This window comes from Bos indicus x Bos taurus, chromosome 1, assembly GCF_003369695.1.
Source record: "Bos indicus x Bos taurus breed Angus x Brahman F1 hybrid chromosome 1, Bos_hybrid_MaternalHap_v2.0, whole genome shotgun sequence".
NCBI lineage: Eukaryota > Metazoa > Chordata > Mammalia > Artiodactyla > Bovidae > Bos > Bos indicus x Bos taurus.
Window position 1 is genome coordinate 100,932,683 of NC_040076.1, and position 102,571 is coordinate 101,035,253.

Consider the following 102,571-nt stretch of genomic DNA (forward strand, 5'->3'; position numbering starts at 1 on the left):
CTTTGCACAGATGCTTATAATGAGACATTCATGATCACACACCACTTGCACATTCAGAGAATGATAAAGCCTTCTGTTGTAAAGACATTTACATGGTGAGGTTTCCTTTAGTAATGTTTAGGAATGCTGCTTTGCTTAAGGGTGATGTATTCCCTAGGAAATAAATTTACTTATATTTATTTAAGGTAAAATATTTCTAAGAAAAATTTGGATTGGAAAGATCAAGTTAATACACTTTCATAAAAAGAGTTGAAAATAATCTGATTAAAGGTATTTGCAAAACTAGGTTTCCAGATCTCAATAAGATTTTAAATTTCAACCACAAATCTCTCCAAGCTGTCAGGAGAAAATCTTCATCTTATTATTCAAAGATAATATCGTTAAAGTAAAAAAAAAAATGCTTTTATTTAGATATAGGAACTGTACTGCTATGTTAATTCTCCTTGAAATTCAGGCTATAGAGCAGCAGATAAAATGGACCATTCAGGAAAAATATTTTCTTACAAAGGCACAAAGCTAATCAACTTGAGTTGCAAAGGACTTTAAGATGATATTAATATGGAACTAGTGATTTGAAGTGTTGAGCAATGATTCCCAAGGAAGGCAGATAAATCACTTGCCTTAAAGGAAAATCCCATGGAGAGAGGAGCCTGTTGAGCTACAGTCCATGCATGGGGTCACAAAAGAGTGAGACATGACTGAAGTGACTAAACAACAACAAAAAAGAGAAAGATCAGTTTTTCCCTGTATTTTCTTAATTTTTCTCTGTGCACTCTTTACTTTTACTTTTTTTTTTTTAAATGTTGAGGTGCTGTAACAGCTGTAACAAAACAAGGAAACTATCAAGAAACACCCAAGTCAACAGTTTTCAAAATATGAATTAGGGATCGCTGAATTTCTATGAAATCTTTTAGGGGCTCAGTAAAGTGAATATTATCTTCGTAACACAGATACCTCGTTTGTATTTTTCACACTCATTATCTCACGAGCATACAGTGGAGTTTTCCAGAGGCTACATGACATGTGATATCACAATGGACTGAATGTGCAAGCAGTTATAAGAATCCAAGTGTTTGCTATTGACAGACATTAACTTTTTTTTATGTTAATATCCCTCTTCTGACTAAAACTGTTTTGTGATTTCAAAAATCAAGTTATTTTGCTTAAAAATGTATTTAACTTAACATGTAGTAGATTACTATTTGGGGCTTCCCTTGTAGTTCAGTTGGTAAAGAATGTGCCTGCAGTGCAGGAAACCCAGTTTCCATCCTTGGGTCAGGAAGATCCCCTGGAGAAAGAAATGGCAATCCATTCCAGTATTCTTGCTTGGAAAATCCTATGGACAGAGAAGTCTGGGGGCTACAGTCCATGGGGTCACAAGAGTCAGACATGACTTAGTGACTAAACCACAACCACAGATCACTATTTTAAGTAAATTAAAACAAATTCTGCTCTAAGTTCTAACACTGTAAATATTAATATATATAGCTCATTAAAAAGCTATTTGAACCTTCAATAATTTTTAAGTGTATAAAGAATTCAAAGTTTCTAAACTTTAAGATGTTCTGCCATAAATTAGGGCTTCCCTGGTGGTTCAGATGGTAACCAATAGCTGGGATTATTGCCACTTTCCATATAAATATAAAAACCTAAACTGACCAGGATGCCTTAATATGTACATCTCCCTCTTCTGTTAACCTATTCAATTAAAATAAAGATTTTTTTTTCATATTCAAATCACTGTGCTAAGTGCTAGGGTTGGAATTACCAGTGAACCCCTATGTCTATCATGGAAAGATGCAGTGTTCTAGATTATCGTGTTCTTACAACTGTGAGGGAGCTATCTGCTTGGAAAATTGCACCCTATATCTGATATGGAGCTCTGTTTACCAAATACTGCTTTTGCATTTTATGCTAATTATTATGCCTTAGTTATTCTTTTTCTGCAATTACAGCAATGAATTAAGTTACCTGCTTACTATACCTAATGTGGTGGTGCCCTTTTTTTACACAAGGCTCAGAGTTTACCTGGGCTATGCACATTGCCTCAAAAGTTTTTCAGTTTACATGATAAGAATGCAAAAAATAATATCCTTACAATGTCCTTACAGTGTTCTGAGAGTCTATTTTAATGTCAAAGCACTTGATTGGTTAAAGTAAGGCTTTGTTAAGAGAATAAAATATCATGGAAAAGCAAATGTTTAAGGCACTTATAGCAAAACATAAGCTTATGTCATAACAAGAATTAGATGATAGAGTCACTTGACCCACGGAAGATGTAGTTCATCTGACAAGGAATGGAATTTAGAAGAAGATACTGAAAACTGCAGGCAGAGGTGAGATTTATGGAGGCCATGCAAGGAGAAGCAAAGACAGCATCACAAGTCTGCCCGGTCTGGGTCACGCTATCACAGAGCTATGTGGGATCCAGACCAATACATGAGTCTTATCAGTTCCCAAGTGAGCATGTGCCTCATGTGTGCTGGGCTAAAGAGTCTTGTAGGTTATACATCTCATCATTTCTAGTAAAAGTCTTCATCAACAATTTCCTACAGGTTGCTCATGAATAGTCACACAGAAGTGAGTCTCCTCAATGCTACAAGATTTTGCAGATCTCCAATCAAAAGGATTAATGTGGATACTCCAATTTTTATATCAAGACCTCTTGTAAACCTTTTGAATAACATCAGAGAATTTACAAAATTATAATTGTACACAAGACAAAGACCTTAGCTGCTGGGCTATAAAGGTATAAATCAGACAGATCTGTTACTCATGAAGATTTATATCCATACCACAGAGTCAATACCAGTATTTGGGGGAAAAAAAAAAAAGAGAGAGAGAGAGAATTCTAGTCATTTGAACCCAAGGTCATGACTGACCCTTTAGGGAAAAAAATATACCAAGAAAGAAAGCTTTTTCAAGAAAATAAAAAGTGAAAGATACAGAAAATAACCTTTAAAGCTTCCTTCTTGGATTTTAAACTTTCAAAATATGGAAACTTTTTTCAAGTACAGAATACGAATCTTCACAGCAAAATCCTAAATGTTATAGCCAAAAGAATACTTGAAGAGGTTAGAATTTGTAGAAAAAGACTTGTCTGTATATCTAGGACAGAAAGAATATATGTAGCTGGTAATGTGAACACTAAGTCACTTTGAAGATGCTGTGAGCAGGCAGAAGAGTCTTGTCATTATTTAGGGGGTGAGAATGCCTGCATCCCTCTTGAATTAGATGCAGCTGTAATGCCACTGGAGAATGATGCACAACTGCTCAAAGAAAGCCTTGCCTATGCTAGTGGCAAAGCTATCAATGGAGGACACGAGCATTCTTGGACCCACTGCAGACCTTCTGAATTGAAAACTCTGGGTGCAGAGATTTAACAAGCTCCTCTGGTGATTCTGATGCAGTTATTGTGAGAATCACTATTCCAGTTTGAAGAAGGAACTGGCAACCCACTCTAATATTCCATGGGAAAATCCCATGGACAGAGGAGCTTAGTAGGCTACAGTCCATAGGCTCACAAAGAGTTGGACATGACTGATCAACTGAGCACTTTCTGGGATAAGGGGCTTCCTAGGTGGCGCTGAAGAAGTGACGTGATAGTCTCTCAGTCTCATCCTACATGCCAGTGCAGAAGACATGAGACTTGGGTTCTAGCTGTAGGTTGGGAAGATCCGTGGGAAGAGGGCATAGCAATCCACTCCAGTATTCTTGCTTGGAGAATCCCCACAGACAGAAGAGCCTGGCCACAGGGTCACAGGAGTCAGATACGACTGAAATGACGTAGCATGCAAACATTCTAGCATGCAAACCTTAAGACATAGTATCCTCTAGTACTCAATTTCTGGAGTGATGGCAAGTCATAGAAAAATCAAGTTTGAGAATATTTGGCTTTCAACTCTAGGACACAATGGCATCCTTGCCTAAGAGTAAGTGTCTTTTTCAGGAAACAGTGGTGTACTTGGATAGAATGAAATTAAGGTAATATTTTCCAGATGAAAGTAATGGAATTCCATTTCTGATAATCTCAGCTGTATGCTGGCTTCCACACCCATTAAAATAATGACATACATTGTATCAGAGGAAGTTCAAATATAGCCTAAATATTTATTGATCAATTTTGAGTTTCAAATTAGATAATCTTTTAATCTAATGAGCATAATTGACTTTGGTATTCCTTTCCCCTCACATTTTAGATGCTTCTTATCAAATATCAAGATAAAATGAAAAATCTAAGCACAGCTTTTTGCTAAAGCCAAGTGTAGGGTGAATATAGTATATAAATGACATAAGGACAGTTTTCTGTGACTTAGAAAAGATATAAACATGTGAGTATTGACCGGAACATAAATATAGAGAATAGAAGACTTGTTAAGATATTGATTAAGGCCTCAATAGGGCTTCCCCATTGGGTCAGCAGTAAAGAATCCATCTGCCATGCAGGAGACACAGGACATGCGGTTCAATCCCTGGATTGGAAAGAACCCCTGGAGGAGGGCATGGCAACCCACTTCAGTATTCTTGCCTGGGAGGATTCCATGGACTGAGGAGCCTGGCAGGTTACAGTCCATTGGGTTGCAAAGAGTTGTACATGACTGAGGTACATGCAGGGCTCTGATAAGGAACAAAAGCCACTCCACCACCACTTAGGATGGGGGCAGAGAAAATAATTGCAAGACAGGGCAAAGAGCAAACTGAAAGAAAAGACTTGCTCTCCACGGCACATTATCATCATGGAAGAGGAGAAGTAGCAGTTGGACATTCATAGACATTTCTAGTCAGAAGAAGAGCTGGAGATGGTGCACAGGGATCTAACTGAGAGCTTGCCTGAAGCAGGCATAAGCTACAGAGGGTCTTTGTCACTACTAGAGTGTGTGGCCAGGCTGAGGATCTGAGATCTGCAAGGGACCCCAAGTTAGAATAAAGGAGCAGAAGAATCCAAGAATCTTATGATCTGAGTCAGTCATCATGAATGAGGACCACGCTGATAGTCTAAAACCAGGATGGACCAGGTGTTCCTGAGAGGATCCATTCAGGAGTGACTGCCAGGGCAGTGTTTAGTGAGGACAAGAAGATGCTTATGGATGATGCCTTCTGCAGAGATTAGAAAACTTCACTTTGAACCAAAAGATCAAACTGGAAAGTCATAGTAAGACCATTTGAAGCACATAGTAGCCCTGATAATGTGCTCAAACTTTATACTGATAGAATATTTAAGTAAAAGGAACTATTGTCAACCAGAAGAAATCAAATTTTATAAACAAATGCAGAGGCCAGTCCTCTATCTCTACCATCAGCAGGTATGTGTGTTCTAAGAGGCAACGAGGTCAGCTATAGATAATCAAGTTATATTGTCAGAGTTAAAATACATATCCATCTTCATTGCAGGAGACCCAGCTTTAATTTCTGGGTTAGGAAGTTCCCCTGGAGAAGGGATCAGCTACCTACTCCAGTATTCTTGGGCTTCCCTGGTGGTTCAGATGGTAAAGAATCTGCTTGCAATTAGGGAGACCTGGATTTTATCCCTGGGTTGGGAAGACCCCCTGGAAGATGGCATGACAACCCACTCCAGCATTCTTGCCTGGAGAATCCCCATGGACAGAGGAGCCTGGGGACAATAGTCCATGGGGTCGCAAGGAGTCAGACAGGATTGAACAACTAAACGCAAAATGCATAACCACAGAAGGAGTCAGAATCCATGGGCTTCTCTTTTCCAGAAATCTCAGATCTTCCAAGTAAGCTGCCTCTTACAGCAAGTGAGGCACTTTTGCAACATCTTAGATAAGTAGGTCAATTTTGTGTCCAAAGAGACGTTATACTGGCACTTAAGTAAATGCAGACTATCTGAAACAACAGTTATAGGCAATCTATGTGTATATAAAAGCAGCAATAAACTGCGTTTGTTGAAGTAGGATTTTCACTATCCGACCAGCATCTCTTCAGATAAATTTGAGAGGAAGGCTACAGCAGTCAAGAAGTTTCCCAGGAAAAATTTTGAAAAATCAGTATGACTTATTTACCAAAACTAAGCTGAGTAACCTGGTTGTGTGTTTTTCAAATAGTCGCATCTATTTCCAAGGCTAATGCAGTATGTAGCCAAGGTTTGAGTGCAAACAGGTTAGGATATGCTACATAAAATTATGCCAAATGAGATAATAAATGCCTTCTATAAAAACAAACTTACTCATAAAAAACATTCTTTGTGAACAGATAACTCATGCTGACAGCTTGTGAATTCCAGAATTCTTCAGGCAGTTTTTCTATTGGTCATTCTTTCTGGCCCTAGTTTAAAATGTTCACTGATTATCACAAAAAGGTGGCTAAGGATGCATTTTAAAAAGAGAGTTTGGATAATTTTGGATTTGCAATGGCAGACAACAGAGAGCTTTAATATGTTATATATTATCTTTCTAGATGTGTAGACCAGTAAAAAGGATAAAGCACCAAAGAAAAGATCCCAGCAAAATATGCGTGGTTATATAATTAAGATTGCAGCCTTATCCTACAATGACAAACTTCCAAATTGCACACATTTTTAAAATGCAGCCAAAAATCTATTTAAAGTGCTTCTTCATTCAGGCCTGCAAACATAGCATTGTCTTTGTCAATTTGTCTGTAGCCTGTTCTGGTAGGTGACATTGTTCTTGAGCACTAATCAATTGATGTCTCCGTGCCATCTGGCATTCTGTTGCTAAGCACAGCAGCAACACTGTAAAGTGAAGTATGAGTGGCAAGTAGCAGGGTTTGTGTTCATCACGATGTCACCGTCCAGACTATATAGTCAATAAATCCTTCACATACCGGTCTTATCCTAATGGTGAAGAAATGCCTTGGCAACACATGGGAGAAAATAGGATGAAAAGTAATCACTCCAATGAGACTTTGAAGATCTTGCTTTATTTACAGAGTGATCTCGTAAAAAAAGAATACTGTTCTTTACTTGGATAGGATATATATGTCATTACTAGCTATGTCATTACATAAAATGACATTACTGAAAACTCTGAGCTCATATTTGTTCTTTCTCACTTATATATATGTGCAATGTTTCTTATGGATTCAGTTTTATCTCTCAGTGGAGCCCTCTATAACTTGTCTTCAAATTTCTGAACATAAAAGACAGCACTATTAATAATTATGCAGAGAAAGCAAGCTGATACCAAGAATGTCCCAGGCAAAGCACAAGTCTGCAATTTGAGAAACCTGTCCCAATTAAATATTGTAAGATTCAAGAAAAAAAAAAAAGGTTCTTACTAAAATGTTCTCAAAATACTGCTAATAGTTTACTTTCAAAATATCACAGATACTTGGCTGTTGTTAAGCTTGGATGTAGTGAAATTGTACACAATTTTCCTTGATGTAAGAATAGTAAGGTGTTGATTTCAATTATAATCACTAAAACATATGAACTATACTCATGATGTACAGCCCAGGAAGTCTCTGTTACTGTGTTTCATGGTTACCACAATCAGAATAATCTGATGTGGGAATGTGTGTGATTAGTTCAAGTTACATATCCCTGAATATGACATTCCAGATTTTCTATTCCTTAGACAAAAGATATATGCCTAACTTTCAAATAAATCACTCCATTGGCTATATCTGGCTGGAAAACCACTGGTTCAGAAAATACCATGGGGAAAGGTACTGGCAAATTCCTGTAAGAGGTAACCATCAATAATCGATGAATGGCTTCAAAAATTATTCCCAAATATACAAAAAATTTCTTCTTTTTAAAGCAGTGTACTTTCTGACTGTAACAATGAAACTTTTAGAGTAATAGGCACACTGTACATTTAAAATGTTTTTTGAGAAAAAATAGTCTACATATTTTGTACATTTATACATTTAATTATACATTAAAACAACTACCAAATTTTTATAAAGTATATAATAATAATACTATGTGCCAAGGGATTTACAAAGTACTGCCAATACAAACATATACAAATGACTATGCATTTTAGAAACAAATATAGGAGGAGAGTGACACAATAAAATTAACACTGAAAGAACAAGAATAAGGTATTTACTCTAAAAGCACTCCCTCTCTTTTTTCTCTGACCACTTACCTTGGCTTATTCAGATCAATTTAACTGAAGTAATCACTGAGTATAATAGTCACTTTAAAATGACTATTTGAGTGATATAGATCAAAAGACAGAGGAATAGGAAGAGGACTAATCATCCGTCCTTCCATACACATTGTCACTTCAAAAGTAATAGATTCTTGGAATACGGCCAACCTTCCTCATGACTGTTGTGATTGACCATAAATGTACTTATGTTTGCTTTATAGTTTGATGTTTTTGAAAATCCTCCACCGATAGGCTATGATAACAGAGATTGGGGCATTTCTTATTTCTCTAAGACCAAGTAAGAAGATCCAGACTTTGATACTGTTGGTGAGACAATGTTATTATGCTTTGGGGAACAAAGAATGAGTAAAACAGAAATCAAAATGTTTTCTGGTTATTTATATTTATAAACTATAAAATAGAGCTATGCAATGATATAATTTATTATGTGATTTCCCATACATTTCTTTATGATTTTCCCCCAAATTTAATGAAATACACAAGGCAGGAATATATAGTCTCTCTTGAAAGTTCTTACTGTCTTTACTGTATCCACCTATATGGCTTATAAAAGCTTATCAGTTCAGTTCAGTCACTCAGTCATGTCCAACTCTTTGCGACCCCATGGGCTGCATCACACCAGGCTTCCCTGTCCATCACCAACTCCTGGAGCATGCCCAGACTCATGTCCATTGAGTTGGTGATGCCATCCAACCATCTCATCCTCTGGTATAAAAGATTATACATCCACAATTTTAACAATTACTGGATAAAAATAATTTAGATGTGTGTATATATTTGTAAAAGAATACTCTGTAAGGGCTACAAACAGGTTGTCCTTTCAAGTCATGTTTCGACTTGTGTCATGTTGATTGTTTAAACAGAGTCAGAAATTTGACATTAGAATAATTATACAGAGGACTAAAGTGCTGTATGATGGATTTAAGGAGAATGCCAAAGGTAGAACCGTTACTTGAAGGCAACAAATTATTTTAATACAAGCTTTCTACTGGCCAGCAAAACAACATTCTCTATACTTAGGCATATACTCTGAATAAAATTCCTTTGTATGATAAAATCATTCTGTGAATGTGATCACCAAATATGAACAGACCGAAAAGCAATATTAAGATACAGATTGTACTGATGTAGCAAGATTTATTACTAGTTGCCTGATTATATTTAGTAACTGTAGTAATGCACTGGCAATCCAGTGCTTTGCTAATTAGTCAGACAATTTGGCATTACATTTGTTGAAAACCAGAGGTGAATGTCAGCAGTTGAAAAACAGAGGTGAATCTTAGCAGTCCAGAGATTTTGCCTTCTGCCTTTTGATTCTATTTCTCTGTAAATACAAGACGAATTTTGGCATTTGCAACGTCATCCTAGAGAAATAAGTTTCAAAAAAAAAAAAAAAAAGGCAGAAAAGGAGGTATCATAGAAGACAGAAGATTTTCAGAAAAAATACAAGACTGAGGAGAGATTACCTTGGAGATGAAGGGAAGACCATTCTGGGGAAGATGCCACTCATTTCTCTTCTTTTAACTCTTGTTGCAGAGGTCTTGGCTCCAAAATGTGCTACTAGAATGATCAAAATTGTTTAATAAAAAGCTTATTTTTATTTAAGCATGTTACATGCAGTTTAGGAAGCTTTTCAAGCTATAGAAATAGAGAAAGAGAGCAAAGTGTCACTATTTCCAACTTCACAGATACCACAGCATAACTGTTTTATATACTATATAAATCTCTCTCTTTTTTCCTGTCTAAAGTCCAGCTCTGCATAATCTTGTAGCCAGTATTTCTCTTATTCTACACACACATATATTTGCTCCAGAATCATTAAAAAAAAATCAATGTTAGTCCCTACTAACAATTTGAGGATTCTCAGGAGGGATTTACACTTCACAAATATCTACCTTCCTAAAAGTCTTTCCTACGTGCATAACTCCCCCACCTTTCTACTCTTTAAGGTGATTCCCAAAATCTCTCGCTTTTCTTTACCGTTCATCTGCCTCTCATCTTATTTAACCAACCTCAACATAAATCTCTTTGCTCCAGCTTCTTCAAACTACAACTTGTCTTTTTTTTATTACCCTTAACTTGTTTTTCATAAAGTTTATATCTTTTCAATATTTCAGTATCACATGGCTGGCTTTGCCTCTTCCCAGTACTCTAAAACAATTAGTACAAAATAAAGTATATTGTTAGATCACCTGAAATGAGGTGCTAAGTGAAAATTTTGACTGCTATTTATTTAAATTTGACTTTTTATTTATATATATATATATATATACATGATGATAATAGGAAGTACTAGTACACTTGCACTATTGAAAACTGGAAAATAGAGCAATGAAACGTTTAGAAATATCCTATACATTCACTAGGCAGTAATAACCACCATTAATATTCTAATACTTATCCTTCCAAATCTTTCTCTCTGTGTATATTTGTGTGTACACACCACAATGGAGTTGATTTTTTCATAGTATACTACTACCTACTTCTTTTAATCAAGATATTTTGCCACAGTTATTCTCATCTAATCTAATAGTCAGAATTATTTAGATTTCCAAAATTGACCCCCCAAATACCCTTTCTGATATTCAAACCCATTCCTAGCCTGAAATATGCTCTTTGCATCTGACAATGTCCCTTATGTGTGGTCCAGTCTTACATAGAAATTTTCTTTATTATTTTGTTGAAATAATTAGGATAGACTGTCCCACTTTCAGGAGTTACTGGATTATTTATTATGATATAATTAACTTTGCTCATTTATTTTCTTTATTTCATACAAAGTTTGTCAGATCTTCAAGCTTAATGATAAAAAACGCAATTCAATTAAAAAAAATTAGATGAACTAGGTCCTGTTTTGTTCCCAATATTCCTTAAATTTGGCCCTCTGCTTAGGTCATGAAATTCTAAATGTAATGTATGTGATTTTTAAGGAATATCAAATATGTAGTTCTCCATCAATCATATACTTAATAATTTTAATAACAGTTGTTAATTCTTGGCTGACCCAATTTCACCAAAGATTGTTATATCTTTTTTTTCTAACATATTATTCCTTCTACATATATTAGTTGTCCTTCTCTAAATTGGATTTGTCCCTCAATAGCAGGGCTATTTAGTTTTGTATTATATTTATCATACTGCTGATTGAATTCACTTGTATCTACAGCAGGTGAATTTCCATATATCTTAAAGGAGTCAGTTCAGTTCAGTCACTCAGTCGTGTCTGACTCTTTGCAACCCCATGAATCGCAGCACACCAGGCCTCACTGTCCACCACAAACTCCCGAAGTTCACTCAGACTCACGTCCATCGAGTCAGTGATGTCATCCAGCCATCTCATCCTCTGTCGTCCCCTTCTCTTCCTGCTCCCAATCCCTCCCAGCATCAGAGTCTTTTCCAATGAGTCAGCTCTTTGCAAGAGGTGGCCAAAGTACTGGAGTTTCAGCTTTAGCATCATTCCTTCCAAAGAAATCCCAGAGCTGATCTCCTTCAGAATGGACTGGTTGGATCTCCTTGCAGTCCAAGGGACTCTCAAGAGTCTTCTCCAACTCCACAGTTTAAAAGCATCAATTCTTTGGCACTCAGCCTTCTTCACAGTCCAACTCTCACATCCATACATCACCACAGGAGAAACCATAGCTTTGACTTGACGAACCTTTGTTGGCAAAGTACTGTCTCTGCCCTTGAATATGCTATCTAGGTTGGTCATAACTTTCCTTCCAAGGAGTAAGCGTCTTTTAATTTCATGGCTGCAGTCACCATCTGTAGTGATTTTGGAGCCCAGAAAAATAGTCTGACACTGTTTCCACTGTTTCCCCATCTATTTCCCATGAAGTGATGGGACCGGATGCCATGATCTTCGTTTTCTGAATGTTGAGCTTTAAGCCAACTTTTTCACTCTCCACTTTCACTTTCATCAAGAGGCTTTTGAGTTTCTCTTCACTTTCTGCCATAAGGGTGGTGTCATCTGCCTATCTGAGGTTATTGATATGTCTCCCGGCAATCTTGATTCCAGCTTGTGCTTCTTCCAGCCCAGCATTTCTCATGATGCACTCTGCATAGAAGTTAAATAATCAGAGTGACAATATACAGCCTTGACATACTCCTTTTCCTATTTGGAACCAGTCTGTTGTTCCATGTCCAGTTCTAACTGTTGCTTCCTGGCCTGCATACAGGTTTCTCAAGAGGCAGGTCAGGTGGTCTGGTATTCCCATCTCTTTCAGAATGTTCCACAGTTGATTGTGATCCACACAGTCAAAGGCTTTGGCATAGTCAATAAAGCAGAAATAGATGTTTTTCTGGAACTCTCTTGCTTTTTCCATGATCCAGCAGATGTTGGCAATTTGGTCTCTGGTTCCTCTGTCTTTCCTAAAACCAGCTTGAACAACTGGAAGTTCATAGTTCACGTATTGCTGAAGCCTGGCTTGGAGAATTTTGAGCATTACTTTACTAGCGTGTGAGATGAGTGCAATTGTGCGGTAGTTTGAGCATTCTTTGGCATTGCCTTTCTTTGGGATTGGAATGAAAACTGACCTTTTCCAGTCCTGTGGCTACTGCTGAGTTTTCCAAATTTGCTGGCATATTCAAAGATAAAGGAGCATTATGCCTGCAAATAACACTGAAATAACTTAGGAAAAATAATATTCAATATATGCACATACATATATATTTCAGATGAAGAAAGAGATCATGTTATTGAAAATATGTGAAAATAGTAGCATGCAGTGAATCTGGGGGCTTCCCAGTGGCTTTAGTGGTAAAGAACTTGCCTGCCAATTCGGCAGATGTAAGAGACAAGGATTAGACCCCACAGTCAGGAAGATCCCCTGGAGGAGGGCATGGCAACTCACTCCAGTACTCTTGCCTGTAGAATCCTATGGACGCAGGAGCCTGGCAGGCTGCAGTTCATAAGGTCGCAGGGTGTTGGACGTGACTGAAGCGACTTAGTATGTATGCATGTGAATCTGGGTAAATGTATATGAGAGTTCTTTACAGTGTTTTGAAATTATGTCTAAATTAAAATACTATATTTCAGGAAACTGATAAACACATGATTGATCACAGTAACACCAAAATAGTTAAATATAAAGTCGTAGTTTATCAAGTGAAATGGAGAAACAGGAAAATACATAATCAGTTGTCTTTTAAACATAAAGCAGATACATTAGATCGCCAGTGGAAATATAAATTGATTTTATATATTTATAAAAATATAAATATAAAAAATATAAATTTTTCTCAAGAAAAATAAGAAATGTATAAAAATATCTATAATTGTTATGCCTATTTTTATGTTACTATTTCATGATAAGTTTAAAGAAATTTAACTTTACAAGAACAAAAAAAAATGAGTTAGGTAAATTATAGTACATTGTAAAAACAATACACAGGCAATGAAATTAAGGTGAAGAGTATTTATTTGATAGACTTTCAAATAGTATTTCCAATAGATATATTTCAAATAGTACTTATTTGAAAATAGACTATACAATATTACATTTGATGCTTTTCCAAATTAGCTAAAGTAAAAGGTGTAATTACATATGAGTAGATAGAAAAAGATAAACCATAAATATGAGAAGATAACAATTTCCTAAGGAGTCAGGAACCTGGCCTCTGCCACTTGGTGTGGTCTTTGAACTTCCTGAGTCTGTCTCACATAGGAGGCTAGTTTAAATATCTGAACCCAGGATTTTTAAAGAGCACCAAGATTGATCCTGTGGCATGCTAATGTACGCTTTTTTTGTCTGAGCATAGAACCAAGATTAATCAAGGGCTTGGTAAGACTAAATTTAGGTCTATTCAATAAATAAGATTATAAGCCAAGAAAGGTACTGCTTTTCTCTCTCTTTTCATGTTAAAAAAATTAATTTCTCCTTTCTTTGCTCAAGCCCTGTGTAATTTAGTTTTAGAGCTTATTTCTTTACTTTGATCCTTTTTGTTTGCAAATTCCATGAAATTGGGCTTCGTATTTCCTCAGAAGCTGTGGCTTATTATTGATCTTCTAAGAGTCTAGCCTTCTAGACTGTAATCAAATTTTGGGGGCTTATAAGCCTCTTTCCATAGCATTTTACACGAACTACCCATATCCTGGGCTTCCCTGGTGGCTCAGATGGTAAAGTGTCTGTCTGCAATGCAGGAGACCTGGGTTTGATCCCTGGGTTGGGAAGATCTCCTGGAGAAGGAAATGGCAGCCCACTCCAGTATCCTGGAGTAAATAGCATAGAGCTAGTTTAGACTTCCCATTATTCACCCTCCCTTAATTCCAAGAGATCTTTGCTTTATCATTCAGGATAAAAGAGGAACTGCCTGCAGGCACTTCCAATATTAGGTGTCACCAAACTCGTAAAGAATTATATTGCTTGTAGGACTGGAAACTTTTAAAATCTGTCAAGAAATTTACCTTTAAATACCTCACCTTGCCACATCCAGAGATGAATGTCTAGTGTCCTAACTTCAGAGACTTGTTCAGATTTATTCCTATCAAGAATATTTCTCCTTTTGCCAGAATTGTTAGAAGCCTATTCTTATTCAACAGTTTATTGAGGACCTCAGAAAATTCCAAAAACAAAATAAAACAAAAAACAAAAAAAATCTAACTACATTCTACTAGTTATGTTCACTTATTCCACTTCTGGGAAAATAGATTAAGAAAATAAACAAAAGTTGCAAAAATGCCAATTGTGAGTGTTTACATTTAAAAAATTAGAAAATACTTTCATTACCTGTATGACGTTTGGTAAGTTACTAAAACGCTTTCTGACTAAATTTCTTTAACCAAAAAATAGGGATAATAATAGTATTTACTTAAAAGGGGGTTTTGAGTTTTGAATGAGTTAATATATTCAAAGTCCTTAGAACAATGTCTGTAAGTAGTAGTGCTTGCAAATTATTTTATCATCATATAAGAAACAAATGGTGCAAGAAATTGTAGTATAATCATTGATAATGTATCGCTAGGTCATTAAAACATTTTAATAAAAATTAATATTATGAAATAAATTTTGAAAATAAGGAAAATTTTAATAACCTAATTATTGTTTTATATATGTCTGATTATAACTATGTTCATAGTTTTTTTTTTTAAGTAGAATGGAATATATCAAATGACCTTTTCCATCTCTGTGATACATAAAACATTGGGTATTTTTTGGTAACCCATATTTTTTTAGAGAAGGCATTGTTCTTGTAAAAAAGAAAGTATTAATGAAAGATTAGGGCATTTTCATAGCATGAGTATGCCTAATAAAGACTAATGTATAATGTGATATTACTATTTCCCACGCTGTGTCAAATCTCCTTCAGAGCTGCTATCTAGAAAACAACCAGATAAGTGGTAATTAAGTAACAATAAAATCTTAAAAGTAAAAACTCTGTGTGATAGACTAACTGAAAATGTTCATTCAAGACCATAAGTCTTGCCAGACCTTTAGCATACATGGTTGTAAAACCTGAGCGGTATTAACACCATTTCAACACTCTTGTGGTATTTGAGCAGTATTACTTAGGAGGCAGTCTCAACATTTAACAATATGATCATGAACCCTCAAGGGTTCTGTCAGGTAATAGAACAACCCTTGCCAAATAAGCTTGAAACAAAATTCATTTTGTGTGACTAAGTCCTCTTGCTGGATAAGTGTGAAAAAATATTGGCATCACAGAAGTAGCTGCTATATGTTGAGCCACAAATGAATAAAACGTCCAATAAGACAGGCAAAAGAAATGCACTGAAATAATGCATTAAATAGGATGGCATGTCTGAGGAATGGTGAGGGTAAATGAAATAAAAAGAGAAAAAATTGCCAGATTTTATCAGTTGACACTGCTAGTCAGCCAGTTTAAACATGTGTTAAAGATATAAGGATAAAAGATTTTATTGTTTACTTTCCTGTTTAAAGATGAAAATGAAATATATTAATATCTGATATATTTTCATTGTGATGTGTTGATATTACATGCAGAATGTTCTCCTGCATTTGCTAACATCAAAAACATCACTCAATAACTGCAGGAGAATAAGATCAACCACATGTTAACCCAGAACAATGCAGTGCAGCTGTGTTGGAGAGAAGAAATTTGGCATTTCAATGAAAAAAAAGGCACATATATTAAACTAATCTGTTGCACATGGATTACTAGAATGACTATATTTTAAACAAAAATGCCATCACGTTACTATTCACTGTGTTGTCAGTGTACTGTTTTTGAAAAAAATCTTTTTTCCTTTAGATAAACCATTTACTCTGTAACTTTTGTGTTACTAGATTGTCATTACTTAAACTATATTCTAAATACAATATAAATCACTGTGACTGTGAAATTCATTGTCTAATAAATACCTCCCAAGGAGCAAATTTCCCAGAAAAGATTATTTAAAAAGGCCAAAGTGGTTGGTATCTTGGGAACAGTTGACATGGAATGACATCAGAAAAATCTAGGTTAAAATTCTGATGCCAATTCCTACTAGTGGTAAAAAATATATATAGCCAAGTTTCTGATCTTTAAGAGCTTCAGTGTCCTCATCTGAAAATGCAATTAGTAATATTTAACTTATATATTTGTTGAAATAAAATAAAACAAGTTATGTAAGTTGTCAATTATAATGACTGACACAAGACAGTATTAATAACAAATGACAGCTCTTACATTTGCATATTTGAAATCTTAAACATGTTTTAAAAACAAAACATAGGCTTATCCACAATTACATGCCTACTGGTTAGTCCATGACAAGCCCCAAAGCGAGAGACTTAAAAGTGAAAGTGATCGTTTGTGGGAGATAAAGACTATAACTGCAATGAGAAGTCAGGCATTAAATGGTTCATAAAAAAAATTTTTTTATGTGTTTTTTCATTTGCCCGAAAAGCCAAGTCAGGGAAGATAAGGTTGAAAGATGCATATACATCCTTGAGAGTTCACGCAGTTTCAGCTGACAAGTGTGTTTTTCTATAAAGTATAGTGATGAATGTTCATTCTATTTTATTTTCCTCGTCTCAAGCAGAAATTTTGTGGCTTCTTACAACACTTGACTGCCTGCAGGGTCCCCAATTAGGAAATTATCAAAGCTGATATCTGTATGATTTACATGGATGTTGGGGTGTAGGGGCTGGAAGGACATACATATCACATTCATTCATTGATAAAACTAGTCTTTTGATTTTCATAGTTTTACCAGAATAGTTTCCTATTTAATTTTTTACACTTCTTTATAACTATATGTGAAGAAGGAAATGGCAACCAACTCCAGAACTCTTGCTTGGAGAATCCCATAGACAGAGGGGCCTGGCAGCCTACAGTCCATGGGGTGGCAAAAGTGAGTGGGACGCAACTGAGGGACTAAACAATAGTAACACAGCTAAGTGCTTGACACAGATTGAAGGTACAACAATTTCAACATTTCTTTAAAGCAACATATATATATTTAAATCAAAATCAGCATGAGAAAAATGTAGATTCCATAAAGGAGAATAAAACCTTAAAAGTTCTGGAGGTGTTTAAAAAGAAAATGAAAACAAACGATTAAAAAAGAAAAAAAAAAAAAAACCCTGTGTATTTTCTGTTCAATTTCAGTATCTGCTCTGTAGCTTTCTTTTTCTTCACTCTAGATGAGTGTCTGCAATCTTAAAACACGACTCCGGTAATACTTTTGTAAATGAATCACTACAGCATTCATACAATTAGCCTCTGAACAGATGTCAGAAAGTAAAGATTGGCTGCTTCTAGATCAAGTTGCCGCTGCCAACTCTCGCGAGCTTTGTCAGTAACTGTTGATTGTAATGTCAGTGCAGTCCAATTTACAGGCTGGAGCAGCAGCTGCATACTGCATTTCCCTGAAGTATTATATGATTTCCACTCCTTGCAAACTTTATCATCTTTGTTGCAGTGAGTCGGGTAAGTTGCTCTGAATTTACGTCTTCCTGTAGAGATGGAAGTTACCCTGAAGCTCATTCTGTAAGAGGAATGTGATCCCTTCACGTGTTTGTTGTGCCCCGTTGGTGCTCTGTGGGAGGCAGTCATTGGAAATGGGACAGATGAAGGGAGCAGCCACATACATCAAACCTTCTGATTATTCAGGAAACAGACTGAGTCCACTTAACTGCTAAGGAAACAATGAATTTGTTCAACTTTGTATAAAGGACCATAGCACTTAATGGGATCACCGCAATGTATGTTCCTAATCCACCCTCTAAGGGAAAACATTTTATGCTGTGTTTTACATTTAAATGCTCTGTTTGGTGAATGTCTCCTTAAAAGAGAAACAAAAGTGTTTATTGACCAATCTTACTCTCTATTTTTTTCTTTTTTTAAAGTGGTTTGAAATGAATAGTTCTCTTATTGTCTGGTTTTACAGACCACTTAGCATTTTGCCATTTGAAACTTTAGCAAAATCAATTTGCAAAAGAAAGGTCTAAGTTTGTTTTGTATAAAAGGAAAGATCTACTTCTTGATTTGATTTACAAACTTTTGTCTAGTTTGCCCTGTTTATTCTTTTTCTAATATGTGTATTTATAGAAAAGTGTTTTACATTTGCTGTTATTTTTATTATTATAGAAATAATAGCAAATGCACACTTTCTGCTCATCCTATAATTTTGTAAATCTACCTTTATTTTGATATCAATTCTTATTTCACCAGAGGATTTAGCATTGAGTTTTTATAAAACAATATGAATGATTAAAAGTGAACTGAAATGTGAACAAAATTATTTCACTATTTATGATTTCTGTTTGTAATTTAAAAGAAAATAAAGTTATTCCTTCCAACTTTTTATGAATATATTGAATAATAATAAACTCAGGAGTTACTGTTACTAGTCTGTATAATGCCTTCCATGATATGAGCTATCTCATAGCTATGATAAATATAATTATATGTCACTTATGTAGTTATTAAGGATAAGCATGAGGTTTTAAAGAATTAATTTTTACTTTAAATGACAACCTTTGGAATTCTCTGTGTGTTTGAAATAGAGTGGTCTTTTGGATGCAAATTAAATTTCTAATTGAATTTGCAAAGTTCTGTTTTGTTCTCCTAGACATATTATTGTCCTTAGTTTTTTAATTATAAGAAAATATTTGGTGAAACTCCAACTAAAAATCTTAATATATTTATTTGAAACAAAAATTTGTAATATATAGTGGAACTATACATAACATTGTTCTGTAATTTCCAAGTCTCCTGTAAATGTGTTAGCATATTTTCAGAATTTAAAAAAATAAAAAAGAAAGCTAAAAAAAGAAAATATAGGGATCTACTCCATATTTCAGCTTTTCAAATATAAGCAAATGATATCTTATTTACAGATTTAATTTATGCTTTGATTTATTTCTTGGTAACAATGAATAATGCATGCTTAAATTATATGTCTTCATTTTAATGCTTTCTTGCCAAAATCTGCTCATTCTTATCAAAACTGAACGGTTCCAAATGGAGAATTATAAATGAATAGATGTCAACCTAAGAACAGATTGAACTTTGCAAGAAGACCCAAGATATCTAATATTAAATGTTCAAATTATTCACACAATAAAAAGTTTGTAAAATGTTTTCCTCCTTGAGGAGAGTTATAGATCTGTGTTTCATACCTAATATAGTGTCTTCTATCTATACATCCTTTTAGTGTCTATTGGGTATCTGAAGGATCCCTGGAAGACAATGCTGTAGTTTATAAACAGACTTCCTCAATTCCCCGCTTCACTTAGCCTACAACAAAACAAGCTTTTTAGGTTTGATATAAAGGCTCAGTTGTTTTAATTGGACTATCTACATTTTAGTGGCCCTTGTTCTAGATCATATTATCTAGATGGCTCTTTTCCTACCATTTTAACAGTCTTTATTTTTATATAGAAGTATACATTCTACTAAAACTTTCTTAAAAAGACAAGAAAACTACATTCAGCGAAAACTATTAACAGGTTTTGCTTGACCATCCTTTAATAAGTCCTTGACTGCCCCATTATTTAGAAAATTTGGTTGATATCCAATTATGACAAATATATGGCAAATAAACAGCTTTTTATACCAATAATTTTATTATACTCATATCTTATACCATTGAATATTTTTAAAACTAGTCAAGGAATTTTGATACTACTTTCAAAATTGAATTAAAAATGCAAAAAAAAGAAAATACATTTTTAATTTTGAAAGTTTTTTTTTTTTTTAAGTTGAGAATCATTTCCCCAAATTGCCAGTAGATTTTGATATCCTGGAGCATTTGATAAACTTGGAACACTATAGTATTCATTATTTTCCAGGTTTGTCTCCCTCCTCACTCCCATCAATTTTCTTTTGCAATTCCAAACAAAACTAATGCCTTTAATCAAGTATTAAATATTATTACAATAAATTAGTTGATTTAAACTGAGTATTTCTAAATTCATTTACTCAGTTGTCCTTGGTATGAAAATTTACCCCATTCTTTGTGATAAACATGTTATGTGTTCTCAGAATTTAAATTGTTTAATGTACCAGTAGTCAATTTGCAACAGAATTTATAGGATGAAATAAATGAAATTTTGTTGAATACTTTAATTATTAATAAACACTTAGAGATACAGAGCAATAACATTTTTTAATCTCCTTTGTCTACTTTTTGATTGCTTATCATGTGATAATGTATATTAAAAACATAAACATCTCTTAATGGTAAAACTACAGTGCAGCATTTAGACTAGAAAATACTAGATTATGAAAAAAAAATTATTCTTACTTAAATAAAGGACTGCAGTGGCTCAGCAGTAAAAAATCCTCCTGCAATGCAGGAGACCCAGAGTTCAGTCCCAGGGTTGGGAAAGTCCCCTGGAGGACGGCATGGCAACCCACTCTAGTATTCTTGTCTGGAGAACCCCATGGACTGAGGAGCCTGGCAGGCTACAGTTCATAGGGTCACAAAGAGTTAGACATGACTGAAGTGACTTAGCATGCATGCAAATAAATATAAACATATTAGCCTACACTAATAATGAGTATGCAAATAGAAGCATATGTTCATGCTAAAACCTAGATTTAATAATATAGTATTTAAAATTATTCCAACAGGTTAACACCAAGGTGAATTAGAATTATATTACCATTCTTGCTACAAACACAAGCTTATATGATTGAATGTTACTAATTACATTATTTACAATTACAAGGTGTAAGTACTTATATTAGTAATACCAAGGTGATGACTCATAGATATCACTGTTGAAAAAGAAAGATTATTACTCATATAAATCATATTATATAACATTAAGTTCTACTTAGCACAAAATATAAATAAAAGCATGCAAGTACTTATATAAATCAATTAAGTGACATGGAATGTTATTACAACCTTTTAGATGTTATAGCAGCCTTTCATAATACATGCAATGAATATTATTACATTTATTAATTACATACAAAAACAAAATATGTTGGTAGTAATTTTATATTCGCTATGGAATAAAATTAATAAACAATAGAATGAAAGTTTGAAAACTGTCAGAAACCAAAAATTATCAGGATCTGTTATATGGTTTATGTAAAACCAAACAAAAAGAATACAATCTTTATTAGACTTAGTAGAGATTGATTGAGCTAGGCCAAATGCCTACCTCCAATTTAGAAGAAATGTCTTAGGATTTATCAGAAGGCGGAAAAAATAAAACTGTAGTATGTGTTAGCAGTATCTCTAAAACTCCTAACTCTCTGAAATATAAAATTTTATTAGAGTCAAATTTGCTACTGCTGCTGCTATTTAGTCACCAAGTTGTGTCCAACTCTTTGTGACCCAATGGACTGTAGCCTCCCAGGTTCCTCTGTCCATGGGATTTCCCAGGTGATAATATTGGAATAGGTTGCCATTTCCTTCTACAGGGGATATTCCTGACCCAGGGATTGAATCAAGGCTCCTGAATTGGCAGGCAAATTCTTTACCACTGAGCCATCAGGGAAGCCTCAAGTGTCAAGTTTACAGGCATCTTTATATTACCATGCTGTTGCTGCTGCTGCTGCTAAGTCGCTTCAGTCATGTCTGACTCTGTGCGACCCCATAGTTGGAGCCCACCAGGCTCCCCCATCCCTGGGATTCTCCAGGCAAGAACACTGGAGTGGATTGCCGTTTCTTTCTCCAATGCATGAAAGTGAAAAGTGAAAGTGAAGTCGCTCAGTTGTGTCCGACTCAGCGACCCCATGGACCATAGCCTACCAGGCTCCTCTGTCCATGGTATTTTACAGGCAAGAGTATATACCATGACATTATATTTATTATTTTTATAAAAAATTATATTTAATTTGAGTATAATATCTAAATTTCATAATAGAATATATATAGTGTTAAAATATTATATACTTCAAAATATTTTATTGGTAATAACAGAGTCATTTATTTCAAAATTGAGAGCATAAAAAAATCTCATGGCTTAATTTTTTAAAGCCTTACTATTATAGCAATCATTATGTATAAATATATATGTGTATGTAGGCATAAACATGCAGATATAAGTAGAATTAGAGATAAATATATTTATAGACATAGCCATAATCATAGACAAAGAGACAGAGATAGCAGTAGAAATGGATATACATCTATAAGTACTGTACATTGAACAAAGTAGTGTATACAGTGGATTAGTTTATTCATATATTTTGGGGGATCAAAAAATACCTGTTGGTTACTAGCTGTCCTGTGAGCAGTGGTGAATGAGGCTCATTAACTGTGAGGATCATAGATCTAAGACAGTTATCTTAATAGGTAGTGCCTAAATCACTGCCTTCTAAGACAATCTAAAATTTAAGAAAAAAAATAAAAAATCTAATACAAATTCTCAGTGCTCACAGGATTAGTTTCATGGACACATAGTTTGGATTTATTATTACACTCTCAAAACATAATGAAGAAAACATTTTGTACATGTATGGAACTTTGCTATTGTTTTATGGATGAGAATCAGTGTTTGTATTTGACAATTTTAATCAGATTTTCTTTTTTTTCTCAGTTGTATAAAGATATTAGTTCTTTCAGATGATATCTGCATTACATTTTTCTATTCTTTGTCACTTAGAGTTTCAGAATGTGATTTAAATTTTTTTATTGAAAAGAAACTCAACTGTGCATTATGAATTTTAAATAAAACTTTGATTTCCCCAAATGTTCTTTTCATATTATTAAATAAATATTATTTCATGAAATGTCAAATAGTGATGATTTGGTAGGTATCAAAGATTACTTTTGCTTCCCCCACTTTTTCCAGTAATTCCTTAATTTTAATCTTCTGATTTCACTGTCCACTACCAAAATATAAGCAAATCTGACCATGCTAACACATTTAACCTCCCTAGTTGCATATGCTTTAATAAATTAACAGATTAAGACATGTATTGAGTCATCTCTGAGTGTAAAATTTCTTCTAAATTGATTTCTTCATCCACACATTACATTATCAGTCAGTCTCTTCATTGACAATATAATTTAGGTAGAAAAACCCTTCATGGTTATTCAGTTCCAAAGGACTGGTATATATCCAGTCTTCTCTATTTCTGGTAGACCTTTATAGTGGTAGATTTGTTTGTTTTCACAATTTGTAGGATTAATGGCAGCTACTGCATTTTTTTTTGTTACTTAACATTTTATGAATTGCTTGTCCAAATTCTCTTCTGACCTTACATTATCCTTATGCTTGTACAGAGGAAAAAACCACTAAGGCAAAAAGGACCCCAGATGGGACTGTGGAAACAGAAAAAGACAGTAATAGGTCTGAAGATCCTTAGAGTTTCTTAACCTACTTCACAGCTCTGTCAAGAGCCAGTCAGCCATGATTAGAACTGTATATATATTCCAGAGAATATGTGAGCTTGTATTTCTTCCTCTAACCAAGGTAGAAATTTAATCTACTATATCTGTCATTAATAGACTGCCACTTAATGCCTGGTAAAATTGTATATATATATATATATATATATATATATATACACACACACACATATATATACACACACACACACATATGCCTTGGATGAATTTTCTCCTTAAAATACTAAATCTCTCTTTCTTACAGAGGTTTGTAAATGAATCTCTTCAAATTGAAATCATTTCTTTTTCCATTTCCATTTCACTCATTTCTTTCCTAAATTGAAAACTGAAATATGTCCAACCATTTTCTATTGTTTGTAGCAGTAACAGATTAATTAGTTTTCATAATTTACAGGATTAATAAGAACTGCTAAATTTTAGTTAATTATCATCAATAAAATATAACATTAGATCCATGAAGCTGTTAAAACTTCCTGCTTACCTCTCTTGCAGAAACCAATATGCAGAGCCGGAGTACAGTCATATACATCAGATTTGTCTTGTGGTTCCTTCTGCTCTGGGTACTCTTTGAGAAGTCACACACTGAAGAAGACATCATAATTACCACCAAGAATGGAAAAGTCAGGGGGATGCACTTGCCAGTACTTGGTGGCACAGTAACAGCCTTTCTTGGAATCCCGTATGCACAGCCACCTCTTGGTAGACTACGATTCAAAAAGCCACAATCTTTGACCAAGTGGCCTGATATTTGGAATGCCACAAAATATGCAAATTCTTGTTATCAGAACACAGATCAAAGTTTTCCAGGCTTCCTTGGTTCAGAGATGTGGAACCCAAACACTGACCTCAGTGAAGACTGTTTATATCTAAATGTGTGGATTCCAACACCTAAACCAAAAAATGCTACTGTAATGATATGGATCTACGGTGGTAGTTTTCAGACTGGAACATCATCTTTGCATGTTTATGATGGCAAGTTTCTGGCACGGGTTGAAAGAGTTATTGTGGTTTCAATGAACTATAGAGTGGGTGCCCTCGGATTCTTAGCTTTACCAGGAAATCCTGAGGCACCAGGGAATGTTGGTCTATTTGATCAACAGTTGGCTCTTCAGTGGGTCCAAAAAAACATAGCAGCCTTTGGTGGAAATCCTAAAAGTGTAACTCTCTTTGGAGAAAGTGCAGGAGCAGCTTCAGTTAGCCTTCATTTACTTTCTCCTGAAAGCCACCCGTTGTTTACCAGAGCTATTCTGCAAAGTGGATCCTCTAATGCTCCTTGGGCAGTGACATCTCGTTATGAAGCTAGGAACAGAACATTGACTTTAGCTAAATTTATTGGTTGCTCTAGAGAAAATGACACTGAGATAATCAAATGCCTTCGAAATAAAGATCCCCAGGAGATTCTTCGTCATGAAGTGTTTGTTGTCCCCTATGGTACACTCTTATCAGTAAATTTTGGTCCCACTGTGGATGGTGATTTTCTCACTGACATGCCAGACACACTACTCCAACTTGGACAGTTCAAAAAAACCCAGATCTTGGTGGGTGTTAATAAAGATGAAGGGACAGCATTTTTAGTATATGGTGCTCCTGGCTTCAGCAAAGATAACAATAGTATTATAACCAGAAAAGAATTTCAAGAAGGTTTAAAAATATTTTTTCCAGGAGTGAGTGAGTTTGGAAAGGAATCGATCCTTTTCCACTACATGGACTGGTTAGATGATCAGAGAGCTGAAAAGTACCGTGAGGCCTTGGATGATGTTGTTGGGGATTATAATATCATATGTCCTGCTTTGGAGTTCACCAAAAAGTTCTCAGATATGGGAAACAATGCCTTTTTCTACTACTTCGAGCACCGATCCTCCAAACTCCCTTGGCCAGAATGGATGGGAGTGATGCATGGTTATGAGATCGAATTTGTTTTTGGTTTGCCACTGGAAAGAAGAGTTAATTACACAAAAGCTGAGGAAATTTTTAGTAGATCCATTATGAAACGTTGGGCAAATTTTGCAAAATATGGGTAAGTGCCAATTTTTGTAATTGTTCTTGTTTGTTTTGTTTTGCTTAGCTTTGCATGTTCCCCAGTGTAGACTTCATTCAAGGTACAGAAACATTTTGATTATTTATTCTCTTCACACCTTAAGCTGGTTTTGTTTTTCATTATTTAGTACATTTCAGTTCCTTGCATCAGAGTGCTTAAAAGAAATAATCAAAGGACTTTTATGAAAAATATTTTCTGATTTCATTTCCAAAGCAGCATAAAGTACTTTAACAACGTTCCCCAAAGTTTGTATGGAACTAGATGTCCACCTTGCGAACAAGATGTCCACCTTGTCAAGTGCTTTTCAGCCTAAAAGTTCACAGTGTTCACATGTTTAAGAAGGAGCAGGAATATCTCTCTTTTGCTCATGCTCTTAAGCAGTGGTACACTGTTTCCTGATACACAAAGAAAGACATACCATCACAGGAAAATCAAAGGGCAGGATGGTATTCAGGTTGGTCCTCACATTACTCAAAATACAGAATTTGACATTTTATCAACGTTTTTTATTCCCTAATATGTTTGTTCAGAGGTTTTAGGTAACCTTGGTTGAACAAGAGCTGCAAGGCTCATCTTGTTTAGCTAAGCTGCTTTCCACTTGAGTAGTCACAAGGGTGACATTACATAATAAGAGATGCTACAAAAGAACATATTTTCCCTCATATGTTATAAATATTGTGATATTATCTCTTCAATAGTCAGAGGAAAAAATGCTCTTTTAATATCAATATATTTTCTATTTTTTAATACTTCATGTGTATAAAAAATAAGGATTTTGTAATAATGTGTAACCTCAAATTGAATTTTCTACACCAAAAATTTGTATCAGTGAGAATAACCAAAAAAATAAAAATTGGGGCATCTCTTTTTTTGAAAAATGCTTACAGAAACTCACAAACTGATTGATGCATTAATCCAATTTGTCATCCTATCTTTATAATCAAAAAGAATTTGGGGAATGATTTTCTTTCTGGTTTTATTTTCCGTCCTCCATTTGGTTTGTTTTTTATTTTATTTTTTAACTTTACAATATTGTATTGGTTTTGCCATATATCAAAATGAATCTACCACAGGTATGCATGTGTTCCCCATCCTGAACCCTCCTCCCTCCTTCCTCCCCATTACCATCCCTCTGGGTCGTCCCAGTGCACCAGCCCCAAGCGTCCAGTATCGTGCATCGAACCTTGGAATTCATTGTGTTGATGCTTCATGTTATTGTAGGTATCTTTCTACAAAGTATCTGTATTTTATAACTCCTCTCAAAATGTTTTGACACTTATTCACTGTATATAAGGCTAAAACTCTTCCATCTGGCATTAAGATGCTTCTCTAACCTTGCTACAACCCATTCTCCTTAGTACCTGTTTCTTTGGTAGAGGAATTATCACATGAATATCAAAGATTTCAAGTTTAACTATACCTTAGAACCTGTTCTTGCTGTGTGCCCTGTTTAGAAAATTTACCTCTCTCCTTTTTAATGACACAAGTCCTACTATTGTGTTGTTTTGACCAATTACATGTTTCATACAGAGTAACTTTAATTCTAAGAGTTGTAATTGCTTCAGACCTGTTTTACACTCCCAGAGAAACCATTGACAGTCATGTATCTAAATGCTATCTTTCATTTTATTCTGAGCCTCCTAAACTAGACTAAGATCTAACTTCTTGATAGAGAAGTTATGGTTTTATTGGATACTTATTGAAGTACTGACATTGGTATATGTCCCACTTCACAAATATTTAGATTCAGTAAGAACAAGTTAAACTTTTTTTTAAGATATGTAAGCTATTATCTGTAGCTGTACAATATATTACACCTTCTCAACATCAGCCTAAATTTCTGCTTAACAAGGAACATCTTATTTCTAGAGCTACTTTAGAATTATGTATATTTCATTCTGTTCTCTTCCTCAAGGCTTTAATCCACATTAAATCACTTGAATATGTTTTTAATTCTGTCTGACAATTCTAGAGATTATAAATAATTTAGGGGAACTATTAAGGTAATTTAAGGGAAACATCAACATTTCTTCAAAATATTGATGCCTATAATTTTTAAAAGACTTATATCTTACATGTTTAAATCATCAAGAAATATATATTTTCTTATTTCACAATGGAGAACACTGAGAACGAGGTGAAGTATCTATGGCAAATGAGTGCAACAGGTCAAGGAAGAGAATATTTGATAATTAATGGAATAAAAGATTGTTTAATCCTAATTTACTTCTATGATTAGCATACTTTAATAGGGAATAAATGAATATTGAAAAATTTTTATGTAATAGTAAATTCACATGAACAAGATTAAAACCATAAAGATTAAAGTAAACTTTTTAGTGTAGTTCAGTCATAGATACCATTCAGCAAGATACCAATTTAACCAGTGAGTTTCTTTATAGTCCATGCTTGCACAATTGGACAGAGATAATAATATGTCATATGCATTGAGATTTGACTTGATGGAAAACATAATGTTAATCTCCTGGTGTGCACTATATTTTTTCAAAGTATACCTATGTAATAAATACAGAAGCTTAGAATGATTAAATAAACTCCATGGTAACAAAGTTGGTTTAAGTGTCAGGTTGGGAAATCTACTCACATTCATTTGCCCACAAACATGATGTTTGATGTTCTCTTCCCAGGGAGATGCTCCCCCTTGGTTTGCCTCCACTCCCCATACCAAGGACATTTAACAGTATCTGGAGTTATTTTTTTATTTTTTTTAATTTTATTTTATTTTTAAACTTTATGTAATTGTATTAGTTTTGCCAAATATCAAAATGAATTCGCCACAGGTATACATGTGTTCCCCATCCTGAACCCTCCTCCCTCCTCCCTCCCCATACCATCCCTCTGGGTCGTCCCAGTGCTCTAGCCCCAAGCATCCAGTATCGTGCATCGATCCTGGACTTGCGACTCGTTTCATACATGACATTTTACTTGTTTCAATGCCATTCTCCCAAATCTTCCCACCCTCTCCCTCTCCCACAGAGTCCATAAGACTGTTCTATACATCAGTGTCTCTTTTGCTGTCTCGTACACAGGGTTATTGTTACCATCTTTCTAAATTCCGTATATATGCATTAGTATACTGTATTGGTGTTTTTCCTTCTGGCTTACTTCAATCTGTATAATAGGCTCCAGTTTCATCCACCTCATTAGAACTGATTCAAATGTATTCTTTTTAATGGCTGAGTAATACTCCATTGTGTATAGGTACCACTGCTTTCTTATCCATTCATCTGCTGATGGACATCTAGGTTGCTTCCATGTCCTGGCTATTATAAACAGTGCTGTGATGAACATTGGCGTACACGTGTCTCTTTCCCTTCTGGTTTCCTCAGTGTGTATGCCCAGCAGTGGGATTGCTGGATCATAAGGCAGTTCTATTTCCAGTTTTTTAATGAATCTCCACACTGTTCTCCATAGTGGCTGTACTAGTTTGCATTCCCACCAACAGTGTAAGAGGGTTCCCTTTTCTCCACACCCTCTCCAGCATTTATTATTTGTAGAATTTTGGATCGCAGCCATTCTGACTGGTGTGAAATGGAGTTATTTTTGAGTATCACTTCTGGAACTGGGGTGGGCTACTAGCTATATAGAGGCCAGGGATGCTGCTAAACTTCTTACAATGCTCAGGATAGTCCCCCAGCAACAAATTATGCATTCCAAATGTCAGTAATGCCTAGATTGGGAAACTGCAGATTTTTACTCCCATATAACCCCAAAATCACATACAAAGAAAGTAAAAAGTAGAAATAAGAGTTGTAATTATCATTCAGGAAAGTGAATTTTCAAGTACATGGTTCATAAAATGTTTTAATGTCTTTTTCTCCTTAAAGAATGTTTAGTATATGTTCTATTTCTTATTAGGACTAAGTTCAAAATAATTTTGAACTTTTCTTTGTGGTATTTTATTTTCCCAATGGGTTGTTTAGTAGTCTTTTATTTAACTTTCAGCTATTTGTATGATTTCTAGATAGTTTGTTGTGGATTTCTAATTTAATTCAGTTCTAGTTAGAGACTCTACTCAAGATTTTCCGTTTTGAAATATATTGAGAATTATTTTATGACCCAGATATGATTCATATGGGTGATTATTTTATGTGCTCTTGAAAAGAATGCCTGTTATTATTTGGTATGATTAATTAATTAGTAAATTAATTAATTCATGGTTTCTCAGGTCTTCTAATGTTTTTGTCTACTTATTTTAAATACTGAGAGAAGGGTACTAACATCTTTCATTATAATTGTGATTCTGTTTATTTCTCCACTTAATTCTACTAATTTTTCTTTTACTATTTTAAATTTATACTATTAACTCCGTGCACATTTAGGATTATGTATTCCTGATTAGTTGACTTTTATCATTTTGAAATGTCTCTGTCCTGAAATTGACTTTGCCTAATATTAAGATACATACATCAAGTTTCTCATGCTATGTTTGCACAATATATTTTGTTCCATCCTTTTACTCTAACTCATCTAATTAAAAAAAAAAAAAAGAAACCTTTCTTAGATTTAGCATGATTAACCCAATTGGCATTTAGTATAATTATCAATGTGTTTGTTTAAATCTACCATCTTGCTATTTTGAATCCGTCCTTCTTATTGCTCCTTTGCAACTCGTTCCTCTTTAATGTTTATGCTGTTGTATTTTTTATGGATGTTTAGTTTGTCTTTAATTTTTTCCCCAGTGTTTGTTTTAACACTAAAATTGTTTCACTTATAACTATCTACTTAGAGTTAATACTGACCTACTTTGCTGACATTTCCCACTTTCTAAACAATTCATGCTTCCTATTTTCCATTTCACTCTTAACTACTTCACAACTGTAAGAAATTAGCAATAAAGTTTCATGTATTCTCCTCATTTTTTATATTGTCCTATGTTTATGGAATATATAATATAAAATATCTCTTAAAATTGTATTTGTTTCTTACAAGTTATATTCATGTAAATTCATAAAATAAAAAGCATAGTCTTTTATGTTTACTTGTGTGTTCAGTGGGGTTTCCCTGGTGGCTCAGATGGTAAAGAATCTACCTGCAATTTAGAAGACCTGTATTCCATCACTGGGTTGGGGAGATTTGGAGAATGAAATGGCAGTCCACTCCAGGATTCTTGCCTGGAAATTTCTGTGGGCATATATCATTTCCAGTGTTCTTGACCCTTCCTATGGATTCTAATTGTCATCTGGAATTTTTTTCCTTTGTGCTAAAAAACATCCTTTAGAATTTCTCATTGGCAGTTTGAATAGTTACAAATTCTCTCAACATTTTTTTTTTTAATCTGAAGATACCTTTATTTTCCTTTGATTGAATGAATTTTTTTTTAAAGATAGATTTCTGGTTTAATCTTTTTTTTTCTTTTTTTTCATCAGTTTAAAGATATGTCCCATTATCTTCTTGTCTCTACAGTTCTGATGTAAAGTGGACCTTTATTTGTATGATTGCCCTCTCTATACAATGTAAAAAATTTTTTTCTCTGGTTGATTTCAAAATTTCCTCTTTATCTTTGGTTTCAATTGTTTATCCATGGTATTTCCAAGAATGATTTGTCTAGGGATTTTGTCTTGTTTTGTTTTTGTCTGATGTTTGCTAAGCTTAGTAATTTTTAATATCACATTTGAGAAAATTTGTATCAGTATTCCATCAAATATTATTTCTGCCCCATTCTCACTCTCATCTCCTTCTAGAACTCCAATTATACATGCACTAGATTATTAAATTTTTTCCCGCAGGTCACTAAACTTCTGTTGCCTTTTCTTCAGATTTGCAAATTAGATACATTTTAAAATTTTCTCTACAAGCTCAATGACTCTTTTTGTATCATCTCCAATCTGTGATTGAAGGTAACCAATGAATTTTTTATTTCACTTATTTTAGTTTTCAGATTGAATTTTTTTCAGTAGTTTCATTATTTTGCTGAGTTCCTCCCTGTTTTCTATTTAGATATTATTCTTTAAGTTCCTGAACATATTTAAAATAGCTGCTTTAAGTTGCTCATTCAATATCTAGTTGATGGGTTCATGTACTGTTTTCCTATTTCTTTGCATGTCTAGAAATTTTCACATTTGTACTAGACTTTGTGGATGATGCAGCAGAAATTCTATATTATTTTAGTCTTCTCTGAAGAATATATACTTCCACTGAATGATGGTTGTTTGTTTTTAATTTTACCAGACAGTTCAATTAAGAGATATGTATATACTTCAATTTGTCTGAAGTATGTGTAGACTTCGTTTTATATTTTGAGTGAATCCATGAAAGGTCCAAAATATTTTATAGACTCGTATAGACGAGATACGCAGGTTCAATCTTCTGGGTCAGGAAGATCCCTTGGAATAAGAAACGGCAACCCATTCCAGTCTTGTTGCCTGGAGAATCCCATGGACAGAGGAGCCTGGCAGGGTACAGTCCATGGGGTCGCAGAGAGCCGGACATGACTGAGGACACACATACACCATGGTAGAGATAGACTGGGTCTCCTTAATCTGAAGTTATGGCCTTCCACTCAGCTGGCCTGCATATTAATGAGATGAAAGCAAAGTGTTGACAACATTATACTAGTTATTCACTCTCCAGCTGTCCCATCTCTTCTGCTTTCAGCCATGCAGTCTCTTCTCTTTTCCCAGTCTCTCATGTACTTGCTCTGAATATATTCAGCCCAGGCCTCAGCCAAAGATGTGCAGGGAGACCTGTCCCACAGATTCTAGCTACTTCAATACCCCAGAATTCTTATTTCTGTTTTTTAGCCTCAGTGAAGCTACTGTACTCTGCTTAGGTTCAAGCTCCCTGCATCTTGGATAGCCAGTTATCTTCATGTGAGTAACCACAGTAAACATGGCCTCACCTTGAAGTACCTCTTCTCTCAAATAACATAGACTTGTGTTGCCTGTTATCCAGTTCCTGAAACTCGTCATTTTATTGTTTTGTTTTTTGCTTTTGGTCCAGTATATACTTGTCTATGGTGGGACAGTTAATCCAGTTTCAATTATTCCATCATGGGTGACAATGAAAGCCCAACCCGATTTGTATTTTAAGAGAATCTTAACCTTTATGTACTTCATTCAGTTCCATGAAATTCATTTTTCCAGTTACTTTAAAAACACTTGTCAATTTCCAAGATATAGGTTAAAAAAACAACTTTTAAAATTTCATTTCTTTGCAAAAATAAAGAAAACGTTATCCTGTGAAAGCACTAAATAGTATTTGAATTTAGTATCTTTAGTTGCATGGTTTGAAATTCCTTATAAAATATATACTATATTACTTAAGCCTTAGCTAATTGGAATTAACTACCTATATGCATTTTGCCTGCTTTTGCTTTTCCCTCAATCCCATCTCTAAAATGAATTTAAATCTAGATCCAAATAGCAGGCATGTGCATCACACCCAGTATCCTATAATAGGAGATATTAAAATATCAATATAACATATATATATCCATCAGTTATTCAGCTAGTCAATACCTTGATGACCAATAGATTAGATTAACCAGCACTTAATGATGTATCTTCAGCACTACCTCAGTGATACAGGAAATTGGTGAAATCAAACTTGATTTGTCAAACAGACCAGAACAACTAAAGGAGGAAAATAAGCCAAAATACAATTAGTATAACGTCAGACAGAGGATGGTTATTCCTGGACCCCTCCAATTGCCTCCTGCTGCTGCAGAGCATCATTTGTTTACTGTGTTCTCTCTGGGTGCTATTTTCAGAATTCCTTCAGGGCACCGCCTCCAGTTGAGCTATTCACAGTGCAGTTACATAGCCTTCCCCATCATAAGTGATAGCCCTGATGTGTCCAGTGTTAATCTTACTAGGGATCCTTTGTGTATAATCTCAGCCAAGTGACTTAGCATCCCTTACTGTGTTTTCCTATCTGAAAAAATGAGGCTATAAATATACCTCCCTTACTGACATGTTGAAATAAACCTTATCATTGACAGGAAACTGCATTCCTCTATTTCATTAAAAAATTCTGTTTTTCCCCTACCAAGCATAAACTACTTCAATCTATTCGTATCAAAGTTTAAACTTGGCTTCTTCCTCCAAATGTGAAATTGTTTAACTTCCTGGCTCAGCATTAGTCAAGTTTTCAAACAAATAAAGGTAAACTACAAAATTGAGGCAATTAACTTTCTTCTGTCTCTTTGGTGAGAATTCGTTTATTCAGGATCCTCTAAATTGGTTAATGTTCCCTAATACTTTTTTTTTTTTTTGGCCAGAAATAAATGGTATGACACAAATACTTTTTGTCCTATTTTGATGTCATGAAACCAAAAAGTTACTTAGCAAAGGATTTTTAGTAATCTCACAGCAGTATACCTGCTGTTATCCTCATGTGTCTTATTTATTTACTATTTATTCCCTTGGAGTGTGAGGAACAACTTTTTTACATAGGAATGAAACTATATTACTAAACTTTCAGTCCCCTAGTTTACTGATCTGTATAAAATAAATATGAACAGTTCATGACATTTGTCCTGGAAAGTAGGTGAGATTAAATGAATGCTGAGTCATAATTTCTTAGTGCACAAGATTATTTTGAATAATTGTCGGCATTTAAAATAGGCTTGCTTCTGTGTACTAAACTGTAATTACAACCATCAGAAATTTACAGATTTGCCAGATTTCTAAAATAATGAACTTTATAGCTATATTCCAGATATATATAAGATGGGTATTACACATGTACTTCCATAACTTCATTATACTAGTAGGAATATGCTTATTTTCTAATATTTATATAAAGTTTATTTAATAATATTTAGTTTTTAATAGGTGTATTTCTCTTGTGTTTACGTATATATGACACAAGAAATAAAGTAATTGAAATAACACTTCAATTCCAGTTAATTTTCAAACAAATCTGTTTTCTTTGTATGTTCTTTTTCATCTCCTGGAATCATTTTATATTTTTAAAAGGTAATAGAAAACTGAAGAAAAGTTAAAAAGAAAATGTTAGTGGAGAACTAGTGCCCCTTTATTCTAATTCTCTGTATAGGGATGTAGCGTGCATCTGTTCTCATTTGATTGAGTTCATATCCTGTTACCAAGAAATTAATTTTAAAATTACACTTGAGTTTATTTTTATTTTATTTTTCATCTTGAAATATATATTCTAGGACTTAATTACAATATACCTCTTAAGAAGCAATTTCTTAAATATACTAAAATGGTAGCAGTTGAAGATAGTTTTAAAGTGAACAGTATGATTAAACTGACAAGGTATGAAATATATGTATGGTATTATTAGAATGAAAATTTGCTGAAATGATGACACTATCTAACATTTCTGATGAGAAGAGTGTGGTCCATAGAAGAATAGTGAATTGGAGCTAAGAGGTGACAGAACAAAGATTAACTATGACTCAAGACTATTAACTTTCATTTCCTTCTATTATCCATTCACCAGGCTGCCTTCACCATGAATTATTGAAAGCAGTCATTAAATATGCTTACGAAATGCATTTGGTTACAAACTTATAATTTTAACATGTTAGCATGCTGATACTTGCCTGGATAATGTTACAGAGGTAAGGACAGAGAATAAACTAAAATTAAACATCATGACATACACAGACAAGTTTAAGTTTGTGAAAGACTCATCTGGCCATCTAATCCAATTATTGTCAGGCTTGTAATTAGATTTTTTGACAGATAATAGTTCATGTGGCTTCAAGAGTGAGACAAAAAGTCCTTGCCCTCCAATTCTATAATTATTTGTGGTGCCTTATCGTAATTAACTTAACTGAAACATTTTGATGACTTTACAAAGAGGTCAGGGTTCAGATCCTCTGGGATTTATTTTATTGTTATCATGAATGCATCAATGTTGTATCACTTCAAATACTTTTCTCCGCCTTAGGAATTAGTTGGGAATAAAACAATAAATGTTGCCTGCAATATTCCTAAAAATACCTTAGTTTAACAAATATATTATATATGTAGGTGAAATATATATACATATATATGCATTAGGTGAAGGTCGCTCAACCGTGTCTGCCTCTTTGTAACACATGGACTATGCATTCCATGTAATTCTCCAGGCCAGAATACTGGAGTGGGTAGCCTTTCCCTTCTCCAGGTGATCTTCCCTACCCAGGGATCGAACCCAGGTCTGCCACATTGCAGGCAAATTCTTTACCAGCTGAGCCACAAGGGAAGCCCATTTTTGTGTTAGTGTAACCTATTTGAAAAGGAAGAATTATGTTACATGACAACTTAAACCATTTCAGAGTGCAGTCATATTTTACCATCAGTGACAGTGGAATGAAAAGGAGAAACCAGATTCCCCAAAGAGCTACTACATCTACAAAAATGTTTGACTAAGTGTTTTGAAGTACTGTGGTATTAAGGGAGCTCATTAAAACATGGAAGATCATATTTATATTATAGGATCAATTTACTTAGATTAATGTGATTTGTTCTCTGAGTTTGCCCAAAATTTTTGTGTATTTGGAAAAATTATAACATCCAATCTGCCTGTAAATCCTAAATTCAATCTGAAATTAGAGTTAATCATTTTTTAAAAATCAAAGTCATATTTTCAAGAATGTACATATAAATACAGTACTTCAAAGGATGTGTCAGATAGAAAATAACAACTTCAAAAAAAACCAAAATGTGGCTTTAAATATTTTGTTGTTTAAAATACTATATTTTTCTGATTGTTCCAAAATCAGAAAATATTAAAATGTGTTTGGTTAGATTGATAAGTTCCAAGAAATTATTCTTGCTACAGTTTTTCTCCCAAGTCAATAACACTCAAGATCAGAGTTAACAAGCATAACTCCACTCTCTTAAATTTTCTGCATGTTAATATCTCTCCTGGACACCTTCACATTAGCATGATAAATACTATTAACCTGATGGGATAGTCTGTAAATTTTTTTATACATGAAATGTTAATATTAAATTTTCCACAGACCTCTGTTATGTAAAAGCAATTGAATCTTTATCTTATGCAAATTAAATTTAATTGCTTTTGATGTATTATTCTTTATGAATTGATACATAATAATATCTGTCTTATGACTAGATTTTAAAATAGTAGTTATAAGTTATATATTATCTGATAAACCATTATAAAACAATAACAATTATATCAAAAGTGTTAGAATTACATATTTTTCTTAAAAGCCATAATGCCAAACATGCTTTTGCTGGTTTGGTATTTATGGAAATAGGAAAAATTACACATTTTATGAAACTCCTTATAATAAAAGTTTGCATCTTTTATAGACCTACTAATCACAAGTTAATATTGTTTGTTTAGATAGGTCATTATGTTGATTGGTTTATTCATTCTTCCACTTAGTCATTCAACAAATATTAACATATTTGAAAGCTTATATGAACCAAGTATTACTTAGGTGATATGAATACAGTAGTCATCAAAATATACCCAAGGAAAGAAAGAAAGGAAAAGCAAAACACTGGAGGGAAAAAAAAATCCCAGAGAAAGTTTCTACCTTCAGGGGCTAAACAATTTAATAGAAGGAAAAAGACAACTAACAAATATATAATAAAATTTTATATTGACCAGAGTTCTGAAAAAATACTAAGCATAATTAGGGATCTAGAGCCTGAAGTGAGTGGAATGTGACGATATTTGTAGGATTGCCATGAAAAGTCTCTCAAAAGTTATATTAGAGTGAAATGACAGAGTTAATCATGTGGATTTCCAGGAGAAAAATGTGATGTCAGTATCTTGGGAATAAGTTTTCTCCAGAGAAAAAGCAGCAAGGACATGCCCTAAGACTGAAATATTTAGGATGTTGCAGTTCCCAGGCGGTACAGTAATGAATCTGCTGGCCCACTGAAGGAGATTCCAGAGACACAGCTTCAGTCTCTGGGTTGGGAAGATCCCCTGGAGTAGGAAATGGCAACCCACTCCATATTCTTGCCTAGAAAATTCCACAGACAAAGGAGCCTGGTGGGCTACAGTCCATGGGGTCACAAAGAGACATGGCTGAATAACTGAACACAGACACAAGCTAACATACGGAAAGCCGGAAAGCAAGTGTATGTGAAGATAAGTGGTGAAAGGCAAAGTCTGAGAAGTATAGAGGGTCAAGATATATAAGATTTGGTGCTTAGATTGATTTTCTGGAATCTACTCTGAATGAAATGATAAGCCATGGGACGTTTGGGGCAATTGAGTGGCATAATTTGACTCAAACTTTATAAGTAGCTCTCTGACTCATAGGTAAATAAGGGTGAAGCAGGGAGAGGAGCTAGGAGACTCCTATTTTAACAATCCAGGTGATGTCTTGAATTAAGTATTACTGGCAAGGACTGTCAGGACATATTTTGAAAGATCTGATAGGTTTTGCTGACTGGATGTGCATATGAGATAACAAGTGGAGTAGAGGATGAACCAAGGTTTTTGATCTGAGTCACTAGAAGAACAGAGCTGCTGTTTTGTAAGATAGGGATGACTGCGTAGGATAGTGGTTGTGATTGTGTGATCAAAACTGCTGATTTAAACATTTTAAATTTAAGGTGCCTATTCTGTAGACAAGATATTCTGAAACTGAAGTCTGGGATTCAGGGGAGCGGTAGAAGTTAGAGATCTAAACTTTGTATATAATAACATGAAAATGATATTTAGAGCCACAGAATTATATCATTTATGGAGGCAGATATCTGAACTCTTCAGAGATTTGGAGGAAAAGAGTAACCATCAGAGGGAATGAGTAGCCAGTGAGTCAGACGGACAACTAGGAGAACAAGATATCTCCCAAGACCAATGAAGAAAGAATTTCAAGGAGGGTGTAGATATCTGCATCAAATATAGGATACGTATAAGGGAAACTATATGAAACTGTATATATAGGTTTGTGGGTTTAGAATTATGGAAGTTATTGGTGAGTGACAAAGATACCTGATGTTTTGATGAAAACATAGAAACTAAAATCTTAGTGGAAAGCCAAAAAACAATGAGAGGAAAATGATTAGACATTGCAACTCGACTCATCTTTTTTAAGAACTTTACTCTTAAGGGGAACTGAATCTGGGGATATGAGAATAAGAGCGAACAGGAGGGTTTTTGATTGTTTTTGCTTTTTTTGTGGTAGATATTGCAACATGTTTGTGTGTTGATGGCAATGGTATAGTGATTAATGTGACTAATTTTGTTTTATGTCAGCATCATAACCATCTACCTAATTTTATACTTTTACTTATTTTCTTTTGAGAAAACAATGCAGTTAAATACAACATGCACCCTTTGGATAGAAATCAGGCTGTCAGTAACTTGGATTTTGCAGAACACAAATTAAGGGACTCAAGAGATGGGAAGCAAAGGGAAAATAAAACCACAACCCAAATATTCTGAACATTCAGAAAAAAGGCTGTCGTGAAATACTTCTTTGATATTTATTCCACAGAAAAGATTGTATTTCATTCTTTAGAGTCTATGGACTTATAATGTGCCCTAAATTCTGGAAGAATTATTTCTTCATCTTTTAAGATGAGAGACAAATCAAAAGCAGCAGATTTCTGAGAGCTAAGGCAGGAAGCAAGCAACTTTACAACAAAACTAAGAGGTCACAGACTAAGTCAGACCAACAGCTGTCGGGGTGGGGAGCCTATAACCTCCGGTATGTAAGTGCCTGTAACTAGTGACAAAATATTAGCCTTTAGACAAAAAAAAAAAAAAAAAAAAATTTGTGTAATGCTTTCATTAATGTGTCCTTTAACATCCAGGGAAGAATTACACAATATCCATTAGGAAAATTTTCTTTGTTAAAATTAATGTGGTTACAATAAAAGCAACTTAGCCCTTAAGGAATATGCCTCACACATGACCTATACATAATAATAATTTAGCCTAGTGTTGTAGTCTGGATATTCTTAAGAAGGTACAGTAGTTATTTGGATTAATAAATTTAAATCTATTGTAATATTCATGTTAATAACAACATTAGTTAAAAATTTATTAACTGCTAATGATAAGGACAGAGAGAAGGGACGAAGTAAGTGATTAAATAGTTAATACCACTAGGGTATTTTAAACAGAAAATATATAGGAAACCCCTGAAAGTTAATGATTACTCAAGAAAGTGGATTTGCTTAACCACAAAACCAAGCAAACATGCTTAGCAAAAAAACCATTCAACAAAAGCATGAGACATGCCCCCAGACCATAAAACAAGGTGGCATGAGACCCATGTTCTGCCCAGGGAACTCAGTTCAGTTAAGTTCAGTAACTCAGTCGTGTCCGACGCTTTGAGACCCCATGTACTGCAGCACACCAGGCTTCCCTGTCCATCACCAACTCCCGGAGTTTACTCAAACTCATGTCCATTGAGTTGGTGATGCCATCCAACCATCTCTGTCATCCCCTTCTCCTCCCATGTTTAATCTTTCCCAGCATCAGGGTCTTTTCAAATGAGTCAGTTCTTTGCATCAAGGTGCCAAAGTATTGAGAGCTTCAGCATCAGTCCTCCCAATGAATATTCAGGACTAATTTCCTTTTAGGATGGATTGGTTGGATCTCCTTGCAGTCAAGGGACTCTCAAGAGTCTTCTCCAACACCACAGTTCAAAAGTGTCAATTCTTCGGCACTTAGTTTTCTTTATAGTCCAACTCTCACATCCATACATGACCACTGGAAAAACCATAGCTTTGATTAGATGGACTTTTGTTGGCAAAGTAATGTCTCTGCTATTTAATATGCTATCTAGGTTGGTCATAACTTTTCTTCCAAGGAGCAAATGTCTTTTAATTTCATGGCTGCAGTCACCATCTGCAGTGATTTTGGAGACTCCAAAAATAAAGTCTGCCACTGTTTCCATTGTTTCCCCATCTATTTGCCATGAACTGATGGGACCAGATGCCATGATCTTAGTTTTCTGAATGTTGAGTTTTAAGCAAACTTTTTCACTCTCCTCTTTCACTTTCATCAAGAGGCTCTTTAGTTCTTCTTTGCTTTCTGCCATAAGGGTGGTGTCATCTGCATATCTGAGGTTATTGATATTTCTCTTGGCAATCTTGATTCCAGCTTGTGCTTCATCCAGTCCAGCGTTTCTCATGTACTCTGCATATAAGTTTAATAAGCAGAGTGACGATATACAGCCTTGACGTACTCCTTTCCCTATTTGGAACCAGTCTGTTGTTCCATGTCCAGTTCTTACTGTTGCTTCCTGACATGCATACAGATTTCTCAAGAGGCTGGTGAGGTGGTCTGGTATTCCCATCTCTTGAAGAATTTTCCAGTTTGCTGTGATTCACACAGTCAAAGGCTTTGGCATAGTCATAAAGCAGAAACAGACGTTTTTCTGGAATGCTCTTGTTTTTATTTTTTTGATCCAACAGATGTTGGCAATTCGATCTCTGGTTCCTCTGCCTTATCTAAATCCAGCTTGAACATCTGGACGTTTCTGGTTCATATATTGCTGAAGCCTGGCTTGGAGAATTTTGAGCATTACTTTACTAGAATGTGAGATGAGTGCAATTATGCAGTAGTTTTAGCATTCTTTGGCATTACATTTCTTTGGGATTGAAATGAAAACTGACCTTTCCAGTCCTTGGCCACTGCTGAGTTTTCCAAATTTGCTGACACATTGAGCACAGCACTTTCACAGCATGATCTTTTAGATATTGAAATAGTTCAACTGCAATTCCATCACCTCCCCTAGCTTTGTTCATAGTGATGCTTCCTAAGGCCCACTCACACTCCAGATGTCTGGCTCTAGGTGAGTGATTATACCATCATGGTTATCTGGGTCATGAAGATCTTTTTTGTATACTTCTTCTGTGTTCTTGCCACCTCTTCTTAATATCTTCTTTCTGTTAGGTCCATACTATTTCTGTCCTTTATTGTGCCTATCTTTGCATGAAATGTCCCCTTGGTATCTCTAATTTTCTTGAAGAGATCTCTAGTCCTTCCCATTCTATTGTTTTCCTCTGTTTCTCTGCACTGATCACTGAGGAAGGCTTTCTTATCTCTCCTTGATATTCTTTGGAACTCTGCATTCAAATGGGTATATCTTTCCTTTTCTCCTTTGCCTTTTGCTTCTCTTCTTTTCTTAGCTATTTGTAAGGCCTTCTCAGACAACCATTTTGGCTTTTGCATTTGTTTTTCTTGGGGATGGTCTCAATCCTTGCCTCCTGTACAATGTCACGAACCTCTGTCTATAGTTCTTCAGGCACTCTGTCTATCAGATATAATCCCTTGAATCTATTTCTCACTTCTACTGTATAATCATAAGGGATTTGATTTAGGTCATACCTGAATGGTCTAGTGGTTTTCCCTACTTTCTCAATTTAAGTCGGAATTTGGCAGTAAGGAGTTCATGATCTGAGCCATAGTCAGCTCGCAGCCTTGTTTTTGCTGACTGTGTAGTGTTTCTCCACCTTTTGCTGCAAAAAGTATAAAATATAATCAATATGATTTTGGTGTTGAGCATCTGGTGATGTCCATGTGTAGCATCTTATAGTGTGTTGTTGGAAGAGGGTGTTGGCTATGACCAGTGCTTTCTCTTGGCAAATCTCTATTAGCCTTTGCCCTGCTTCGTTCTGTATTCCAAGGCCAAATTTGCCTGTTACTCCAGGTATCTCTTGGCTTCCTACTTTTGCATTCCAGTCCCCTATAGTGAAAAGGACATCTTTTTGGGTGTTAGTTCTAGAAGGTCTTATAGATCTTCATAGAACTATTCAACTTCTGCTTCTTCAGTATTACTCATCGGGGCATAGACTTGGATTACTGTGTTATTGAATGGTTTGCCTTGGAAATGAACAGAGATCATTCTGTTGTTTTTGAGATTGCATCCAAGTACTGCATTTTGGACTCTTTTATTCACTATGATGGCTACTCCATTTCTTCTAAGGGATTCTTGCCCACAATAGTAGATATAATGGTTATCTGAGTTAAATTCACCCATTCCAGTCCATTTTATTTTGCTGATTCCTAAAATGACCTCGGTGAACTAAGTAAGTTAATAATCCACCAAAAAACACATAAAAAACCATAATTATAAACGTAGTTTGACCATGCAGAAACAGGAAAATTCTTCTGCTTATCCTGGAGGAGTAACTGATGATGGAAACATGACATCTACTTATGAAAGACAAATAAGTTCTTCTCCCCCCACCTGACTTTTCTTTGATTTTAAAACTTTTGCCCTCTAAGTTCTGTGGTATGGCATTTCTTGCCCACTTACTATTAAGCCTCACAAACATCCTATTCTAATAAATCACTTCTTACCTATCACTTGGCTCTTACTGAATTCTCTGCATTGAGACATAAAGGACTATGGTGCTGGAGCTATCCAGAACCCCCGAAATGACACCAAATTGTTTCTCTGACATGTGTCAGTTCTCTGCATGGGACTTCACTTTCATTAGGACAGACAACTTTCTAAGAAAGTATGATCATCAACAGGTGGTGACAAGGATACTGAGAGTATTTAAAGAACTTAAGCTGCTCAAAATTCCACAGGTATTAGTAAAAACCAGAGCTCTAGTTTGAGCCCTGTGGTCTGATAGAAGAACCCAGGTCCATCTTTTCCACACTTTGCTTCTTTTGTATTAGAATTTTTATGGATCAGTGCGAAAGGGAAAGAGCAAATAACTGAATCTTTTCTGCCCTTAGTTTCCTTATCTTTGATATGGGAATGCTGATAACTATCTCCTAGCTGTCATGGAAATCTGAGAAACTATGTGTAAAATATCTAACATATTTCTAGACACATAGTACTCTTGCCTAGAAAATCCCATGGACGGAGGAGCCTGGTAGGCTGCAGACCATGAGGTTGCTAAGAGTCGGACCCGACTGAGCGACTTCGCTTTGATTTTTCACTTTCATGCATTGGAGAGGGAAATGGCAACCCACTCCAGTGTTCTTGCCTGGAGAATCCCAGGGACGGGGGTGCCTGGTGGGCTGCCGTCTATGGGGTCGCACAGAGTCGGACACGACTGAAGCGACTTAGCAGCAGCAGTGCAAGTAGGATTAATGGATAAGAAACAGGATAACCAGTTAAGTTAGTACATATTGTTTAGTTCAGCTAAACAAGAAATATTTTTTTAATATAAGATTTCTCATAAATCCGCATGGGGCATACTTATACTAAAATAAAGTGATTACTTGTTTAGCTAAAATTCACAATTAATTTGGTGTTCTGTTTTGTTTAGTTTTGTTTGTGCTGAATCTGGTAATCCTAACAGGAAGTCAGATAGCTTAACAAGAATGTGAAGTAACCCAAGGAGCAAAGTTTGGTAAAGCTGAGAAAGGTGTCAGAAATTCAGTGAAAGTTCTGAAGCCAAATCTAGCCTCTGTATCCCGATACCAAATTGATTCTCAGAGACAGAGTTTTGGGTCAAGTGGAAAAGAATAGCTTTATTGCTTTGCCAGGCAAAAGGGGACACAATAGGCTCTAGCCCTCAAAACTGTTATCCTAACCTGGAGCGGTAGTGAGAAGTTTTATAGTAATGGTTCAAAGAGGGTATTATCAGTTTGTGGACATTCTTCTAGTTGGTTGGTGGTGAGGCAAGTGGGGGTTAGCATTATCAACTTCCTGGTTCTGACAGGTCTGGGGTCTACATTCTGGTGCTGAACATACTTTAACCGGGATTTCAGCATCTGCAAACAGCTCAAAGACATTGCTATGTGTATCCCTTGAGGGGGAACCAGGACACTGCCCCAAGACTGCTATATTGTTTTTTTTGACTATTCCCCCTCTGTTTCCACATCCCCTCCCTTCAGTAGTTAGCAACTGTTTCAACCTGCTCATTGGAACTCAGGGAAGGCCAAGGAGGCTGAGTGAAGCCAATTTCCTATAACCAAGAAATGGCGGGAAACAGAAAGGCTTTCGTGCCCAGCAGCCCCACAGGGCGTTTTACTTGGTATCAGGCCCACAGGTTGGTGAGAAGATGAACAAAATAAAAAACCAGATACTGAATTCTGTTGTGAGAATTCATTCTCACAACTGGCTCAGACTAGCAGGATTAGGGAATATGGGCTCTGAAGGGACTCATTGTATTTCTGTCCTGGCTATATTTCTCAAGGTTGGCTCTGGGGTTAGAGAGGCCTCAGTCTGCATGTTTAGGGTTTCCATTATAAGTGAGCTGAGGAAAGTAAAGATCAACATCATAAAGGAAATAGTTGGTCTAAATATTAACTTTATAATAGAAGCAAGACTTTCTTTCCCCTTAACCTAAATCTAAAGCTCTGAATATGCATTTGCTGCTGCTAAGTCACTTCAGTCGTTTCCGACTCTGTGTGACCCCATAGATGGCAGCCCACCAGGCTCCCCTGTCCCTGGGATTCTCCAGGCAAGAACACTGAAGTGGGTTGCCATTTCCTTCTCCAATGCATGAAAGTCAAAAATGAAAGTGAAGTCACTCAGTCGTGTCCGACTCTTCGCAACCCCACGGATTGCAGCCCACCAGGCTCCTCCGCCCATGGGATTTTCCAGGCAAGAGTACTGGAGTGGGGTGCCATTTCCTTCTCCAGAATATGCATTTACTTGTGTTTATTTCATTGTTTATTTTTGGATTTTTGTTTTCTTTTCTTTTCTACTTTAAGAAAAGATAAACTCTGGGGAATGAATGTTTCATAAAATATATTCATAAAGACTTTTAAATAGTATTAATGAAACCTGTAATAAAGAATGAGGGGGAAATGGCATAAACTAGAAAATATGTTATTTGTAGTTTCTTCAAACTAATTCTATTTATAACACTAGACTGCAATCTCAGATTTCATTTTTATTACCTCCAGGAATTATTTACAGTGCTCTATATACTCATAAATGTGTGTTATTAGAAAATAAACTACTCAGACCTTGTAATATAAGAGGTTTTCTTACAAAGTAATCATTGTGGAAGTTAAAGAAACCCAATAATTATAAAAATAATTAAAATTCAAGGATGTAGAAGTCCAAATCTTATCTCCTCCATCAATTTGGGAGTAGAGATATTCTATTAGTTATCCAGGCTTCTACTATGTATAATGTAAGTAAATTTTTTGATCTCGACCTAAATTATAGAGCCATACTGTATGGTTTATCCCTTTCCTTTATTACATTCTTTTTCTACCATTAGTACATTGGAGATCATTATTTATATGTGCCTGCATGCTCAGTAACTCAGTTGTGTCTGACTCTTTGTGACACCATGGACAGTAGCCCACCAGATTACTTGGTCCATGGGATTTTTCCAGGCAGAAATACTGGAGTGGGTTGCCATTTCCTCCTCCAGGGGTTCCTCCAAACCCAGAGATTGAGCCTGTGTCTCCTGCATTGGTAGGCGGATTCTTTACCACTGAGCCACCTGGGAAGCCCTATTTATATGCAACGACTAAGGAACTTTACAATGAGAAAAGTTAACTTCTAAATATGAAGTTGAACCTCATCTTTGCAGTTGCTGTTTCTTATGTGCAAACTTTTACATAAATTTTGCTTAAACCTGTTTATATTCATTTTTGTCAAATGACAAAAATAAAACAATTTAGTAATGAGTTTGGTGTTCAAGGGGAAATAATATATAGATTCAAGGGGAAATAATCTATAGACTGGGGGAGTACAGTGCCTTACAAGCAGTGGAGCCTTCTTTCCAAGGGATGTTTGGACAAGAGCAAGTTTTATACACTCTAGAAGCAGTAAGGAGGGGATAGAACATGACTGACTGGGGTTACATATATGAACTTACTTAGAAAGATCAAGGATCAAGGAAATAAATATGGAGCCCAGAACTGACTTGATGTTTGGAGATTGGCTACCTGGATGTACTGTTGACACTTGAACAATGCTGGGCTTACTGGGACTCAATTTCCTGTGAAATTGAAAAGCCAGTATAATTTATAGGTATCCTCTGTATACATGGTCTACAGCCTTGGATTCAAATAATGGAGGATCTTGTAGTACTGTAGTATTTATTATTAGGAAAAATTATTCCTATAAGTGGAGCTGTGCATTTCAAACCCATGTTGTTTAAAGGTCTAAGAAATCTTTGAACAAGGATATTACAGTATATTTTTGTCTCTTCAAACAGATTATTGATAAAATTGTGTATTCCAGAGTTAGTACCAAAATGTTAAGAATGTATAAAGACTAAAAATATTTACTCATATAAATTTGTTTGTTCCTGATAGAATGATGTGGTCCTTTATCTGTTCTTGAAAGTCTCTATTCATAGAATCTTCAGGATCCACCTTGCAGATATTTTGAACTCTTGAACTGAGCTTCAATAAAAAAAAAAGTCTCTAGAGAATGACAGGTGAGAATAAGAGAAAAGAAAGAAAGAAAAAAAAAATAGGAAGCTTAAGTTTATCCAGTTTCTATCTTTGGACTAATGTGTTCACATATATTAACACATTTAATTTAATTTTCATAGTAAATTCATTTAGAAGGTATTATCTCTCCTAGTTAGATGAAGAGAGATGGTGAATTAAACTGGGCAAAATCAAATGCTAGATATGGTATGAAGTGGGCTTCTGACAAAATTATCTCTGAAACCAAAGCTGTTTTTTCCCACCTGGTCACATGGCCAAATTGCCACTCTATATTTTACTGTTTACTATTATTTTTAAATCCCTATTGCCTATAGTGTCCAGTACTTACAGTTCTGTGTTTAAGCTGAAATTCCACGCACTAGGAAGATAACAATGGTTATTCATGTATCCTACTATATTGTTGAGGGACTAAGAATTCTAAGTTATCAGATTAAATTGTCTTTATTTCAAATTTAGAAATTGAATTTTTAATACTGAAAAGAGTAACAGAATTTTTGAAGAGCAAATCAAAATGATGTCTTTTGTGATTTGAGTTTTCTGTTTCTTGGCAGATGCAGATAATTTATTTATCCCCAGAAATTACCATTGTTTTTTCATTTTATTTTAAACCTCTCTTGTTTTTAAAATAACTTTATTACTTTTCAGTTTATCCTTTATTCATGAATTCCCTTTCCACATTTACACTCCTCTATTTACACATATGTGGGGCATTTGTTCATGAATATATAGGTGTTGTTGCTGGCCAAAAGTGTGGCTTTCTCTGCTCACTCAAGTCAAATAAAAATTATGGAGACAGAGTATGGAGGAAATAGAAAGGTGGCTTTAATTCTCAGTTTGCAGAGAGGGGAATATAGTAGGCTCATGCCTCAATAACTGTGCCTGATGAGGAGTCTAGGGATTTACATAAGATAAGAGCTCACAGTCAGGAGTCTATGAGGAAAAAGGTGTTAGGATCTTTATTTCTTCCTCCTGATTGTTTCAAAGACAGTTATAGGCTGGCATCAGTAACCCAGTAATTGAGTCTGGCAGTCCGATGGCTCTGAGGCCTTCTTTCTGATATGTAAAAAGAACTATAAGGGAAAGAGTGTTGTAAGGGTAAACACCAGATAAAGGATATATTTTGCATAGAGTCAAAGGAAAATAGGTGCAAAGTGTAGTTCCTATAGAGTTAGGGGGCAGAAAAAAGCAAACTTAGTTACAGACCCTTAAAAAAAAAAAAAAAAAGCTAGGAATGTTCAGGCCTGCTCACTGTTCTCAGGAGAAAAAAAAAAAATACCCTTTTTTTCCCACTATCAATGTAACAGTGTGTCTTCACTTTTATCTCAGACTCATGCCCTTTGATATTAAACAAGAAGAAGAATTAGACCTCCACTGGCATGGGCAGAATAATTTCTGATGTCAATTCTTCTGTGAGGTTTGTAACTGCCTCTTAAATGGAGAGATCTAAATCCCTCCTCTTTAGATTCTTTAGCAGTTTGAGTCTTTGAGCCAGATTGTTTCATTTCTCAGTGGTTATATTATACTAGTTAAATTCAACATTGCTACTGTTTTCATGTGTGTGCTAAGTTGCTTCAGTCCTGTCTGGCTCTTTACAACCCCATGGATGGTAGCCCACCAGGCTCCTCTGTCTGTGGGATTCTCCAGGCATGAATACTGGAGTGGGTTGCCATTTTCTTACTCCAGGGGATCTTCCTGACACAGGGATTGAACCTGTGTCTCTTATGTCTCCTCTCCTGCCACGTTGGAAGCTGTATTGGCCCACATTTGGCTTAAATTCAAAGTGTTTTCAAGGCTGCATCCCTTCTGGAGGCCCTAAGGAAGAATCAGTTTCTTGCCTTTTCCAGATTCCAGAAGCCACACAGATTTCTTGGCCTGTGGGCCTCAGTCTATCTTCAAAGCCAGCAACATTGGGTTGAGTCTTTTTTAAAATGCCATCTCTCCAGTTCCCCACAGCCAGGATTTTGTTGTTGTTCAGTCACTAAGTTGTGTCTAACTCTTTGTGACCTCATGAACTGTAGCCCACTAGGCTCTTCTCTCCATGGAGTTCTCTAGGAAACAATACTGGTGTGGGTTGCCATGCCCTCCTCCAGGGCATCCTCCCAACCCAGGGATCGAACCTTTGTTTCCTTCAATGGCAGACAGGTTCTTTATCACTAGTATCATTCATGGCTGATATTAAAAATTAAACATTTATTGTATCTACTTTGGCTATCAATTGTGTTCAGTTCAGGTCACTCAGCTGTGTCCGACTCTTTGCAGCCCCATGGACTGCAGCACACCAGGCCTCCCTGTCCATCACCAACTCCCAGAGTTTTTTCAAACTCATGTCCATTGAGTCGGTGATGCCACGCAACCATCTCATCCTCTGTCATCCCCTTCTCCTCCTGCCTTCAATCTTTCCCAGCGTTAGGTTCTTTTCAAATTAGTCAGTTCTTTGCATCAGGGTGCCAAAGTAGTAGAGTTTCAGCTTCAGCATCAGTCCTCCCAATGAATATTCAGGACTGATTTCCTTTAGGATGGACTGGTTGGATCTCCTTGCAGTCCAAGGGACTCTCAAGAGTCTTCTCCAACACCACAGTTCAAAAGCATCAATTCTTCAGCACTCAGTTTTCTTTATAGGCCAACTCTCACATCTATACATGACCACTGGAAAAAACATAGCTTTGATTAGACGGACTTTTGTTGGCAAAGTAATGTCTCTGCTTTTTAATATGCTCTCTAGGTTGGTCATAACTTTTCTTCCAAGGAGCAAATGTCTTTTAATTTTATGGCTGCAGTCACCATCTGCAGTGATTTTGGAGACCCCAAAATAAAGTCTGTCACTGTTTCCATTGTTTCCCCATCTATTTGCCATGAACTGATGGGACCAGATGCCATGATCTTAGTTTTCTGAATGTTGAGTTTTAAGCCAATTTTTTCACTCTCCTCTTTCACTTTCATCAAGAGGCTCTTTAGTTCTTCTTTGCTTTCTGCCATAAGGGTGGTGTCATCTGCATGTCTGAGGTTATTGATATTTCTCCCGGCAATCTTGATTCCAGCTTGTGCTTCATCCAGTCCAGCGTTTCTCATGATGTACTCTGCATATAAATTAAATAAGCAGGGTGACAATATACAGCCTTGACTTACTTCTTTCCCTATTTGGAATCAGTCTGTTGTTCCATGTCCAGTTCTTACTATTGCTTCCTGACCTGCATTCAGATTTCTCAAGAGGCAGGTGAGGTGGTCTGGTATTCCTATCTCTTGAAGAATTTTCCACAGTTTGTTGTGATTCACACAGTCAAAGGCTTTGGCATACCCATAAAGCAGAAGCAGATACTCTCTTGTTTTTTCGATGATCCAGCAGATGTTGGCAGTTTGATCTCTGGTTCCTCTGCCTTTTCTAAATCCAGCTTGATCATCTGGAAATTCATGGTTCACGTACTCTTGAAGCCTGGCTTGGAGAATTTTGATCATTACTTTACTAACATGTGAGATGAGTACAATTGTGCAGTAGTTTGAACATTCTTTGGAATTGCCTTTCTTTGGGATTGGAATGAAAACTAACCTTTTCCAGTACTACAGCTTATTTTTATCATTGCTGTGAAATAAATTTCAGTCAATTTATCTTATAACTCTTGAGTAAAATGTAAAACAAAAAAATGCAGTTAATTCAACTGGTGTTTTAGTCAGAGGTTTAATATTAATCATGAATGAGATGTCTCTGCTTGTCCAGAAGTTTCCCTCAGTCTTATATTGACCTTGCCACAGGTTGCCCTTTGAGATGAAAGCACCATACAAGTTCTTCATTTAATGTTATACTGAAGAACAAAAAATTTGAAAGAGATAACAGCTTACATAAAAATCTGCTAAGAAAGCCAATGTCTAATAGCTTGCTCTTAATTTCAAGTGGAGAAACTTGATTCTCCAAATGGCCACTAAAACAGAGCTGATGAACATAATGCATCGTTATTCCCAATGGCATTGTGACTAGTCCTGTTTGTCCTAGTGTCACAACCTAGCTTCTAAGCCATAAACTGGTGACAAAATAATACCCCAAGGACAAAATGGGAACAAATGTTATGAAGTGATAAAGCTATGCAAATATTCAGCGAATCCCTTAAAATACAACATTAGCCCACAAATGAAGAAATACGTATCCTGGAAAACCCACACTTTTCCAGGAAAAACTATATAGTGTATATCAAGATATTTTGATATGGTTTTTCCGGTAGTCAGGTACAGATGTGAGAGTTGGACCATAAAGAAGGCTGAGCACTGAAGAATTGATGCTTTTGAATTGTGGGGCTGGAGAAGACTCTTGAGAATCTCTTGGACTTCAAGGAGATCAAACCAGTCAATCCTAAAGAAAATAAACCCTGAATATTCATTGAAAGGACTGATCCTGAAGCTGAATCTTCAGTACTCTGGCCACCTGAAGCGAAGAGTTGACTCATTTGAAAAGACCCTGATGCTGGGAAAGATTGAGGGCAGGATTAGAAACAAGTGATAGAGGATAAGATGGTTTGATAGCATCACCAACTCAATAGGCATGAGTTTGCGCCAACTCAGAGATAGTGAAGGACAGGGAAGCCTGGCATACTGCAGTCTATGGGGTTGCAAAGAGTTGGATATGACTTAGTGACTGAACAAATAACAGCAAAGATATTTGGCATGGGCATAATCCTCCTAGTAGAGACAATATGGAAAAAATTCATAAACTTTTTGCCTATGAATTTGAATTTGCTGCTAGAAAATCACAAATTGAACATAAAAAAAGCTTATCTATAGCTCATATTGATTATAAGAATAAATAAAAAACCTAATTCTTTTCCCCCGGTTTTATTGAGGAAAAATTAACATATATCACTGTATAGGTTTAAGATATACAGCGTGATGGTTTTCTTTATATATTTTGTGAAATTTTTACCACAATAAATTTAGTCAACTTCCATCATCTCACATAGATGCAATAAAAAGAAAAGAAAATATCTCATTGTAATGAGAAATCTTGGGATCTATTCTCTTCACTTTCCTATGTATAATATCATACAGCAGTTGTAATGTTTTACTAATATATCTTATAACTAGAAATTTGTTCCTTTTAACCTCTTTGCTCCAATTCTCCCTCCCCATTCTCTGCCTCTGATAACCACAAATCTGATCTCTTTTTATCTGAGTTTGGTATGTTTTTGTTTTTGGATTCCAAGTATAAGTGACCTCATACAGTATTTTTCTTTCTCTAACTTATTTTATTTTGTATAATGCATTCAAGGTCCATCCATATCATTGCATATAGTAAGATTTTCTCTTATTTTATGACTGACTGATATCTTATTGTGTATATATATGTGTGTGTGTATGTAGGTGTGTGTGAGTGTGTGTATATATATATATATATATATATATATGCATATATGTGACGGTGGTGGTTTACTTGCTAAACCATGTTTGACTCATAACCCTATGGCAAAGTAGCCCAGCAGGCTCTTCTGTCAGTGAGATTTCACAGGCAAGAATACTGGAGTGGATTGCCATTTCCTTCTCCAGGGGATCTTCCTGACCCAGGGATCTAACCTGTGTCTCCTGAATTGCAGGTGGATTCTTCTACCTACTGAGTCTCCAGTGAAGCCCGTGTGTGTGTGTATGTATATATGTGTGTATATATGTATACACACATATGTATATATACTTCTTTATCCATACATCCATTAATGGATATATGTTTTTAAAAATTTAGTTAGCAAGAATATAGCCTACCTAAAACTCATTATTTTTGTCTCCAAAATAAATCTCAATTTCTACAATTAGTGTGAAAGTACAGAATGAATTTAAATCACCTAATACAATGTCTATCATAGAATAAGCATGACTAATAATGGAACATTTTAATATTACTAATAATCATAAACATTAAAAATCTTCTTAAGAACGCCCAGTACTATTGACCACTATAAAATGCTAAACAAATAGGAGTATTTCCAATAAACTATGTTAACAACATAATTTTTATCTAGACAACACCATTTTTTTTTAAAGTTTGACTATGAAGAAATTTAATTAAGGGCCAAGCTCTACTAAACATGCTAAAGTCAGATTTTACTATAATAAGTTTAATCATAAAAGCCATACCAGTTCTCTTAGGTAATTTATGTATATTTTTATATTATGTGCTTTACATTGGCAGATACTGTAAATATGAAAATATGCTACTCTTAGATTATAAAAATGCAGTTGTATAAGTGAAATTAGTTGTAGGGGAATTTACTTAACACATAATTGTCTTAAGGTATCACTGAAAAACTTATGCTAAATATGAGCAATGGATTTAAACAGTTATGCATTTGCAATTGTATAGATATACACAAAACAGCAAGTGACATATTTTAATACACCTTGAATGTCAAAAAAATCTTTAAAATCTACTCATTCATCCTAATTTTTTATTGAAGAAGTGAAAGTGTTAATCAGTCAGTCGCGTCCAACTCTTTTCAACTCCATGACTGTAGCCCACCAGGCTCCTCTTGTCCATGGAATTCTCCAGGCAAGAATACTGGAGCGGGTTACCATTCCCTTCTCCAAGGAATCTTCCCAACCCAGAGGGTCAAAACCAGGTCTTCTGCATTGCAGGTAGATTGTTTACTGCCTGAGCCACCAGGGAAGCCCAAATTCTTATTATATAACAATAAACTAAAAGTACCATGTATTTAAGTTGTTATGTCACACAAGAGACCTACAAACATTCAAATTTGATGATAGTTTGATGTCTTGACATAAAAGTTGAAAAATTCTCATAAAATTTTTAAACTGAAACCACATGGAAATTGGTTAAGGAATTTTTTAACCTGGACTTCAGTATTTAAATTGATTGACAATTTTATCCATCCAGCCTCCAAAATAGTCCACAGATAAATAAAGGATAAACATTTTTATAATACAGAAAAATTAAAGTTCATAACAGTTTTGTCTTCTAAAATCTAAGTACTAAATAATATTATGGACACCCATTTATCATAATAACAAATGATTTCATTATCAACTTGAGAAAACTTGTGAATTATATGTTCTTTAATATTAAAGGTAAAAATAGTCTTTAGCTTTCTTAGTGATGAAATAATAAATAATACATGTAAAGTCGAGAGGAATAAATAACTGTAATTCACCTCTCCATAATTGATGATAGTTTTCTTTTTTTCCTACATTTTACTCTCTTAACCACAGATAAGTTTATAGTCAAGATTTTTCTGCAGTATACATGTCTGTTTTGTAGATATAAATGGCATTTTGGAAGAATATTCATAGCAGTCTAAGTGCTTTCAAAATGGCCTTCTTGAGTTGTAGCAGAAATAAACTACAATATTGTCATAGTCTTTGAAATTAAATATTTATTATGTTTATACAATAAGAAAAAATGGTATTTGTTTAATATAGAATGTATTTCCTAATGACAATCTTATCATAATGGATTGATTACATAGCATTTGTTCACAAAATATCACTGGTATATTAGAAATTCAACAAACCAAAGATTACTTTAAAAATTACAAATGTCTTTCACTGTTTCCTTATACTGTATGTAACTAGAATAGAGACATTAGGTATATATTTGACAGTCTAAAAATTTTCTTGAAATCGATTTTTCATCAGCATTTATGAATTCTTAAAGGGCACCTGACATATCTATCATTCCTTTTCCAATAGTTGGTGTCAGAATACTTAATGTTGTTTAAAATAGGTAGGACTATATTACTTGGTAGTCAGTTTTTCTTAATGAAATACAACTCAAAAAAAACCCCTTAAATCGTAAAAATTTTTCTCTGAGTAACATACTTTTAAAAATCTAATCAAATTTAATATTGATAGGAGTCATTTTTAAAATTAATATCTCAGTGTCTTCTGCAGTGGTAACTGGTTATTGAAAGCAATTGTAGCTATTTTATGAAAATATTATAATGTTCCAGTCAGGGAGAATTTCAACTCTATTTCCTAAGGAAACTTATTGGGCAAATAAGCTTCTAAAAAATATTACTTTGCTTTAAAGGTAGCCTTTATCATGAGAAATTAGAGCAAAAAAATTTTTAAAGGTCTTATATTATGTCAGAAAAGTAGACAAACATTGTAATTCAACTATAATTTACCTTAATCCATAGGATTTTCATTCTGACTTTATTTGTAAAAAAAAAAAAAAATTACTGGAAATTTTTAATAAATTAATGTGAGGAACCTAATGAAACATTTTAATTCCACTGTAGTATTTACCTCAAAAAATAAGTAGAAATGAAATTTATATGCTATTTGAGTTTCTGTATCCATTCCACCAACCACAAATATAGTAATGCTTTCTTCAGGAAAATATGATAGATCATAGTTGTTTAAAGTTTTGATAATATTTATTCAGAGACATAGGATCATTCTTTATTTATAAAGTGAAGTCACTCGGTCGTTTACGACTCTTTGCGACCTGGTGGACTGTAGCCCACCAGGCTCCTCCGTCCATGGGATTCTCCAGGCAAGAATACTGGAGTGGGTTGCCATTTCCTTCTCCAGGGGATCTTCCCAACCCAGGAATTGAACCTGAGTCTCCAGCATTGCAGGCAGATGCTTTAACCGCTGAGATACCAGAGAAGCCCATGTTCCCCAAACGTTATAGTATTCTATCAAGCTATTTTTTCTAACAACTGAATTTTTCAGAATCAATCAACACACCCAATTTGGTCATTAAAATAATCAGAACAATATTTCATGTACTTTGACTACTATTTAGGCAGATTAAAATAAATTACATAATCATTATGCTAAAGATATGATTATACCATTATTTCAGCATCTGGTTCTGGTCCCTTTTTGTTGTATCCAATGTTATGAACTTAAGTGATGATTTAAAAAAAAAATCAAATGGTTTATGTTAAATTTTATCTCACTTCTCTTTTAATATTTTATACTCTCATTCATTGAACAAATATTTATTGAGCAACAGTTACAAACCAGGCAATATGATAAATACTGTGGAGTCAGTAGGAATATAGTGTAGAAGAAATTGCAGACTTACTAGCAGGAGGTTACCACCTTCTTCTGGAAGACAGCAGCAAATAAGTAATGTACCATAAGGACTATACCATGCTTAACTGCAGACTTCTCAGACCAATCCTAGAAACCTTCCTGAAGGAGACAAACAAGCCTTTGGGAAGGATAGTGGTTTTTTGTTTGTTTGTTTGTTTTCCCTTTAAGGCCATGCTGTATGATATGTGGACTATCACCAACCAGGGATTGAACTTGTGCTCCTTGCATTGGGAGCACAGAGCCTCAACCACTGGGATTCCAGGGAAGTCCCTGGGAATGTTAATTTGTATTTGCAAAGATCCAGAGGTGATAGAGGGCTTCCCCTAGTGGCTCAGTGGTAAAGGATCACCTGCAATGCAGGAGACACAGGTTTGATCCTGGGTGAGGAAGATACCCTGGAGAAGGAAATGGCAGCCCACTCCAATATTCTTGTCTGGGAAATCACATGGACAGAGGAGTCTAGCAGGCTACAGAGTCCATGGGCTTGCAAACTGTCAGACGCGACTGAGCGACTAAACAGTGATAGAGTGAGAGAAAGTAAGAAAATGAGAGGGTGACAGGCAGGAAGGCCAGGCATCTCCAAGTGGAGGAAATGGGCTGCAAGTGTCAGACATTTCTTTTTGTCTCTCCCTTAAGCGGCTGTTGCTGCTGCTAAGTCGCTTCAGTTGTGTCCAACTCTGTGCGACGCCATGGACGGCAGCCCACCGGGCTCCCCCGTCCCTGGGATTCTCCAGGCAAGGACACTGGAGTGGGTTGCCATTTCCTTCTACAATGCATGAAATTGAAAAGTGAAAGGGAAGTCGCTCAGTCGTGTCCGACTCTTAGCAACCTCATGGACTGCAGCCTACCAGGCTCCTCTGTCCATGGGATTTTCCAGGCAAGAGTACTGGAGTGGGGTGCCATTGCAAGGGCAGGAGGAAACAAACTCTCTATGGAAATGTTTTTCTTAAGCTATGTTCATGAAACTATATATTTGCTTTGGAATTTTCCTTTCTTTGAAATGGTTCCACCTAAGACTAACTTTTTTTTTTTTCCTTTTTCAAACCTTGGGCTGATAATAACAAACCAGTATTCGTATCAATTGTTTTATGGCTGGGGGATGATACACCTCATGCCATCCTATCTCAAAAATACATATTGTGGGAGAGGAGCCCGGTGAAACTCCTTCAGCCTTGAGGTGTCTCTCTTATCTGATTAATAGCTTTCTAACAGACATAAAATAGCTTGCTATAACTAGGAAGAGTGGGGCACTCTCTGTCCCCCTTCTGATGTCTCTGTCAGAAGCATCTCTGTCACTGTTCTTACTTAAATAAAACTGCTACCCAAAAGGTCTTCAGTGATCAAGCCTGGTCCCTGATCCCGAAGCTAAATCTTCAGAGATCACAAATCCAACATCATTCACAGTAAGCTATCAAAAGGAGGTGCAGAAAGATATGATTCTAGAGAGGTATGGATGAACCAGGTTATACTTTTGCAAATTCCACCAGTTATGGATTATATTCTAAGATTACCATGTGGAAACATTTTGTTTGTTTAAATCAGGGAATAATGCTTATCGACTTTGAATTTTAGTAAGATCATTTTGTTTGCAAAGGAGAGAATGATCTAATGAGTCAGAAAGGTGAAAGGGAGAATAATTTGGAAACATGTCACAATCACTCGGAGCAGAGGCAGCATAGTAATGGTCTCAATTAGCAGGGTTTCATTGGAAATGAAAAGACTTGGTAGAAGATGGCTTTGAGGGCTTCAGTGGACATCAGTCAAATTGTTTGGTGATTACTTAGGTATGGAGAGAGAAGTAAAGTAAATCAAGGAATGTTACCTGGTTTTCTGACTTGACTAGCCAGGGTCTTTTACTGAATTTGAAGCATGTGGAAGATAGGGTTAGATTATGAGTTCAGTCATTTGTACGCTGAATTAGTGCTCAGGACACATCTATGGGGATATGTTGAGTAGGCACTTGGATATAAATAATAATTTAATTAATCAAACTGGATGTGATCACTAAGATATTTTATGTAGAATGAGAAGCCTATTAGGTGTAGGACCTGACAATCTCCAATGTTAGGGAGAAAGAAAAGGTAAAGATGCCTACAATTCAGAGTAAGAAGGAATGACTAGAAAATTAGAAGGAAAAATAAGAAATTTGTGGTGTTTATAAAGGCAATGAAAATTAGTTTTCAAAGAGAAATGTGAACAATTGTTGAGCAGGGGCTAAAAATATGACCTTTATAGTTAATAATTTAGGTCATTGGGTCATCTGTGCTGTATTTTAGATCTTCCAGAATCATATGAAGATAGATCAAGTCTGCATATCCCATCTGCCTATATACATATGACTGTGCAAGCATTGAGTTAAATATTCAAAACACATGACAAGCCATATTATGTCACTAAGGAATGTAACCTTGTTTAATAATCTCTTTGAAAATATATTTTTGTTCCTTTAATAATCTATACTGACAAATATACTAATCATATTACTACTTTTCCCAAACCTTCAAACCCCATAAACTGTTCTTTCTGGGATTCCAAAATTCACTACCATTTCAACTTCTTGAATATTTCCTTAACTCCGGCTTTGAATGATGTCTGGTGGATTCTAAAGATTCTATTTCACCTTCAGTCTGTTCAACTGATGGCTGTTTTTATTTCACTATTCTTGTACCACAGAGTTGTATTTATATCCACCTGACTAGTAGTTACCATTTTTAAAACACTACTTCTCCCTCCTCTCTCACAATATTTCAATTTACTTGAAGCAGATTCTGTCAGACTATATTGCACTATGCTATCCACTCCCCGTTTTTGCTGTATCATCCTCTTAAATTCTGGTGAATCCTATTCATTCAATGGAGATTTTTAGCATCTAGCTTACTTTCCTTCTGTCTACCGTAAGTCATATAGGCACTTTTAATCATTTTAGTGTTCATACTAATAACCTATCCAATGTTTTGACTCCTTTATCTCAATATTTCTCATTATCAAGAATCAAAACTTTATGTCTAAATATATAATTGTGGGCTTCTCTGGTGGCTCAGTGGTAAAGAATCTGCCTACAATGCAGGAGACATGGGTTTGATCCCTTGGTCAGGAAGATCCTCTGGAGAAGGGAATGACAACCCACTCCGATATTCTTGACTGGGAAATATGGACAGAAGAGCCTTGCGGGCTACAGTTCACGGGGTCTCAAAGAGTAGAACACGACCAAGCAACTAACACTTTCACTTTCATCTCATCTCTAAACGTTAGTGATTCAAAACTCAGCTCTTGACATGTTGTCTTTTCTCTACGTATTTATTCCATAGATGATACCACGCAGTTTCGTACCCACCATCTACATGTGAATGGCTTTCAAAGTTATATCTGCAGCCCAGATCTTTGCCTGAACCCCTGGACATAATGTACCTATCCACTTAAATATATAGTATCATAAACTTTTTATAGCCATAGTTTTCTTTTAATATTTCCTTCCAAGGTTTTCCCATTTCAGGTAAAAACCACTCCATTATTCTACTTTCTTATGCCCCAAACTTCAAGAACTATGTTGCTGTCTCCCTCATCATTCCCCACATCCAGTTCAGTGAATTCTGTTAACTTGACCTTTAAAAAAGTAACCAATCACGCATTTCCCTGGTTGCCCAGGGCTTAAGAATCCACCTTGCAATGCAAGGGACACTGGTTTGATCCTTGGTCTGGGAAAATTCCACATGCTGTGGAGCAACTAAACCTGTGTGCCACAACTACTGAACCCTCACTCTAGAGCCCACGCTGTGCAACAAGAGAATCCACAGCAATGGGAAAACCTTGCACCTCAAGGAAAAGTATCCCTCGCTCACTCCAACTAGAGAAAGCCTATGCATAGCAACAAGGACCCACCACAGTCAAAAAATAAAAATAAATAAATAAATCTTTTTTTTTTAATGTAGCCAATCAGAATTCTCATCAAGAGTGCACACTGTTTACAATTACTAATGTCCATTCAGTTCAGTTCAGTTCAGTTCAGTCGCTCAGTCGTGTCCGACTCTTTGTGACCCCATGAATTGCAGCACGCCAGACCTCCCTGTCCATCACCAACTCCCGGAGTTCACTCAGACTCACATCCATTGAGTCAGTGATGCCATCCAGCCACCTCATCCTCTGTCGTCCCCTTCTCCTCTTGCCCCCAGTCCCTCCCAGCATCAGAGTCTTTTCCAATGAGTCAACTCTTCACATGAGGTGGCCAAAGTACTGGAGTTTCAGCTTTAGCATCAGTCCTTCCAAAGAAATCCCAGGGCTGATCTCCTTCAGAATGGACTGGTTGGATCTCCTTGCAGTCCAAGGGACTCTCAAGAGTCTTCTCCAACACCACAGTTCAAAAGCATCAATTCTTTGGTGCTCAGCCTTCTTCACAGTCCAACTCTCACATCCATACATGACCACAGGAAAAACCATAGCCTTGACTAGATGGACTTTTGTTGGCAAAGTAATGTCTCTGTTTTTGAATATGCTATCTAGGTTGGTCATAACTTTTCTTCCAAGGAGTAAGCGCCTTTTAATTTCATGGCTGCAGTCACCATCTGTAGTGATTTTGGAGCCCAGAAAAATAAAGTCTGACACTGTTTCCACTGTATCCCCATCTATTTCCCATGAAGTGATGGGACCAGATGCCATGATCTTTGTTTTCTAATGTTGAGCTTTAAGCCAATTTTTCACTCTCCACTTTCACTTTCATCAAGAGGCTTTTTAGTTCCTCTTTGGTTTCTGCCATAAGGGTGGTGTCATCTGCATATCTGAGGTTATTGATATGTCTCCCGGCAATCTTGATTCCAGCTTGTGTTTCTTCTAGTCCAGCGTTTCTCATGATGTACTCTGCATATAAGTTAATGTCTATTACATATCTTTTAATCTAAAATAGTCTTAAATATAGTCTGGCATTTGTGTGTGTTAGTACTCGTCATGTCCAACTCGTTGTGACCCCCTGGACTGTGGCCCACCAATCCCTTCTGTCTATGGGATTTCCCTGGCAAGAATACTGGAGTGGGTTGCCATTTCCTTGTCCTGGGGATCTTCCCAACTCAGGGATCAAACCCAGGTCTACTTCTTTGCAGGCAGATGCTCTAATGTCTGAGCTATGAGGAATAGCAGTCTGGCTGGCTATTAGGTGATTAAAAAATCGTTGTTAAATTTATTAGGTATTACAGTGTTTTGGATAAATAGAAACAATGTCTTTTTTGAGAGGAGGAAGATGCATCCTGAATTGATTAGGTGAAGAATGTGATGTCTCTACTATAGCATAAAACAAACAAATAAATAGAAAGAATTAGAATATATGCAGAAATTAACCAGTCTTGGCTACTTCCACTGCTACTACTTAGGCTCAAACCAACCTCATCCCATAGCTGTGAAAAGAAGGGAAGTGAAAAGCAAAGGAGGAAAGGAAAGATATAAGCATCTGAATGCAGAGTTCCAAAGAATAGCAAGGAGAGATAAGAAAGCCTTCCTCAGAGATCAATGCAAGAAATAGAGGAAAACAATAAAATGGGAAAGACTAGAGATCTCTTCAAGAAAATTAGAGATACCAAGGGAACATTTCATGCAAAGATGGGCTCAATAAAGGACAGAAATGGTAGGGACCTAACAGAAGCAGAAGATACTAAGAAGAGGTGGCAAGAATAAACAGAAGAACTGTACAAAGATCTTTATGACCCAGATAATCATTATGGTGTGATCACTCACCTAGAGCCAGACGTCTTGGAATGTGAAGTGAAGTGGGCCTTAGAAAGCATCACTACGAACAAAGCTAGTGGAGGTGATGGAATTCCAGTTGAGCTATTTCAAATCCTGAAAGATGACGCTGTGAAAGTGCTTCACTCAATATGCCAGCAAATTGGGAAAACTCAGCAGTGGCCACAGGACTGGAAGAGATCAGTTTTCATTCCAATCCCAAAGAAAGGCAATGCCAAAGAATGCTGGAACTACTGCACAATTGCACTCATCTCACACGCTAGTAAAGTCATGCTCAAAATTCTCCAAGCCAGGCTTCAGCAATACATGAACCATGAACTTCCAGATGTTCAAGCTGGTTTTAGAGAAGGCAGAAGAACCAGAGATCAAATTGCCAACATCCACTGGATCCTTGAAAAAGCAAGAGAGTTCCAGAAAAACATCTATTTCTGCTTTATTGACCATGCCAAAGCCTTTGACTGTGTGGATCACAATAAACTGTGGAAAATTCTGAAAGAGATGGGCATACCAGACCACCTGACCTGCCTCTTGAGAAACCTGTATGCAGGTCAGGAAGCAACAGTTAGAACTGGACATGGAACAACAGACTGGTTCCAAATAGGAAAAGGAGTACATCAAGGCTGTATATTGTCACCCTGCTTATTTAATTTATATGCAGAGTACATCATGACAAATGCTGGGCTGGAAGAAGCACAAGCTGGAATCAAGATTGCCAGGAGAAATATCAATAACCTCAGATATGCACATGACACCACCCTTATGGCAGAAAGTGAAGAAGAACTAAAAAGCCTCTTGATGAAAGTGAAAGAGGAGAGTGAAGAAGTTGGCTTAAAGCTCAACATTCAGAAAACTAAGATCATGGCATCTGGTCCCATCACTTCATGGCAAATAGATGTGGAAACAGTGGCTAACTTTATTTTTCTGGGCTCCAAAATCACGGCAGATGGTGATTGCAGCCATGAAATTAAAAGACACTTGCTCCTTTGAAAGAAAGTTATGACCAACCTACACAGCATATTAAAAAGCAGAGACATTACTTTGACAACAAAGGTCCATCTAGTCAAGGCTATGGTTTCCAGTGGTCATGTATGGATGTGAGAGTTGGACTATAAAGAAGACTGAGTGCCAAAGAATTGATGCTATTGAACTGTGGTGTTGGAGAAAACTCTTGAGAGTCCCTTGGACTGCAAGGAGATCCAACCAGTCCATCCTAAAGGAGATCAGTCCTGGGTGTTCAATGGTAGGACTGATGTTGAAGCTGAAACTCCAATCCTTTGGCCACCTGATGTGAAGAGTTGACTCATTTGAAAAGACCCTCATGCTGGGAAAAATTGAGGACAGGAGGAGAAGGAGACGACAGAGGATGAGCTAGTTGGCATCACCAACTCGATGGACATAGGTTTGGCTGGAATCCGGGAATTGGTGATGGACAGGGAGGCCTGGTGTGCTGTGGTTCATGGGTTTGCAAAGAGTCAGACATGACTGAGTGACTGAACTGAACTGAACTGAACATGTATTTTTGCATTAGCCTCCTGTCTGGTATCTATTTTCTGTGTTTGTTCAACTCCTATCTGTTCTCAATGTAGCAGCCAAAAGAAGCTATTAAGTTTATCAGGACATGTTAAGTCTTTTGTTCAAAGTGCTTCATTTATTTTCATCTTACTCAGAATAAAATGAAGTATTTTACACTGGTTTATAGGCCCCTTGAATAATCTCTTCTCCAACTTCATCTCCCCTACCTTTACCACCTCCATTCCACACCAGCCACACTGATTTCCCTTCTGTTTTGAACTTCCAGGGTAAACTCCCATTCTAGATATAGTCAGAAGATTTGCACGGAGTTTCCTTCAGTGGTCTCTTTTCCTCCTTCTCTAGAGAAGCATGTGAATATAGCTTTCATTTTCTTCAGTTCAATCCAAAATCACCTTTTCAATAGAGACTTTCCTGGTCACCTTACCATATTTTCAACTTTCTGCATACTAAATATCTCCTTCTTAGTTTCTTTTTTCCCCTTAGTTTGTACTATTTAACTGGTTGATCTTATATACCCTCTCTTTATTTCTCTCACCAAAATACTAGCTCCAGAAGAAAAAAGAGTTTTATTTATTTTGTTCAGAACTGTATAATCCAGTACCTGGAACATACTTACACACATAATAAGCAATAAATAATTGCTCAATAGTGAATAATTGAATAATTAAGTGGATTCTTTTTATCTTCCCTGTATTTATAGCTTTCCAGAGCTTTAAATCTCTTCCCTCCTCCTTTCCTATGTGCTTCCCTAAGTAAGATTATCTTATCTCTATGATGTTAAACATCATATATACACTCTTGTGATTTTTCTTTATATCTCTGTAAATATCTCCTATATTTACAAAAGTTACTTAAAACCAAAACCTTTGCTCACTAGGAATCCTTACATTTTCCATTGCATATCAGCAAATTCTATAAGCTCAATCTTCAAAATATATCAGAAGCTAACTCAGATAATACTATTCTCAGTTAAAAACCTAATCTATGTCAGGAGTGTGACTGGGTTTCCTACAATAGCCAGCCTCCCTGGTTCCACCACTGACTCTCTATAGTTTATTCTCCTCAATGTGGTTGCAATTATCTTTCCAAGATGTAAGTTAGATTTTATCACTGCCTAGATAATAACTCTCCAGTGACTTCTTATTTTATATAGAATAAGATCCAAATTTCTTATTGTCTAAAACAGCCTATATGACATGTTCTTTGTCTACCTTGGTTAAAATTTTCTCCCTGCTCACTATACTTGTCAATGTAGTCTCCTTGATACAAGTTATTTGTATGGATAACTAGTCTCTGAGAAGTTGAAGAATTCCATGTAAGTTTAACCCATTTTAGTAGTAGATTCTGGTCACAAAACCTGTGGTTACAAATCAAATATTATGTGTTCCCTTGGATTGTAATGTCACACTGGGACCAGGTTGAGGACATCCACTGAATTAGATAAAGCGAAAAGTATGTACTTTTGTGGAGGTTAAACATAGTGTGGCCTCACTGAGTTGAAGGGAGAGGTAGAATGCTAAATATAGGTTTATACACAGTGGCTGAGATTTCATCACTAGGGTCAAACAAAGTGCTTTGGATGAAGAATGTGGAGACAGGCAGGTGAGTTCACTACATACTGGAACAATTAAAACAGAGTGGGTAAAATTGTTAAGAAGTGAATAGAGGCAGAAAGGAAATTTAAGCTTGGAACCATGAACCTTATAAAAGGCTATACCTGGGGAACCCAGAATCTGAATGGCAATTTGATTTCTTACTTACTACAAACCTTTGAGTAGCAAGGTCTTATTTGCCTTTGGAATATTGAGTCACAGTGATAGCGCTTTTAATGATAGAGAATAGGACATCCATCTTCATCAAAGTTTCTAGATAGGTACATGCAATTTTTAAAAGTCCTGCAAATAAGTCTGGCATGATTCCAGATGGATGTGTCTCCTAATTACCACTATTTCCTTCTACCCTTATTTCCCTTTCCATTGAGAATCGCTGATTTATGTTATAAGAAGCAGAAATATTTTAAATTATTTTTCAAACTACATCAATCAGGAAAGGTTAAAAATATAACAGAAAATGACGGCAGTAGCTAAAGAGACACAGAGTAAAAAATAAATATATATTTAAATTAAAAGCTATATTATGGATAATTGTCATCATTGCACAGATAATGTAAATTACTGGTATGTGAGTGTCTGAAAGAATGTACCTTCCAAAAAAGAGTTGTGTTGACAATATTTAAAAGTACAAATACATTTAAAAGATGCAGTGCTTTTAATTACTTTTCAATCCTGAACATATTGAAATAAATGATGCTGAAAATCTAAACACATACTTGAGTATGAACTTATTTTACCTCCACAAAAAATTTTTATAGAGGCCTTTTTTTAAGGCCTCTAACAAACAATGATGCATCAGAAATAGCATGACCTTTAGACAAACACATAGTTGAATTTTGAAAACCATGTTTACCACAGAGTTGCCAAGGTAATTAATTCTGTGTCTCTGTTTCCTGAATAAAACCTATCTCACATCTTAATTGGCAAATCTTGTCCAATAACTTGTGGATCCTACCGTGAGAAGTTGCAAACAGCAGCCAGAACGACTCCGGTGGTTACAGGATAGTGTGGGTTTTGCCTTCGCCACTGCCGCCATCTTCCTCTTCATCATCATAGATTCAATTCATTAAATATTTTATTCAGATTCAAATATTTCTGTGAAATAATGTATAAATATTTCATATTTAATTTACAACTACTCTACATAAAATGCATTAATATCCCTATATTACAAATCAACTAACAATTGAAGAATTTAGGCAAATTGCTCAAGATCGTGAGCTTCCCAGATGGCGCTACTAGTAAAGAATCTGCCTGCCAAAGCAGGGGACATAAGAGATCCAGGTTGGATCCCTGGGTCCTGAAGACCCCCTAGAGAAAGGAATGGTAACCCATTCCAGCATTCTTGCCTGGAAAATCCCATGGACAGGGGCGCCTGGTGGGCTACAGTCCTAGGGTTGCAAAGTCAGACAGTGAAGCCACTTACCATTCATGCATGTCATGAACCACACAACCAGTAAAATTTTAAACAAATACTTTCCCACCTCATTTTATGATATTAAAATTCTCTTTAAATTATGATACCTGCAATAACACTTTAATACTAGTATCAAAGCAAAAACAAAAACACCTTTGAAACATAAGATTATATTGTTGGCAGAAATATTTGTCTTCTTTAAAAATCTACCATTTTCTATGCAGAAAATAAACATTTATCTCACCTCTCAGATTAAGGATATTTTAATAACTTTAATTTCAAAAATCATATTTATATTGCTAAGTCACTTCAGTCGTGTCCGACTCTATGCGACCCCATAGACAGCAGCCCACCAGGCTCCCCCGTCCCTGGGATTCTCCAGGCAAGAACACTGGAGTGGGTTGCCATTTCCTTCTCCAATACATGAAGGTGAAAAGTGAAGGTAGAGTCGCTCAGTCCTGTCTGACTCTGAGCAACCCCATGGACTTCAGTCTACCAGGCTCCTCCATCCATGGGATTTTCCAGGCAAGAGTATTGGAGTGGGGTGCCATCACCTTCTCCAATATTATATAGGTTTCATAATTTATATTTCAGGTTTCATAGTTCTGTAGTCATGTAAATTGTTGACAATATGTCTCATCATAACAAGATAAAGATATCTGTAGCTCTAATCATAAAACAATACAATTTAATAGGAAAGGTATTTTTAATCTTTCATTACCTTAATATTTTTGCATAAAATTCATGAAATAGTGTCCAAGGAAACCTGTATTAAATTAACAAATTATTACATCATACTTCCTTAGTGAAATAATTATCTTTGTAGTTTTTGTTATTGTCCATCTGCCACGGACATAAGAAATAGAATCTTGTGAGTGACTTAACTGTAATTCTCAAGTCATTTGGAAGTCATATTCATCACTGTCACTGAGAAGAGTCCAGAAGGTATTGCCTGGGCTGTATTTAGCATCTATGAGAATTGCACAATCCATTGCTTCTCATGTTTGTCTTTCTAGGTAAAAGCCAGAAAGCTGTAGCCAAGAACCAGTGCTGGAAAGAAGGTTTACTTTCATTACCCGTCCTCAATTTGTTTCACTTCTCCTTTCCATGACGCAGTAGCCAGTTCTGAATTATTGCATGCTCTTTAAAGACATTTGGCCATACTGCTTATCTTTTCTTCATAGTAAATATAAGTACCTGAATTTTTATTTTATTTTAGTACCTGAATTTTTAATAATGTTACTTTACTTCTAGTCCATCTTCACTCATTAAATTGATAAATCTCTGTGATCAGGAACTTTATCAGTCTTGTCACTGCTATATCCATTGCCCATGGAGTTCCTGCTGCACATTGGGCAATAAAATTCAGTAAGTGAATGACAAACAACTTCCTTAAAAAAAAATAGATTTGATATTTTATTGTGGATTAAGGAAAATTCAACATAACATTGGCTATCATGTGACACATCTCCAGATAAGAAAACCTCATTGTCTCAGGAAGGAAGAGATTATCTTTAGTCTGGAGGACAAAAAGAGGTGTTTGGGTGAGGAGATGAATGTATCTGGCTTCAAGTAAAACAAAGATGTGTCAAATTGTCATAAAGAGAATTTGGATATATTCTTTGTGGACATAAACTAGGGAATCTTTGGGTAAAATTCATAGATATGTCAATTTAGCTTAGCATTAAAAAAAGCCCCAAACTACTCTTTGATAAAAAGTGAAAAATAGCTGCAGTGCCTGGAATTCTGGAAGGGCTTTAATACAAATATGTTTTATCAACTAGAGTTAATAATGAATAAAGTTGTCGGGATTTGGAATGAACTTTTCCAGAATCTGACACACACCCCATGATGTAAAACGAACAAACAAGAAGACCTTTAAGCAGATATTTTATGCAGAATGAAATACTGAATAGGAGATGAAACAACATTACCTCACGGAAATTTCAACTTTATTTAAAGATCATAATATTTATCTCTGAGTAAAAAAAAAGTTAAAATTATTTAATTAATAAAAAAGCTAGGAAAAGTATCCAGAAAAGAGCCAAAACAATCTAAGAATAGAAAATCTTTGATTATAAAATATTTCCAACTTCATGCCAATAAAATACAAGGCTTTCAAGAGAAATAATTGAGATAAGGATATCATAAAGAGCTTTCCTCATGGCTCAGACAGTAAAGAATCTGCCCTCAATGTGGGAGATCCAGGTTCGATCCTGGGTCATGAAGATACCCTGGAGAAGGGAATGGCTACCCACTCCAGTATTCTTGCCTAGAGAATTCCATAGACAGAGGAGCCTGTTGGGCTACAGTCCATGGTGTCGCAAAGAGACAGATACAACTGAAGTGACTTAGTATGCATGCTTGCATGGGACATCATAAAAGTTTTAAATAATTGAAAATTATGAAAATGATTATTTTAATTTACTAATTAATCAATTAATATGATAAAAGAAGTATTAAAATAGCATTGTTTTTTATATGGTAGATAGCAAACATATAGATTTAATATCAGTTGGATCAAAGGATTTTACCTATTAATTGGATTATACAAAATTGATATTAAATAAGATTATTTTATTTATATAATCATGTTAATAATTAGAAATTCAGTATGCTTTGGTGCTCAGTTTGAAAAATTCATTAATCATGATTTGGGTCTATTGTGTACATATGTGTATTACAATAAAGCTTACTTAAAATATTTATTTCTCCAAAAATAATGTCACTGCTATCACTGAAGCTTAACTTGGCATATTTTTTCCTTCATCTTACTTTCCTTAGAATCAATGTCCTGTAAATAAAATCAAATATACATGGATATTTTAATTTTAGTTTGCAATGTATCATTCATCATATTACCTAAATGTGTGTGTGTGTGTTTGTGCTTTGTACTCAAAATTACATTGGGTTTTGGTACAATCAATCTAATGGTTTACTTACGTAAGCAAGCCCTCTGGTAGGAAAAATCTTCAGCAAGCCGCTTTTATTGAGTACAGACTGTGCTAGGCTACAGGAATGAACAAAACAGGCATGTTATCTACTCTCATGGAGTTTTCCAACCTAATGGAGTTGATTATTCAAACAAAGGAACCTCAAGTGAACGGTGATACAATGAAAAATGTTTGAATTCAAGAAGAAGTATTTTATATACTCAAAGTCTCCCATAAATAAAAAAACTTGCAATTAAGTTTTTATGTAAATTTCTTAGAGTATTTGATTTCCCAAGTCCCTTCTAATGTTCAAGTGTTCCCTTAAAATCAACCTATTTTAAGGATTGCATATGCTACTACAAAACTCAGTTTCCAGGACTTTTTCTTGGGATTTCCTAGGTTTATTCTTGAAACTGTGGGCTTGTTGCCATCAACTTTATGGCACAGATTAGAGCAAACCGACATGAAGAACAAAAATGGTAAAATTTGGAAGACTCAAAAGAGAAGCCAGTGTGTTTCAATTTTGGGGTTATTTTCTCATCCATGATTAATACTAAGTCTGAACTCATTAAAAGAAATATACTCTGTTGACACTTTGTAAAAGTGCATTTGAACTTAATACAGACTATTGCCCTTCTGGGATTAATATGATTGCATCCAAATGATAGCAGTTGCTCTGATGTCACTGGAAGACAGATATAGGTACAAATATAATGCATTTTCACATTAGAAATTTGGCAGATTATCTGGATGCACTTGCAAAGCTAATAAAGAAAAGAAAGAAGGCAGGAGGAAGGGAGGAAGAGAAGGAGAGAGGGAAGAAAGAAGGAAGGAGAGAGGGAAGAAAGAAGGAAGGAGGGAGGGAAGGAAGGGAGAGAGGAAACATTTTTGCTTCTCTTTAAATCAATCTAGTATTCAGTCCAGTTCATTTTTCTAGAGAGCTGGAAGAGGCTAAACATTGCCTGGTGTTTCTCTGTAACTCTCTAGCTAATTAAGCCAACCCTTCTGTTGAAACAATGCAGAGGAAAGAAGAAAGAATAATCCTCTAAACCATGAAAGCTTTGTTCATCCATCATATCAACCATCTAGTGAGAATCTTAGAGATCTTTTGTCTGGCAACCTTTTTCCCTTTCAACTGACAAACAACTGAAGCTGTGCTGTGCAACCTAATTGCTAAATGCAAACTGTGTTCTGGGAATCAATTTGTTTGCGTGATTCTATCCAAATACTTTAGTGAAGCATTTAGGAGACTGGGTTAAGTACAAAAATCTCTCTTAAATACTAATTACAATCTAAATTTTCCTATAAAATAATAGAAAATGTGCTTTAAAATGGGCACCTGACTTTTAGTTATATATTTAGAGGAAAAAAAAGAAACGATGTCTCAGCAAAGGTGAAAATGTGTTGGAACATACAGATTTGGATTAAGAAGAGTAGCATGTTTGTGTGTTTTTAAGATATTTTGAACTTTTTATTTTCCCCTTCAATATGATCGAGTTGAACAACACTGATTGAAAATCTGTGGCAATTTCTTTATTCAGTTCAGTTCAGTCACTCAGTCGTGTCCAACTCTTCATGACCCCATGAATTGCAGCACACCAGGCCCCCCGTCCATCAATTCCCGGAGTTCACTGAAACTCACATCCATCGTGTCGGTGATGCCATCCAGCCATCTCATCCTCTGTCGTCCCCTTCTCCTCCTGCCCCCAATCCCTCCCAGCATCAGAGTCTTTTCCAATGAGTCAACTTTTCACATGAGGTGGCCAAAGGATTGGAGTTTCAGCTTTAGCATCAGTCCTTCCAAAGAAATCCCAGGGCTGATCTCCTTCAGAATGGACTGGTTGGATCTCCTTGCAGTCCAAGGGACTCTCAAGAGTCTTCTCCAACACCACAGTTCAAAAGCATCAATTCTTTGGTGCTCAGCTTTCTTCACAGTCCAACTCTCACATCCATACATGACCACAGGAAAAAACATAGCCTTGACTAGACGGACCTTGGTTGGCAAAGTAATGTCTCTGCTCTTGAATATGCTATCTAGGTTGGTCATAACTTTCCTTCTAAGGAGTAAACGTCTTTTAATTTCATGGCTGCAATCACCATCTGCAGTGATTTTGGAGCCCAAAAAAATAAAGTCTGAGACTGTTTCCACTGTTTCCCCATCTATTTCTTTATTAAGTGCTAGTAAAAAATAAAAATGAAAAGATCAGACAAGGTTCTAACAGTCAAGAAGTCTTACCTTTTATGAAATGTTCAGCTTTTAGACCAAAAGTTTTTTCTGACTTCCCAGGCATCCATTTCATAGTGCCTATCTATCTATATTATATAATAATTGGCCTCTGCTTATTGCTAGAGCTGAAACCTCATCCCATGTTCTGAATGCCTCCAGTTACTACAGTTACTAATTATTTTTAAAGTTAGAAGATGATGTGCAGCTAAATATATCTCATCTTCCTAATGGCATTTTTTTAACTGAAATGTAATTTGTTCCTTTTTATTAGTGCTGACTGAAAATAAATCTTCCTCTTTTCTTCCTTCCCCAGAAAGTTTAGATTATTGGTGTATTTTGCCTTTTGATCAAATTTGGTAGCAGGATTATTTAATTTATATATTTCTATGGGACTCTTTAGTTCCCTCTTTTATCTTGCCTTCTCTTTTCTCTTCTCTTTCTCTTATAAAAATTCTGAATTCCTATTTCCCTGTGAAGTTGAGAATATATCCCAATTCACTAGTTAAGAATAATGAGATAATAAAATTTAAGAACCAACTTGACCATGGATCCTGTTTACGTAGTATATTTAGATGGAAGAAATAATTTTTAGAGAATTGCTGAATTATTGCAAACTTTTACAGTGTAGTAGTTCAATCCTGCCACCCTGGGTACCCATATTCCTGCCTTGAAAAACAAACCTGTCGAAGTAAGGAGGAAACTTAAATTCATGAAGCTAGGGAATGGTTCTTCAGTAATTACTTCTTTCATTTCCACAGTTTTCAATGAAAATGTCAGGAGATGGGGAAACAAGTACCAAAAGTGAACTAAATTAAGACATTTGCATTAAAATATAATCCAAATTGTAAGTGATCCACTTATAAAAAATGCTGTATGCCCAAGTAAATTGTTATAAACTCTATATTGCTTTAGTAACATTTTTTTTTTGACCTTATTACCTCCAGGGAGAAAACAGTACAGTCATAAAAACCTTTCTGATAATGTATAGTGCATCTGGATGGAAGAAATAAGACTTGAAAGAGTTGAGATTCAGTCTGTGAACAGGCTTAAGAGTAACTCATACACATTGCGACCTTCCATTAGCTCATGTAGGACTTTGAAGTGAAATGTATTATTGCTTTAGGCACTTGAAGAATCAATGTACATTTTGGGGTTTTTATTCTTAAAAGAGTAATGTTTACCATACATTTTTATTCATCTTAACCCAAGAGAATAAAGTGAATTTCTCTTTTCATATAGTACTGTGAAAAATATTTAATAGCTCATATTGAATTAATTCAAAATATATCCAAAGTAATGAAGGTTATTCACTTAGTTCTCATTTCAACAAGCATTTATTGAGCATATACTTTTTGCTCAGGATTATTTCAGGTACTGAGCATACAAAAATAAATAAGATATGATTTATTTCAGAGCTCAATATATAATTGTTATTATGTAATTTGGCACTGTTACAGTGAATTGCAATAATATGCTACTATGATATATTTTAATCTTTATGTAAATGATATTTGCTCAATTGGTTTTGGCTTCCTTAATATTTGGGCTTTCCAAGTGGCTCAGCAGTAAAGAATCTGCCTGCAGGCCAGGAGACCTGGGTTCCATCCATGGGTCAGGAAGATCCCCTGGAGAAGGACATGGCAACTTGTCTGGAGAATCCCATGGACAGAGGATCCTGATGGGCTACAGTCCATAGGGTCACAAAGAGTTAGACATGACTGAAGAGACTTCGCATACACACAGGTACATCCTAAATATTTAAGTTGTGTAATACACACACACACACACACACATATATATATGTAATATACAATAATCAGAAGACAGATTAACCAGAATGTATACATTTGCATGTATATTTTTGAAGAAAACTAGTTTACATTATTTCATTCATCATTGTAGCTTCATCATGGAAGCTTGTAGAAAATCATGAGATTCAGGATAAGAAGTTTTATAAAACTAATTAGCCTAGGCTATAACCTTATAAATTAAAATGCAATCAGTATCCTTAAATTACTGGAATGCATTTATGAATTAATAGTTGTTTTAATATAATTCAGTGGTTATTAGACAATTTTATTTGGTTATATAATTAAGAATAATTGTTATAATTTATTTAATTTAAGAAAGCTATCTTTGGGTCAGTTTTTAAATTGTTCAGATTTTCAAACACTTAAACACAATTAGTAGTGCAACCTGATCAATTTTACAAATGTTACAGACACAGAAATTCTTCTGGAAGGAATCAAAAAACTACTTCAAAATATATTTAATGCTTATTTTTATCCTAATAAGTTTACCATATGCAAGATGATATGGAGAATATGACCTTGCAATAAACAAGATGGTATTTACCCTTTTCTGTTTGTTATCCTTTTCTGTTTCACCTGTGTCTCCATATTTACTTAAAATAATAGATTCTGTTGGGAATACACATTCCTTTTTATATGCTTAAATATGAAGAGTAAATTTGTTTACTATATGAAAATTGCTTTGTCTGTTCTTTATATAAATATGTCAGTATAATAGAAGCAACATGTGAACTGTTTCAAGTACTGCTCCCACTACTAATCATGATACTCACTGAATGTCTCCTTTTTTGAGCTCAATTTTGCTCAGTTGCTTCCTGATTTTTTTTCTAAGGGTCCTAAATCTGAACATCTCACTTTTAAAATATAGATCCTTTAGGCACAGGCTATATGCTATATTATCAATTGTTTTTATTAAATGCTGAATTGCTATGGTAAAAAAAGAATAGTGTACATGTAAGGGGCATGTAAAAACTGTTGCATGGTGTCTTACAGCCATAGTGAAAATTTATTTGATGCAGAGTTTCACATTATTTAGCTTAGCATGTAGGACACTCAGCTGGTGTCAAAGACTTTCTTATTGTTGTGAAAGGGTGGGGGAGTCTTGTGGGACTGAGTCCTTTTCTGTTGGATCTGATGCTCTGTCCAGGTAGTATCAGAATTGAATTAAATTGTAGAACACTCAGGTGGTGTCAGACTAACTTATTGTCTTGAGAAAAGTGTTCACACAGTTAATGTCTAAAAGGGTCAGTAGTGAAGTGTTCTATGTGATAGAAAAGGAGACTAACAGGAAAGAAATATACGGTAAAGAAAAGCTGCATTTTTCCCCCTGCATAGGAAGGGAAAAATCTGACATTCTTCCTAAAGACCTGGAAAGAGTTGAACTCATGTTATTTTCCTCCAAGTATGCTCTTCTGGATGAGTTATAAGCTGGAATTAAGATAGGCATGAGAAACATCAACAATCTTAGATATGCAGATGATATCACTCTGATGGCAGAAAGCCAAGAGGTACTAAAGACCCTCTTGATAAGGGTGAAGGAGGAGAGTGAAAGGACTGGCATAAGACTAAATATTAAAAAACCAAAATCATGGCATCCCAGCCTCATTACTGCATGGCAAATAAAAGGGGAAAAGGTGGAAGTAGTGACAGATTTCTTCTCAGGCTCCAAAATCACTGTGGACGGTGATTGCAGCCATGAAATCAGAAGACGATTCCTTCTTGGCAGGAAAGGGATGACAAACCTGTTTAAAAGCAGAGACATTACTCCTCTGACAAAGGTCTATATAGTTAAGGCTATGGTCTTCCCAGTGGTCATGTACAGTTGTAAGAGCTGGACTGTAAAGAAGGCAGAATGCCAAATAATTGATGCCTTTGGACTGTGCTGCTGGAGAAGACTCTTAAAAGTTCCTTAATCAGCAAGGAGATCAAACCAGTCTATCTTAAGGGAGATCAACCCTGAATATTCCCTGGAAGGACTGATGCTGAAGCTGAAGCTGAAGCTTAAGCTCAAGTATTCTGGTCATCTGATGTGAACAGATGACTCATTGGAAAGTCCCTGATGCTGGGAAAGACTGAGAGCAAAAGAAGAGGGTGTCAGAGGATGAGATGGCTGGATGGCATCACCAATGCAATGAACATGAACTTGGGAAAGCTTCAGGAGTTGGTGAGGGACAGGGAGGCCTGGTGTGCTACAGTCCAAGGGGTCACAAACAATCCGACAAAACTGGGCGACTGAACAGCAGTAGCAACAACGTGCTCTTCTTACAGGATTTCCTATTTGAATGATGGCAGCTCTGTTAATCCTCCCAGTTCCTCAGGCCAGAATTCTTGGAGTCATCTTTGACTGTTCTCATTTCTCTCCACTTCTAATTCATGGCCAGTTATAAGGACTCACCCTTCAAAATATTTGCAAGCTTTGAGCACTTCTCTCAATTTCTGCTACTACTTCTGTGGTTCACACAACCATCATCTCTCACATAAATTATTCCTGTGGTCTCCTAACTGATTCCCCTGCTTTTACCTGTGGATTCTCTGCAGTCAATACTCAGAGATAATCTTTTTAAAAAGAATAAGTGAGATCTTGTCCTTTATTTGTGCAAACCTTCCAATTGCTTCTTCTCTCCCTCACAGCAGATGTAAAAAGATTATAATGTCCTACAGGTAAATAAATAATATCACCTTCTACTCCTTCCTCCCTGACTGGCTTCACTTGAGTCACACCCTCCTACTAAGGTTCTTGGAAAACTCCAGGCACACACCTGTCTCACTAGCCTTTGCTTTCTGCTTTTGTTAAAATACTCTTCCCTCAAATAAATTGCATGGCTCACTCTTATCCTCTGTCAACTCTTCACTTAAGTTTCTTTGTTTTCAAATATTGCAGAGTTTCCCTACCCAGAGTCTTCCAAAGTCAAGGTTAAGGCACAGCCCTTCAGACTGTCAACGTGTCCCAAGATTTCAGATCTAACTTGCGAGTTCAGAGTCCACATGCATTCCCTCAGATTTGATAATTCACTAGAATGACTCATAGGACTTATAAAAATGCCATAAATTACAAATAACAGTTTTAATATAGCAAAGGTCTTCCCTGGTGGCTCAGACGATAAAGAAAATCTGCCTGTAATGTGGAATACCTGGGTTATGAAGATCCCCTAGAGAAGGACAAGGCAACTAACTCTAGTATTCTTTTCTGGAGAATTCCATGGACAGAGGAGACTGGTGAGCTACAATCCGTGGAGTCACAGAGTTAGACACAACTGAGTGAGTAACACACACGATATAGCAAGAGCACATAGTTCAGAACCAAAGTAAAAGATACAGAGAGCAAGATCTACAACTAACAAGCTTCCAGATAGAAATCTTCAACATCCTCAGAGACACTTCATCTTCATGGCATCAATTGTGGTAATGTGCACATGGAGAACTGCCAACCCAGAAAACTCACCTGACCTTGAGGTTTAGTTTTATTTGGGTTGCATTAGAAAGTCATGGCACAGTCAGTTATTGGCCAAGTGGTTCAACTCAATCTTTAGGCCCTTCCTCTTCCTGGAGCTCAGGCTGATATCAGTTGGCTCAAAGTCCCAACCCTCTATTCACTGGTTAGTTTTTCAGGGGAGGTCAGTTCCTTCCCTAAGATTATCAGTGTGTGCAGCCCCACCCTGAGTCATTGCATTAGCAAAAGCCATCATGTGCACAACATGAATCACCTTGTTAGTATAAACTATCAGGTATGGTGCAAAATCCCAAGACTTAGAGGTTATCTCACGAGGAAATTTGGACAAAGTCAATCAAATTCCTTATTATACACTCCCTACCTCTGCCCTCCACACACACACACATACTTAACATACTCATGATTTCCTATCATCCCCACTTTCCGCTTTATTATTTCTAGGAGCTATTACTATCCAACATACTATATATTTTTCTTTTATTATTATCATTATTGTCTATCTTTCTCAAGAATGAAAACTATGTGAGGTAGGATTTTTTTTCTGTTTTTGCTGTTGTTGAATCTTCTGTGATTCAAACAAGTTTGACAAAGTATGCTCTCAATTGATATTTGTTTAATGAAAGAATAGGTTTAATCTCTAAATTCAGATTCTTTTATAACCCTTCTATTCTTTAAATTGAAATATAGTTATTTAAGCATGACATGACAGAATATAAATCCATGAATATTTGCATATAAGATATTATCCACTATATACTATATCCTCGTGCCCTGCTTATGATTGAGGAATATTTCCGGTGGCCTTTCAGTTTATAACTACTAATCATGACTTCATTTTACTAGATTGTAAAGCACACTAAAATATATTCACTTTAAAATAACTGTATAGCACAGGGAATTCTGCTCAGTGTTATGTGGCAGCCTGGATGGGTTTGAGGGAGAATGGATCCATTAATACGTATGGCTGAGTCCACTCAGTGTTCACCTGAAACTATCGCAACATTGTTAATTGGTTAGACTCCAATATAAAATAAATGCTTAAAAAGGAACCATATATCTTAGTTAGAAATAACCATCTCTGAATTCTTAAAGGAATCTTAATTCCTGTGTTAGGATTGGGTAAGCAGTATTGGAATTTGTATTTCTAAGAAAATTTGATACATGAAGTTGAGTATATCCTAGCTCTTCATACCAGGCACCCTGAGTCAGTTAATTTATTTTTAGAGATTCTATTCATAAAATGAATAGAAAATGTTCCAATACCCATGATAAGCAAGCAATTTTCTGTAATACAATTGTTCAAACGATATTCTGCATTTTTGGTTAAATAAACCATGTTTTAAAACTTTTCAATCTTACATTAGAGGAAAAGTGCAATGAATGATCTTTAGACTACTTTTGTATAACACATATTAGAAAAAAAACCTGATAACAAAAAGAGAAGAGATCTCTTTATATGATGGAAAGTGTTGCATATTTTCACTTTGAGGTCTTAATTTTGTAATCGGAATATAAAATATTTTTTTAAAAAATAGCAAAGTCAGATCAGATCAGATCAGATCAGTCGCTCAGTCATGTCCGAATCTTTGCAACCCCATGAATCACAGCACGCCAGGCCTCCCCGTCCATCACCAACTCCCGGAGTTCACTCAGACTCACGTCCATCGAGTCAGTGATGTCATCCAGCCATCTCATCCTCTGTCATCCCCTTCTCCTCTTACCCCCAATCCCTCCCAGCATCAGAGTCTATTCCAGTGAGTCAACTCTTTGCATGAGATGGCCAAAGTACTGGAGTTTCAGCTTTAGCATCATTCCTTCCAAAGAAATCCCAGGGCTGATCTCCTTCAGAATGGACTGGTTGGATCTCTTTGCAGTCCAAGGGACTCTCAAGAGTCTTCTCCAACACCACAGTTCAAAAGCCTCAATTCTTTGGCGCTCAGCCTTCTTCATAGTCCAACTCTCACATCCATACATGACCACAGGAAAAACCATAGCCTTGATTAGATGAACCTTTGTTGGCAAAGTAATGTCTCCGCTTTTGAATATGCTATCTAGGTTGGAAATAACTTTCCTTCCAAGGAGTAAGCGTCTTTTAATTTCATGGCTGCAGTCACCATCTGTGGTGATTTTGGAGCCCAGAAAAATAAAGTCAGCCACTGTTTCCACTGTTTCCCCATCGATTTCCCATGAAGTGATGGGACCGGATGCCATGATCTTTGTTTTCTGAATGTTGAGCTTTAAGCCAACTTTTTCACTCTCCACTTTCACTTTCATCAAGAGGGTTTTGAGTTCCTCTTCACTTTCTGCCATAAGGGTGGTATCATGTGCATATCTGAGGTTATTTATTTTTCTCCCGGCAATCTTGATTCCAGCTTGTGTTTCTTTCAGTCCAGCGTTTCTCATGATGTACTCTGCATATAAGTTAAATAAGCAGGGTGACAATATTCAGCCTTGACGTACTCCTTTTCCTATTTGGAATCAGTCTGTTGTTCCATGTCCAGTTCTAACTGTTGCTTCCTGACCTGCATACACGTTTCTCAAGAGGCAGGTCAGGTGACCTGGTATTCCCATCTCATTCAGAATTGTCCACAGTTTATTGTGATCCACACAGTCAAAGGCTTTGGCATAGTCAATAAAGCAGAAATAAATGTTTTTCTGGAACTCTCTTGCTTTTTCCTTGATCCAGCGGATGTTGGCAATTTGACCTCTGGTTCCTCTGCATTTTCTAAAACCAGCTTGAACATCAGGTGTTCACGGTTCACATATTGCTGAAGCCTGGCTTGGAGAATTTTGACCGTTACTTTACTAGCGTTTGAGATGAGTGCAATTGTGCGGTAGTTTGAGCATTCTTTGGCATTGTCTTTCTTTGGGATTGGAATGAAAACTGACCTTTTCCAGTCCTGTGGCCACTCCTGAGTTTTCCCAATTTGCTGGCATATTGAGTGCAGCACTTTCACAGCATCATCTTTCAGGATTTGGAATAGCTCAACTGGAATTCCATCACCTCCACTAGCTTTGTTCATAGTGATGCTTTCTAAGGCAGGATGTTTACATTTATCTTATAATTTTGAATGAAAATTATAGTGTTTCAGAGGGTTTCGCAGTTGTCTCAGTGGTAAAAACATCTGCCTGCCAATGCAGGAGATGCAAGAAATGTGGATTCAGTCCCTGGGTTGGGAAGATGGAGGAGGAAATGGCAACCCACTTCATTATTCTTGCTGGGAAAATTCCTTGGACAGAGGAGTCTGGTGTGCTACAGGTCATGGGTCACAAAGTCAGACACAGCTGAGGGACTGAACATGCACAGCACAGTGTTTCCGAATTTTGTACCTGGAAAATATATTGCATTTTACAAAGTTTTTAATTTATACAAATAAGAGAATTGTTTCTCTGGTTAAGTTTTAGTCTTTGGAGGTTTTTTCAAATTATAGAATAAAATGTTTCATCACTTCAATAGCTATTTCAATCACTTTTTGAAAACAATATCTGCATCCATAGGCAAAGGAATTTTATTATCTCTGAACTACAATTTGGAATGTCATGAGTTATTTCATAGGACAAAGTTTGTTAAATGAACACTGGCAGTGCCATTAGTGCTTCGCTCTTGAACTCAAGTACAAGTCAGCTCTGTTTAAGTCACCATTTGCAGAAGCCAGAAATGAATGTGCAGTTAAAATGGTGCCATAAGTTAATTAGAATAGAATTAGAAGGAAAGTGGGCTATTTAGGAACATAAGAATTGCTGTACCGAATCACACCAGTGGTTCTCCTGGTTTAATATCCAGCCTCCAGCAGCTGTACTTGTTAGTTTCTAAAGCTTTAAAATAAAAGAAAAAGACTACATAATTCACCTAGACAAGTGTGCCATCTGTGATCTGGAGAAATTTTCTTCCTGACCTCTTTCAAATAATACCCTAAAGCAAGAGGGTTCAATCCTGTTATGATATTGGTTTAGCTTGAATAGCTCTGGTTTTTAATAATTCTTATTAAATCATCCAGTTCCTACATAAAATCAACCAGTTCATCACGAAGCTATTTATCTCTATAGCTCTTGACTCATGGTTGAATATGTCTGCATCTGTGATAAAATAGGAACTTGTGGTACTTATTCAACACAAGTTCTTGATGGCAAAATCTGCCTCAGATAACCATGCTGATGAATGCCTGCTTTTCTTTCCAAATTCTAGGGGTTCACAGGCTTTTGGCAAGAAAAAAAAAAGAGCTGACTTGTACTTGAGTTCAAGAGCGAAGCACTAATGGCACTGCCAGTGTCCATTTAACAAACTTTGTCCTATGAAATAACTCACGACACTCCAAATTGTAGTTCAGGGATAATAAAATTCCTTTGCCTATGGATGCAGATATGTTCTATCAGTACTCCCAAGTTTCTGTCAATAATATATTGAAGTTGTGTCATTAATGGTGAAGAATTTTGTGTGGTATACTTTTAGAAAAGTTCAGCTAGAGATTTTCTTATATGGTTGTGCTTAAGTTAGAAAGGGATGAACTGCATTTGCCTGTCACTTTAATCTTTTTTTTTGATATCAGTCTCAGTGACTACTTTCTAGGTTTCTTGGTTATTCTAGATACCACCTCTAGGTTAGTAATTCTAAACTATTATGTTTATACTAAACCGTCAGGCCAAGAATCCCTCAAGAATCCTAAATGCCTACAAACTAAAGTCTAAACCATTTTCCTAGATTGTCAGATCTTATTGCTATAACACTAATATCTTAAAGCTATTATTCTAATAGAATCTCCTCTTAGAGTCCAAGAAAATAACTTTTATTTTTCATTGCTATTTGAACTAGGAGGAACACAATTTTGTACCTATTTTGTTTTAGTTCCCTTTCTTTAGTTTTCCAAAATTTTCTTTCTGGTTCAGTTTCTTTTTTTTTTTTCTCCTTACTTCAGGTAAAATTGCATTTCTTTAGGTAATTTCCTTTTCTGACAAGTCATGTTTATGCTTGATTTAGGCTACCAGATATTGTTGGTTCTTTGTTTTCATGGATGTCTTTTCTTGTAATTCTCTGAGGGAAACTACGTTTTCCATATGTATTTGTATTTCTAAAGCCTAGAGCAGTGTCAGACTCATAAAAGTTGCATACAAATATATTAAAAAAAATCTTTAGAATCACCAGTAACTATCCAGATAGTCACTTCCAGAATGTTTATTCTTTGAGTTTCTGTTTGTGTGACCTAGGCAATAATATATTATTGAATCCTACAAGGTGTAAATGAACCAAAAATTATAAATTTCTGAAAAATTGAGTCAAGCACTATTGATTTAAAAATCACAATTGAAAATATGGGAAGCATCAGCATGAAAACAGTATCTAAAGGTTCTGAATTGGTTTTTACACCTGATGTTAAGAAATAAAGCAAATTCCAGGCAAAAGTAATACCTAGGCAAAGACAGGAGGTGAAATAGAGAAAGAAATCATTAAGAAAGTGTTCCTAATTTGTGTTGGCTGGCTTGCAAAGAGAATACCCGAAAGTAAGCTTGGAAATGTGGGTGGCATGTTCACTAATCTTTATCTGATCTCACAGGGGAATTATTGAAGGATTTTTAAGTAGTGAACAAATTTATATGAATGAAAGAACAATTTAAAAGTTAGACCTAGAGTAATACAGTTATTACATACCAAGGAAATAAGCAATCAGTCCCAAATATAGATATATATGTTCAAATGTAAAGAAAATATTATTATTTTAAAATAGAATATATTTTTCTTCCTATATGTTAAGCATAAATATGTGTAAAAATTTCATCTTTAAATTTTAATTCCTACAATTTTAACTAACATAGTGCTTCAAGGTACTGAAAACATTCAACTAGTTCTTTTATGCTTGATATTATCAAGCAAATCCACATTTTTCTGACTTTTTAGAAGCTCTTATTGATTTCTGAGAACATTATATATGTGCGTGTGTATACACACACCCACACCCACACCCACACACACACATATATATATATATTAATCTATCAGTGACTTCAAAAGAACTATAATGCCTCTCTATTTTTTAGAAATCCGAATGGGACCCAGAACAATAGTACAAGATGGCCTGTCTTCAAAGGCAATGAACAAAAGTATTTCACCTTAAATACAGAGTCACCAAAAGTAAATACCAAACTACGTGCTCAACAATGCCGATTCTGGACACTATTTTTTCCCAAAGTTTTGGAAATTACAGGTATTTATTACTTTTTTGTTTTGTTAGTATTTGGTTAAATAATTAGTTGTGGGCTATGTAAACAGAGGAAAATGTTACACAATCCAGGGCAGGGTGATAATGTTCATCTGCGAATTTACAGTTAATTGATTCCACTGTGTACATTATTTAAAGAAAGTAAAACCAGAAATTTTCTCTAGAAGAAAATGAAACCTAATACTGGAACTAAGATAGGGTGATCTTTCTATTCAGCAAATTTTTGTGGAATTATTTAATAGAAATTGAAAAAGTAAATATATAAAATAAACAACTTATAAAACTGAAAAATTGAACTGGTATAAAACTAAATACAATTGATAATCCAAAAGAGCCAAAAACAAATTTAGTAATACATTGATTGATTTTTAAGGGGAAAAAAATCTCTAACATTTATATATTTAAAAACATTATCCAAATATTTCTAAATATTCTGAGCTTGGAAATATTTAAGACCAGAGACATACATTATATAACATAATAAACAAGTAGTAATTTAGTTAGCTATGCTTCAGAAAGTGATTACTTAGATTTATATAGGGAAATACTAAGAAAATGGTTCAGATCATCATTTATTTCAAAATTCACTAGTAAAATATTTAACTAAGCTCAAACAATCAACTTGAGTGATTGCATATTCTCTAAGAAAAAAGACATACATATACAATCCATTGTTGTTTGTTTGTTTTGTTTTGTATTTTTAATGCCCAGCTCTTTATAACTGATGTGGCTCCTCAAGTCTATTTTCTGTATTTTTCAAATAAAAGTAATTTACTTTCAACCACTAGACATACTGCTAACCAGTTCCTTTATTTATTTTTTTAACCAGTTCCTTTAGACTTTACCCTTCTGTTTCTCATAATATGCCACAATTTTCAAGCTATATTTTAGATATCACTATATAGTAGCTGTTTTAGTTTCTTCTTTAGAGAGGTTAAGGGTTAGTTTCAGGCAAATAAGGACATTTCAGAGTTGTATTTGATTGTTTAATATGCTTTTTTATTTTCTCAGACATTACTCACCAAAATTATAATTACAGACTCCACCTGTTTGGGAAGCATTACTTATAGACCAGTTCTCTGTGTACTCCCAAATGTTCTGTGACACAATATACAGCAGAGATGGGCTTCTGCATCCCTTGGCAGAGCTACAGTGCTGCCCTCGTGTCCTCTGGGTGTGAATAGCAATGAGGTAACATGCATAATCTGCCAGGAGACTAGAAGAGGTACCATTTAACATATCACATATTATATAGTCTCAATCTTTACTTAAAATATCAGTATTTTGAAATGGGAGGATCATAATTTGAAGCAAAATAAGCTGAGAGTAGGGGAAATTTTTAAATGACTACTTTATTATAAAATCAACTTAGTCGTTCAGGTTCAAGCACATGTGGTCTATTGCAGTGTGTGTGCGTGTGTGCTAAGTCATTTCAGTTGTGTCCAACTCCTTGCAACCCTGTGGATGTAGCCTGCCAAGCTCCTCTGTCCATGGGATTCTCCAGGCAAGAATACTGGAGTGGGTTGCCATGTCCTTCTCCAGGGGATCTTCCCAAACTACGTATCAGACCTGTGTCTCTTAAATCTCCAGCCTCCATTGGCTGGTGGGCTCTTTACCACTAGCGCCACCTGGGAAGCCCCTACTTTAGTTTATTTGTGTATAAAATAAAATTTCAATATCAGCAAATTTTGAAGACGTACTTCAGAATCTCTATCTCTAAATACCCAACTTCTATAAAGCAGTTGAATAAATCAATTCCTATGTTTTTGGCTAGATGCTGCTCTATCCTACACAGGGATGAACAACTTCCTAATGAAAAGAACACTGAGCTGTATGGAAATACATATCTCACTCTGGGATACTTCCAATGTGCCTTGAAAACATATTTTATATTTATCACTATTTTTTCAGATAATCACCCAAAAGGAGTTTTATGAAATATATTTAATAAATTTTAAAATAAATGTATGACATAATTGTTATAATATCAACAAATTATTCATTAGTAATAACAATATTTATACTTAAATAAACATAGTTAGTTTGAAATGTCATGTCTTTGAGTTTTATAAGCAAATAATGTCAGAGAAGGCAATGGCACCCCACTCCAGTACTCTTGCCTGGAAAATCCCATGGATGGAGGAGCCTGGAAGGCTGCAGTCCATGGGGTCGCTCCAGGTCAGACAAGATTGAGCAACTTCACTTTCACTTTTCACTTTCATGCATTGGAGAAGGAAATGGCAACCCACTCCAGTGTTCTTGCCTGGAGAATCCCAGGGATGGGAAAGCCTGGTGGGCTGCCGTCTATGAGGTCGCACAGAGTCGGACACGACTGAAGTGACTTAGCAATAGCAAGCAAATAATGTTGAGGGATTTAAATATTAAGAAGATATGTTCTTACCATACTTTATAATTTTCAAGTCATAAAACTTTAAACATTTTACTCTTCAATATTCTGAAAATAGGGTTCTTCAGATGGCTTAGGCTGAAGATTTTATGGAAATACTCCTTTTGGTTTTTTAAAAGCAAGTAAACTTCATAAGCAAAGGAAGATTTCAAAAAATAAATACTGAACAGGACTTCTTAAAAGGAGAAATGTTTACTTCACTCACAATGGAAGTACAATAAGCATAAGTACCTACTGAGCAGTTATTTACATCTGAGTAGTAAATATGCTCAAACAATCCTTAAGATTTCTTTAACACACAGATTCTAACACTTAACTTCAGACTATATTTCAGCACACACCTATGGTCTTATTGCAAGTACCTGCAAGAAATAAAATACACTATTTGTTTCAACTGTTAACAAATTCAGATTTTTGTTGCTAAGAATATAACTACAATATTTCATAATCACAAGAAACGGAAGTAGAGAAATGACCCAATGTTGATGAAATATCAATATTTTTCAATAAAATTGAGGAAGTAAATTCATATAAAGGGAAAAAATTGACCTTCGCATCTTCTCAGATTAAAAAAAAAAACAGATCCAATTATTCCTCCTTTGGCCTTTGAATAAATCATGAAATACTGCTTGATACAACTAAAGAAGACTAATATAAATTTAAGAGCTGAGATATTATTCTGATTGGTCACATTGGAATCTCATATTCTGCTACTGGCTAATTAGTTAGCAAGAATGCAAAAAAAAAATGGTATAGTGAAAAGGTAGTTTGAAGGAAAAATATCAAGCAATTTTCAATATTTGACTTTTCCATGCCTTGTTAAAAGCAAAACAAAGCAAGTTCAGTTCAGTTCAGTCACTCAGATGTGTCCAACTCTTTGCAACCCCATGAACCGCATCACGCCAGGCCTCCCTGTCCATCACCAACTCCCAAAGTCTACCGAAACCCATGTCCATCAAATTGGTGATGCCATCCAACCAGCTCATCCTCTGTCATCCCCTTCTCCTCCTGTCCTCAATCTTTCCCAGCATTAGGGTCTTTTCAAATGAGTCAGCTCTTCTCATCAGGTGGCCAAAGGATTGGAATTTCAGCTTTAACATCAGTCCTTCCAATGAACACCCAGAACTGATCTCCTTTAGGATGGACTGGTTGGATCTCCCTGCAGTACAAGGGACTTCTCCAACACCACAGTTTAAAGGCATCAATTCTTCTGCGCTCAGCTTTCTTTATAGTCCAACTCTCACATTCATACATGACCACTGGAAAAAGCATAGTCTTGACTAGACAGACCTTTGCTGACAAAGTAATGTCTCTGCTTTTTAATATGCTGTCTAGGTTGGTCATAACTTTCCTTTCAAAAGCAAGCGTCTTTTAATTTCATGGCTGCAATCATCATCTGCAGTGATTTTGGAGCCTAGAAAAATAAAGTCAACCACTATTTCCACAGTTTCCCCATCTATTTGGCATGAAGTGATGGGACCAGATGCCATGGTCTTCGTTTTCTGAATGTTGAGCTTTAAGCCAACTTTTTCACTCTCCTCTTTCACTTTCATCAAGATGGTCTTTAGTTCTTCACTTTCTGTCATAAGGGTGGTGTCATCTGCCTATCTGAGATTATTGATATTGCTCCCAGCACTCTTGATTCCAAATTGTGCTTCCTCCAGCCCAGTGTTTCTCATGATGTACTCTGCATATAAGGTAAATAAGTAGGGTTATAATATACAGTCTTGACATACTCCTTTACCTAATTGGAACTAGTCTGTTCTTTCATGTTCAGTGTAACTGTTGCTTCCTGACCTACATACAGGTTTCTCAAGAGGTGGGTCAGATGGTCTGGTATTCCCATCTCTTTCATAATTTTCCACAGTTTACTGTGATCCACACAGTCAAAGGCTTTGGCATAGTCAATAAAGCAGAAATAGATGTTTTTCTAGAACTCTCTTGCTTTTTCGATCATCCAGTGGATATTGGCAGTTTGATCTCTGGTTCCTCTGCCTTTTTTAAAACCAGCTTGAACATCAGGAAGTTCACAGTTCACGTATTGCTGAAGACTGGCTTGGAGGATTTTGAGCATTACCTTGGTAGTGTGTGAGATGAGTGCAACTGTGTGGTAGTTTGTGCATTCTTTGGCATTGCCTTTCTTTGGGATTGGAATGAAAACTGACCTTTTCCAGTCCTGTGGCCACTGCTGAGTTTTCCAAATTTGTTGGCATATTGAGTGCAGCACTTTCACAGCATCATCTTTCAGGATTTGAAATAGCTCAACTGGAATTCCATCACCTCCACTAGCTTTGTTCATAGTGATGCTTTCTAAGGCCCACTTGACTTTACATTCCAGGATGTTTGGCTCTAGGTGAGTGATCACACCATAATGATTGTCTGGGTCATGAAGATCTTTTTTATACAGTTCTGTGTATTCTTTTCACCTCTTCTTAATATCTTCTGCTTCTGTTAGGTCTCTACCATTTCTGCCTTTTATTGAGCCCATATTTTCATGAAATGTTCCCTTGGTATCTCTAATTTTCTCGTAGAGATCTCTAGTCTTTCCCATTCTATTGTTTTCCTCTATTTCTTTGCATTGATTGCTGAGGAAGGCTTTCTTATCTCTCCTTGCTATTTTTTGAAACTCTGCTTTCAAATGGGTATATCTTTCATTTTCTCCTTTGCTTTTCACTTCTCTTCTTTTCACAGCTATTTGTAAGCCCTCCTCAGACAGCCATTTTGCTTTTTTGCATTCCTTTTTCTTATGGATGGTCTTGATTCCTGTCTCCTGTATAATGTCATGTACCTCCATCCACAGTTCATCAGGCACTCTGTCTCTCAGATCTAGTCCCTTAAATCTATTTCTCACTTCCACTGTATAATCATAAGGGATTTGATTTAGGTCATACCTGAATGGTCTAGTGGGTTTCTCCACTTTCTTCAGTTTAAGTCTGAATTTTGCGATAAGGAGTTCATGATCCAAGCCACAGTCAACTCCTGGTCTTGTTTTTGCTGACTGTATAGAGCTTCTCCATCTTTGGCTACAAAGAATATAATCAATCTGATTTCGGTGTCGACCATCTGGTGATGTCCATGTGTAGAGTCTTCTCTTAAGACTAGAGTTATTTAATGATCAAAGTAACTGTTCTATTTATCTCACTGTAAAAGCATATGGAGACTTCACAAAACCCAGCCTGAGTTATCATGAAAATGAAAGTTGCTCAGTGTGTCCGACTCTTAGCGACTCCATGGACTATACATTCCACATGGAATTTTCCAGGCCAGAATAGCCTTTCCAACCCACAGATCAAACCCAGGTCTCCCCCATTGCACACAAATTCTTTACCAGCTGAGACACCAGGGATGTCCAAGAATACCAGAGTGGGTAACCTCTCCCTTCTCCAGTAGATCTTCCTGACAAGTTTATCATAGTTCACTCTATCTCACGACACACCTCAAATTATAACAGGGAAATTATTGTTTATGATTTACTCCATAAAGAATTATTAATCCCTTTGCAATTTTAATAACTGATTGAAGAACTGGAAGATAAGCAAGTAAAGGGAACAGAAGATATTTTTATGATCTCTTAAAGCACAGGAAATATGTTATTTTTTATTGTAATGTTCAGTACCATTCAGTATCAATATAATTAATGTCTTCTACCTTCATCTTGATTAACAATAACAGTAACTTCTCTTATGTTCTGTCCTAACTCCTCAGACTTGGCTAGTTAGACTTAGCTCACTCTTTTTTAACTGACAAGACAAAAAATTGTTTAATTATTATCCTTCTTTCTGTAGGGAAGCCTGCTGACTTTTCCCCAAATGAAACAAATGTGGGCAAAACAAAGATCATAAAAATCCTGAAAAAGTTGTATCAGTGTGTTATTAAATTACTGGTATTGATCTAGGTCTACAATGATTCAATAAAGAGCAAAGTTAGGAAATAATTTTTGTAACAAAGGCAGTAAGTTCATTTCCAGAGCTCCCCAAAGATGCATATAGTTTAATTCCAAAATGTACACATCATCTCAATTATCCCTCATGGCAACACTGCAAAATAGGGATTACCAACTCCATTTACAGTTGGAAAATTAATTTGAAAAGCTAGTTTCTTTTATACTAATATCATAATTGGTCAACTGGAATTTCAACACATGTCACTCCAAAGCCTATACTGAGGTTCTTTTCTTTATTTCACAATGCAGCACCCTGTTAACTACAAAACAAATAGAACTACATCACAATGATGATGATAAATCTATAGCCACTTAAGTATAACAGTATTCCAGTTTGGGAAGAAAAAGAAGGAGGGGAGGAGAAAAAAAATTCTAATTTTGGTTATGATTTATGACATAGGACTAAGGTTTTTTTTTTTATTGTCTTTTCATTAGAGTGTATTCAGTTGCTTTAGATTCTGTTAGAAAATAATTAAATGTTTTGTACTATATTGTCTCAATCAATATTCAGTAATTCTAAAGGGAAAATGTAATCAGATTTACAGAGCATTTTGACATTAGAAAGTAAACTTTGAGTAAGTAAATTGTATAGATATTTGATTATGACACAAGAAGAAATAAATTTATCTTTATATGAATCAATGGATTTTATATAATTCCATGAAGAAAATCAGATATAAGACCTTTTCTATAAATATTAAAATTCATCATCTAAATGCTAAATTACTAGTCATTTATTTGTTATACCAAAAGTTTTATCGTTTCTAAACCAGTCGTTTATTTGTTATAGAAAAAGTTTTGTCGTTTCTAACCTTATTTTGTGTAAATAATTTTAAAACAGCATTTAATTATCATAAAAAAGAACAGAAGAGTGAATCATTTGGTAGGATATTTAATATGTTTCTTCCACATTTACTGTTTTTTGATTCTTTAGAAAAGTTCTTTTATTCACTTAAAAAAATAGTATAGCCATTGACCTTTTCAAAGGCATTTTACCTAAAAATAGGACATTTTTGTCCTATAAACTCAAATATAAATGCACAAATATTTGTCCAATGTCCAAGCACTGTGAACATTTCAAACCTAAATATATCTTAAATTACAGGGGAATCTCTTAATGACATTAAATATTTTGATTTTCATTTAACAAAAAACAAATCACTGAATGTGCTCCATTGTTAATAATATGAAGACATTTTTATGTATACATTATAATGTAGTATGAGATCACATGAACATTCTTCTCCTAATTAGCACCTTACAAAGTTATAATTAATTTCAAAAATTCCTAACTGGAAAGTATATAATAAAAATTGTCAGTTTTTATTTTCACAATAGTTGAAATAACTTAAAATTTTGTTTTTAATTTAATGACTGTAGCTCAGCATCCTAAAGACTTAAAAAGTGACAGAACTACAAATATATAAAAGACCTATAGATTTAAATAAACCATCTTCTAGCTTTACTCAGTTCAGTTCAGTCGCTCAGTCATGTCCGACTCTTTGTGACCCCATGGACTGCAGTACGCCAGGCTTCTCTGTCCATCACCAACTGCTAGAGCTTGCTCAAACTCATGTCCATTGAGTCGGTGATGCCATCCAACCATCTCATCCTCTGTCGTCCCCTTCTACTCCTGCCTTCAATCTTTTCCAGCATCAGTGCCTTTTCCAATGAGTCAGTTCTTCATATCAGGTGCCCAAAGTATTGGAGTTTCAGCTTCAGCATCAGTCCTTCTAATGAACATTCAGGACTGATTTCCTTTAGGATGGACTGGTTGGATATCCTTGCAGTTCAAGGGACTCTCAAGGGTCTTCTCCAACACCACAGTTCAAAAGCATCAATTCTTTTGCACTCAGCTTTCTGTATAGTTCAATTCTCACATCCATACATGACTACTGGAAAACCATAGCTTTGACTGGATGGACCTATGACAGCAAAGTAATGTCTTCTCTTTTTAATATGCTGTCTGGGTTGGTCACAGCTTTTCTTCTAAGGAGTAAGCATCTTTTCCTTCCATGGCTACAGTCACCATCTGCAGTGATTTTGGAGCCCAAGAAAATCAAGTCTGTCACTGTTTGCATTGTTTCTCCATCTATTTGCCATAGATCCAGATGCCATGATCTTAGTTTTCTGAATGTTGAATTTTAAGCCAGCTTCTAAATTCTCCTCTTTCACTTTCATCAAGAGGCTCTTTAGTCACTCTTCACTTTCTGCTCTAAGGGTAGTGTCATCTGCATATCTGAGGTTATTGATATTTCTCCTGGTAGTCTTGATTCCAGTTAGTGCTTCATCCAGCCTGGTATTTCTCATGATGTGCATATAAGTTAAATAAGCAAGATGACAATATTCAATCTTGACATACTCCTTTCCCTATTTGGAACCAGACTGTTGTTCCATGTTCAGTTCTAACTGTTGCTTCTTGATTTGCATACAGATTTCTCAGGAGGCAGGTCAGGTGGTCTTGTATTCCCATCTCTTTAAGAATTTTCCACAGTTTGTTGTGATACACACAGTCAAAGTCTTTAGTATAGTCAATAAAGCAGAAGTTGATGTTTTTCTGGAACTCTCTTGCTTTTTCAATGATCCAAAAGATGTTGGCAATTTGATATTGGTTCCTCTGCCTTTTCTAAATCCAGCTAGAAAATCTGGAATATTGCCAGAGTCCAGCTCCGGCAGCCAGGGAATCAGCCGGAAGGGGTGAGCAGTGTCGGCGGATGATGATATAGCCTCTTACTCATAGTGTGGAACTACATGTTTATTTCAAGCTTCAGGTTTTCTTTTATACTTTGAGAAAAGCATTAGGTCAGTGGTTTGACATTTTTAGATTTCTCCCACCCAGATTTATTGTCTCCAGAAATCATTGTTGTTCTACAGAGTTCCAGCTTCAGGGATTCTCTCAGAATCGGCTTTACTATCTATTATCTACTTTCTCTTATGTGTTCTATACTTAACTTGTGATTACATTGTAACTCATGCTACATTCCTCAGTTTATTTCTTATTTTTCTAAATCCTGTTTGCCCCTAGCATCTTAACATCACTATCTCCTAAAAAGGCTTCTAGCTATTCTTAATTATTCCTAAACCCAAACTAAGCAAACTTCTTTTGCCATAAATATTTCCCTCACAAACAGGTCTCAGATAACAGTCCTTCCCCTGGCCTCAAGCTGCGGCCTATGTGCTCATCCTGGGACATTCTTTGTAAAGATCCTTGAACAAATGTCAACGGTTATTTTATAGATTATTTTCCGGGCACAACTGCAGAAGGCTTTGTGCTTTCTCATGCTTCTCTCAAGCACCTTAACATTCTTTCCAGCCAACTCAACCGAAGAAAGGAAAAAACAAATCAGAATCACAAGGCCTAACTCCTTCATCCCGGGGCCGTGCCTGCAAGATGAGGAGAGGGTGTTGGGGCCATGCCTCCATTTGGTCAGTAATGCCTAATGCAGATCCTGACAGAACATCACAGTTCACATACAGTTGAAGTCTGGCTTGGAGAATTTTGAGCATTACTTTGGTAGCACGTGAGAAGAGTGCAATTGTGTGATAGTTTGAACAATCTTTGGCATTGCCTTTCTTTGGGATTGGAATGAAACCTGACCTTTTCTAGTCCTGTGACTACTGCTGAGTTTTCCAATTTGCTGACATATTTAGTATAGCCCTTTCATAGCATCATCTTTTAGGATTTGAAATAGCTCAACTGGAATTCCATCACCTTCACTAGCTTTGCTCATAATGATGCTTTCTAAAGCCCACTTGACTTCGCATTCCAGGATGTCTGGCTCTAGGTGAGTGATCACACCACCATGGTTATCTGGGTCATGAAGATAACTTTTATATAGTTCTTCTGTGTATTCTTGCCACCCTTTCTTAATATGTTCTGCCTTTTTGAGGTCCATACCATTTCTGTCCTTTTTTTGTGCCTATCTTTGCATGAAATGTTCTATTGGTATCTCTAGTTTTATTGAAAAGACTTCTAGTCTTTCTCATTCTATTGTTTTCCTCTAGTTCTTTGCACTGATCACTGAGGAAGGCTTTCTTGTCTCTCCTTGCTATTCTTTGGAACTCTCTTTCAAATGGGTGTACCTTTCCTTTTCTCTTTTGCTTTTCACTTCTCTACTTTTCTCACCTATTTGTAAGCCTTCCTCAGACAAAGCCTTTTGCATTTCTTTTTCTTGGGGATGGTCTTGATCACTGCCTCCTATACAATGTCATGAACCTCTGTCCATAGTTCTTCAGGCACTCTGTCTATCAGATCTAATCCCTTGAATCTTTTTGTCACTTCCACTGTATAATCATAAGGTATTTGATTTAAGTCATACCTGAATGGTCCCATCACTTCATGGGAAATAGATGGGGAAACAGTGGAAACAGTGTCAGACTTTATTTTTGGGGGCTCCAAAATCACTGCAGTTGGTGACTGCAGCCATGAAATTAAAAGACACTTACTCCTTGGGAGAAAAGTTATGACCATCCTAGATAGCATATTGAAAAGCAGAGACATTACTTTGCCAACAAAGGTCCGTCTAGTCAAGGGTATGGTTTTTCCAGTGGTCATGTATGGATGTGAGAGTTGGAGTGAAGAAAGCTGAGTGCCGAAGAATTGATGCTTTTGAACTGTGGTGTTGGAGAAGACTCTTAAGAGTCCCTTGAACTGCAAGGAGATCCAACCAGTGCATTCTGAAGGAGATCAGCCCTGGGATTTCTTTGGAAGGACTGATGCTGAAGCTGAGACTCCAGTACTTTGGCCACCTCATGAGAAGAGTTGACTCATTGGAAAAGACTCTGATGCTAGGAAGGATTGGGGGCAGGAGGAGAAGGGGACAACAGAGGATGAGATGGCTGGATGGCATCACTGACTCGATGGACATGAGTCTGAGTGAACTCCAGAAGTTGGTGATGGACAGGGAGGCCTGGCGTGCTGCAATTCATGGGGTTGCAAAGAGTCGGACACGAATGAACAACTGAACTGAACTGAACTGAAATTAATGGTTTAGTGGTTTCCCCTACTTTCTTCAATTTAAGTCTTAATTTGGTAATAAGGAGTTCATGGTCTAAGCCCCAGTCAGCTCACAGTCTTGTTTTTGCTGATTGTGTGGAGCTTCTCCATTTGTGGCTACAAAGAAAATAATCAATCTGATTTTGGTATTGACTGGTGATGTCCATTTGTAGAGTGTTCTCTTGTGTTGTTGGAAGAGGTTGTTTGCTATGACCAGTGCTATCTCTTGACAAAACCTCCTAAAACCTTAAACCATGAGAGTACTACAAATATATTAAATACCTATAGATTTGAATAAACCATCTTCTGGCTTTATTACATCTATTTATATTAGGAACTTAAATATATGATTTTAAAAGCCTGTAATTTAAGAGCTTCTATTGTTTACAATCTTTATTCTTTAATATAATACACTTCAAATAAATCAAAATTTCAAGTTTTTTTTGTATTACATAAACCCTTTTTGGTTCCTTGTCTCATATTATTTCTGGTAGAAACACTCCTTTCCCCTGACACATACATACACTTTGCAAACTGCTGAAAAACAGAGATTTTCTTGGTCATCTTTCTAATTTTCAAAGCAGTTAATAAACTTCTATGTTACACTATTTTTAATAAACTCTTTTCAATGACCAGGCTTTGTGTGTAATGAAAATATATTCATACAGAAAGAATGTAAGATCTATGTAGAATGCCAATTACACAGTTCTCCTAAAGAATTAATAATACATATTTATATATGAATATTTTCATCAGAAATAATACTCTGCTATATAATTAGATATGTAAAATATATGTATTAAATGAGATTTTTGCTATGCTTAGGGGAGTCTAGAAAACAATATTTATGTATCTTCTCAGAAACTATAGCAAAAATATTTAATATAATTTTACATAATATACAAACTGATGTGTGTTGCATTTTATGTTGAATACATCTTGTATGTATATGTAATTTTCAATTTCATATAGTATATTTAAAATTTATTAGTTTTTTCATGTAGTGAAGGAAGTTGATAATAAATAATGAATTAAAAGATCACTGTGCAGTGTGCTAGGAGAAAATGGTATCTGAAATCAAAATTATTTTTTAATTAACCAACAGATATTGAAATGTAGATTAACACAACTCACTCCGTGTTTTACAGGAAATATTGATGAAGTAGAACGAGAATGGAAAGCAGGATTCCATCGCTGGAACAATTACATGATGGATTGGAAAAATCAATTTAACGATTACACTAGCAAGAAAGAAAGCTGTGCAGGTCTCTAATTAATAGATTTACCTTTTATAGAATGTTCGTTTTCCTGTAGATCAAGGCAAAACTATCATTGGCTCTCTTACACTCCTGGTAAGAAAGCTATTATGTATAAAACAAAAATGTCAAAAGGATAAAATCGATTCCTCTCTTCTTTCACTTAGTATTGTACCTAGCATTCCAAAACCCAAATGGCTAGAACAAGTTTAATTAAATTTCACATTATAAAGTATGACAATTAATTATATGCATATTAAAACAGTTTGCAGCTTCAAACTCTCTCTTTCCTGAATAACTTTAAGAAAGTATTTCCCTAAAATGTATCTGAGTTGTTTCCAATCTCCAACTGATTTTTATTACCACTGATAAAAGATATTTTTAAAAAATGGGTGGGAGGTCTTGAAACATTACATACTGTGATTTACAATATTATTTCCTTTTAATTAATTTATGCATTTAATGTTAATATGATATATTAAAACAAACAAAGTAATTGGCTTCTTTGGTTTTTCTTTTATATGAAGGCAAGAGAATTTATTTAAGAGAATCGTAAAATAAGAGACTTGGTCACTTGAAATTACCTAATGATAGAAACAAAATGTCACAACCAAAAGACAAAATGTAAAAGAATATAATTACTTGTATTTTGAATTTTTTAAAGATGTGTATGCTTATAGTCTTAAAATTATACTCCTGTTTCTTCAATTTTTTTCTTTCTCACTTCCTCACTCGTCAACTGTCCCAAACATGTCCACATGTAAATTACTCTTCCTGTAATTCAAAAACTATGTACTATCTGAAATATCCCTTGACTGGACCCAGATATATCAGGATTTTAGTAAAGAAATTGTTCAATTTCAAAAAAGAAATGATTATATTTTTTCAGATAAATTATATTGTTTTAATAATATTAAAAATTACAAATTTGCACTTACTAACTTTCATGACAAGGGAATGCATCCCATGAATAAATTCATTGTCTTTCATTAAAGGGGAGATGTCAGGGGATTTTAAATCCCAGGAAAAAGCAGCACTGTTTTTGTTTTGTTTTGCTGTTTTTCTTGTCATTTCTTTTTTTCTTTTTTCTTTACAATTTTATTTGTTTTTCAGGCTGTGCTGGGTCTTCGTTGTTGTGCAGGCTTTCCTCTAGTTGTGGCATATGGGGGCTACTCTTCTTTGCAGTGCCCAGGCTTCTCATTGTCGTGGCTTCTCCTGTGGAACACAGGCTCTAGGGCACATGCACTTCAGTAGTTGTGGGACAGGGGCTCAGTAGTTGTGGTTCCCAGGCTCTGGAGCATAGGCTCAGTAGTCGTGGTACAGAGGCTTAGTTGCTCTTAGGCATGTGAGTTATTCCTGGATCAGGCCCGTGTCTCCTGCATTGGCAGGTGGATTCTTTACCACTGAACTACCAGGGAAGCCCAGGGCAGTGTTGTTGATTATGCTAATTAAGCACTGAAAACTAGTACTCAGTATAAAGTGAGTCTATCAGTCTGCAGACTGTCAGCAGAAGCAAATCTCATTATTCATTGGTCATAATTATCTCTATGCTGCTGCTAAGTCGCTTCAGTCATGTCCTACTCTATGCGACCCCACAGACGGCAGCCCACCAGGCTCCGCTGTCCCTGGGATTCTCCAGGCAAGAACACTGGAGTGGGTTGCCATTTCCTTCTCCAATGCATGAAAGTGAAAAGTGAAAGTGAAGTCGCTGAGTTTTGTCTGACTCTTAGCAACCCCATGGACTGCGGCCCACCAGGCTCCTCAATCCATGGGATTTTTCCAGGCAAGAGTACTGGAGTGGGATGCCATTGCCTTCTCCGAAGTATCTCTATAGTTAGATCCAATAAATATAGATCTGCAGTCCTCAGTGTGTCAAAGATCATGGTATTTTATCAACTTCAGCTGATCAAAAAGAGTTGTTAAACATGTCAAGTTAATTCATTTCAGTGGTGCTATAAATGGACATTTTATTTTATATTTCTTCCCTCATCTTGAGATGAATAAAAAAGCCACACATAAGATAGCCAAATATCCTGGTTTTCTATTATATAACCACCATCTTGGTTTCAGGTGCCATTCTCCTAGGATCTATTATGTTTTTCTGAATCAGTTGAGTGTCATTTTGATGTAGAACACTCTTATTTATAAAACAACTAAATGATGCCTGTTCAACAGCATTGAGGACCCTTTAAAAGTTCTCTTGATGAGAGTAATAATGAATAAAACATAACCAATGTTTGTAGAATACCTATAAATTTTCTTATATGATTAGTCCCAGTCATAAGAAAAGATACCATGGTCCACTTTGTCCTACCTTGGACAACCAACTGCTTCATTCTTGAATTTTACCTAGAATACCACTTGACTTATTCTGAAGCTTTTATCCGTGAGTTTAGTTTGCCTTGCTCTGTCTTATACCTGATGCAAAATCTCATCATTAGAGTCACCAACTGATGAGATAATAAAGCAGCAGGAGTGAAAGAATGATTTGAGAAGTGAATGTTAACACAAGTAACCATGTACACACCACATAAAACCCGCCCCAAAAAGACTGGTTTATTTTCCAGACATTTTCTTAGCCTAGTTTAATTCTTTATGGTTACCCTGAAAGGTGAAAAAATCCAAATTCCCATGGCAATTAACTACCAGTGCCTTGATATTATCAGATCCATCTCTAGATTCCCAACTGGGAACTGTTTGCCAAGTACCATTACACTGGTTAGATGCTTGCTGACTGAGTGATTGGATGGGAGGATGAGATACAGCTGAGCTCAGTTCCATTGTGTAGCAGGAAAATTACATTGTGAGTCCTCCGAGAACCAGAAAGAAACATGACAAAAGTAGAAGAAAAAGATTGAGGGAGGTGTGTGTAGGAGGAGAGCCTTCACTGAATTTGTCCAAATAGACTATCCTATGTATGCAGGTCAAGAAGCATCAGTTAAAACTGGACATGGAACAACAGACTGGTTCCAAATAGGAAAAGGAATATGTCAAGGCTGTATATTGTCATCCTGTTGACAATATACATCATGAAAAATGTACATGATGAGAGTACATCATGAGAAATGCTGGGCTGGAGGAAGCACAAGCTGGAATCAAGATTGCCGGGAGAAATATCAATAATCTCAGATATGCAGATGACACCACCCTTATGGCAGAAACTAAAGAGGAACTAAAGAGCCTCTTGATGAAAGTGAAAGAGAAGAATGAAGAAGTTGGCTTAAAACTCAACATTCAAAAAAGTAAGATCATGGCATCCGGTCCCATCACTTCATGGGAAATAGATGGGAAAACAGTTGAAACAGTGGCTGACTTTATTTTGGGGGGCTCAAAAATCACTGCAGATGGTGACTGCAGCCATGAAATTAAAAGATGCTTACTCCTTGGAAGGAAAGTTATGACCAACCTAGACAGCATATTAAAAAGTAGAAACATTACTTTGTCAACAAAGGTCCATCTAGTCAAGGCTATGGTTTTTCCAGTGGTCATGTATGGATGTGAGAGTTGGACTATAAAGAAACCTGAGCTCAGAAGAATTGATGCTTTTGAAGTGTGGTGTTGGAGAAGACTCTTGAGAGTCCCTTGGACTGCAAGGAGATCCAACCTGTCCATCCCAATGGAGATCAGTTCTGGGTGTTCACTGGAAGGCCTGATGCTGAGGCTGAAACTCCAGTCTTTTGGCCACCTGATATGAAGAGCTGACTCATTTGAAAAGACGCTGATCATGGGAAAGATTGAGGGCAGGAGAAGGGGACAACAGAGGATGAGATGGTTGGATGGCATCACTGACTCAATGGACATGGGTTGAGGTGGACTCCAGAGGTTGGTGATGGACAGGTAGGCCTGGCGTGCTGCAGTTCATGGGGTCATAAGGAGTTGGACATGACTGAGCGACTGAATTGAACTGATGTACTTGAGAGTTTCAGCAAAGAAGAGGTGATGAGATAGAATTGTAGATATGTATAGTAGGTAATTTCACATTGACATTTGGGTATTTAATTCAATGATTCTCAACTTTAAACCTTGACTACATGTTAGAATCTTGGAGTGGAATCTAGACATCAGTATTTTTAAGTTTCTCAGGTAATTCTGATTTCAGCAAGTGGGGTGGGGGTGCAATATTCATACTGTTTTAGTACTCACAAGCAAATAACCATAAAACTTGCAATTTAACATGAGAAAGAAATGTACTTATTATTGATATCTGAGGACCTAATTGTTTTTCTCTGAACAAGGAACTGTAGCAGATATTACTGAATGCATAAAATAAATTTGGCACACACAGTTTTTTCAATGACCTCCACACCAGAAAGGTATCCTTTCAGGATGTCATTTTTATCATAAATATATATTCTGAGAGGATGTTTGAAAAATAAGAAAGAGTACATGAAATACATAGAATATTTTACAGTTGTTCATTAACTGCAGTTATTTCTGAAGATCATCTTTTTGTTTGAGCTAACCCAAAATTTGCTTCCGTTTCCCTGGTGGCTCAAATGGGTAAAGAATCTGCCTGCAATGCAGGAGACCCAGGTTCAATTCCTGGGTCGGGAAGATCCCCTGGAGAAGGGAATGGTGACCCATTCTAGTATTCTTACCTGGAGAATTCCATAGAGGAGTTTGGCAGGATACAGTCTGTGGCATCGCAAAGTTGGACATGACTGAGTGACTAACACGACACACAGAATTTGCTTACTTGACACTAAGTAACAATAGCAATTCAGATGCAAGATGACTAATCAGACTTTTAATTTTTGTTTCCCATCACACTTTTCATTTTATTTTAAAAAAATTTATTATTATTATTATTATTATTATTATTATTTTTTACTTTACGATATTGTATTGGTTTTGCCATACATCAGTATGCATCTGCCACAGGTGTACACGTGTTCCCCATCCTGAACCTCTCTCCCACCTCCCTCCCCATACCATCCTTCATTTTAAAAGTACTGACTGTTTTGTGAACTCTCAAAAATATGGACAAGTAATCATTCTTACCAGGTTCAGAAAGATATGCTACTAGGATTAATTACATAATAATTATTAAACTAGGTAGGTGAATACAAAGACTTGCTTTTCTCCTCAGAAGCATTTGCAGACATCTTTTGCTTGAGGCAATTACTATATTACCTTGTTTTTCTGAGTTAGACATTCTAATTATTTTTTATATCCTTCAATGGTTAGGGAGAAAAAGCAGGAGCAGAGGGGATTTATCAAAGAAGTCTCTGGATAATAGACTATAAAAATGTATTTAACAGTGTAAAACACCATTCTAAAATGCTTGAAGTACATATATCAAGAGAATGATCTAAAAATAAGAGAGATAGAATGATCTATCAATCTATCTATTATCTATCTATCATCTATTAAGGATAACCGCTCCCAATTTTAGTCAAAGGGAGGGATAAAAGCCAGAGGAATGCTACTAGTATACCTAATACAACCTGGAATATAAATGCAAAGTCATTGCCTTGACCAAGACAGCCTTACTGTTCCCCTCAGGTTGACTAAGCTTTAGACAAATTTCTTCCTGGCTGTGGGCCTCTGACTTCCAGTTTCTTAAGAGAATTTGCTTCAGAAATTTTGCCATTGTAAATTCTTTCTCTATCCCTTTGAAATGTATATAAATCTTTCAGCCTCTTGTCAGTTTTACTACCCATGAAATGTCTTTCTCAAGGACCTGGGAACTATTACTTTGAAATTAAACATTAAAAGAGATAGTGCCTCCATCACTCAGTCTCAATGGAAAGATAGGAGCCTGACTTCTTTGGGAGCCAATTACCAAACACTGATGGCTTAATCCCAGAAGAAAACATTGCAAACTCAAGAATAACTCTATGTGCTCAACATATCCCTTTGGTCAACCCTCCCCCAAAGTCTGCCAGTACTTTTCTACTAGCTCACCTCAACACGTAAAAACCTTCACATCTTTTATTTCAGAGAAGTTGAGTTCAGTCTCTCTCCCCATTTGAAACTGTTGTTATTGTTGTTCAGTTGCTCAGTCATGTCTGAGTCTTTGCAACACCATGGACTGCAGCAGGCCAGTCTTCCCTGTCCATCACCATCTCCCGAAGTTTGCTCAAGCTCATGTCCATTGAGCTGATGATGCCATCATCATCCAACCATCTCGTCCTCTGTTGCCCCCTTTTCCTACCTTAAATCATTCCCAGCATCAGGGTCTTCCTAATGGTTTGTCTCTTTGCATCAGATAGCCAAAGTGTGGAAGCTTCAGCTTCAGCATCAGTCCTTCCAATGAACATTCAGGACTGATTTCCTTTAGGATGGACTGGTTGGATCTCCTTGCAGTCCAAGGGACTCTCAAGAGTCTTCTCCAACACCACAGTTTAAAAGCATCAGTTCTTCAGTGCTCAGCTTTCTGTATAGTCCAACTCTCACATCCATACATGAATACTGGAAAAACCACAACTTTGCCTATACAGACCTTTGTTGACAAAGTGATGCCTCTGCTTTTTAATATGCTGTCTAGGTTAGTCATAACTTTTCTTCCAAGGAACAAGCATCTTTTAATTTCAAGGCTGCAGTCATCGTCCACAGTGATTCTGAAGCCCAAGAAAATAAAATTTGTCACTGTATCCATTCTTACCCCATATGTTTGTCATGAAGTGATGGGACAAGATGTCGGTGATCTTTGTTTTTTGAATGTTGAGTTTTAGGCCAGATTTTCCACTCTCCTCTTTGACCTTCATCAAGAAGCTCTTTAGTTCCTCTTTGCTTTCTGCCATAACTGTGGTGTTATCTGCATATCTGAGGTTATTGATATTTCTCCCAGCAATCTTAATTCCCCAATTGTAATAACCTTGAATGAA

At 35.9% G+C, this 102,571-nt stretch overlaps 1 protein-coding gene across 1 annotated transcript; it reads left to right on the forward strand.

Moving 5' to 3' along the window:
• The first annotated feature begins 17,858 nt into the window (after nucleotides 1-17,858).
• Nucleotides 17,859-96,404, forward strand: BCHE (butyrylcholinesterase). The gene is made up of 4 exons (XM_027542077.1): nucleotides 17,859-17,993; nucleotides 24,376-25,900; nucleotides 82,958-83,124; nucleotides 95,634-96,404. Exons 1-4 carry the CDS (start codon nucleotides 17,879-17,881, stop codon nucleotides 95,756-95,758), a joined length of 1,932 nt encoding a protein of 643 aa, XP_027397878.1. The 5' UTR covers nucleotides 17,859-17,878; the 3' UTR covers nucleotides 95,759-96,404.
• The last annotated feature ends 6,167 nt before the right edge of the window (nucleotides 96,405-102,571 follow it).

What these genes read in the sequence shown, in the direction of transcription:
- BCHE (XM_027542077.1), top strand. Translation starts at nt 17,879, where the DNA reads ATGTCAGTGCAGTCCAATTTACAGGCTGGAGCAGCAGCTGCATACTGC. An exon ending in TCTTTGTTGCAGTGAGTCGG is followed by an intron (nt 17,994 to 24,375) that starts GTAAGTTGCTCT and finishes CCTCTCTTGCAG; the next exon opens with AAACCAATATGCAGAGCCGG. An exon ending in GCAAATTTTGCAAAATATGG is followed by an intron (nt 25,901 to 82,957) that starts GTAAGTGCCAAT and finishes TCTATTTTTTAG; the next exon opens with AAATCCGAATGGGACCCAGA.